The sequence below is a fragment of the Lathamus discolor genome, chromosome 4 (assembly GCF_037157495.1).
Source record: "Lathamus discolor isolate bLatDis1 chromosome 4, bLatDis1.hap1, whole genome shotgun sequence".
In the NCBI taxonomy this organism is placed as follows: domain Eukaryota; kingdom Metazoa; phylum Chordata; class Aves; order Psittaciformes; family Psittacidae; genus Lathamus; species Lathamus discolor.
In genome coordinates this window covers 97,852,907-97,985,556 of record NC_088887.1, presented here as the reverse complement: position 1 = coordinate 97,985,556, position 132,650 = coordinate 97,852,907, and the positions used below count along the sequence as shown (strand labels likewise).

Below are 132,650 nucleotides of genomic sequence, written 5' to 3'. Positions count from 1 at the left end.
CAAGTCCCAGGGAGCTTGCAGTTTCAGGGCTCTCGTCAGCATCTGCGAAAACAACCTTCACCACACAAACAATGAAAGTTTCAGAAGAAAAAGTCACCACCTCCTCTGAGCTGGGACCTGGGAAGCCTCACCCTGCATAAAATCAGGGATGACAGCTAGTGGGTGGTCACTGTGAGCATGGTTAAATCTCACTTCTGTGTTACAATGGGCAGTGAGAGGCTTGCTAGATAGTCTGGCTCCAGGATGGATATAGCCATAGCCAACCATTGGAGCATTCACTTTTTTAGCTGCTATTTCCTTAGCATTCAAAAGAGATTTTCAGAAAATAAAGTATCCGGACATTTTTAAGTTGTGTACTGATCATGCTATTGAATGCTGTGCCCCTTAGACCCGCAGTCTGTGCTGCTAAATATTGACTTAAACTAATGCAGCTGGAATAGCTGTTAGCAAATTGTCTGTGCAATTTGAAATGCTCTCCTTTAAGAAAAAAAAAAAAACCACAATAAAACACACCACTAACTTCCTCCCCCCCACCCCCACCCCCATATATTTGGACCCTTCTACTAAGAATGTTTCACACATGGCGACGGTCACAGGAAGACATGGGTTTCTCTAAGAGCTTCTCCCTTGGCTGGCTCTTGGGGAGGGTCTGAGGCAGGTGCTGGCCGTCTCCTGACAGTCCCATCTGCAGTCAATCATGTTTCCTCCATAGCCAACAACAGCAGTGAAATCCCACCACAGTGATGTGTTGAAGGACAGGGCTCTACAGGGAGTGTGACACAAGAAGCATGGGAAATTGTCTTTTCCTGTTTTCCCTTCTGCCTGTGTGTGGCTGTGGTCTGGCTGCTCTTGAAAGCTTTTTCAATAAACAGCTGGTGGGTTGGGTCAGTTAGTAGCTAGAAAGATTGAGGGTTATCGCTTAAGTCCCTTGACAAACCGAGGAAGTGGGGGGAAGCCAGCTAAGAACAGTCTCTGTGTTTCAAAAGGCATGTTGCTGTAGCTAGCTTTGGGTAGGCAAAGCCGCTGATACTAATCTCTCCCACCTGCTGCTCTCCTGGGAATTATGATAAATGATGCGTGAAGTAAAGCCAATCGCAATTTTCCTGAGATGAATGCTACGCAGGTAATGCCTTCCGAGTTGCAGATGCACCTCTCCTCCTTACCTGGGCTTTCATACTCATAGAGGAGCTGGAGTCTCTTGCTGATCATGACCACACAAGCTGAGGTCTGAAGCAGAAGTCTCAGTCCTTGTAAGAGTGTGCTGAGGCATGCCTTCACAGCTCTTCCAGCTCTCCATTTAGGGGGCTAGGAGGGCATGCTGGTTTGCAGTGCTTTACTGGAACATGCAGGCTTCAGAGTGGCTTGTCTTTTCCCTGCAGTGTTAAATATTCAGAACCAGCAATTGCTGCCCTTTCCCTAAATGATGGCCATAAATAAATCTTTGGCACTTTTGTGAACTGAAACTGGATTCTCAAGCTCCTCCGGCAAATATTCTGCTGCTGAATTAAAAGAAAGCAAAAGCAATAAAACCCAAATAAAAAGAGTTCCTCTAGCTTAAACTTCCTGAGCTCTTTGAACACTGTGGTAGAGGCCTAATGTAATGCTGCTTTTGTTGCCTGATCACGAGTTCTAGGGGGAAGAATATTCCTTGGGTATTCACTTGTTCAAGAATATTTACTTCTTACTAGGTGGCACCTTTCTTTCTTGAAATATCTACTGAAATGAAGAATGCACTGATTGGTATTTTGGGGCATGTTCCTTGCCAAAAGAACAGTTTATTTCTGGCAGAATGAATGTGACAGCAGCTTTCTGGGATCCCAGTTTTCTGGGATGGGCATCTCCATCTCTTACTAGCACCCTGGTTTTCTGGTTCTGATGGGGCAGGAGGCACAGTAGAAATGTGACCTCCCCAACATGGACTTACTCACATCCTCCATGTCCTCCTCCCAGAGCTTTCTCATGACCACACCAACTGTTAAGCCTATTGCCGACTCAGTCCTCCCCCTCATCTGGTGGCCACTCTTCTCAGCCTATTCTCAAGTTCTCAAACCGGGTTTCACCCTTGGCTTGCATAGCCCATGGCACTTCTTGACTCCTGCTTTTGCCTCTTGGGTGCCGTTGTTTATATTGTTCTTGCTGCTCTTTGCAGCCAACTACTTGCTTTACTACAAGTAACCTACTTGCTTGGCTTTCAAGCCTTTTCAGGGATGTCAGAAATCCAGATATGTTGTAGTACTGATGAAAATCTGCCCAGTAAGACTCAGTACAGAAAAGAAGGACACATTCTGGGGAGAAAGGAGATATGGATGCCTATATCCAGCCTTCATAAGCATCCCAGTATAAAACTCAAATGTTTAAGGGTATATTTAAGGACTTAATACCATGGAAGACATTCTAATTCTGTCATAATTTAAAGCCTATGAGCAACTCTTCCCTGCCATAAAGCAAAGGTGAAGCAAATATTCTGCATGGTGGGACATAAATCCTAAAATGATGGCAAGTAGGAGCAACAATGAAATTCAGTTTATGTGCAGTCTTTTAGTGCCCATAATATAGCACTTTTTACAGCTCTGTACTCATGGTTGAAAGGCAGTTGTAGCTTGGCTTCCAAGATTTGGGCAGAAATTGGGGCTTCTAGAATTAATTTTGTATTCTAATATTTTGTATCTTTAGAATGTACTATACCCAGTCACTCTAAATTCCTTCCTTTCTGCGAACGCAGCCTTACACCTCTTTGAAGTAAGCAAGTATCCTTCGTTCGGTGCAAGAGAAAATGTCTTGCAAAATTGCTATGCAGCTGTTGTAGAATTCTGTTTTCCTGCCTTTGTGAGAGCAGTGTTCCCTCTTTGGTTTCTGTTTATGTATATATTTATTTATTTATTTTACACAGACAAAACCATAGGGGGCTTTTTGTTGTGGGATGGTTTTGGCTTTGGGTTTTTTTTTTAAGTTTTCACATATCTGTGTTCATGGATGGATTTTCTTGTGCCTAGATTAGCAGAGTGCAACACTATTTTCATCAGGCTGTGCCAGATGGATTGTTACCAGACCCACTAGAAAACCTACTTTGGTTCTTCTGCACTATCCATCAGACGCAGTGTGAATGTTAATGTCAGATCTGCAGTAAAACAGCATTAGTGCTTTCAGCTCAATCCCATTATGAATTAAGCTCACATCATATATCCATGACTCATTATAAATCAGCTGAAGCACCCTGAGTCTCATCTGGAAGATGACAAAGGATCTTGCTGTGGCAGTGCCAGTTGAAGGGCTTGCTGAGAAGTAGGGTAGTAGTCCTCTTCCCACTGGACTCTAATATCACATCCTTTTTATACCATCCTTTGTGAATACAGGCCAGTAAGTTGCTGAAGAAAGGAGGGATAGTAAATTCTGGCCAATGAGATTGTTATAAAACAAATGAATGTTTACAATAAATTGCTAGATACTGCTGCGTGGCTTTCTCTTTTGAGCATCAGAGGAATGAAACCCAATTGACAGTACTGTAGTATAAGTGATTTATCTTGTTTTTCTAGCTCATAAACACCTGAAAAACACTTCAGTCAGAGAAAAGTCTGAGTCTGTCAGAACAGACTCAGAGACGCAATTCTACAGAAAAAGTGTTTTCACATGGAGGAGCTACAGGTTCTGAACAGACAGCTTCAGACATAAGCATAGTTTTCAATCCTTTTTTCTTTAAAAATCCAATTAACTCTGCATGCCTAAACCATCTGGGTGAAGGCTGGAAAGCAAAGATTGCCACATCATCACCAGAACCATTCACATGAAAAGATGATTCATCTTCTGCAGAGATGACCCAGCAGAAAACAAGGACATCGGGGTAGCACAGGACAGTGCCCGCAGGCTCTGGAGGCAAACACATGCAACTGAGGGCAGAGCAAAACCTCCGGAGAGAAACATTACTCGACAGAAACCAGAGTGAGATCACAGCAGGGGTTGTCGGGAAAATGACTGAGACATCTTGAGACCACCAAACCAGTGGGGAGCTGAGGGTCCATGCAGGGACGTGTCTCTTCATATCAGCATCTCCCACCCTGCAAAAGGGTCTCTGGCCTGCTGGTACCCTTGTCATTAGAGCAGTGCAGATGAGAGGATCAGCTCTTGGCACTGTGGGTCTGCATGTGGATGGCCCTGATGCTCCATACTTAGTGCTGCCACCCAGCCCCACTCCTATCCCACAGTTCCTCTGTTTTTTGTGGGTACCCTGCTACCTGCAGCTGCTAGCTCAGACACCTAAGAGTTTTGGTGTCATTCACCTGCATAACTCCCACCAAAGTAGGAAAGTATTTGCTGAAAACCTCAAAAAAATTCTTTGGCAGAATGTCAAATTAAACCTATACCTCTTATGCTTGGTTAGGACTATGATCATTCTTTCTTTCTCTTTTCACAAAGGCAATAGACTAATGCATAGCTTTTTTATCCCACTTTGGGCTCTGTCCCTCCAGAAGATGCATGTGAAGGATTAGCAGGCAGTCATCATCTTCAAGAGAAGGATGAGGACTAACATTCATTGCAAAGATGGCTGTTCTTGCAGTACGTTCACAAAGGGACCCCAGGCTCAAAAAAACCCCAGCCTGACAAACCTTAGTGGGAGGCAAATGGGAAAGACCAATTACAAAGCCTGCTGCCCTTCAACTAAAATGAGCTTTCTATCTTCCAGGTACTGAAAATTCTCCTGAGATATTGCCTGTATGAATACATCACTTAATCTTGTAAAGAGCCCCAAGACTGAGGGGTTCTTGCTGCTAGAAATTGCATCAAGTAACCTTATTGAAGATAAATGGCTTTGAACTTTCATGACAACAGTGATGAACTGCTTCAACATCCATGCGGTGCAGGATGAAAAATCAGAGCTTTTAGACAAAGAATTAACTTATTCAAATGCAAACATGAGATTTGGGGCAGAGGCTTCAGGTGGTCTTAAATGCACTTTCCTTATAGCTGCAGACTGGATGTCTGCATAGCAAGTCATTCCACTGCCAGTCAGGCCCTATTGGCTTGAGTTCAAGAGAAACTCACATATTCTTCCTTTCTGTACTAAGGGAGATCATTTTAAAAAGAAAAGCAAACACTGTCATGTATGAAACAAGTCTGGAATGGATCTTTCTTTTCAGACTGAACTGTCTGGCCAGCAGACTATGTGGAGTGTGCTACACCTCCTACCTATTCAGAGTGAAACTAGTCACAAGCACAATGCATGTAGACACTTTCTTCTTGTTACAATCCCTGCTTCAACTATTGAAGGCACCAGCTATCGGACAGCTGGCTAGAAGACTCTGACGTCTTTAAGACTGTTCTCTAAAAATCTACTAATATTGACTTTTAGGCCAAGATGGTTTTAGGGCACAAGACAACAATGCTGCCCCTATTTCAGGATACAGTTCCTCTCTGGTTTCTGACAATGACTGTAGGCTACAAAACACAGCTAGGTGCTACTGCACCTTCCGCAGTAGGGTCCTGATCCGCAGAAAGGTCTCTAGGAACTACAGTAATATAAATGAACAATCGTATAATATACTAACATAAAATAATAATGCAATGAGGCCTTTTAGGACTGATAACATCTTTAAAAGTAGCAGCTGGTACTGAAAGGGATCATTACTCAAAATGAGCTTCATGGGCTATCAGTGCTATTCCCTAATTGAGGTGTGGAAGAAGATATCCAGAAGGAGTGATGGTCTCAGGGCTACCCTGATTATGCGAAGAAATGCTGAACCAAAATAAATAGCTAGGAGAGTCCTGAGTGAAGCAGGAATGCATTGTTGCTGCCTCTGGGCAGCAGTTTCTTGTGGCATGTGTCCTTGGAAAACAATTTCCAGCAGGCAGAAAGGGTTGAACTTCGGCATGTCACAGACCCTGCACTGCCACTTCCAGAGTTGAGAAGAAATACTTCAGCAGGACTACAAAAAAAAGAGTATAAATATTCACCGAACAGGGTGACCAGTGTGAGAGCTGCCAAGGAGATTTATCCAACCTCCTCTAAGTAACCTTCCATGCCACTTCTCTGCTGGATTGGCAGAAGACAGGGAGAGCCCCAGGTCCAAGTAAGACTGGCTGCATTCCTGACAGCCTCAACTCCCGTGCTGAAAACTGGCAGAGATTAAACCTGGGCCCTCCAGCAGTGTGCATCTGTACCAGCTGATGCTGACATCCAGGCTGTGGGCTATGGAAAACTCCCTGGCTCCATTGTCTGTTGTGCAGGACGAACATATGTCAGCTGGTGGTTATGTATACACTGGGAAGTCGTGTTGAAAAAACTTTTCTATATGTCCTTAGTGTATTGAGAGCAAGCACTTAATCATAGTGTCTGTGCTGGATTACATCTCACCTGTGCCTCCTGATTGCTCTTCCTCTCTCCGCTGGAAACATAGAGAGAGCTGAGTTACTGGCCATGCAGGTATCCAGGCCATTGAGGCTAGCACAGAAGCACCATAGAATCGTAGAATAGTTAGGGGTGGAAAGGACCTTAAGATCATCTAGTTCCAACCCCCCTGCCATGGGCAGGGACACCTCCCACTAAACCATCCCACCCAGGGCTCTGTCCACCATGGGGGTGTCCATTCTGGAGGGTCCATCACTGTGCATAGAAACTCCAAACAGCACAAACCCAAATACACAGAAGTCTTTGAATCATAAAACCATAGAATGATTTTGGTTGGAAGGGAACTTAAAGATCATGCAGTTCCAAGCCCAAGTGCCTGAGGAGGGACACCTTTCACTAGAACAGGTTGCTCAAAGCCCAGTCCAACCTGGCCTTGAACACTGCCAGGGATGAGGCAGCCACAGCTTCTCTCGGTAACTTGTTCAGTGCCTCACCACCCTCACAATGATGCATTTCTTCCTAGTATCAGATTTACCCTCTAAGTAGTATAAGCCTTAACTTCAGAGATCCTCCTATCCAGAGGGAAACAGAGGTTATTTTTCCGAACAAAATGCACTCATCTTCACTCATATTGCAACCTAATTAAAGCCCTACCATGACTCATGAAGTTTCCCTTACAGTGATGATTGCACTTACCATTGAGACTTGAAGGCTACCAGGTCAAACAGACCACACTTTGAGCTCTCGGTTCCTCAGCGGCTGACATGACTGCTTCTCTGTGTAGGCATAGTGTAGTTCTTCTCCAGAGTTTACGATAGTCCCTAGGCTCAGGATTGATGCAGAAACCCCACCTGCACCATTCAGCCTCAAGATCAGAATGATCCTTTCCAGCCCTAGATTTGGAAAGCAGTTATGTTCACATTGCTTGCTGTGATGTCCATGATCCAGCTACAGGTGACCCAGCATAAGCACAGAAGCCATTCTGCCATAAAAGTCTTGCCTCTTTACCAGGTTAAGTCACTTGCTCAGCCCATGGGGAGTCTGTTGCCCATCCTGGAGCTAAATTAACCCTACAGATTGCAGCCATGTACAAAGCTGATACACTGTCTAACATGACAAAACCCATTTTCCTCTCCTGATTGCCTTGAGCAGACACTACAGTTGTAGAGACAGGTCTGAACCATCACAGCTAAGTTAGGAGCTATGCCTCAGGTGAAAATTGATACTGGGAAAAATGGCATCAAAATCTAACTTGGACACAAGGAGTGGTGGAGTTCATTTACAGTGAAGTGCCCAAATGCAAATATGTCAGGAAAAAAAGATTCCTAGTCTACAAGTCATGAGGTTTTTCTGGGGCAACCTTTAGTTTTGGTGATAATGCCCTGGCAGAAAGCTGACACAGCCTGGCTTTCAGACCCATTGGGCTGGGCAGCAGCCAAGAAGAACATTTATTCATTACATGTAAAATGAGCAAATTGCCCAGGGAATGGAGTCAATAAACATGGAGCCTCATAGCACCATTTTCACAGAGTGACCTTTCAAAGTATAATTGCATGTTAAAAGACTCGATGGCAGTCATCTCTGATCAGAGAAGCACTAACTGACTTGGCTTGGGGACTAATTTGCTGTCAAGCAGGAGTGTGCTGGAAAGGGTCTGTGTAGTTAGAGGCTGCTTTTGGCTAGCTTCCACATGAAGCTGTGATCAGGACAGGTCCTTCTGACTTCACAGCTTCACAAATATTTGGTCTCAGGTCCTCTAGGAAAAGGAAGAAATAACAACGGTGATGCTGGGAAACATTTTCATTGTCACTAAAATGCTTAGGGCTTACTGCTCTCTTCTCATCCAGTGGTGATGACTACATTCAAATCACTTCATCTGGGGGACAATTTGATTGCGGTCGCGGTGAAGCATAATCCTGAGAATGGTCTTCAGTCCCTCGGACCAGAGCCTTCAGGCTGCAGCTCCAGCTCAAGTACCATAATGGGGTGTGGGGTCATCACTGCCAAGGTAGAAGTGCTTGCTGTCCCCTCATCATCCCACCCCAGTCACCTTCCCTAGCAAGCAGCCTTGCTTCCAGCCCAAACACCACACAAAGCTATCTCTATTCCTGCGCAGGTGGTAATCCCATCCCCCTGCTGTGCTTGAAAGCCTTCTCTTTAATTCTTCTAAAAAGAAAACTTCCCAGCTGAAAAAGTGAACACAAACCACCTCTATGTTATGTCAACATAATTGCGCAAGACTTCATATTCCCAAAGGGTTATGCGATCTGGCTATCTCTTCAACCTTGTGTTAGATGCCATATATCATAACACACTGTCATTTCACAGGATAGACGCATTTAACCCTAAGGCAAACTAGCGCAAGACATTGCAAAGAGCACAGCAGGCAGAAAATCGGCAAGAGACTGTGAGATAGGATTCAGTTTCAGTTAGTTAGAAAGAAGCATCAAGCAGTTCAATAAGGAGTGCTTGCAGCTGGACTGCAAGGCGGGCATCCCTGAAGCTCAGCAGAGGACTATGGAGAAGAGGCACTTCTGGAACATGACTATTCCATGATTTAATTACAATTCAGGTCACTTAATCCAAACACTTAGCTTAAGCTCTGAGGCATCCAAGCCTTGAGCAGCCATGAATGCTGCAGAATGTTATGGGAAGCACTGTCAAAGGCTTTACTAAAGTATAGGTAGATGACATCCACAGCCTTTCCCTCATTTACTAAGCAGGTCATCTTGTCATGGAAGGAGATCAGGTTAGTTAAGCAGGACCTGCCTCTCATAAACCCATGCTGATTGGACCCTATCACCTGACTGTCCTCTACGTGCTGCGTGATATCATTCAAGATGATCTGCCCCATCACCTTCCCCAGCAAAAAGGTCAGGCTAACAGGCCTGTAGTTCACTGGATCCCCCTTCCACCACTTCTTGCAGATGGGTGCCGCATTTGCTAAGTTCCAGTCAACTGAGACCTCCCCTATTAGCCAGGACTGCTGATATATTATGGAAAGTAGCTCAGTGAGCACTTCCAGTAGCTCTTTAAGTACACTTGGGTGGATCCCATCTGGGCACACAGGCCTGTATGTGTCTAAGAGGTGTAGCAGATCTCTGACCATTTTCCCTTGCATTATGGAGGATTCAGTCTGCTCCCTGTCCTTGTCTTCCAGCTCCAGGGGATGGGTACCCTGAGAAAACTGGTCTTATTACTAAAACCTGAGCCAAAGAAGGTATTAAGTACCTCAGCCTTTCCTCATCCTTTGTCACTAGGTTTCCACCCACATCCAATAAAGGATGGAGATTCTCCTTAGCCCTCCTTTAGTTGCTAATGTATTTATAGCAACTTTTTAAATTGTCTTTTATGGTCGTAGTCAGATTAAGTACTAGTTGGCCTTAAACCCTTCTGATTGTCTCCCTGCATAACCTCACGACACCCTTGTAGTCCTCCTGAGTTGCCTTCCTTCCAACAGTTATAAAATCTCTTTTTTCCTGAGTTCGAGCCAAAGCTTCTGTCCATCCAGGACAGTCTTCTTCCCAATGGGCACATCTTTCAGCATATGGGCACAACCTGCTCTTGTGACTTTAAGATTAACTTCTTGAAGAATGCCCAGCTTTCCTGGACTCCTTTGCCCCTCAGGACTTCCCCCAAAGGGACTGTGTCAACCAGTCTCCTACACAGGACAAAGTCTGCTCTCCAGAAGTCAAGGTAGAAGTTCTGCTGATCCCCCTCCTTATTTCTCAGAGAATCAAAAACTCTATCATTTGTAGTAACTATGCCCAAGACAGCCTGCAGCCACTACATCACCCACAAGTCTTCGTTCACAAACACAGGTCCAGCAGGACACCTTCCCCAGTTGGCTCACTCACCAGCTCTGTCAGGAAATTATTTTACACACACACCAGGAGCTTCCTAGACTGTTGCTCCTCTTCTGTGCTGTATTTCCAGCAAATATCTGGTAAGTTGAAGTCCCCCACAAGAACAAGGGCTAGCAATTGTGAGACTTCTCCCTGCTGCCTATAGAACATTTTGTCCACCTCTTCACCTGGTTGTGTGGTCTATAACAGAATCCCACCATGGTACCTGCCTTCTTGGCCTTCCCCTTGATTCACACACATAAAACCTCAAACTTATTGTCACCATCATTAAGCTCTAGACAATCAAAACACTCCCTTACATACAGAGCAACACCACCGATTCTCCTTCCTTGCCTATCTCTTCTGAAGAGTTTGTAGCCATTCATTGCAGCATTCCAGATATGATATCAAAGCTCCTAAAGTAGCTGCTTCATTTATGGGCCATTGCCTAGCAATTTTTCCCTAGGAACTCAGTCAGGAAATCTTCACATATTTGCTTAAGCATTTCAATGGACAAGGAAGGACTAAGCATGTATAACCTGCCTGAACCCAGGTGAGGTATACCAGATTAGAATTTACATAAAGAAAGTAGCATAGGAATAGGTGAGAAATTTACTATACAAATCAGAAGTAGTGTTTTCTTTCAAATGTTTTTTTGACATATGCTTGTATTTGTTAATGTTCGTATTCCACTGTCGCCCCCAAATATTTGACATCAACTTCATGTATTACATTGTATGAAGTGCTCTACTTTAACATGCAGTGATATTTCAGAGAATTTCTTAATCTGAACCAATGTGTATCATTTTCTTGAAATTCTTATGATGATTTATTACACAAAAGAATAGCAATAAACCTTTCCACTGGTATCTGTAAAACTTCTCACAATGTCTGCCATGAAAAATGCCATTAAATCCTGTTTGGCATTCTCAGCTTGTATCACCAGCTTGCATTGGAGGGCTACTTTTATGAAGAGAGTAGCGCATTATGAAAGGGTAGAAATGAAATATTAGGAAGAAAAGAACAATTGCCAAAGTGCACTGCCTGCTAAAGCTTGCCTTACAATTTGTTATTGCCTGTCATCTTCTACTGTTACAACTGATATGAAAAGTGTCACCATCACCAAAGGCAAAACACAGGTCCCAGTACTCTCACCTTGGGCTGTTCCAAGTTGCCCTTGTGAGCTGGATTCAGCACTGCCTGCATTTGTGGTGGGAGCTTGGAAGACCATATGGGAATCAGAGCTTTGGTCCTGTGTCTAGCCTGAGGCTGGTCATGTGGAGAAACAAAGAAAGGGGTTCTTGATGCTTTCTAACCTTTCCGTCATGTCACAAAACGGAAAGAACACGAGGCTGCGCCTCATTTTTTAGCAGTCTTTGGGAGTTGATTTTTTTTTTTATTTTATTTTTCTTCTAGCCAATTAACAGGGAATATACTTTAGCACTACCTCATAAATTGTCGAGGACTTTCACAGACTAATTCTTTAATTTCAGGTTGGTTATCTGCAAGATCAGAATTGTGCAGGATCTCTAACCCTGTTGCCTGTCAATTCATTTTAACATCAATCTTTTTCTTTGCATTCTTATTGCCAAAACCTGTTTTAGGCACTCATGAAGCTTGATAGAAATTGCCTTGAAAAGAGCTGAGTGATCAAAACTGACCAGATGTGCAAGATGAATATTCATGGTTTATTGGAGCAACCTCCACTGTCTTCTCAGAGTGGGGTACCTTCAGCTGACCTGCTGCCTCTCATACAAATTACTGCTTCATTACCACTCATTCCCCTGAAAAATAGCTGCAAGGGACAGAGAGCTCATGTTAAATAATTCAGCAAAACAGTGAAAGAAAACCATATCTGATCCAAAGTAGAGGCATCTGACATTTTCTGCCATATGCAAACGAAAGTGGACTTGAAGGGACTAAAAGAACCAACTTCTCCCATTGGACATGAAGCAAGAATGTCGTCCCCACCGATTTTAAACATCTTAAAGGTAAGTGTCTATTTTTCCTTTGTAGTGGGTGGAGGTAGGGAACTTTGAGGAAGTGACCCATTTCAGCTATAGAATCATAGAATCATAGAATAGGTAGAATTGGAAAGGACCTTAAGACCATCTAGTTCCAACCCCCCTGCCACAGGCAGGGACACCTCACACTAAACCATCCCACACAAGGCTTCATCCAACCTGGCCTTGAGCACTGCCAGGAATGGAGCATTCACAACCTCCCTAGGCAACCCATTCCAGTGCCTCACCGCTCTCACAGTAAAGAATTTCTTCCTTATATCCAATCTAAACTTCTCCTGGTGAAGTTTGAACCCATTACCCATTGTCCTATCACTACAGTCCCTAATGAAGAGTCCCTCCCCAGCATCCTTATAGCTCCCCTTCAGATACTGGAAGGCTGCTATGAGGTCTTCACGCAGCCTCCTCTTCTCCAGGCTGAACAGCCCCAACTTTCTCAGCCTGTCTTCATATGGGAGGTGCTCCAGTCCCCTGATCATCCTCGTGGCCCTCCTCTGGACTTGTTCCAACAGTTCCATGTCCTTTTTATGTTGAGGACACCAGAACTGCACACAATACTCCAGGTGAGGTCTCACGAGAGCAGAGTAGAGGGGCAGGATCACCTCCTTCGACCTGCTGGTCACGCTCCTTTTGATGCAGCCCAGGATACGGTTGGCTTTCTGGGCTGCGAGCGCACACTGAAGCCGGCTCATGTTCAGTTTCTCATCGACCAACACCCCCAAGTCCTTCTCTGCAGGGCCACTCTGAATCTGTTCTCTGCCCAGTCTGTAGCTGTGCCTGGGATTGCTCCAACCCAGGTGCAGGACCTTGCACTTGTCGTGGTTGAACTTCATAAAGTTAGCATCAGCCCACCTCACAAGCTTGTCAAGGTCCCTCTGGATGGCATCCCTTACCTCCAGCACATCAACCGGACCACACAGCTTGGTGTCATTGGCAAACTTGCTGAGGGCACACTCAATCCCACTGTCCATGTCAGCGACAAAGATGTTGAACAAGATCGGTCCCAACACCGATCCCTGAGGGACACCACTCGTTACTGGTCTCCAGCCGGACATTGAGCCATTGATCACAACTCTTTGTGTGTGGCCATCCAGCCAGTTCTTTATTCACTGAGTGGTCCACCTATCAAATTGATATCTCTCTAATTTAGAGACAAGGATGTTGTGTGGGACAGTGTCGAACGCTTTGCACAAGTCCAGGTAGATGACATCAACTGCTCTACCCCTGTCCATCAGTTCCGTAGCCCCATCATAGAAGGCCACCAAATTGGTCAGGCAGGGTTTCCCCTTAGTGAAGCCATGCTGGCTGTCACCAAGCACCTTGTTGTTTTTCGTGTGCCTTAGCATGGCTTCCAGGAGAATCTGCTCCAAGACCCTGTCAGGCACAGAGGTGAGACTGACTGGCCTGTAGTTCCCCAGGTCATGCATTTTCCCCTTCTTGAAAATGGGGTTATATTTCCCTTTTTTCAGTCATCGGGAACTTCACCTGACTGCCATGATTTTTCAAATATGATGGCCAGTGGCTTAGCAACTTCATTTGCCAGCTCCTTCAGGACCCATGGATGGATTTCATCAGGTCCCATGGACTTGTGTACGTTCAGGTTCTTAAGATGGTCTCGAACCAGATCCTCTCCTACAGTGGGCCCAAGGTCTTCATTCTCACAGTCCCTGCGGCTGCCTTCCAAGACTTCGGTGGTGTGGTCAGAGCCTTTGCCAGTGAAGACTGAGGCAAAGAAGTCATTCAGAACCTCAGCCTTCTCCAAATCCAGGGTAGCCAGTTCTCCTGAGAGCTTCCAGAGGGGGCCTACGTTGTCCCTCGTCTGTCTTTTATTTGCTATGTATCTATAGAATCCCTTCCTGTTATCTCTCACATCCATAGCCATGTTTAATTCTAACTGGGCCTTAGCTTTCCTAACCTGGTCCCTAGCTTCCTGGACAACATCCCTGTATTCTTTCCAGGACGTCTGTTCTTGCGTCCACCTTTTATAAGCCTCTTTTTTCCTTTGTATTTTCCTCAGCAGCTCCTTCTCCATCCAAGGAGGTCTCCTGGCCCTCCTGCTGCAGTTCCTTCTAGTTGGGATGCAGCACTCCTGAGCTTGTAGCAGGTGATCCTTGAATATCAACCAACAGTCTTGGGCCCCCCTGCCCTCCAGGGCTATATCCCATGGAACCTTACTAAGCAGGTTCCTGAAGAGGCCAAAGTCTGCTCTCTTGAAGTCCAGGGCAGTGAGCTTGCTGCATGCTCTTCTCACTGTCCTGGGGATCTCAAACTCAACCATCTCATGATTGCTGCATCTAAGGCTGCCCTGGAACATCACATTTCCAACCAGCCCTTCCCTGTTGATGAGCACGAGGTCAAGCATGGCACCTCTCCTCGTTGGCTCCTCTATTACTTGCAGAAGGAAGTTGTCTTCCACACAGTCGAGGAACCTCCTGACAGACACCTACTTTGGGAGGAAATTAATAAAGTCATTGCATTGCTAATATCAACCTCTGTTCCTTCTTGGGGGTTTAAACCTTCAGGAAAACCAGAGTGAAACCTACTGCAAACACCGCAGGCTAGAAGTAAAGGGTGCTTTGTGCTTGCACGCCTGCCATTATCTAAAATTCCCTGGGGCAATCATTCGTTTACCAGCTGGCAATAACAAAAAGTTATCAAAGAAGCATCCTGGGCTGTGAGCAGCATCGGTCTCCAGTTCAGCAGCAAGCAGAGAATTTAATTTCCATTGTCCTCACTTTCTGTGGCCTGCCAGCACAATGCTGGACTCTGTGTTAACAAGGCCTATAAAGGAGGACTCCACTTTTTACAGGATTAACAGCTTTCTTCATGGAAGACACACACAAAATAAAACAATGAGCTGATGATGGAACAGGGAGGTCTGACAGGTGATTTTCCTCCACTTCCCCATCAGCAAATATGCTGGTGGTTGCAGAGCAGTCTCTAGTTCTCAGAGATGTGCCTTAAAACCAGAGGTAGGAAGAGGCAGAGTGCTTTTTGTGAACTGAAATGATGTTTGAGGAAAGCAGTACTCCTTTAATACAGCCAAATTTCATGTGCTGTAAGAACAGGGGCTAAAAATAGACCGGGATGCTAATAAGGGCCCAGCACACACCAGCTGTACAATGAAATGATGACTCTCTTTGAAAATACAGTAATTTAAAGGGTTATTTCTTTTTGTTTCTTTCTGCTGCTGCAGCATGTCCAGAAACACGAGGCTGTTTGGGTCTTCAGGTTTTTCTCCATAATCTTAGGAGAATGAAATGTTAATGGACAAAGGAGAAAACGACAAGAGTTGTTTTACTTTCCTGAGGCTGCTTACACGTGACCAGCAAACAAAGTCTGCCAGAGAGGGTTTTCATAACATTTCAGGTAGATCTCCACACAGCCCAAGATGTGGGATCAGGATATTTCTTACACAGAAGAACTTTGATTTTCCCCAGTTTGAAGGTCATGGGGCCTGAAGTATCCACACTTTTTCTATTCCAGCCCAAAGCTTAGACATGTGGTTTGTGCAAGAGATGAGCAAACCAAGGTGAGCTCCATCTGGACCTTCTTGCAAGCCTGGGACATTTCTGTAGCTTCATAGCTGTTTACCAGGCTCTACACTGTTCCCCAGGAGACCACATGTGATACATGTCCTCTATTGCAGGCACTGCTGGGATCTGCTTGTCTTCAGCTTAGTCACCTCTCCTCCTGAAACCCACCTGGCATCTCCAGGTTAGACCAGGACACTCATTTCTGTGGGACATCCAGTTCCCTAGCTGCCCATATAGCTTACACATGGACTTTCCTAAAGATTAAACATCCCATCACCCTGAGAGAGAGATGGGGCAGAGGAAAGGGCTTGCTTGTATCTGTGAGCAGCATGGGAACAACAGAACAGAAATCCAGCCTTGGATGCAGCTGCTGGTGGTGAGACTGAGCCATCCCTAGCCCTGGTGCACCCAAGAAAACTTGGTTCAGGCGTGATAAGGACGTTGAAGGCACAATGAAAACCAGAAGTGTAAACCACATCTCTGAAGGAAACCAGGCTGAAAATCAGAGCAAGAAGCTAGAAATGTTTATTAAATATATCTTTTTTTCCTTTCAGAGACAGCCAACTGCCTGCCTATTAGCAGCCTACATAGGTGGACCATAAAGCATGCAGAAGATCAGGAGCTGTTTTCTGGCACACACACATTTGTCTCCTATAAATACTACTCCAGGAGGTATTAGGAAGTATTGTCTCTTAATACTTCCATTAAACAGAGCCACACAGATGGTAATTAGTGCATCATGACACAACTAAACTATAAGAAGGAATTGCTGCAACAAGAAGTCACCACGAGAACAGCAGGATTCAGATTCGTGTTTGTTTTCAGATTGACTCCTTTTTTGCTTGAAGAATTAGGGACCAGCTATTCCACATTATGAAAGACTTATTTGTCTACTTTCCTGAGTTTTGGGTCACAATGGAGCTTTGTTATTTTTAATAGATTCATGTACTCCTTCCCTAGCACTTTGTCAAATAATTGTACTTTACAAGGTAATAAAAGGAAAAAGAAAACACAAAGAAAAGAACCACCCTCTGTGTCATAAGTCCCAGGTAGGTGAACGCATGTTCATTTGTGTGCACGTGTATATAGGAGAAGGGTTGTTTATTGCACCACCCAGCACAGAATTAAATAATTTATGTACCATCTACATGCAAATGCATCTTTCATTTAGGTAATAAACTGCACCCTTGTATAATTTACCCAAACAATAGAGCTGCGAGGACACAGCTACTAATCTTCAAAAATCAACTGTGCCTTTTCAAAAGGGATTTTTGTCTTTCTATGAATTGATCAAACTTGACAAGTAATTTCAACCTAATGTTCACGGCTATCCTCCTCCCTCCTCACCATCTGTAGGTGAGAAATCCTATTTTCTGGAAGTGACAGGGTAATGCAGGAGGCTGCAGACATCTGTAAAAAATAAAAAGAAATAGTTTTCCCAGAGCTACAGGCAAAACAAGGGTGGATTCAGGAAGGATATGTGTGGTTTTGAACAAGCAATGAATTCTTCATGCCTGAAACTGTACACATAGAGTCACATTTTTTAAGCCACTAAGTTTAATGAAAGCAACTAGGGGATTAAAATGTCTCTGTATGTAAAACGCTGTGGTGGAAATGCTCCAGTGAAATAGCCTTGCTCTTGTTAATGAATATAATGAAGACTCTCAGAAGAAATTCATTCTGCAAACTTATTGCGTCAATGAAAACTGCATTATAGACAAAGAGACTGAATGTAAACTCAATTTATTTCCAGATTTATTTATAAAAATATCAGCTTTGACTGAAAGCTGATGAGTCCTGCATCAAGCAGTACAGGTGAATTTGGAAAAAGGCCAGTTATCTCCCTGACATGACACTGACATGACAGAGATTAATCCAAAACAATTTGCACAGCTACAAGGCAATCTTGTGCAAATTTAGGGGTTTTTCTCCCAGGAAGTATGATGACAGCTTCTTAGGGCTCTTTTTGGCCATATCAGGACACTTCAGAGAACACAGAGCAGCCCCCGTGCATTGTTGAATGGAGATTCTGGTACCCCTAGGCTGAGAGTATCCAACCCCAAACATAAGCCTATCTATGTGCAATCCATATAAATATATTAATACAAAAAGTTGGGGTTTTTTATTATTTATAAAACCTTCTGTGCACATGCTTTCTCCCTTTCTGGATCACTGCTGCTCCTGAGAAATCATTCAGGGCTCTTCTCCATATCAAGTAGGAGGCTGTCATATGGGACACCAGGTGCCCTCACACCCAGCCCAAGGTGAAAGGGTATTTTTATTCACCACGCCTACGCCTAGATAACTAGACCCAGGAATGTCCTCAGCTGCGGAGTCCTGCTGTGTATCTGCGTGTGTTCTGCCTCCAAGAGCTCCAAGCCAGGCTCTTTCCCACACTCACACTCTACCTCCCACACAAAGGGATCCCCTACATCCTCTTTTCAAATCCTTTGGGGAGCTGCATATTGTCATCTTTGGGACATAAGCTAAAGTATTCATTTCATGAATATGAAGGGGGTACGTGGTGATCAGCAGGCGAGAGATGACTGAAGACCAGTTGCAGGTCAGGTTGAACCATACGGCTGTGCAAGGCAAAAGGGACAGCAGGAGGATGGCAATTCCCTTTGGTGTCACAAGAATTTCTGAAGTTCTGACATCTGCTTTAATTTTCCCATTAGAAGAAATGCCTTAGCTTCTGATGGCTTTCACTGAAGGGGATTATGTCAAAACAGATTGAAAAGATCCTTTAGAAGATTGAAAAGGTCAAGGCTTTCAAGTCTGTCTGTATTTCCCCCTTTTGTTTCCTTCCCTCAAGGATATAACCAGACAGTCCACCTCAGACTTCACTAAAGCAGAATGGGAAAACGCAGTCAAAATCAATATATGACCACAAAAGACCTTCTTCAGAAAAAAAAAAAAAAAAAAGGCTGGGAAAACCCTCACATTTTTTAATTAAAAAATACAAATAAAAAAATTTGCAACTAGCCTGAACACATTTTTTTCCCAGACATCACAGCTGAAATAAAAACTGAGCTTCTTTCTGTTGTCTTGTAGGTGGCCACTGTGTTAACTCCTCAACCAAGACAATTACCTTCATTTTGATGTCTGGTCATTGCTGGTTAATGACAGTCATTGGGGTTTCTGATTGGATAAGCAAGAGCTGATTCCTTAGATTTGCCCCATGAGGGCACTGGCAGCTATAATTTGATGGAGCAATGGCAAGCTGGCCATGCAAGGACAGAGACAAAACTCTTTTGGTCACAGAACTCACCAGAATGGGATTTCTGAGCTAGAAAAGTTCCAGGTACGTCTGTTTCTATTTCAGTAAGAGGAATGGGATTTCATTTCCATTCTATGTAAATAAGTAGTGGTTTGCCAAAATACATTGGCCTCTACTAACATTACTCTCATAGGTAAAACAAAACAAACCCGGTATAATCCTTCATCAATTTCTCGAATCATCTAGTCCTGAAGAATGGTGGGTTTTTTTCCCTTAAATCTTTGGGCTTCCTGGGACTGTGAGCTTAAACCTGCCCTGAGGTCAGAGAGAGCGACTCCACTGCTAAGAGCTGCTCTGCTCTGCTGCTGCTCTGGGCCATCTATCAACTATCAGTCATGTCAGGCAGGACCAGACCTGCTGTTCTCACCACCAGCAGTTCATTAAGTTCTCCAAATCATTTGGGTCATTGAAGGGAGCAGGGCGAGAGCTCAATCCAATGAAACCTTCATTTTTCTCTGAAAAGAGGCGGCAGCCTAAGTTACTGCCAATTTCCATAAAACCATAAAAGTCCAGCAGTATCAGTAAGATAGGATTCAGTTCACAGCTCCTCATTATTCAGAGGGATGGGAGGATATGGAGATGCCAGAGTAATCTGGAGCAGACAATGAAAGTTGTCAAGGGGCCTCTGATTAAAACTGCAAATCCTACAACCCTAACCTTAATCCCTGCCCTGTGGAAAAGGGAGATTAGCCTGGGTCCCAAAAAAGATAACTCTATCTTTTCCTGAAGTTACATTCAATCTCTTCCCAGGAGACAGAGTGCATGGATATTGCTTTTTCTCTCCCTCTAATTAGGAAAGTGTAAGGAAGTAAACACTGGTTCTTGCACAGTAACTGGGGAAGCAGAGGGGGCTGCCTCTGTCTCTGATTGCTTTATTAGCTCTCTAATCCTACCCACACAGCCAGCAAGGCTGAGCAAAGGGGGTCTTTTCCAAAGGCCATCCATCTCTGAGGGTTATACAGTGTTTTGCAAGATGCTGAAGCAGTCCATCAGCTTCTGCTCCCTTTTACACCAGTGTGAATCTGCATCAAGTGGGTGTGCTGCCAGCGATGGTGCTGGCACGCCAAGGCACCACGTCTCCCTTGGGTCTCCCCATGCTCCTCTGGTCATTAGGAGCAGTTTTCTAAATGGGATTATTTTCTACATGATCTGTGAGCACAAGGAGGGATCGTGGTCACTCTGGGGTCCTGGTCTAACAAAATCTTCATGTCACTAAAGCTGCCTCTCATGCCAATGGGACGGGCCATGAAGGACTGCTTTCTCAGCAGCACACTAGAAGGGTGCATTTATGTGTTTTGAGCTAAGGAGCCCACAGCCTGCATCCAGGGCCTGTGATGGCTGATGTCCGCTGGGGATGGGGACAGAGGAAGCCCTGTAACACAGTCAGCAGAGAGTGGGATGGGCGTTCAGATGCTCAACATTGGTACATAGCAAAAAACTCTCTCCTCAGGCATCCTCCCACCACCCTTCACTCAAGAAAGCCCCTGGTGCATTTTGGGGGGCTAGACACCCCAGAGGCAGGCGTGCAAAGCTTCATCGTACAGCCAACAGGGAAGGACTGTTCAGAGCAGAGGGGCTTTTTCCTGACCCCACTGGTGCCAACGATGTCACAGCAAGGCATGTCCTTCATGAATTTCCCTCCCTCGACTCTCTGAGCCACTGTACTCACCTCTGTCTCCATATGGGGCTGCTGTTTTTCAGTAGGAAAAAGCCAGTTTTGGAGGACAAGTTGGAGCAGAGAAGCCCTCCTGGAGAAGTGCAGCCATCCAAGGGCAGGTGACCCACTGCAGAAGCCCTGCTCAGGAAGCCCTACTGAGGGGCACCAGAATGAGCCTATGTCCATAGACAGCTCAGAGCACAGAGAAGATGACAAAATAGCAGCTTGCAACAATGTGACACTTTGGTTTTTGTCAGCCAGGCCCTGACTGTGCTCAGACGGAGACAAAGATAATGTGGTGGTGCTTTGTTTCCAAACCAAACACAGGTGAGACCTTTGAGATGAACTAGAAACCCTGCCGATGTCTTTAAAACACATACATGGGAGGAATGCGAAGCATTAGCTGTAGTACTTATTTTGCATGGCATAACTATGTTTTGAGAAGGGGAGGGTGGTGCTCATTAGCAGCATAAATGTAGCAGCCTGTGTTTTCAGGCTATTAATGTGGTGGCTAGTGCTAATGGAAATATAATAGAACGAGATGCTTTTAAAAGTATGGGATTTAGCACAGTCAGGAGAAAAAAAAATAATGAAATTTTAATGGGAAAATCAACTTGCAGTAATTTTACAAGTAATGATTATTTCCTTGATTTGACTTCCAAGGTGTGCATGTGAGGACAGTGAACAATGCATTCATTCACCCACGTCTGTGGTGTGCTGTCATGGGGGACCATCACAGCTTTCCATAACTGTAGCTAATCCGGAGTGATAGCATGGTGCTAACTGGGCTAGAAGGGCCAGGGATTTGTCTCACCTAGCATGGGCTGCAAAACAGAGCAGTCATCTCCACACGAACATCCCATTCTCAGCTCCCTCTACTGTCTGTAGGCAGAAATGAGTGCATTTATCATCTGTCCCGACTGCTTTTAGACTTCTGTGCTAGGAGAGGTCTTGCACCTTGAAGGTGCCTATTTGCCTTCACCAGGGATAATGTTGGCCATGTCTGAGCTTGAGATCTCCACTACAAACTCGCCATTTGAACCCAGATAAAACTTGTTCAGCCCTTCCAAGATCCTCCTAAAGTGAAGTCAGTATATATATCAGCCTTCTCCAACAACGGCCTCAAAAATGTTCAGGGGCCCAAGGAAAGAGTAAGAGAGACATTGTTTCAGGGGTGGATCAGAGTGATTTCTGTACTGCATGTTCCAACTTGTTATGCTTGAGCTTGCCTTATCACACACTGCTGGTATAGAGGACCCTCAGGCAGGAAAAATTCTTCCTTGTCCAACAGGGACAGCACCATCACAGTTCTCTGCTTGGATCACATCTTCCTAACCCCACATGTTTGAGAAGCTGTTATCTGAGTAGTATGTTTAAATTTGTATGCATCTTAAAGGACACAGCCTCAGAAAGGCATTTCTTGCTGTTCCTGGAGTCTGACGTATGGAATATCCTCTCCCCTTCTCCCAGTTCTGCAGCGGTTACAAAGAGATAACTTCAGCCACTCTTTATAAGGCAGATTGTCTCTGGTTGCCTATAAAGGGATGGATCATGGCAGTAATCCAGGGGAGATATCCCCCATGACAGACTTTCTCCTGCCTTTAAGCTCCTAGTGCCAGCCACTGCTTCTACAAAATTCATAAATTTTTGGGCGAGGAAGGAACAAATCATCCATTCTGAGCTCCTTGCCAGAACTAAGGGCCATTTGATTTCACTCAGTATTCTCACACTGAGTTCCAAACTCCTTGCTAAGCTATGGCATGCATTTTAGGAGGACATTCAATAGCTTTCTAAGGTCACCACTGAGAAAACAAGATGTGAGGGTATCTGAGAGGATTGTTGCTTATGGTGCCCTCTGTTTTCGTACTGGTCACACTTTGCAGCAAAAGTAAATTTAAGCTCTGTCAGAATGACATGATTTGCTAATTTTATGTTCAGTGCTCTGTCCCCACATTACTGCTTACTCGGATGAATGGTGCTTGAGCCCCCAGTGTGGGCTGTCTACTTTGGCAGGCAAAAGTCCAGGAAATATGCTATTACCTGGGGTTTAACTCTTATTTTTACTTTTTCTTTTTTCTTCTTTTTTTTTTTCATTCTATATTTTAAAAGGTTAAAGTGAAAAATGGAAGCCAAACCTTCATGCCTGAACTGCAGTGACTGTAATACAGCAAGGTAGCTCTGACCACTTCAGAACTGTAATACCCGTAAAATCAAGTGGACACCTCTAATGCTCATAAGTCACTGGAGCGACTCTCCATCATTTTCTTTTCCCCAGTAGATTTATCCTTCATTTACTTTTGTTTGTTTTCTTTCCAGCAGAGTATGAAATTTAAAATAGAAGTTCTACTCTGAAGGGAAAGGAGTGCAAGAGATGTTATAATTTATCTGGGCTGCTAAAGCAGAAGGGAAGAGCTCCTTGAAGACATTTTTTGTCACCTGCCCTTTAAACTAGAGTATATTGCTCTGAAAGGTGTACCAGATTGCAAGGAACCTTTAGTGCCATTTGCTGTATTGCTTCAAGCTTGGTTGCTCACAACTTAATTTCTCCAATGGTTTCTACCTAAAAGCAAATTGCATATTAGGAAATAACACTGCAAACATGGATCACACAGGAACACATTTCAGCATTAGCAGCAGCAGCAGTCCCAGGAGCCTGTGGGAAATTGTGGGCTTGTGCAGAGCTCTTGCTTGCCAGTGCACATGGAGCCAAAAAAGGATCAAGCAATGAATGTGTGTCACTGACTCGTGACCATTTTCTTGCTACCTCTCCTGCAAGTTTTATTTTAGTGAAATGTAACACCACAGGGGTCAATTTAATCATTGTCATAGATGACACAAAAGCAGATGAGTCATATTTCTTCTTATTCTTACTTTACCAGCTAAATTTTCTGTGGACTGAACATGTTTGCTTCAGGTCCCAGTTCAGCGGAGTACTTAAATATGCATTTAATACTCAAATATTAGTAGAATGGTTTGTAAAACATTTTCAGGATGAAAAAATGTGTCTGTGCTAAGGCTATTTCTTCCTGTATCAAAGGGAAACAAACAGTAGTGTGGAACCTCTTTAATTTTTTGCTAGTTTTAACTTTTCTTTATACAGAAGGATGGACTTCACAGCAGCAGGTCGTGTAGCACAGGAATCAGAGATCTCTCATCCAGCTTTATAGTTCAAAATATAGATGTTTACATCTAAGCTAATTACTGTGGTTGCCTTTATAGCTAAGGAAATAAGCACTTATTGGGAGCTGCCACAGGTCATCCGTGGTGAGAGGGGACTCCTTGCACCCACGTTGGAGATCTTTGCTGTAGCCCTAGTGGGTCCCCACTGCCTTCCTCAAGGGAATGCCTAATTCTTCCTTCAAACTTGAAAACTCCTCAGCTTTGAGCTCAAGTTGTTGATTTCTTTCTTCAGTGAAAGAACGGAACCAGTTGCTGATAATGGTGGCATTTCTTCCTTCGTAATCCACTACAAAGAGGCAGGTAGTCCTACAAAGCTGTTCACTTCACAGGATTTGTTTGTGTTTTCAGCTCACTGTGAAGCTTGAAAGTACCATGTAAGTATTATTGGGACTGTGTTTTCAAGGCTGTCCATCACCAGCCTTATTGCTGCGTAACTGTGCATATTACTATCCTCTGTAAATATCCACCAAACCTGTCTTGTAAGAGGGCATTACTTATTTATTCCTGGACACCTTTAAAGGATCTGGAAATTAATTATATGTGTGTTTGTGCATGTATGCATGTATACATATGCTCAACATATATGTATGGAATAATTTGGAATTATGTTGGAAGTAGACAAATCAGAAAAAGAATTAACCAGGAATGAACTGTGCATCTTTATTTCATCTCTGATACACATATTTGCCGAATGCCTTGTTTCCACTGTCACTGCCTGTTGCAACACAGATGTGGGATGGTAAAGTCATGGTGCTGAAGGAGCAAGAAGGCTCCTGTCTCCCCACATGTGCGGGACTCCAACCACAGTGTTTTCTGTGGTATTTTCTGGGTGCACATACTGTTTAGCCTACTAGCAGGACAGCCAGAGGCCAGGCAGAAAGGAAAGCCATAGCTGAAGATGAACAATCCAGCATTAAACAAGGTCATCAGAAGTGATGCTCCAGTTCTGGGTAGGAGGCTCATTTCTCCAAGGCTGGGTATAGCAGACAGTTAAGTCACTTCCTGTAGACCAAAAAAGGGGTTGTCGAGGAGCCTGACTCTCTTTCAGGGCATGTCAAGTACTACAGTAAAATGGACAGGTCTTCAGATTGTTTTGCATGTGTTTAAATCCCTTTCCTGGCCACTCTGTGACTGGGGGTATACTTTATTAAACCACTGTAAAAAAAAACCCTTATCAGGCAGCTGCCTTTTGGTCTCTGCCTTCATTCCATCTCTCCCAGAGCAAGGGTGTGCTGCCTGCCCCTCTTGGGCTGGGAGCAAGTCCTGGGGATGGGCCCCGTCTCCCTCCCTAGTGACTCCTTTCTGTATTGAAATCTGTATTCTCCCCTCCATCAAAGAAGCTGAACAGCACAGAGCTCTTACTGAGTGCTGGTATAGTGGGAAGCTCAGGGGTCTCAGGGAAGGGGATGGATGCTGTGGAGGATTAAGGCCTCATGGTTGACTCACCAGGAGGGTGCAAGTCCTGGGAAAGGGGCTTGTCATCAGGTCCTTTGCCTAAATCCCCCCTCTCTCACACACCCTGCAAACGGCTGCTTGCAGGGCCAGAACCAATACACTTTTCAGTAGGAAAGACCCCTTGCGATCCACGTGGGATCTCAGTACATCAGCTTTTCTAACACTACATCTCTCTACTGCATACATCAGCTGCGTGCAGACAACCACAAGGGGCTTCAGCCATACCCAGCTCTCCTAAACATTTACTCAAAGAAATTAGCACAGCTCCACATCTGAGCAAGTCTGTCCTGCGAAGGCATAAGAAAATGGTTTGAAAGGAGAAGGCAGGTCTTACTAGCATAGTACGGCTGTCTTCCACTGTGCGCTTCTGAACTACAGCTATGTCAAGTGCCACCGTGTTTGAGCAACAACATGTGGAAGCACCCGCCCTACAGATTCGCCCCAAGTTGCAGTGGCAGAATTCTCAAAGCTGAATTATGAAGAGGAAATATTTCAGTGGGGCAATGCCTGTCCCTCCTTTTTGCCTGATGACTTTTTTCACCTGTAAAAATTACATCTCCATGTTTGCACTTGCCAAACACTTCCCTGCATGCTTGCATCTCTCCCCACCTCCCCACTTCACTTTACCCCAGCAAAGAGCTGGAAGTGGCATCAGTTTTATCAGTGCTTGCTTTTCAATCCCAGGTGGAAAAAGTCTGTGTAAATTGCAAGGCTGACCTTCTGAAAATGAGGCCTTGAATTACTCCTCTCTTGTATTTATCTTCTGATTTACCATATGGTGGGAAGATAAATTATATAGGTTAATTAGGAAGCCATGGAATTCTGTTCATCACTGTGCTATGCAATTACAAATGCAGCTCGCCTTTAGGACCCTGAATATGCTGACATGCAGTCTTTTCTGCATGCCAGCCTTATGGCATCTCCATCATAATAAAGGAGAGGGAGGGGGAGATGGCTGGAGTAGCCAAGCAAATCAAGAAAAACAACCAGCTAAATTGAGTGCTTTCTAATCTAATGCATTTAAGTCATACTCAATAAAGCTTGCCAACAATCCTTGGCCTCTCTGATGCAAAGATCACAGAGGCATCTGATTAGAATAATGTGTGTCTTCTAAAAATCCTCTTTAAAAAAGATTTCCATTCTGGATAGGCAACATGTAACGAATTCAAAATGTCCTTTTGTGAGCATGGGGTGAAGGCAGCATTCACCAAGCCCACCCAGCCCTGGGAGCCCTACTGCTCTCCGCCTGCCACAAGATGGAAAACCCATCAGCTATGGCAAGCTTTTTCTCCTCTGCCAAAAGTTACTAAACAGGACAGAAATAACCCTGATCAGTCCTGCATTCAAGTAACTTCCTGAAATTACTTGAAATCCAAGCCCAGTTTTAGATACCAGAAAAAGCATCACACATCCAAGGCTCCCCAGGTGCCTCATCCCTCAGAAAAGAATTGATTTCAACATGCGTGTCATGTGACTTACAGTAACTTAGAATCATAGAATCATAGAATAGTTAGGGTTGGAAAGGACCTCAAGGTCATCTAGTTCCAACCCCCCTGCCATGGGCAGACATACCTCACACTAAATCATCCCACCCAAGGCTCTGTCGAACCTGGGCTTGAGCACTGCCAGGGATGGAGCATTCACAACCTCCCTGGGCAACCCATTCCAGTGCCTCACCACCCTCACAGGAAAGAACTTCTTCCTTATATCCAATCTAAACTTCCCCTGTTTAAGTTTTAACCCGTTACCCCTTGTCCTATCACTACAGTCCCTAATGAAGAGTCCTTCCCCAGTATCCCTATACCCCTCTTTCAGATACTGGATACAGTCTCTCAAACTGCACCTGAGCAAAGCTTTGGGCAGGACAGCAATACTGAACACAGCAAAGATCCCTTCCCATCATGTCCTCATCAGAAGTCACTCTTGCTTAGTCAGAGCTCTGGTCTGGTGGGGTGGGATAACCTCCCTTTTTTAATCTGACAGCTAGAGATGTGGGAGGTGATCAGAGCTGCATGGGCCTCTATTCCTTGCCCAACACCCGCACCACCGGAAAATCCAGCTGAAGATGGAAGCCCATGATAGCTGAGAAAATGTACATGCAAAACAGACTTTCTGCATTCTGATGCATGAGGAGAGCCTGTAATGTCGGTCATATTTATCAGTTGTATCTACAGTCTGCATGACCTCACATTTTCTTTGGAATATTGGATACGAATGAGGACACGGTTTGTGACATCTGATACATGGAGAACCACTGGGCTGTCTCAGATTTGCAAGCACATTATAACTCAGCACTAAACCATACTTGAAACTTGATGCAAGACTCTGCTTTTATTTGCTCCTGTAAAAAGGTTTCAATGCAGCATTAACACACATACTGGTTTTACTGGGAATTAGACTGCCAGCTTTAGTGTAACATATGGTAATTTGTTGTACCAACAACTAGTTATTTACAGGCATGCAATTTTATGCCTCAGGCTAGCTTCTGCCATCCAGTAAGGGTTTGCACATATGGTGCAGATTTCCTACAAATAAGGGACTTAGGTGGAATAGCAGAGCACTGGAAGGTTGCATACAAGTCTGATAGTACCTCAAAGAGTTGTAATTTCTCCTCGCTTGTGCCATCTTGGAGACATACAGCAATGCACTACCTCTAAACATTCCCTACAGGTGTCGCATAGAAAATAACTTTTCCATTCTCTCTACAGAATTAAATTAGCACTGTTACAATTCATCTTCCGGGATATCAAAGAATACATAAGGAACCTGTTTCTGATCTCCAGCTGAGGCAGTTTTGTACTTTCAGTATCAATGACACCTATTCCAATCCCCTAGCTGCTTCCTTGTGGAGTGCTCTTTTGCAGTGCCCTGAAATCTCTGTTTATTTAAAATAGTTAAAAATAGCTATGGGTTAAGAGCACTTAAACCTTTTCATACTCTTCAGAGTAATTTAGAAAACCTGACAGGGTTTATCATTCTCTTCTGAGCAGTATAATCTTTAACACTGTTGGCAGTGGAGTACCAGCTAGACCAAGAGATGATGAGTACTTACAAAATAACCTGTTGAAACAAAAATACATTAAGAAAAAGGCTTGGGCATTGTTCGGTAATGACCTTGTTTTGTATTTTAAGTGAATTAATGAGCTATAATTAGTAGTGATCTTGGAGACGGTGATCAGAGAAAGCATTTTGCATAATGCAAACAGTACACACAAATGGAAGTACTGTCTGTCTGAAACAATCAGAAAAGGTCTCTTTTCTCGTAATTAAATGTTAACACCTTCCTTGCTTCTTAAAACATGTTTTGCACTTTACACTTTGATGTCCTCCCATGCCACCACCGGTCACTGTTTATGATACAGTCACATTTATCATAGCAATGGAGGTTTTAAAAATGTTTTACCTGACTTTTAGCAGATGGATGTTAATGGGATAATTATTTACAGAGTAAAATTAAATCGAAGCTGAATCTTAGTGCACAGTTTATACAATCAGCCTTGTTCTGAGCTGCTGAGCTGTTTTTTCCCAGAACTAGGAACCCTTCAGTCACAGCTCCATCAAAGAAACAGGCACAGAAAATGGAGCTTAAACAATTTCCTAAAGCTAGAAGTCTTGATAAGAATCTATTATTCCATATTAGAATCCCATAATCTCTCCAGACACTGCCCTAAGATCAAAGATGTATGTTAGAGCTTTGGCATAGTCCATGATCAAAAGAAAGATGTTCAATTTGCATTTAGAAAACATTTCCATCAACTATCTTTTTCTGAAAAAGTGAAAGTTTTATGATTTTACCTTTTGCACCCAAAAGAATAAAAAAAATATTCACCCAGAACCATAGAAAGGCTGAAAAGTTAGAAGACAACCAGGAAAGCCTCTGGCAAGGTTGCCTTCCTCCATCATCTGCAGAAGCCAAATGGCTAGAGGTGTCAATTACCACTTTCATTTAAGTGCCCCCTCCCCCATGTAGACAGGATGAATATTGCTACAGAGAAGGGTGGTAGTGTTTTAAAGCTGTTTGTTAGCTTTGAAATCAGCTAATGGCCTCCATAGGAAACATCTCCTCTTCTTTGCACCTCACTGCATGAGTACTGTGAGTAGTCTGTGCTCAAATTTGAATGTCAAAAAAAGATGACTTGTCCTGTTTCAGCTCAAAGGTTTACTGAACAGCTTCCACCATACCCTGCATTTAAAAGTACGCTGATGGCTAATTCTGTGCTGAACTGGAACTGACACTGGGAAGACCAAACTGGGCTGCTGAGAACCCCAAGAAACAGCCTGCACCATCATAGAGAGCACGGGTTTGGCCAGTGCAACAGCTTCTGAAGAACACCCCTGACTTCATGGAATCGTAAGCAGAACTCTGTTAAAACTGTCTTGAGCAATGAACATTTGCAAACCAGAGCTCAAGGAAGCTCAAAGCACTTTGAAAAAATTAATAAATTACAATTTAGGGATGGGAGTGTGCGGTGGGACTGCTAAGATAAGCACAAAAGGCCAGGGTTATATGAAAACACTACAAAACCTGCTGTATTAGACTGCCTAATAAGAAAGGAGAACAGGAAAGTCAGCATTTACACGGAACCCAGCTACAGGCAATAATCCAATTTGCAGGGAAGTAAGAGGTTGATGGTGACCTTGCCAAAAAAATAGCTTTCCAAAAATAATACTGACAAACGAGCAGTGCAAAAATAAGGACCTAATCAGAAACAATAAGGAGGGAGCCAGAAAGTTTGTCTGTCTGCAAAAGATAAATTATGCACTATAAGAATGACATCCATACATTCCAAACCATAATAACTATTAATTTCCAGGGACCTGCAAATGAACAGGCTAGGAGAAAAAATTTCAACTTACCCCATTTTTTCCCAAACCTGCCTAAATGTTATGATAACTGTAGATACCTACTGCTGCATTTTTCCTCCATTTGTACTTTAAATAGACTGCAAAAGCTGTGAGGCCAGCCCTCCTCACCAGTATCCACTCTGGATGGAGAGCTGTAGGATACTGTGACAGCCCCCACTGAAGTGGTCAATGCCACTCACTGGGGAAATGGAACAAGGCAGAGAATGGGCAGTGCTTAGACTGTCCTTTTGCAGTCCTGTGTCACCATGCAGGCAACTCAGTCAAATCTCACTATCTGTGCCCTCAACATTGAGTAACAGATCAGCAATAGTCATGTAGACTGAGCAATCCTCGTGATCATCTGCCTTTCTACCACCACCCAGAAGCGATCTTCCACTGTTGTCACCACCCCTGTCTAGCTTGTAACCGAATACGTGCAGACTGGAGACTTGGTACCTTCTGGGATTATGAGAGTTTGTTTATCACACGGTCCTCTGCAAAACTAAGCACTGGGCAGTCATTATGGATGTTGTTATCTCAGCACATGATGGACTTGAGAAACCATAAAAGCATGAGTCAATTCAACTTCTTCATGAGACATGCCAAAAAACATACACCAGGTGTAGACTTTCTATTACCAGAAAGATCAAAGATCCAAAGCAGTGATCAAAGCATGAAGGGCTCACAAAACCTAATTCCCCCCAGGCACATCATTAGCATTCGGAAGAAGTAGAGTGTTCCACTGAGGCTCTTACATGTGTTGCTGACAGTTAAGCTCTACCCAAAGTAACTCAATTTAATTCACAAAGTAATAATTTAATTCACAATGGAGACATCTGAGTCAGCTGCTTAATGAAGGCATCTCGCAGAGAGTGAATCCAGGGACTGGGACTGGCAGCACATGCTCCCAAGTTTGTGCCACTTCACCAGCTGCTGAAGAACCTCCTCTGCTCAGACCACCAAGCTCCTTACTCAGAGAGCAGGGTATGTCCCCTCTACCTCAGAGAGCTCCAAACTGAATGTCTAAGTTGGAACTAATTGCCCCTAAAGCAATTATAGAGGCAACAGAGCAGCATCTTGAAGACCTAACAGAAGAAGAAAATACCACTTGTATTAAGTCTCTGAAGTAAAGAGTCATTACTGGCATTTGTCCTGGTGTTGTCTCAGTGAAATACAAGGTGAAAGATAATTCATCCTTTAGGCAGTTTGGTGCCACATCACTTAAGACACCTATAAACTAGAGTGACAACCTGTTTCTCGGGTTCTGTTGCAAGAGGCAAACCTCACCATAACCTTCGCTTAGCTCTACAATAATGCTCCTACAATTGCTCTGCAGAAGTCTCCTTGCGTCTGTCTTGTTAGATTACCTAAAGATTCCTGTATTCTGCCTGAAAGATTTGCGACAAATTGCACTGCATTAGGGATGTCCAAGACAGAGGAAAATGCACTTCCAGACTCTCTGGCCACACAAGTGAGAGTAGACCACATTTTTAAACATGAGCATATCAAAAAAAGGTGCTGCAAGGACAAAGTGTAAAAGTCCTAAGGTCAGCAGCAGCAGGAGCAAGGTGCAGAGGAGGTCAGCCCTTCCCCACCTGCCTGCACTGGGTGATGGAGCAGCACTGGTGAGGTATAGGCCTTAGCCAAGTCCCCAGCATGTGACAGCAAGTTCTTGAGGGACACGTGGTCCTGCTTTCAGCCCTCCAAGTCCAACGGAAGATTTCAGAAAGACAGCTCAGACTCACAAAGCTGCCCAGGGGCTTCTGCTGTGCAGGGTCAGGGCACTGCCCTTTGCATGCCCTGTGGTACCACTGGAAAAATCAGTGTTTCTCCAGGCTAGAAAGCTGTTAGCTCCATAACTGCACATGACTTTTGCAGACAATGATACATTTAATCCCTGGCCACAAAGAAGACTTGGTCTAAAAAGACCACCAAAGTCTACAGGAGTTTTCTTTTAGCAGTGAGCCATAAATAAAACACTAAACAGTCTTTCTTATACACACTGCATCCTAAAAGTGCCATTTATCAGCAAATAATCACCTCACTTGAAATCAGTAGAATTATTCAAGTGTACCAAAACAAGCCAATTTGAGAAGAATTAAGCCTAATTAAGTTACAAAACAATGAAGGCAATTTACAAATAACCAAGGCAAAAGGGGACATGCTGTTCTGGTGGGAGACCTTTCCTTTATGGTCTTGTTATACTCTGAGGCAAGACATGGATTCTTTCCTGAGGAAGAGCTTTAAACAAGGGAAAGATATAATTTAAGTGGGAATGGGAAAAGGAGACAGATAGAATGTATATGTACACATATATATGTATATATAGCACATATAATGTGGTTTTCTGTGTCCCATTGTCTTTCATGGGCCTGTCTCACCTGGGACACTACAATTTCCATGGTCCACTGCTTACCCCATATGAAATAGGGAAGGCTGGTGTGTGTCAGAAGACACAGTTCAGCCATTAAACTTGGCCAGCCATAAGAAAGAAAGGGACCACCGGCATCCAAATTCAGCTCACAGTCGGGATGGTCATTTTCAGGAAGGGCACATCCCTCTAAAAAACATGGCCAACACAAAGCACCTCAACTAAAGTGCAAAAAAGCAGTAATTGTCTTTTTAAAATCTAGATCTTATTATCAGAAACATAAAAAAAAAAAGCTGAAAATTGTTTTCCTGACACTACGCAAATTCATGGCAATCACCCACACTATATAATAAGAAGGTGAGATGAAGCCTTGTGTTGGATGGTTTAGTGAGAGGTGTCCCTGTCCATGGCAGGGAGGTTGGAACTAGATGATCTTGAGGTCCTTTTCAACCTTAACCATTCTATGATTCTATGATTCTATGATTCTAAGTAATGTAAGAAAGTTTCAGAATAACACAATGTACCCCAGGTGTGTTCAGTCTTTAATGGGATTTTATTAGGTTCCCTGGAGCAAGAAGAGAAGCTTTCCAGGAAACTGAACTAGGAGGTCTTAGCTTCACATCTCTCCAAACTGATGCTCAGGTGCCAGCTTCAGTGCTGCTTCTTCATACATTGGGCAAGTGATGGCAATGAGCTCCTTTTCCAACATTTCCATCTGAGCTGTAATGTCTGACACAGTGTTTTTCACAGCATTCAGCTGCAGCTTCAGTTTATTGTAATCTTCTTGGAAGGCTCTGTCCACATCACAGAGGACGTGACAGCCCTGTTTCTCCCCAATGATATGATGGTTCACTTTCAGGAAAATGTCGAGGAGCTCGTGTAAGTCGTGAAGGGCCTGAAAGATTTCATACTCACTCTGCACGTTTGGAGCAGACTTGTTCTTATCCTGGGTTGCAGTGGGGTTTTTCTTTTTAGCTCCATGTTCCTGTTCAGGGCCTTGGCCAGGGCTACCTTTTTCCCCAGTTGTGATTGTGCCAGTGTCCTTCTGAAGGTCTGAGCTGGTATCTTTGCTGTCTTCATTGGCTGTGATGGTGTTAGTGTCCTTCTGAGGCTCTGAGATGCCTTCTTTGCTCTCTTCACGGACTGTGGTGGTGCCAGTGTCCTTCTGAAGATCTGAGCTGACATCTTTGCTCTCTGTGATGGCTTTTTGGTCTTTCCAGATGATGTGGACTCTTCTGTCATCCTGCTGGAAATCCTCTAAGACTTTTTTCCTTTCCTGGAATGCCTGGATGATTTTGTTGCTTGGGCTGAGCTGAAAGCTTATATTCCTCTCTTGGAAGAATGCGAATGGCTTCTTTTCCTTCTGGAGGCTTTGCTGAATGGCGTCACTGCAAATAACCTGGACAGCTTTGTTCTGTGACTGCTGACATTGTAGAGCCTTGTTTTCTTCCCAGAGCATCCTGTTTTCTATCCGGAGGACTTGGTTTTCCTCCCAGAGTGCTCTGTTCTCCTCCCAGATGCTCCACTCATTCTGTGCCTTCTTGCTAAAGACTCTCTGGGAAGGAAAGGATGGCTGGCAGCAGATCGCATTCACCCATTTACCATCAACAAAGACAAACATATCATCCCCCATTTTCATCCATGGGGCAACATATTCCACTTCAGGCTCTGCATGCTGCATGCTTTGGTTCATCAGATCAAAAGCAGACATGGCCTATTCTTTACTAAATTGAGGAGGACTGTGTGAAAAGACTTCTTCCAGGACTTCCAGGACTCCTCTGGCAAGGAGTAGGTAACACAGCGTGGCTGGAGAAGTGTGATCAGGACTGAAAGAAAAAGGAATACAAATGCACAGCATCAGTGACAAAATTTAAGTTCAAAATTAAAGTACACCAACAAGAAAGTCAGCTCCCACAATCGGCTGTGTTGCCTCTTTGACTCTGAAAGGAATACATCAGAAACTTACTTTATAAAAGGTGAGAAAATTGGCATTGGTAGATAAAGCAGCTCTATGGCAGCACCACAAGCTTTGGGATAAAACCCTGGACTCTTATCCCTCTACCTCATTTTTGCAGACATGTGAGGGGGTAAAATGTGAGAATATCTTGCACCTCAGAATAGCCTGTTCCTAAATGATTGACAGGCACATGAATGAAAAACTGTTATGAGGCTGAAACCAACTTTTCAAAGCAAAACAGTTTTAAAAGATCACAGGATAAAACTGGCCTTGAGAGCAGCTTTTTCTTATTGATGCTCAGTAGTAGCCCATGTTAACAGCATACCACAAAAATAACAGTGGCAGTTGTGCTTTTTGATCTTAAAATCCACAGAACTGTAAACAGGAAGAGCACTGAGTGTCACAAGATGCTAAAATAATTAAAACTCCAGACCACAGCCTTGGGACACTGGGACCAGGGAGAGCTCTGTTGCTCTTTGCATGTTTTTCTGACAACAAAACCATGGTCACTGTGGTCCAAAAACTGTCACGACCCACAGATAATTCCCCATTTTTCTTTCTCATCTATCCCATCTCTCTTTTCTTTATATTCCTTGATAGCTCCATTACTTTTCTTGCTTTCTAGCCTTGCAGCAGTGATTGCTCATCTTTCCTACTGCTTCTTTTTCACATCATCGGAAAAAACATCTCTTTAAAATCCATTCTGTGGGGCCATACCTCCAATGCTTTCTATTTTAGTCACAAAAACCTCAGACTTAGCTGCACAACACTCTTCCCTCCTTCCCTCTACATGAAATATTATGGCTTATATCACCTTCTGAACATGAGCAAACCTGAGCAAATGAAGTATTTCAGGGGTTTTTTACATTAACAAAAAACAAGCAACCAACCAAGAAAAACAGAAAAACAGAAAAAAAAAAAAAAAACTGTGCAGAAGAAAATCTTATTTTCTTCAGTATTTATCAAAACTAAATGGGTGTCATTTGAATTGACACTGAACTATTTTTATAACCAGATTTTTGGAATTCTTTGGGTTTCTGTGAAGTGTTTCAAGGTACATGGTTTCTAAGTACAAACGTGCCTTTTTCTAGTTAAAGAAAAAGTTGGTTGTCAAATTTCACCCTGGTCTACCTCTCTCTGAGGTCCCCCCAGCTGCCCTCCTCTCCTTTGGGAAACCCCATTCTGCTTTTCCATCTGCAAGGAGTTTTACCTTCATGCATTTTGCCCCTGTATCCCTGCCCCAGGCATTAGGCACAGGGTGACCACCATGCACAAGCTCCTTACGCCCTCCAGCTCTGTCATTGCATTGTGCACCCTCCCCATCCTATTTTTGCCCTCTCCTTTCCAAAATCTGCTGCTTCTCCCTTTCCCTGCCATCTCCAACATGCAGCACTGCACCTCTGGGCTCCTCCAAGTTACTTCTGAGAGCCAGTATCCATAGCTCCTTCATTCACCCCCTTCCCAGGCTTGTCCAAAAGCTCAGAGAATTACTGTTTGTGTTTAAAATCCAAAATCCCTTAATGCAGGGAAAAGCAATTGCAATACAAGTCTGCTTGCAGTAGCAGTCGATTTTTTTGCAATAGGATCTCCGTCTGACTTTCAGGATTGTCTTCCACATCACCAGCTGGTTTATCTCACATCAGACTTGTGGTTTTGTTCCTCTACTAAAACGGATTTCCTCCAAAACTCCCTGTTCAGGAGGTTTATGTCTGCACTTACACCATGTTCAGAGCCATATATCACCCCTTTTCTTGCACCCTCTCCCCTCCAGCCTTTCCAACATATCCCGTTCCCTTGGAGTGTCAGGTCCCGTCATGTCTACCAACAGCCCCAGGATGAGGAGGTTAATCAGCTCAGCGATCACAAATCTCTATGTATCCAGAGGAGGAGTAGAAAACATCCAGCATGATAAGCCCAGACCCACCCATCACTGCATATCGTGGGCAAGAAGCTAATGTTGCTAAAGTCAGATTTAAAGTGTTTAGATGGCATGTTTTCAAGATAAACAGAAATGTATAATATATACAGCATTGAAGGACATTATCTTGGGACAATTAAACTTGACAGAGTCTCTGTCAGCTCTTTTGCACTGCAGGGGATACATCGACCCAGGCTTTGGAGAGATGCTTCAAGTTCTCCCACCTCCCATATCATTTACCCCTCATCTCTGAAGGAAACAACCTGGGGAGATGCTGGACAGCTGGGGTGGGTGGTGAGCACAGCTGGCTGGGGGGGAAATCACAGGAGACCGAGCCTGGCTGGGTAATTCAGCAGCACTAATGTAAGTGGCTGGTGTGTGCTCACCTGCTCAGCCGGGGCGGTGGTCTTCCTGCTGCCCGCACCACTGCCAAGCAGCCCGGCCTGAGGTCCTGCTTCTGCTGGGGTGTCTGGGTGCGGTCAGGGTGTGCAGCTGCGGATGGAAGGGACCCACTGTGATGCAAGTGCTCTAGAACCAGCCTCCTGACACCTCTCCCCTGGGCTGCGAGCTTCTGAACACCCTCCTTGCACTTTTGTTTCCCCTCCATTCTGGCCTCCTGGGGTTGTCTTTGTTTTTTCCCAGCATTGCCCTCTTTTTTCTCATGGAAATGACTTTTCTATTAGTTCAGCTCTCATGCCCTTTCCTGATCCCAGACTTCCCGATCTGCTTTTGATGCTCATAACTGCGAGCAGTTTGGGTGGATCCTTTCTCTATCACACCCTCTTGAAACAAACTTTGTTTTTGTTGCGAATCTTCAGATTATGTTTGTTGCTGGACTGATTCTGATACATTCAAAAATCACTTCCTTGTATGCACTGTGAGACTTAAAGTTATTTTCTAAGGACAGCATGAATTTGAAGTTTTTCTTTGACTATAAGTTCAAGAGCAGTATATCATTGAGCCCTATTAAGAAGAAAACAGAATATACAGGACATTCATGCATTACAAGTTTAGATATTATTTGCAGCAATTATTCCCACTTCCATGTCTTTACATTACTAATGATCTCATTCTCTTTCTTACTTGCTACACCTTTCAGATGTGATTTTTTTTCCCTCATCAGGGCTCTTGAATAATAAATACAGCAGTTAATTTTGTATCCAGTGAAAATTACCAACTTGGCATCAGCCCCAAGGTGACTGCTATTGCTTTAGGAAGTTGGAGGTGCAGTTCAGCTTGGGTGTTAAAGATGATAAACTCTTGTATAAACTTCTTCTCTGTAATTTCTCCCTTGCTTATGTTTCGACAAAAAATAAAAACATCATAGGTTACTATGGCAACTCCTCAGGGAGCATTCTCCTTTATTCAAGCTCCAGGATCCTGCACAGGAAAATAGGAAAATGTCCTCAAAAGAGAAAGGAAAAGATTTTATCATGGGGTATTTGTGCTTGGTTTGCCATCAAATGGGAATTTAAGGATGCAGCCTGTTTTCGGGAGAGGTGACTGAAATGGCTGATCTGAACTTCTGAGGCTGTGGACTGCTGCAACAGACCTTTGATGAACAACTTAAGGTCCAAGAGCTGGCTGGAAAGTGTGTTAATAGAGGCAAGTGCAACGTAAGACTGATCAACAGACAAAGCCTGATTAATAGGAGCTGCTGAGAAATAACAGTGTACTTTTGACTTTTCTTATGCAGTTATTTTCCTTAAAGCTGAACATAGTTATTCTGGCAAGTCATTTATTTGCTGAAAATTAGGACTTCAAACACCAATATATTTGGATCAGATTTAGTGAACATGATCAGATTTAGTGAACATGATCAGATGTATGTACGTGTACAGCAGAACTGGAAATGCTGCAACAGCTCACTGCAGAATTTTTATAGCAGCTACACTGATTTCTGAGCTGGACTCTCAAAAGGACCAAGATGTCATTCACAGGATTACAAAGGCAGAAATAAAGCTGAGTGTGTTCCCCTCCCTGCCAAGGGACAAGTAACCCCTGCTCTGTAAGAAGGGTTTGAACTAACTTCCCAGCTGAGTGCTTTGTCCAGAGCTTTGCACTACTGCTTCCCTATACAAAGAGATAAATATTAATCAAAACCAAAGCCATATTCCCCATTCTAACTGCACACCTTACACCAGGCTGTTCAGCTGACCTTGCTGTCCTTTCTCCCAGAGATTATCTGTTTCTGGAACAGATCCAGTGGCAGAGAGTGGATGATCCCACACACGCTTGTATAACATTCTCCACTTTGGAAACTTCTCTCTGTACTGGGCTGCAAGAGGTCACCATCCAGTGACAGGCTGGAAGGGCAAAGTGCAGGGGGAGAGCAAAGTCTCAACAGCTGCCGTGAAGATCTTGCAAGGAGGACCCTGGAGACCCTATCCCAGCCTCCTTCCCACTGGGAATGATGGCATGTACAAACAGTAAAGTTCAGCCCTTTCCTTCATTTGCTTTTGGGTTTAGAAGGCCTGTTAAAGTGCCTCTAGTCAAAATAATCTGGATTTTATTTATTTATTTATTTATTTATTCAGTAAAAGCATGTTTCTTTGAGTTTGGAGCATCTTCTTTCTTTTTTATGGGTTTCTTATAGTCACAAATATTTATTTGATAACAACAAAGGCATCCACTGCCACTTTTTACCACCCCAAACATATTGGTGCTTCTGAAATGCCAGTTTCTATTCTTGTCAGCACAGGCTGCTCCCACTGCACAGTCATCCACTGCTCTCCAGGGCACTAAGCCTGGATGCAAATCCTACTGAGTCATCGAAAAGATTCTTGCATATTTGAGTGATCTTGAATAATCTCCTGATCTATCTCCTGATCTATCTCCTGATCTCAGTGACTGCCTGGGAAGTAAAAACAATGTTTTCTTAGGTTTTAAGGCGATGAAGTGTCTGGAAGGAGAGGTGGTGATATCTCAGTGTCGTATTCTGCCTAGGAACAGATGAGTGCCTTTGTTCGGCAATGTGTAAATCAGTAATGAAAAACTCCAGAGCAGGCTTTTCAAGACAGTTAAATGGCTTGAGGGACACACTGATGTCACCATCTATGTGGACTAATAGTCCTTCCAGGGACACCATCACAGTGCTGCTGCCAGTGTGCCTCAGTGTAACCCCCACACATGCAATGCTGCGCAAAACACCAAACTCCACATACTCATGCCAACGCCAGCCAGGATGCTTTGGTCAGCTGAGAGCTGAAATGGAAGTTTTCTTACTTTCATACCTTGCCTCTGGTCTTAATTTCACTTTAAACAGGGGGTAAATCATCTGTCCGCATTTCCTTGTGTTCCCAGTGAGGCTGGGATACTGGCTTTGTGACACAAGCTGTTAAGAGAGATTTATTCTTACTTATGAAGTGCTTTGAACATGAACAGCACTACAGTGAAGAAGTCTCATGTTCCACTCTTATTTACCCCTATGTCAGTAATGCACACATTGTTTACAAGCTGATGCAAAACATTTCACTTTTACTTGTGACATCTTTCAGAGGTGTCAGGCTTTGTGTTGTTCCACTTCAGATCCCATTCCTACTTTGCTTTCATTCTACTTCAGCTATGAATATTTTTAAAAATGTATTGAAACCATGTACAGACTCTGGGTCAACTCTTAGCCATTGCCTGTCAATGTCCTTTGACTTGTGCTTCTGTGATACCACTTGTGAGCCTTGCCACAAAATACAGCCCAATTACTGTATCAATCTCCTGCTTCTGTCTAACTGAACTGTACAGAGCACAGTGTTGCTGAAACTGCCCATTAGTTTTTTATTGTTGAGAAAATACCAGAAGCAGTGATGATAGGTGCACTTGTTTTTGTTGTGAGGGCAGAGGCATGCTCACCAAGGGTGGTGGAGTGGCAGAGCTGACATTGCACCCAAAGGAGCTCTTTGGTCTCACCTTACACCATAACAATTCAGATGGGTACAGTCACCTGAAAGTGCCATGTGTGACCATGGGGTATCCAGTGTGGCCTCCAGGGGCCACCCCAGGAGGCAAACCTGACTTCAGGCTGTGTCAAACCCACTGGCGCTGGTCTCTGATACCTCCAAACCCCAAACAGCAATTGGGATTGGTGTTCAGGCAACAGACTTGAGCCCTCGGTGGCTTGTCAGTCAGGTGATGCCTTGTCCCTCACTACTGCACTGATCAGGTCTTGCTGACTGCAGGACAGCTTAAACACTGTCTTGTAGGTATCACATGTAGACATCTCAAAGCAGTTGTCTACAGTTGGGAGGTAAATCCCCTCTGGCCCACAGTGCTGTTGGACATGATGTGCCACCTCCTGAAGACACAGCTGTAGCTTCCCGCACTGACCACTCAGGAATCTGCAGTTGTTAACCTCCTTAATTAGGTGGCTAAAAGAGAGCCTCACACCCTAGCAGAGTGCTCCAGCTCAGCTTGGTTCATATGTGCATCCTGCAAGGGAAGGTGATGCTGCCAAGCCAACGACTACTGCAGGGCCTGGGACACCTAAATGGGGTCAGCTTGACAGAGCTGAAAGAGTCATGTTAAAAATAAAAGGCCTTCTTCTCAGGGCTTACAAAAGCCATGTGCAAAATCCCTGTCTGTCACGGACATCAATCAAGAGACTGCAAAATGTCTGGGGAGAGGGGAACACTAAGGATCATCCCATTTCATGTGCAAGGGCAGGAGCTGAGAGTCTCAATGGGCAGGAGCTGAGTCTTGATGAGCAGAGCAGACCACAAGAGCACAGACTGGAGCTGCAATGTCCTGTGAATAGATGCGAGGTTTGGGAGCAGAGAGCGTTTCACGTCATTTTGAACACAGCAATCCTTCCACTCGACAAGTCTCGCTGGGCAAGAGGAAGAGTCAGCATCTCCATTCCTGATTGACAGGGAGAAAATTGAGGGTTCAGGCTTATTAAACAATCTCTAACAGTGATTTATGGGGTCCTGTACATTTTAATCTAACAAAAAAATTAAAATCATCTAATTAGCGAAGTGCGCAATCCTGTATATTAATTGTCTATTAGCCACTTCTTAATTATAATGGAATGCTTATCAAATAGCATGTGATGGCCACATAGCACCAATTTAAGTCATTATCAGGCTAGCTTCTACTTTAATAAGGATCTGTTTAAATGAAATCTAACCATTTCATTTTATTTTAAAAGCTATAAAGAAGAAGGAACTAAGATCTTAAAAAAACAGTATCCCATTAGGTTTTGCTAGATCCTATCCTATGAACAGTGCTACATCAAAGCAACATAAAAAATTCATTCGGATCTTAACCCAGATGACTGAATGGCAGAACAAGATGGAAACTTACCAGGGAAGAAAGACGTGTCTCATTTAGAAATACTGGCAAGCTCAGGTAATTCCTGTCTCTTGATTGTTTGACTTTAGAGCCTTAATGTTCAATTGATATGTATTTGTGCATGTGTATTTTCAGATGTTTTTAAAGAAATTAATTGAGAAAATTTGATTATATACAACCACATTGACCTCTACACATCGCCAGCAGGACTAGTAACATCTCTGCAATTTGAATAAAACAGGGTGCATTTGCAATAGCAATAACAAGAAGTTATTATTTTATACACAAAACCATGCTATAGGGAGATACATACAATGTAAGGAAATAGCTGTACTGCCAATGGTTTTCACAAGCATGTGCTGACTACCAAGGAACCTGGAGACCCTAAAACACTAGGTTTGGATCTGGTGGATGGACAGGGTTTCCTTGTAGCTCTTCACCATAGCTTCTCCACCAGCTACTCTGTGCATCTTCTCTGTCTTCTCCAGCCACTGCTGCTCCTGGTTTCTTTCTCCTATTCCTATAACTCACAAAGCAGCATTCATAGAATCGTAGAATCATAGAATGATTGGGAGGTATAGATAGAATGGGTTGGAAGGGACCTGAAAGGTCACCCAGTTCCAGCCCTGTGCCATGGGCAGGGGCACCTTTCACTAGACCAGGTTGCTCAAAGCCCTGTCCAGCCTGGCCTTGAACACTACCAGGGATGGGGCATCCAGAATTTTTCTGGGCAACCTCTTCCCGGTGAATCACTATGCAAACAGTGCGGTGAATCACTATGCAAACAGTGCTGCATACAACACTCTCAGTCCTTACAGGCATGCAAGATTTTGTTATCATTAGATCAATGAGGGCAACACAATTTTAAGACCTGTTCGTCTCAGGGTTTAAATTGTTCAGAGTACTTTTTTAATGGTGTGCCAGAAGAAGAGGGGTTTCAGTGATAAAAGAAGAGAGTAGACAGATCCTCGGAACTGCTGTGAAGCACACCTAGGAACAGTTAACCGGGCAATTTTAGAAACATTATGCAACCCCCAGGAATGATTTTATCCCAGAGAAGCAGCCACTTTTACCCATTTCCCTCAACTTTTAATCTGCAAAGTCTGTCCTGGTGTGAATGGCGATTACAAAAGTTACCTGGTCTTATAAAACTACTTGTAAACTTCCGTGCAAATCTGGGGTCACTGTCTGTCCAAGATCTCTCTACTGGCACACAGATAACAACTAGAACCAGAACACACATCCACCCAGAGAAATGCAATGAGAAAGAAATAGGTTAAACTGTCTTCTTATGTGTCCAGAGGATATCATTAACATTAATGTAGTCATAAAGCAGCACCTGCTGGCTCAACACAGCAAATCTTTGCCTACTATCAATTAACTCTTCAAAAAATAATAGAGAACAATTTTAGCCCTTCTTGCCCCAAGCACAATAATTTGTTTCCTGCTAAGCATTATTAATTATAATGTCCCTGCTCCTTTGCCTCACTCAAATGAACAGCCCCATCAGTGGCATAAGCTCCACAGCAAGGTGTACTTCAGCAAGAGCAAGTAAGGAGTTAGTGGGCTTTAAAAATATTACTGTACTTTTTACTAGTATTGTTGTTCTATAGTTGGTGTAGGGCTTTCGCTCTTAACCATCCAGAACTAGAAAAGCACAGATCTCAGTCGAAGCACAGATCTCAGGTAGGTGAAGAGATAAATTCCCTGAAGATGTTCACCTTACTGTAATGCCAACAATTCAGTGAGCTGCCTGAGAAAACAATTTAGGTAGGGTGAGGCGTGTGGTGAGATGGGCAGAAATACTCCTCAGACACAGCTGTAACCTTGTCCTGCACTGCTAAATGTAAACTGCAGTCAGACTGCTACCACAACTGATGGGAACGGTATTTGAGGTGATCCTTCTTCTGGGGCCAAGTGTAAGGTTCAGACCATGCATCTGCGCATTAGTTGTGTGCTACTAGTTTGCATATCTCCTTCGTTCTCCTCCAGTGGCCTTTTTGTATCAGCTCTTCTCCAGTGCAGTCAAGCAATGGCAAACCACGCCTTGTGCAAGGTTTCTGATATGGTGGCTCTGGGGTGCAGAACTCCATCACACATAAGTCCATCAGGCTCACTTATGTATGTATACATAAGCTTTGGATATTAGATTTAAAGCGTAAAGGACACAGTCTCTCCTGCAAGGTGACTCCAACAACGTAAGTCATGTTGTGACAGAGCTGCCAGCCATCTCAGGCACAAGCAGGCATCACTCCTGGTCTGAGCAGTGCTGGCTGTGCAAGAAGCAAAGATAAGCCTCTTCTGCTTGTGGCGAAGACAGCTCATCACCTTCCGACTGTAAGCAGAGATGAGGTGGCAGAAATAGGTTATTCCCATTAAAATATTTTGCATGGTGTTTAACCTGAGCATTGTGGTAGAAACCATAAGCCACCTGGACTTTCAATACAAGATAAGCATACAGTATGTGGCAATCAGCCCATTAACTGAAACACTGTTTTGCATAATACAAACACTGAGGTTACACTTTGTGCTGATGTTACTCTTCCTATCTTACCAAAGTCACTTTCTGCACAGAGAAAGTGTTAGGAATATGATTTACTGTTTATACATGTCAGAGCTTTGCAGGTTATCACGGACCAAGTACCATGGTGCTCACTGCTGAATGGACAAACTCCAAGGACACTGCTTCCTGTACTTACAATAGGAAGACATAACAGTCAATAGCTCCTATCTAAAGCCAAGTAGTTATTAGTCCATAGCTTGCAGAAAGCTGTACTACTGCTTCTTTAAGCTTGTGCCTGCTTGCATGTTTATTCACAAGTTAGAACTGCACAGAAGAGAACAGTTGCTCTGGCTGCAGAGCCTCTGCAAAGCCTTTTTTATGAGACAGCATAGTCTTTTCTGAGCCATGAAATGCTTTGTAGTATTTGCTGCTGCGATTATCATGTCTTCAATATCTAGCAAGGTACCTGGAGACTGTCCTCCTATTTCTAGCAAAGATTTCTACCTGACGCTAAAAGGAAGACAGCATCCCAACACCACGTTTCTGAGGCAGAAAGAGGCACTCTGGTGACCTGGGAAGACTCATCTGAAATGACTGATCCAAAGCCTGTTACAAACTGACAGACAAGGTACATGTCATCAGCCCATATCTCCCTCACCTTGCACCCCAATGCTGATTAATTTCTACGAGTCTAATCTCAAGAACTGATGAATGACAAAAAAACACATCTCTGTGGCTTGCAGGCAAATTTTTTTGCAGTGCATCTTCATCTGCTTTGCCTGATTGATCAAAGATGCTGTTATCTGCTGTACTCCACAGGCTTACTGACTAGGTTCAGCCTCACTAACCCCAAGCCTTCAAAATCATAAAAGTTGCTAAAACCAGAGACAGTTTATAAACTAAATAAAAAAAATATATGAAAATAAAAAGAAAAAGAAGAGGGGTTCTTTGTGTTTGGCATCTGGATTCTGAACCTTCAAAGAGCTCAAGTTTCCTTCTCACCCTTTGGAGATAGAAAAATTTACTTTCTTTCTGATGACAGCAGATGCTATCTTTACCAATAATGAGATATCTGCCTAATTATTTATTTTGGCTTTATTATAATTACTTTTGGTCTGTGATTTTCTCCCCAGAATGTGTTTTCTTCTTGTATAGGGAGCAAAAGACAACACTGCGAGCATCTGCTTCATGCAACTCTGTCTCAGAAGAGAAAAGCAGATAGATGACTGGAGCTAGCTACCTCCATGTCTTTGGCCAGCGTAATTAGTAGCAGTCCTTACAGTTCTGTTACCAGCCACTATTTCCATTTCTTCCTCTTTGCACCAGCTCCACCCCACTAAACACTGAGCCTTCAGAAACCATCTCCAACCATCTCCATTTACACCTACACATAACCCTCACATCTCTTTTCAGGAATCCCCAGGCAGTACTGTTTAAAGGCAAAAATTCAAATGCAATAAGCACACTTGAGCAAATGAGACCAGTAATGGCTTGCCTCGTTGTTGAATCACATCATCTTTGATGCACAGCTGCCACCAAAGCACAGATATACCTGAGTGATGGCTAGGGCTGAGCTGCAGATCTCCTGGGGGGCCTGCTAAGGAAACTGCTTCTGAAATGTAAGTGAATGTTAATATCAAGTGAACTGCACAAAAAGGAGCGTGACCAGCAGGTCGAAGGAGGTGTTCCTGCCCCTCTGCTCTGCTCTTGTGAGACCTCACCTGGAGTATTGTGTGCAGTTCTGGTGTCCTCAACATAAAAAGGACATGGAACTGCTGGAACAAGTCCAGAGGAGGGCCACAAGGATGATCAGGGGACTGGAGCACCTCCCGTATGAAGATAGGCTGAGAAAGTTGGGGCTGTTCAGCCTGAAGAAGAGAAGGCTGCGTGGAGACCTCATAGCAGCCTTCCAGTACCTGAAGGGGGCCTATAAGGATGCTGGGGAGCAATTCTTCATTAGGGACTGTAGTGATAGGACAATGGGTAATGGGTTCAAACTTCACCAGGGGAAGTTTAGATTTGATCTAAGGAAGAAGTTCTTTCCTGTAAGGGTGGTGAGGCACTGGAATGGGTTGCCCAGGGAGGTTGTGAATGCTCCATCCCTGGTGGTGTTGAAAGCTGGGTTGGACAGAGCCTTGGGTGGCATGGTTTAGTGTGAGGTGTTCCTGCCCATGGTAAATGGGTTGGAACTAGATGATCTTAACCCTAACTATTCTATGATTCTATGATTCTATGATATCTGTGTTCGTAGGGAGGAAAAATACCCAACATTGGAAAAACAGATACTCACAGAAATCTGAAGCAGCATTTCCTCCGAATTATGGATATAAAACACCAGTACCTGAGAAGTAACATCAAACAACTTTCTTTTCCACAAACAACAGAATCACTGAAGAACTTCCTAAGTAAAAAAAGGCGGATGTGGGTAACAAGAGTTTAAATAAAATCTGGTTGGACCACGAAGTTTATTAAAAAGATATGTGTTTTAAATGCCTTGTCACTTGCATATACGTATAAAATAAATTACAGTGATAGGGGCTCTTCATTATACTGGTATCTTTTTGCAGTGTGTCTGAGAAACCACAGGTACAAGTTCACATACATATCACTGCACAAAGTGCTTGTCGTAATCATTTTCATGGGGAAAAATAAGCATTTGCAGGATCATATATTTTATGTTGTAACTTCAGTTAATGCTCACATCAATCAGATTGTCAAAGCTATTTACAGCCCCTGCCTGGATATTTCCAGCTTTTGAAGTGTTATGTCAAGGAGAACCAGAATCCCTGAAACGTAATTTTGTCACTCCCTCTCTACTTACAGCTTTCTTCCCATCTTCGATTTTCCTGGTAAACTCTATATCATTTGCAGCTGCTTCAGAATCCCAGAGCCACCAGCTCATTAGCAATGTCAAGATCACATTATTCCTCTTTTGAGAAACTGCCCTGGATTTCCGACAAAGCTTCCGGGGACTAAGATTTCCAATATTTAGGTGGGTTCAGCTGCCACATCCTTCTAACCTTTTGCTGTGTCTGGCAAGTCATAATTTGCTGATTATAAGCTGTGTCTCTCCTGCAGTTCAGCTAAAGTTTAGAACTAGCCTAAGATATAATGGTCCCAAGAGAGGGTGTGAGAAGGAAGAAAGGCTGGAGGATCTATATTTTTTCTTGTGAAAATTGGAAAGTCTGGAATTAGAAATGACCCTTTCGTGTCTATTTTTGCCCAGATTATAATCATGGAGAAATCCAAAGATTTATCTCCATGCGTACCATGTGTCATATAACAGGGACTCTGGAGTCGAGTATTTCAGGCCATAAAGATACAGTTCTCATTAACTGAGTGAGTACCAGCACAGAAAATTTCTAGGAACATCAACTGAAAAGAGACAAGTCCAGATGCACTTTACACCATCACCAAATTAGGTTAACTCAGCCTGATGGACTGTCCTTAAGATACATGCACCGGACTTAAGCGCATGAGAAATGAATAGGTGCAATTTATTCAAAGGACTAAATATCTCACAGAAATGGGCAGGGGGAAGGGAGGAAAGTGCAGAAGGGGAGGAGAGCTGTCAAAAGCAGTCTAAAACTTGTGCAGGCAACTGCAGCATAAAACCCCAAACCAGTACTACCCTGAGACTTTGGCCATAAAGTTTAATGGCTTGTTATCTTTACAAAGCCTTCAGCAATACAGAAAGAAGTGCCTGTTTCCCCTCACTTTACATCTTTACTGTTGAACAGTTTCTTTTTCCTCTCTCTCTCCCCCCCATTTTAATCTAAACAATATATCTGGTTTGAGCACAGCTATAAAGCAGACTGCTAGCAGGGAGAGAAGTGTGTGCTGACAGGAAACAGCCCCACTCCTGTCCCTTCCCAAGGTCATTCCCTGTTAGCTACACCTGAGGACAATGAGCATGCGATGATGTGATCAGCCACAAGTGTGCACGAAGGGCATCAAAGGGACAACGCATCCCAGAAACTTGCTGGGATGTGCCTGAGTGCAGCAAGATCTCCAGCCTTCGAGGTGTTGTCAAACATTGTTTTTCCTTCAAGATGTCTATTGCACATCGGATTATAGATTGCCCTGTTAGGTTTGCATGAAGGACAGCATGAGCCTGACTGTCAGATTGATGGAATAAAGACATCAGGAAAACATTCAAAGTTTAGTTTCGGCAGAAATCATGGAAAAAAACAGAAAGCCTCCCAAATCTTGCTGCAAACAGGCTTCCGCATGGATTTAATGGGGGGAAAAATGTGACATTCCACATAGATCCCATTTTAAGTCATATTAATGATTTGAGATGCTTTGTCATTCTCTACACTATACGAACTGCAGACTTTTTATTTCCTGGACTACTAATAACAAGCCCTATAATTAGGTTATCTGTCCTTTGAAATCAGCACTACAGCTTTCTGCTCACAGGAGAAAAATTGTAGCAGGGGAGAGCCACTCAAGAGCATAGGAAAATGCTGTCACCGGCATAGAGTGACTGGTTAATGGTTTCAAAGACATTATTAGGAGAGAACAGTTCCTTCATTCTGATACGTAGCATGCTAATAAAGACATTCTTGTTCATTTGTATGTGAGATTGGACCCAACCAAGTTTTGGGTTCAAACTCATTCTCTCAACCTGCAGTAGTCAAACAAGACATCTCATTTCCCCCTTCTCCATATCTGTAAGCCATTTGCCTGGATGACTGGCCAAAGACTGCTCTTGTTCATTAGTGCTGGTCCAGATTTGCTTTTGGAGTTTCATATAGCAAGGCGATGTAGAAAGACATGCTGGAGAGATGCTGCCTGGGTTTTACCCTCCTGTTTTGCCCCCGTTTAAGAGTGAGAATCAGACTGAAACCCATGTCATTTGCTCATTTCTGTTCTTTGATTTGCAGTGAAGAACCCAGTTGTCATCAGGCAAGAACCAACCTACTGTCAACAGAAGTGAGTCAGGGATTTTACATGCAAAGATAGATCTTGCCAATCTTATTACATCCATTAGAAGCAGAAGAGAAAAAATTAATCCAGTTACGTTCAACGACAGCTCCATGAGCCATTCTGGTTGAGTTTCTGGACCTCCTTTAACTTCTGGAGAAGTAAACTTCCCCATGAACTTGTCTTTGACTGCATTTTTTAAATCAATTTCACATCAGCGCAGCATCTCATCCTTCATGCCAGAAAAACTGCCTCTGGAGGAAGGAATGACAGCTCTCAGACATAATATTCTGCCCAGCACTTACCCAACAGTCTTTTCTGTGAGGTTTCCAGAGCCAGGAGGGTTATTTTCAGGGCCACACGTATTAAAATTAATGCTAAATCAAAAGGACTGCCTGCCGCGGGGCTTGATTGGATTTGGACAAAGAATGTCGCTTTTTGAAGTCAACCCGCATGTAGATGTTTTTTTTTTCACCACCTAATCATGATTGTGAGGACGTAAATCATGCGAATTACAATGAGCGGGGTTGATGAATGTGCACCACAGGAACTCCACCTTCAATCCCCTTAGAGGTCATCACTGGAGAAAGTCCTTTTCTAGGGCTGGGTTTCTGCTGCCTGACAAAGCTTCTCCTTAGCCATGCTCTTTTGGGGGAGGTGAGAAGCATACTGCCTTTGTTTCTGTTTTGTCTACAACCTGTCTCTCCTTTCAACTGGAAAATGAAGCCTGCTCAGTGTCTTTGCAATAAAGGCTTCCTGTAAATTTTTTTCATTCACTTACAACCAGGCTTTTAATAACTGGATGTAAAGCAAAAATCCTCAGGAGCACGGGAGTGAAGTCTGTAAGTGCATGGGAATTCAGTCCTCTCAATATTTATGTTTAGCATTAAATACTTCATGCAAAAATAATGACTTTGACTCCTGAGGCCTTCCCTCTCTTATCTTAAAAACTGTTCATACACATGCTCCGAGATCTCTATGCAAATATAAAGAGGGGATTAAGTTGTATGTGTAGCAAATCCCCTTTTTACATTAAATAGGTAAGAACTAACAGAGGGCCCTTGGATTAAAAATAGGTCCCTGTCTGCTGAGCAGACTAAAGCATTCTTTCCTCTGGCTGCCCTGCCATCCAGGAATTGACTTTTTCCTAGTGAGAAATTTGAGTCAATTATAAAATCTATAGTATATTAGAGGTGTGTACTATACAATACATGATTTTGATTTCAATTACTGTGTATTAGAGAATGCCCCTTGCCTCCACAAAAACACTCATTGTTTTTCAACAGGAAGACAAGCCTCAGCGACCATCTGATAGCACCATTCCATGAGAAACTTCCACACCTGAATGCCCTTAGGGAAGTTCTGGGGTCACAAGGTGAAAATCAAAACCATGGCTGTCCAGAAGAGGAGGTGAGCATTGCCCCTGGTTCCAGACATCATCTTTGACCACCATCTGGTGCTTATATCTTGCCCTGTGCAGCAGGAGCCAGGAGGAGGAAAGCTCCTCCAGCCCCACCAGCCCTCCAGCCCCCAACTTATCAATTGTGATTTCTCAGGCCACATGCAGAGGTCAAACTCACTGACATTTTGGTTCATTTTTTTACCGCTGGCTCTGCAAAAGAGGAAAACCAGGCTGCAGCACGGAGTTGAAGGGCATGTAAAGAACTCTGCAGCAACGGCTGCTGACCTGGTCATGGGCTTTTTTTGCTTCGCCTGTTGTCATTTGTTCCATTAAAACAAAAACCAACACAAGACACCAGAACTGAGCACAAGGTGAATACCTCTTCATGTATTTTGTAAGGTCATACCCCAGCCCCACCATGAGCACAGTCACCAGTATGCAAAATATGCTGTGGAATCTGATGGAAGGGTTCAAAGGAACTGGTTGCAAAGAGCAGAACACAGCTGGAGGCAGCAGAGATGCGGTCACGGCTTCCAGATGACAGCGGTACGCCGCACAGCTGTACTTAAACAAGCGCTCCCTTTAAACCTGGTTTCCTTTCAAGAAATCTCTGAATGAACTGAAAAGGCAGGTTTTGCCTGAGTCATTGGCATTTGCAACTTCCCTAGGATCCCAAGCCCTTTCAGCTCAGGCACACAGCTTCCAGAATAAGAAGCAACCTTATTTCACCCCTGGATGGAGGATAAAAAGGTATATATATAAAGTCCTAAACCCACCAAGCTGGAGAGCCCTTTTTGAAGACAGCAGGGTTGCTAATTCACTCTGTCAGCCTTGTGGAGTGAGCATGATGGTGTGTTGGGGATCATGGGGACAGCTCATGCTGTCATGAGAAGGTTCAGGACGCAGCACGCAGCAAAAAAACAACAGCAAGGGAGCCCTTGGGTAGAAACTACCCACCATGAAGATGGGTGGGTCCAAGCATGAGAGACCCAGGATCTCCCTGAAGGGAAACACAGAAAGGAAATTCTCCTGTCTCCTCTCAGGGCTTGCCTGGGCAAGGTGCCTCAGGTACTGCAGTACCAATCCTTCCCTGTGATGAGCTCTCAGGTCAGCATCCCGCTCCCAGCAAGCCAAGCAGTCCTGACTTCTCTGGACTTTGCCTCGCACATCCTCTACCACACCAAGTCCCTGCTCCCTCCATCCCCCGGTCCTGCACCAGGCTCCCACAGCCCTGCTGAGATTTCCAGGAAGGATGGCAAGCTGGCAGCAGCACCCATCTCACTGCCTGCCCTATTGTTACTGCCTGGGAGCCATGACATCAGCAGCTGGCCCTAAGAGGAGGACAATGGAACAACAAGGGGAAAGGTTCCACCAACCCTCAGAGCCACTGGGTGTCCTAGGCACCTCCCTGGCAGCAGGTCTCTGTCCACCCCTCGTAAAAGGGTCCTCTCCTGCTCTCCTGGATTCTCCTGCCCAGAGGGGTAAGCCTGTCCTGGGATGCCTGGGATGTCCAGGGTTTTACAGGCAGGAAGCTTTTCTGTGGCCCCGCTGTAAGTGTCAGATGACACTTTACCATTTACCTTCATGTTTACTTGTTGCTTTCCTTTCCTGTTTTCCCTTTCACCTGTGAGATGAAAAGCAAACTCCTGCATGAAAAACCTTAGCACATTAAGGGGGTTATGCAGGGAGGAGGAGGAGGAAGTTGCAGGGTGCCTCAAGTGCTGTTCCCTTCCTGGCAGCAGCCGGTGGTGGAAACACAAGGGTGAGTGCTGGGAAGGGGAGAGATACAGAGCTGACCTTCCCAGACCTCCCTTAGGTCAGACTTCCCTGAAATGTGGGAGAAGCTGTTGGCCAGACCATACTATAACATACCAGGGCATGTAAAGAGAGGACAAGTGGGAATGGCTTTAAACTGAGAATAGCTTTAAACTGAGAATAGCTTTAAACTGAGAGAGGGGAGATTTAGATTAGATATTAAGAAGGTCTTTACTGTGAGAGTGTTGCAGGTTCCCCAGAGAAGTTATGGCTGCCCCATCCCTAGACGGGGCAGATTGGGCAGGCCTTTGGGCAACCTGCTGTAGTGGAAGGTGTCCCTGCCCATGGCAGGCGGGTGGAGCTGGATATCTTTAAGGTCCCTTCCAACCCAAACCATTCTGTGATTCTGTGATACCTTAACTAAAGGAATTAAAAAGAAGATAGACATTGTCTCCAAAATCTGCTGAGTCCTGGGGAGAGCTGAGTCAGTGCCTCCTCTGCCGCCCCCCCGGACCCCCAGTCTGACAGACCCTACAAATAGCTTTTGCGGACATCGCAGCCTTGCAGGCGGCCTCTTGCCAAAGTACCAATGGATAGCATGTGGACAAATGGATTTTAGGGAATTTGGTAGGATTGTGCCTCAACAGGGTCAGTGCTGACACCGCTGGCTCTTGGCTTCTTTCTCAGTCTGTTTTCCCTTCATAAACAATGTTCATATTCATTTATCTCTTTTCATTATTTTTATCGAATTACACCTTCATAAATTTCTACTTCAGAATTTGTAGTTTACTAGGCAGTTTCATGAATATATGTGTCATTTCCTGAGACTTTCCACAACATTTATGTATCTAGTTGCACACTTTAGAAAGCATAGCATAAAGAAGAGGCTCAGTTGGATAGCGTGAATGCAGTTTATTCTGCCAGGGGAAGGAGGAGACATCAAAGAGCTTTTCAGCTCTTTCTCAGCACAACTGCCTGTGATTCTGTGATTTATTCTGCTCCAAGCCTGCAGCAACTTTATTTACTCAGTACTGCTGCAAATTTATACCACTGGCATTTCATTGGGTGCACCATGACTACTACCTTTAGCTTTGTGTTTAGGGGCTAAGGGATCAGTTATGCATTATTTGCCACCTGTCAGAAATGCTGTTCTGATCTCTACTAAAATGTTTGACTTCTTCAGAGGCCAGGGTGAAAGGCAGCAGTGCATGGGCTTCCTTCTCACACTGTGCTATGTGAAGCAGCAGGGACTCTGCTGCTGATAGACCTTTGTGAAGTTGAGGGGATCAGGTCCTGTGTGCCAAAATGAGCACAGAATGTTTCTACCTGCAGTTTGCTGCAGTGTTAGAAATCAAAGCCACAACCAGCAGTAACTTCAGCTTTGTTACCCTGAGCCAAACCCAGTAAATCTCTGTCGGCACTGTCAGATGAGTCTTTTCCCCTTCCAGAGCTTGAAAGAGCCGGAAGCACTGGCAATGTTAATCAGGGATTTCTGTGCTTTCAGACAATCTAACTTCAGTTTAGTACTTGTCTCTCATGACACAAATCCCAGAACACACACTAATAACCATGATTTACAGCTGGAGCTGCTTCGTTTTACTGTGTCGTGTAATTGCTATCCTGTTGAAGAGCCAGGCTTTCTGAAGCATATTCATGCACTGTAGCTCCTCAGCTGTGTGTACAGCATGAGTCCTGTATGCTCCGTGGCCCAGGCAACGGCACCTGCTAAAATCAGGTTTATTTTAAAATCCCAGTGGTAGAGGTTGGGAGTCTGATTCTGCATGCCCCTCCTAAGCTGTTTATGCCTCTATATTACAAATGCAAAGGAATAGTAGAAGTTACTGATTTAACAGAATAAATGTTTAAAACTCTTAATTTGTGAGTGTTAGTGGCTGCAAGCAAAGGCATCTCACCCCTGCACCTGCAGAAATAGCACGGTCTTTATAACCTTGAGGCTGAGTGAATTCACCAGGACCTAGATCGCATATATGCCATATATTTATTTCCTGTAAGTCTGTTAATGGCCACTGCGGGTTACAGAGAAGTAAGCAGCCCCTCGGTTGGAGCCAATGTCACCACTATGGTGAGATCCAGACTTTTGAGTGCAGCTCTTCCAACTGAAAGACACTGCTGAGATGAGTATTACTGGCTCCGCTGCTGCTCACAGGAACGGTAGGATGCAATAAGGAGTAAGGGCTGCACAACAGGAGACCACTCAAGAGTCTTCTGTGTGATTTACGGCAAGCAATTGCTTTCCAAATGTCTTTGAAAGTACAAAGTGCAGAAATAGTTATTTTAGGAGATTGTTTTATCTACATGACTAGTGGTTATAACTCGGAATTTGGAGATCGTCTGGACACAACTGCAACCGCAGAAATATGTGAAAAATTCTGCTTGCTTTTAATGGTCTTGTGCTGCAATTAAAGGCCATGAATGTTTATATATATGTAATATTACGTTGTATTATATTACATATTGAAAGTATATGTGCCTAATAATAATAAGAGTGTGTGCACACTATTAGGAAAGTAGTCAGCTGCTCTCCTTGAATCTGTAAATAGATACATATATACACACATACAACTCCTTCTTTAGCATTGAAGGAAGTGTAGACTCCCACAACCGCAGCCTGCACTTGGTGAGTGGTATTAAGCTGTAGCTCTGCACACCAACAGCACCAATTGTGCCAGCAAGCCCCTTTGCCCCAGCAAAACAGGGAGACTGCAGCGACAGAGTCCTGTCACTGGGGCCCACAGTCCCTCCTGGGCTGTGGGTCTGGCAGTGCCTGAGATCACCTATTGCATTGTAAAGTCCTACCACAAAGTCACAAAAGTAGACAAAGCAGAGGCACCGTCAGATGCCGTTCATTGCATTGGGCTATAAAGCCAGACATTATAATTCCCGTAGGATCAAACGGGCATTGCATTGGGGAAAAGATACCCCCTACAAGCACAAATATCTTGAAGACAGCAAAGGAAAGCAGAGGCTGACTGAACTCACATTTACATAGTTTTCCCACCAGACCCACTGTGCTGTGGAAATTCCTCTGCAGTGTCTGTGTATGAAAGTCTCTCTAACCTTGTGTACATAGCACTCCTCTACCTTTTGGGATACGTGCAAGCAGCCTATGACTGGAATTAATTTCCCTGACATTTTGTGGTACAGCATGGAGTTTAATCCTCATTTGATGGCACTGCACTCTCTGCCTTTTGCTGCTGCCTGGGGAGCTACAGCTGTGCAAACAATACCATTTCCCCTGGGATGATCCCACGGGAAGGTGTCACATCTGGCCATGTGTTTGCAGCACCCATTGGAGCTGCTTGGGATACTGGGTCCCGCATGTAGCTCTCAGCTTCACAATGTTTTCCTGGCATTCCCTGCACCCAACAGGTGACCCCAACCCAAGCGCCATGGTCATAGAAATGGTGAATTCGGATTGATTTTTAGTGGGGGATGATGGGATTGCTCAGAGTAGGGAAAACAAGGTTTTGATAGTGAAGCTGGCAGCTGTGATGGGAATACCCAAGTGGGGCCAGGCATCTCAGTTAGAGAGCCTCATCGAGCTCAGGGCAGTGCCCCAGAATAGAGATAGAGATGGCAGGAGGTCCTGACATGACCTTCCATGGACACATCCACCCTGGCCACGGCTGAGAGCAGGGGGGCTATGGGATGGGACATGACAGCAACAGCCAAAGAAATATGGGGGTAACGACACCAGGGAGGCAATTCCACTGTTATTAACACAAACACAGTCATCGTTCTATCTTTGTCTCCCAATGAATCAGAGGAAATTGCCTCATGAACCCTTCGCCTTCCAGCTACTTCAGCTGTGTTTTGTTTCTCTAAGATTCAAATATTCTGACTAGATTTCAGCATATTATTATGAGAACAGAAGAGCTACAGAGAAAGTGAAGCTTCAGATGAAATAGCCAATAAATGCTGCTTTGAATGCACTTGTTTTTTATGGAGAGCTCTGATGTCAGGCACAGATACGGCTTTGGAGAAGATGTGTCATTGTGCTACAGATGTGTTTGTGAATACTTAGTGGACAATCTCCTGTAGCATTGTAATGGGCAGCTTACCATTATCTGTTAGATTTTTACGCCTGTCATTTTGATGTGACTGATTTTTCTATTTAATACTATTCCACAGCTTACAAAAGCAAGAGCACTCTTCTTTGTGTGGCAATCCTATCTGGCCAGATTAGCAAAATGTTTATTTGCATTTTGCAAAAAAAAGATCGGGCTTTGTGATGGAATATGTATCAGGCCAAGTGACAAATGGGAGGCTTTGATATCAAAATCCCAGAATGGCTCATGATGGAGAGGGGGAGGCACACTTCCAAAACAAAAATCTTCAATTTTGGCACTTTCAAAATGTGGCATTTCATCCCTCTAATTTGCCATGAGCTTTTTGTTTCAAGTATTTCTTTTGACGAAAGCAAGCATGCAAACAAAAAAATCCCCATATTTAGAATTCAATAAAACACTTCATCTGATCCTCTTCATTTTCCTGGAAAAGTTCAACATGAACATTCAAGCACTGCATTTCAGACTGTGGGGAAACTGCTCATCCAGGAGTTGTGTAGTCTTGATGTTCCCAGTGCCAAGAGAAGGTCCTCTGAAAGCTGCTGTCATTCATATTGCTCAGTAGGACTGTCCTGATGAGCATGATGGCTCAGCCTGGAAGGTAAGGTACAAGCACAGAGCCAGAAGCTGTGTGTCTTGAAGGCTTTACCGGCCTGATACATGATTTCCATAGGGTCAGCTGTGTGGTTTTGTGTAGAGTGGCACAGGGAGAGCCACAGAATGATTTGAGTTGGAAGGGACCTTAATATTCATGAAGTTCCAACCCACCCGCCACAGGCAGGGGCACACACCTTCCATTACACCAGGTTGCTCAAAGCCCTGTCCAACCTGGCCTGGAAAAGTCTGTTTGAAATAACTCTCCACCACAGGAAGAGAAGTGGTAAGTCAAGGATAGGTAGGGCGATCAGGCAACATAGACAAGTTGTATATTAAGGATGAGATCTCGCCTAGGCACTGGTGCTGCTGTTGCACAGAGGCAGGCAGGTGAGCTAAGCCTGCATGTTCACAGCTCACATGCTTCTGCTGGGTTTGAAAAGTGCTCATTTCAGTTGTGCTTTTATTAATTCAAATCCCTTATTTTTGCAAGAGAAGAGTTTTCAAAAGCCTTATTCAGAATACACCACAAAATGTCCTTCAAACATTTATTAAAAGGAAGAGTTCAAGGGTGGCAGCCAGTTTTAAGCAGTGATGGTGCGTGGGAACTTACCTAGGTGAAATGCAGCATGAAAGAGAAATGCAGAGATGAAGAGAAGCCCCAGGCACAGACATGGGGCCAGGACAGCCCCTGACATGCAGACATTGTGAAAATGGCACTGGCTTGACGCAGAGCAGTCTCTGGGCTTGCCTGTATCCATGCATTGTGATCCAAGGCAAATAGCAGTTACAAGACTTTAAAGTGGGGAGACGAACACAACCCTTGATTAGAGGAAGCAGTGATCAGAACTTCTGGGTGAGACTTGACTTCCAAACCCAAGCGGGAGGGATATGATTATTACCCTTGTCTGGCACTGCTGAGGCACATCTGCAGTGGTGTGTCTATTTTGGGGCTCCCCATTACAAGATACATGAGTGTACTGGAGCAAAGGGTCACCAAGACATGTAGAGATTGAAGCCTATATTCCTAAGAGGAGGCTGAGAAAGCTAGGACTCTTCAGCCTGGAGGAGAGAATGCTCACATGCATCTCTTTGCTGCCTGTAGCTGACAAATGAGAGGCTGAGAAGAAATCAGCCAGACTCTTCTCAGAGCTGCACTACACTGGGATAAGGGGCAAGTGGCACATACTGGAGTACGGGAAATACCAATTAAATATTAACAAAACTATTTTCAGCATGAGGGTTGTTAAATGCCGGAGTCGCAAAGGCTGTAGGATCTCAGTCTGTGGAGAGATTTAAAATTTGACCAGACAAAGCCTCAATTCACATGATCTAGATGACCCGCTTTGGAAAAGGACAGCAGTACAACGATGAGTAGAGTTAATGACATTAGAGATTTCATTAAAGTATGGTGGTGTCATCCAAAGTATGTCATTTCAAGGTGTCATTTAAAGTTTGATGAAGAAGCAAAGGAATCTTAACATTAATTTGTTACAAGAGAAATGACAGAATTGTTCATGAAAGGCAGAAATGACAAACTTTTCCAAAGCTAGTTCTCTATGGAGATAAAAATCAAGCAACACAGTTAGATTACATGATAATGAGATACTTTCTGTCCCAGCAACAGAGGATGCAGTGTTAGACTGCCACTGGTAAAGCTAAGTGCTTTAAAATCAGATGTATACAGCTAGCCCAGACCAAAGAGTAGTAAAAGAGAAACCTTTGGGATCCCTCCAGATCATTGGTGCTGGTTTTCACAAGTCCTGGATCAGAAGAAAAGTTCCAGAGAACTGAAAAAACTTACCCTGAGAGAAGCATAAGACAAGAATTAAAGATGGTCCTTAATGTGAATTAACACAGAGTTAGGGAATATGGCTTTTGCCAGACCAGCTCAGTGATTTCTTTTAATGAGATGTAGAAGTTTGATTGACAGCGAGAAGTACTGATACCCTATACATGTGCTTCTCTGTAGCATTCGAGTTCATTCTGTCCGGCACTTGTATTAAGAAACTAAACTGGGTCAGACTTGTGGATTAAAACTCACTAACCACCGTGTCTCAGACCTATGGTCCTTAGTACACAAGAATTCCAAAGAGATGACCATTGCCAGAGTACCACAGAAACTGGGTCCTCACCTTGTCAGCATCTTCACCATGGATGGTGCTGTGCTGCTTCTGCTTGGTTTTTGGCTACTCAGAAATTGTAGCACTGGGGAAGCCCATCCAAAGGGGAGTGGTCCCCTGCTCATCTGTGGTGCTCACTTGTGTGCATGTCCATGGGCTCCGACAGCTGGCAGACACCACTCTAACTGTGTGGACAGAGACAACTGCATAGACTGGAGGTGATCCATGGGTTCCCCAAAGCTGGCAACCAGGGCACTGAGAGGTTTTGGGCCTCCTGCATTCGTAAAACACCTGTGAAGAGCTATCTGTTTTCAGTCAGAGCAGAGGAGCATCATGCCCAATGGGAACTGGCAGGGAGAGGCACACAGGGGAAGAGGAGGTTGTGAAACTCTAGTTCTGTCAAACTAACCTTATTATTTTCCCCTCCTTTCTCTTTTGACATTAAACAGGCTGAGTGGATGAAGGCAAGATACAGACACAATTAACTAGATACTGCAAACAGGAGGGCGAGCTGCTTTTTATGGCTAGTTTATGTTTCAGACACACCACTATACGGAATAATGCAATAACAAAAAACATGCGGTATTTACCCTGGGTTTATTCACTGCAAGTCCTTTGAGAGCTCATTTTGTTTGTCTTTATTTAATTGGCATGGTCAGATAGCCACCAGCAGGTCCAATTAGGCAGATTCAATAGATTCCACTATACATTTTTATTTTTTTCCTCATCAGCATGTAGCATAAAATGTCCAAAATAATTTGTCTGAGTACTAGTAATGAATATAAAGTGCTTGTTCCAGCCTGTGTACAGTAAGTTTCAACTGTACAGCATTTTATAGCCAAAGTAAACTGGGTTAATAATGAAATCACTGATGCAATCTTCAGACAGCCTTAGTGGAGAAGAGGGACTATTGTGTGTTATGATGCAAGGTATTTGGTTGCTCAACTTTGGGCCTATCTGAACACAGACAGGCATTATGCTGTCCTTTGTCGCTATGTTAAGCTTTGGCATTTAAGTGTTAGGTGGAACCTATTTAAGAAAATCTCACCAATGGGACTTGGGTATGCCTTTGATACTAGGTATTTGTTTAAGTGCTTTGTTGAATTGAAGCCTAGTAGATCCTCTTGAAAAGAAAGTGATTTTCAATCTAATAAGGTTATCTTAGTGTGAACATTTTAACTACATCAATCAATATGCCCGTCAGGAGTAAATGACTAATGGGATTTCTCCTTTCTTTCTTTGTTACCAGAATGACGAATTGCCTTTGCCTGTTGCTGAAGATTCTCATCTCCTTAATGCATTGCAGATATGTTTAATGGACGCAAGCTGTCATGGTCTGGCGGTAACCAGTACCAGCCAAAAATATTTCCCCATGGGACTGGGTCATCAAATTCCAGCTCTGCTCTCACAGTGAAAAATATGAAAATGCTGGAAACAGAGTACACTGCTTCTAAAGAGGCCTTCACTAAGCAGAGAATACAAGATTATATTAAGCAGACTAATCTCGCTTGCTTGAACAAAGAGCCAGCTAGGAAAACCAGCACAGTGGTTGTCTGGGATGCAGGGTCTGAAGGAGCCTCCTCGTCTTTCTCTGCAGAGCAGAGTGAAGAAGTTTGCTGGAAGACCTCTGAAGACTTCTCAAGGAAAAGTAAGCTGCTAGCAGGTATTTTTCAGCAATCTGTTAGAGAGAACGAGAGACAATAAGATGCCTGTACCTGATCTTTTCTACGCATTTCTGTTTGCATATGGTTACATATGAGTACCGTGCCTGGGCACCTAAAATAGTGATGGATTTTGAGGAAAAACATGTGCCTGCCTTTCCCTTCTTGCCAGCGCGTAATGCAGTCGTGTGGGCAGCTGGGCTGGTTTCCACCATGTTTTGGGCAAAAATAGTGAGTTTCAAGGGGCACCAGACCTGAACCCCAACCGTAGAGAGAGCTCAGCACAAATGCAAGGTGCTAGTCTAGAAGAAATGGGGTTTTACCAGTAATTTAAACAGAAGCAGATTGAAGCCAGGACAGAGTGTAAACAGAAAACCCCACCCCCTCCATTTTAGGCAGCATTTCTGACTTTCTGAGGTGTTCAGAGTGCAAAGATTTAGTTTTGTCTGGATCAGAGTTGCTCTGGTCATGTAAATGCCAGCAAGTTAATATTAGACGATTATCTCTCTTATTAAATATCTCAAGCTATGCTTACATTTTAAATATAAATATTTATATACAACCTGCTTTTAACAATATTTTACAGCTCAGTAAGTAATACAGGAGGCAGATAGGAGGGACAAAAATGTAATTAATCCATGGAGAGGAAAACCCTCTAAATCATGGTGTGGGGGGATGACTTTTTTAAGGATGGCAAGAACTTGTCCTATTTTATGTCTGGCTGCCTGTGGTGACACAGCCCATCTCCTCTGTTTGCATGCCAGGATGTGATTTGTGGCTGTATGGAGGACAGGGTCACAGCCATCCCCCTGAGTGGGTGAGGAAGGGACAAGTGGACCCATCAAAAAACACTAGAAAGGGACCACGCAGCAGTCACGAGGAACAGTAGCTGCTTCTTTGCATAGGGAGAGTCTGGTTTTCTGCAACAGAGATTGGATTTCAAACTGGGTCCCAAGACTAACAACTTGGCCCTCACCTAAGTATAAGTCAGGCTTCCAGAAGAAAGATTGGACTTTTTCCCTATTTCTTCTTTGATCATGCTGCGAACACGCGTTCTACCTGATACAGGAGAGCCCCTAGCACAGCCCACCTTGGCGCAGCCAGCTATGCACAGCCAGCATGAAAGAGCCAGGCTAATCCCTGAAGTAAAGAGTTACCTGTTTCCTAGAGAATTCATGCATTGGCCCTCCTTGGGGGCTGGCCATCAGAAGTGTTTTCTGCTCACTTTTGCATTTTTCTCAATGCAAATTTGCCAGCTCCAAAGAAAGAGGAACATCGACTCTTTTGCACTTGTAAGGTTTATTTTTAAGAGCTTTCCACTTGGAAATCAAGTATTCTTAGCAGGCATGCACGTGAGCTGCATCCTTGAGGACAAATATGCCCTGGCAAGAGGCTGAGCATCTGAAACAGCTACAAGCGACTGGAAGCAAATGCATGCAGAAACCTGTCTCAGCGTTATCCCAGACAGCTTGTTTGATTTCCACATTGCAATTTAAAATTCGGATGAAACATGAAGTTTCTTTCAGCCTGTTTTAGTAGAGGGCTAGTATTTAGACACAAGTAGATTTACCAAGGAAAATCAAATATGGGAATGCCTCTTTAGGGGCCTAGAGTAAACAGTTAACATATCTTCAAGAATTTGCACACTACAATGATTCACAGGCTTTCTCTGGCCTTTTCCAATCTCTTTTCATAGTGTTTTGTCTTTCATAAGAGTGGCTCATGCAATCTGAGCAGTAACTTCCATTTCGACGCTTTCACTGGCTCCCTGCTCCCTGTCACAGCCATGCCTCTCCTTTTTTCTGTCTCCTACTCTTCTACATTTTCTTTCCCCTCTTCATCTCTGCCTCCCCAAATGTCTCCATGTCCACCCCCTTTCCCTAGACCTCTGCATGCCCACAGGTGCCTTTCCTCTCTCCCACAACCTTCTGCATATGCTTGCCCTAAATCTCTCCCCGTGTCCTCTCTGATCTCTTGGAAATAACACCTCTTGGGATGCAGGCACTGAGGTAGGCTGCATAAGTGCATTATCTGATAGAGCATTTCAGCTGAGCTGATATGTATAATTAACCCAGGAGATGGGGGCTGTGACGGCCCCCAGGTTTGCTGTGCTCTGCATGCAGAGGGAAACATGCAGCCTGTGGCTACTGAATTAATGCAGACCTGGAGGAGAGGGGTTCTGCTCTGACAGCAAACCACTCAGGGCACTTCAACTGCCTGTATGAGGTGCTCAGGCAAAAATTACCAGTGTCCTCCCTGTTCTTGTAGCATCATGACCTTCCCACAGAGGGGCAGCCTCAGTTCGCTACCCTCCATTGCCCCTGTGCAGCTGCACCAGCATGAGCAGAGAAGGTGAAACACCCATGGGAATATGGCCTCCCAAAGAGCCGGTAAAGGCAGGAGACCCAAGCTGCTTACAGATGAAACCTGAACGGAATGGCAAAGTAAATTGCCTTGTAACTCTTGTCTCTCCCTCTGCAAAGCCTGCCTCTGTCTCCAGCAACTTTTTTACGGCTCCTTTTTTGGGAGCTTTTCCTTTGCTTGCACGCAATTTATTATGCCATTAAAACTGATGGGGAAAAATGTTCCTCGTTAAGGTGGGAAGGCTTTATCTGAAATACAAAATAATGAAATGGCAAGAAATCTCAGGGCAAGGGAAAAATCCTGCTGTTCTGCACAAAAAGAGGATCTTTCTTATTATTATTTTTTAAAGAAAGCTTTTTCCTCCGCTCCAGCATCAGCTGCAGATCCCCCGTCAGCACAGCCCACTGGCTTTAAGCCGAAGGAATCCAAGTAAGGAGAGTAATTGGTAACATTTTTCTATATAATTCAGTCACGTTAGGCTGTATTTATGCCATATGTGGGCGAGCAGTAGGAACACCTAACAACTGGAGATTTACAGTATGCCTGAGACATCCACAGCCTGTCAGCTGCCACTGTGCCCTTGCTATTAATAAACTAGAAGTAATGTCTGTCTAAGCGGTTGTCTTCGGGACACTCAACATTTTCTGTATTAAAAGGGATGCTGCTGGCCTCTGCAGAGGGCGTTTTTATTATTTTCTGTTGCTGTTCGGCAGATAAATCCCGTGCAGCATCTTTCGAAGCTGCTGCGATGTATGATTTTTATTCTGCAGGCTGCTGTTCCAGCTGTAGGGAAAAGGGAGGTCTGATTCCCCGGTCACAGTAAATCAGTGTAATACCCCCTTTCACACTACCAGTGCTGCTGCAGCAATGTGGATTTACATGGTCCAGGGACGTAGCTCACTCCTTTCAGCTGTCTGATACAAATGTTGAACAATACCTGGTCTTCCTTACAGAAAGAAGGGGAGAAGAGAAAAGAGAAGAGAATTTGAATAGACACACTTGCTCAAGAGGTGAATAAAGGCCGAGTTCTTCTGCAGTGTACTTTGAGTGGCACTCAGTTCATTGATAACATTCCAAATATGAATATTTGAAGGCTGTTTTGGCTTTTTTCCTTAAAGACGTTATCATCACGTGTAACATGCTTGGCACTAAGGGAAATGGATATAAGCAGCTGCTTAAGAGAAGGCTGTGGCATTGCTACACGAACATGCAGAAAGGTTTTTCTTCATTATAGGGTTATAAATTCATAACTTGTGGTCTGAAAGAGTGCAGGCTTTATTTCTTCCCCAAATTATTAAAGTGTTATGGTCTGAGGTAAAACCTCTGTTCTGATATCAAGGGGAATCAGCCTCATTGTTTCCAGGCTAACAGAATATCACCACATAAATGCAAGAAAAACAAGAATTTCCAACCCATTTGAGTGCTTTGTGCCTTCCCTTGAGATGCAGAGCTGCCGCAGTGGGAACCGGAGGAGACCCAACAGCCCAGCTCCTCACAGAGCTGTCCTTCAGGGCCTGGCCATGATTTGAGGTGCAGCCATCTGCCCATGCGTCGCTGAGGCTGCACCAGTACCTCTCATGGTCAGGCAGGTTGCTTGGGCTGAGCACATCCTGTCCTTGGGCAAACACCAGCTTGACCTGTGGTGCAACCTAAGTCACCCACCAACCTCCTGGTCCCAGGAACAGGGGCGTCCATGACTTTGGGTTCGCTACCTGTCCCAGTTAACCTGCACATGGGCCTTTACAAGGCTCTGCTCCTCACATGTAAGGTGATGATGATGGTGTTTCACTACCTCAGCAGAGCTGGGAGAGCAAACACGTGATGGAAGCACACGAGCATCACTGCTCCCCCTACTCCTCAAAAGTTTCCATCCATGGATATATTAATTTGTGTGTTCTGTGCCCAGAATCCTTTATAACTCATAGATAACTAATAAAAAAGCAGTGATGTGTAAAGGCCTTCTTGAATTAATAATGTAAATAAATAAATAAAAAAAATTAATCAAAAGCCCTTCACTCCTTCCCTTGAACCAGATCAAGTCAGGCTCCAAGCACAGTTTGTCCAGCATCTTTGTTTTATCATTATTATTTCTTAATATCGTAGGGCAATCAAAAATTTCTCCCTGTATTACACAGATAGAAGCAGCAGGACGCCTTGATTGCTCCATGATGTAGGTTCAGCGTCCTGTGAAAGGAGTGTGGGGGGAGGAGATTTTCTCAGCCTGTACTGTTTGTTCTATCAGCACCCCAGGGAAGCTAAGATCCTTGTGCCCAGCCAGTCTGTCAGTGTCCCATTATAGGGACGCTTCACTGAACAGTCCTGCGGGATCCAAGGACAATTTGACTGACCTGTTCAGGGAAATGCACCAACAGCATCAGTGATAGGGACTGTCTGTAAAAACAAGCTTCAAGTGATACGCAACCAGACTATAATCACTAACAACGGCTAGCATGACTTAGTTATTTAGCATAAGATAAAGTTCTTTTCTTATCCAGTAAATGTCTCTATGGGGAGAAGACAAGTTCAGCCTGTTGACTGATCCCAGAAGTTACAGTGCAGTCTTCTCTGCTTTCCCTTTCCTAATTCCACATATTTATGCAATTTGATTCAAGTTAGTAGCTCCCCATAACCCTCCTGTCATGTACAGAGTGGTCAGTTGATTTGCATAAGGTCACATCATTTCCATCAAAAGGACACCCTAGTCATGTTTTGCCGACGCATGAAGCCATATGTTGACTATGTCCATGTGCTGTACAAGGCTTCAGGGACAGTCTTTCCTGATTAGAGATTCGTTAGCTCTGTTTCTTAATCTACTTTTACAGGGACAAAGCCTCCTCTCCCTCTAAGAGTTCTTTGTCAGTGGTTGTTCACCCTGACCTCATAGGAGGCCCTTGTAGCTGTCCAGGCTTCTCCATAGTAACATGTGTTTGAACTTTTTACCTCTATGCCTGTGGAGCTTGAGTGACTCTGGCCATACATGCTTTGTTACTGATGGGTGTAAAATCCTCTCGCCTTGCTTTTGCAAATACAGATCTAGTTTGTTTGTTTGGCAGCTGCTGTGTGGTTTATCAGCACACGGTGCCTTCAAGCTCCTACTCCTGCAGGGCGTGTAACAGAGCCTGGCCAAGGGGCCTTTGGCCCGCTCCATCCTCCATTCAGATTCTCACAGCATACGCCAAGATCGCAGGGGTGCCTGGGGAACTATCACTGGGCAGATTCCATGCATGTCAGCTGCATCCCATCCTGGAAGTAACAGCTGCATTTTACACTGAGGTTTCCTTAGTGTTATCCTACACCTTTCGGGGGCTGGGAGGAGGTGGTCTCTCCCCCATTTCCCACAGTTCAGAATGATTTCATACCTTGACAGACAACTTCGCGTGAAATGAGAGGGTAGCAGGGGGTATGGAAATCCCCAGTTGCTGCTGGATGTGCTGTGGTAAAGAAAGGGTGCCCCAGCAGACTGTGTAGGGTGCAGCATGATGCGGTATCACCCAGCGGAGTGGGGGTCACCTAATGTCATTTGCAGAGGACAGTAAGTTCATTTAAAGCAGCCCTGTCCAGCATCTCAAGTACTCAGAACTCTAAGTTTCTGTTTAAAAATAAATGGCTTTTTGGCATCAATTTAATTAAAAAAAAAATAAAAAAAAAAGAATACAAGGTAAGCTTTTTCATTCAGTTGACTCAGTTGAAGCACTTTTGATAAGGATAAATGCCTTTTGCTACCAATATCCTGAGTTCTGTTCCTCTCCTATTAAGTAAGGTACCCTCCTGGTAAGCCAAGGCAATGCTGAGCACCTTGGCTGGTATCCCAGCAGCTGACAAGCATCAAGAGCTCACAGAAGCCCAGCCCACTCTGTCAAAGAGCAGGGATGTGCTGATTTTGCAGTGAGCTGCCCCTCGAAGTCCGACTTGCTCTCCATCACCACCCTAAGCATCGACACTGAAGCTGAGGGGTGACACCTGCTAAGGTGGGACAATGCCCAGAGGCGCTCAGCATCTCCAGCCCATGCTGTGTCAGTGTGGGTTATCTTGGTCAAGAGAGATGGCTGCAACCCAGAACGGAGGAATATTCCAGTTTTCAGCTTTTTGATTTTAATAGGTCTCTTTGGGATAATGGATCCCTCTCTTCTTGCCTGAAAAGGGGAATGTACTTCAGTTGAAGCTCACACATGTTTTGATGGGGCTGTCATTGCAGTCTGCCAGCAGTATGCAAAAGCCATTCCTCCCCTCCCTGCCTCCTGCAGTCCTGAGGTTGTCCCTCCAGGATGCCACCATCAAGACCGGCCTCTGCAGCCATTCAAGGTCACTTTTCAAGGCCAACATCTTTTAGGCTAGCACAACTCCTCCATCTCCAGCCGTATGAGTTCAAAAGGACATCTGAGGGCTTTCTGGACCATTCACATGTGTGATTCAGATCAGTCACATTGATTTCCAAGGACGCAAAGTTAGATACCTACTGTTTTAGGGGATCCTGGCCTAAGGGTTTCTCTGTGAGAGAAGCACAATGTTGTCACTAGGCTCTCTCAGCCCATGAGGGTTTATGAGATGCTTAGCTAGCAAAATAAAAAGCATTAACTTCTCGGCTACAGCTTTCTGCCAAAAGATAGTCAGAGTGTGCTTCAATGCAGATGTCTCAGGGAAAAAATGTGCAGTGCATTAGAGAGCTGTGACTCATAGAATAATTATCCTCGTTTCTCATAGTTTATTAATAATTTAAACCCAATCTTGGTGTTATTGATCTATCATTGAATCGGAGATTTATTTCAGATCTGCAGTCACTGAAGCAGTAAATTTAATCCCCCTTCCCCTCCCACCCTTCCATCCACTAAACTCACTTTATAACTAAAACATGATGTTTAGGCTGTTTCAGTAACAGGAGAGGAGGAGAAGAACTCAGAGGCTGCGTGTGGCAGGAGCAGCCTTAAGCCCACAGAAGATCAAGATAAGTGGCATTAAGGTTCTGGTTTTAATACACCTTTTTTGACCAAACCATCCTCTGTACATGGTCTCTGGAATTGCCAAAAGGACCAAATGCTGCTTCTTGGCATGTGTATCACAACCAGATCCTAAAACAGTTTTCCCTGTTTTCATCTGAGTTTGTTCACCCATTTAAGTCAGTACCCAGTTAGCCATCAGTTTTACACACATCCCAGTTGTGGATCCCAGTCCTGCTCTTTGTCCTCTGGAAACACAGATATGAGCTCACTGAGGTAAAAGTGCTTGCACCACGTAGGCTGTTGGAAGGCACACAAGCTGCTGGGCCCAGTCCTAATCTTCTTAAACTGGTGAAAACCTGAAGCAGCTGCTGGGGTGTCCGAGGAGTACTAAGAGTGTAAAATCAATTTAAATGCATGGAGGATCAAGCTTAGAAAACTATAATGCGAAGACTTCTACAGCAGTGCTCACTTGGCTGTATCATGTGCCTAATGCATTCATTAATATAAGCAGCAAAGTCTGGTCTTTTAAAGGAAGCCAGGAACAGAAAACAGCATCCTTTATGGCTGTAATGTGCCCAGAAGAGTGATTTTTGTAGGCAAATGAAATATGTTTTTATTAGACCAATCACAGTATACAGTTGGGGTAGAAAATGTGTTCTTGACCACACCAGCTCTTTCTCAGGTGTGAAAGAAAGCAATAAATGTGCCCAAATGCTCACTTGTTCTTTTCCACCTATATTAATGGATACAATTAAAGATATTAGCATTCCCTGCCAGCCCATCCTTGATGCTGTCCTTAGATCCTGCAGCTGGAATCACAGCAAGTGAGGACTCTTGGCCACAATCTGCTCTCCTGCAGCTATGGAAATGTGCAACAGAGCCAAGCTGTCATAGCCTTGTTCTAAACAACAGAACTCAGTGTAACCAGGCAGAGAGGATGTGTTGGTCAGGTTAACTGCTGCATGTACCCCCAAGGTGTGTGCTCTTAGTGCATCTGATGTTTCTTGACCAAGCAGGAAACATGCCTAGAGGTGAAAAGTGGGAAAACAAAGCACGACAAATTCAGTGTAGTTTCTAACTATGTTTTCCAGAGGTATAATTCTTAATTAAATAGTCATGGAGCTGAGGTTTCCGTGGTTGGAGTTTGGGGGAGTTTTGGTGTTTGGTTTAGATTAGCTGAACCTGGAATAAGACCAGGAAATGCTGCCATTTCATTGGACAAGGATGATGCCAGCAGTAACGTATCAGGGTGCAGGTGCTGGCTGCTGTGGGGTTGTTGGGAGAGGAGCGAAGACAGGGAAATCCATGGCTGGAAATGCTGCAGGACAGCTGGATCCCTGTGATGCTGGATTCTCTCCTGATGAGACCATTGTCATTGATGGGTGAGAGCTCCTGCAAAGCCCAGCCTGGTGGGTCATGGGGTGTCAGTGACCCCGGGAGGCAAGAAAAATGGGTAGTTTGGTAAAGAAACAGTTGGAAAAGGGGATGAAAGAAGGAAAATCGGGAACCTGAGAAAGAGGGCAAGAAATATTATATTAGAGAAGGAAAAAATATCAACAGCTGTGGGGTGTGGGGACATGAACAAAAAACTAAGGGGGACAGACCCCAGAAAGGACAGGAATACCAGAATAGGGAGTAGGAAAGAGGCAGAGCATGAAAGGCAGTGTAAAAGCAGACAGGTAAGGCATTGAAAAGGGAGGTGGATATAGATCAGAAGCAGAACTCAAAGGAGAAGAAATTTAGAGACATTGCAAAATGAAAGCTGCAAAGCAAAGAGCAGCTGACTCCAGAGAGCAGAGCGGAGATAGGCTCAGCAAGGCAATGCTCTTGGCTGCCCACTGAAAGTTTGATGACAAGATAGTGCAGACAAGGTAAATCCTCTTTTCTTCTGTCTGGACATCTGCAGCCCTCAGAGGACTCAGGCTATGGAAGAAAGACCTGGGACGCAAAACACTTCCTTTCCTTTTGGAATAAAAAGGGAAGAGGGCAGACAGAAGAGGATTTTGTTTTTCCTGGGTTTTGGTTTTTTTTTTTCCCCTTTTTAAATTTCTTTTTTTTTTTTTAGTTTTTTATTTTCACAAGCTTTGACACACATTTGTAGGTAGAGAATGGTTGCCATGCTTCATGGAGAGGTCTGCTTTGTCATTTTCCAGAATAGATACCAGGCCAAAGGAGGGGCACAACTACAGAGTTGCTGCCTGTGCTACCTCCCTTTGCCCACTCCAAATGAGGTCTTCCACCACTGGGGCTGTACCAGCTTGAAACCTGCAGGAGAATTCCTGGAAATCCAGCTCTATGCCGTCTCCTGCAGCTCATCCCTCCATCCCTACTTTTGCTTGTCAGGCATTTGTATAAATAGGATTAACATCTGCAGTTGTACTTAGCTAGGTTGCAAATTACACAGACTATCAAGCCTTGCGCTTCAGGGCATCCACTGATTACCATCAGAGGTGCAAAAATGAGTTTTTCCAATAACAGAATATTGCATGATTGACTGGAGACATTATGGGGCAGACTGGATTAGCTTCTGCCATCAATGTCTGTTATATGTCATTACAGCATCAAAGCACCAGGCGTGGGTGAGCTGCTTCCATCCAGGCAGCACTGGAGGTGGCTGGGTCTGGAGGGGTAGGGTCGGTTGTCAAAACCAGCACTGATTTCTCTAGCTGCTTATAAAATGTGCCTCCAGCAAGCCAAGCTCCCTGCTTCTACTTGCCTGTATCCTGAGCTGCATGCCTTCAGCTGGTCAGAGGAGCCTGCACTCTTCATCTGACTCTGGCAGGGTCAAGAGGTACCAGAGGATCTGGGACACCCTATAACAGGAGGCTGGAAGGTACTTAACTGAAAGGTCTGATGACCCTATTTTTACTGTGCTTCCACTGGTCCATGAGGGGTGTGGAAGTCCCCATTAGCTCTCTATTATATATGAACAGCTTTGCCAACCTCCACCTTTCAGGCCATCTCATTTCCTTCATCTTAGCAGTGTCTCATTTGAATGGAAGAGCTAGAATTGACAGAAAATCTAAAATAGGAAACATAATTAGCAGCAAAACTTTAATTCCCCTTTCTAAGCCATTTCTAAATGTGTTAGTGCTTATTTATTGAACTTGGCTTGACATTTAGACAGTTCCTTTTAACGCTGATAGGGTTGATTACCAGGTTGAATCCTACTGCATTGAGGAAGTGGCTGTTCAGTATTCAGAGCTGCCAACCTCCCCCTGCACAGAAATAACCACCTTTCTTCACAAGAAATATGTATTATTCAGCACAAATAGATTACAATAAGGCCATCGCAGGAGTGAGGAGCCTGCATCAGGGATGATGCATGCATGAGGCATGTGGCCATGGGGTATCAAGGGTCTGCCTTTATGCGGCTAAAAGCTCCCTCTAGGGACAGTGGGACACGGCCAACCCACGTGCTGGGAACTGGGCTGGGGTTTGCCCTGGCTCACCCCCTTTGCTGGGGTTGCAGGATCCCCCAGCCACTGACAGGAGGAGGAGGAGTGGGTGAGAGGGGCAGCCACAACAGGAGAGGAAGAAGGAGAGAGAAAATGAGAGTAAGAGGAAAATGGAAAAGAAGAGGGAGATGAAGAGGGAGAGGAAAATGGAAAGGGAGAGGGAGAGGAAGACACCTGATTTCCCCAGATTGCAGCCAAGATTCCTGCCCTTGCCTACTTGCAGTTCACACTCTACATTCAAGACTCTCATCTTCCTCCCTGTCCTACAGAGCCAAAGGTGGGGTTTTTTTCCTAATGGAAAACTAGGGGTAATAAATGTGTGAGGATTTTTTTTTTCTGTAACAGTCACCATGAGAGTGTTGCTTCAGTGTGTGCAATGGATCCCTTTGTGCTCCCTCTCCTGAAGATCAATTGACCAGCCTAATGTCCGATTGTCCTCCTGTTTCATTACTCCTTCAGGGCTGCTGCAAAATAGCGCAGGTGTCAATAAGAATAGAATTTGTCCTTACAGTTACTTTAAATTAGGCTTTATAGATGAAAATGGTCAGTTTTCAGAAAATAAGCCTCACCTCCACGTTGCTGAGTGTGCAATGTTGACGTGAGGCTGCTTTAGCAATGCAGCAGCCTCCAGAAATAGGACAGGATCCCAAATGCAGAGAGTGACAAGCTGACCCAGCTCAACAGGCTTTGCCAGTGGCTAGCCAAGTCCAAGGGGATTACCCTGATCTGGGAAGCAGAGATACTTGAGCTCAGGAATTTCCTCCAAGGTGTGATTACCTTCTAATAGCCACTATCCTTCATCCTCATTTCTAGCTGGAAAGGAGGTGCAAATCAAGGCTCCCAGTTTGTGTCTGTCAGCTGGTAAACAGCCAAGGCATGACTTTTAAGACAACCTTGGAGAAGTGCACAGGGACAAAAAATGGTCTGTCATTAAGGTGCTGAGGTTCCAACCAGAAGAGGCGCTTATGTATTGTGTCAGCAGAGCGTCCAAGTGTTTGTTTTTAATTTACTGGGGGAACACTTGAGTGAATGACTCAGATTTGGACCGACCTATCAAGATACTGCTGAACATTTTCCTTTTTCCATTCTCCCATTGTTCATAATTATACATTCTCTTTCAATGATGCCTTGGAACAATAAAACCCAAGATGATCCAGGCCAGGCTGGGGGAAGGCTGACTGCCCTAAAACAGCCTTGTTCTCAGACAGGGCCACCACCAGGGTGAAGGTAGCCAGCACTCAGGTGGGTTGCTTCTTTCCCTCAGTCACTAAGGTCTGCTTCAGGGGTCCCACCAACAGCCACAAGGGTCATATCTTTGTCTTCCACAGGAGGTGTACCCCATGACAAAGAATCCATGCTCCAAAATGGTTGGCCTACAGAGGCTTTTGCTTTGGGAGCTAAAGGAAAAAGGGATGCACCTGCCTGCGGGTGTTGGTGAAGAGTTTTTAAGCTAAGAATTGTGCTGGTGTGTTGAGGCTGGAAAGCCACCAAGCAGCTCTGTCTCTGTGATGCAGGGGCTGTTTTAGAAGTGGCGGCAGGGAGCAGCACCGGACACCTCGGGCTACATTTAAGCTGTTTTGCCTTAGTGGGAGATACAGCCTGGTGTGCAATGCAGGACATAGGGATGATGGGAAAGGGTCAGCCCACAGATTGCACCTGGCCCAGCATCCTGCCATGGACAAGAGCCAGCAGATGCTCAGGAAGCAGTACAAAAATAGAACAAAGATGTGTTTATACTTCCTAGAATACTCCCCATTCCCCAATGGTCTGTGACTCAGGAACCTCCTGAACTGCAGCCATCATTTCTGCATTTAATAGTCCTGGATGGATATTTCTTCCACAGATTAGTTTACACCCTATTGAACCAACATAAACCTTAAACATCCTCTGTTCCCCTTGGCAAGGAGTGCCACAGCTAGAAACCTCCTCTGTTATATTCTGAACTTGTCACTTGATGGCTTCCTTTGACGATCACTCTCTTCCTTTGAAGAGCGCTGAATAATGTGAACAGCTGTTCTGCAGTCACGCCACTCTTCCCATCACGAAACTCGGTCATATTTTTCCTTCAGTCATTTTTGCTTCCAAGATAAGAAGTCTTAATCTATTCAGTTGTTCCCTGAATGGAGGCCCTTTTATGCCTTTGATCATCTTCAATTGCCTTCTTCTGTAACTTTTCTATTTCTTCTGTATCATATTTGAGATTGGTGAATCTGGACTGCACAATAGCATTCAAGAGATGGGATTTATACAGCAACATAATGATTTCCTCTGTTTTGCTCTCTCTTCCTTTCCTAATAATTTCTAGCTTTCTGTTTGCTATTTTGATTGCTACTCAGGGTTGAACTGACATTTGCATAGAGCTATCTATTATAACCTGAGGATTTCACTCCCAAGTGGAAATAGCCGGCTCAGAGCCCATTATTTTGTACGCAAAGCTAGGATTGTCTTTCCCCATGCGCATCGCTTTACATTTATCTACATCAGATTTCATCTGTGATTCCATTACCGTTTTATTCGGTGCCACAAGGGTCTTTCTGCAACTCTTCACAGGCAGTCCCTTTGCCTCAACCACCCTGAATATCATCAGCAAGCTTCTCCTCTCCTTGCTCTCTGCTATTCTGAGACTATTTATTAATATTTGGAAGCATGGGACAATGTTTAGGCTAATTTAGCATCTTTCCCTCTCAAATTTGAAGTGCCAGGTGCCAAGCAGAAGGAAGAAATGCAGCTTCCCAAGCCCTTGGGGTGTCACTGAAGATCAGTTGGCGTTTCTGTGAATGGATGGCACTGTGCCTAACCAGCATGTCTACCTCTCCCCTTGCACAAACAGACTCCTGGGATGTGTGTCTGCCCCCTCCACCAGACTGTATAGGACCAGTGGGAGATGGACAAGGTTATGGTGGCCTTTTGTCCTGCTGAAGCTGGGCCCAGGCACAAAGAGGTGCACAGAAGTCCTAGGACCCTGGGAGAGGAGGCAGAGGAGAAACAATGGATGGCAAAGCCTTTCTCTGAGTAAACCTCTGCACACAAAGCTGTGAGATGTCATTTTGAATGCATAGGAGCTAATTGGCAATTCTTCCTTGCAAAAAGCCTGTCGAGTTTGCCCAGGAGTCTAAAGCTGGAGTTGGACGAGAAGCCTTTGTCCATGTGAGGAGAGCAGGAGGATGATGGGCTGGCAACTGCCCTCTACGTGGGTGAGGTGAGACCAGCTGGTCAGTTAGCGAGAGAAACCAGAAGTTACCAACGACAAGCACAATTTCAGGGGTGCTTTCTTCCCATGGAGCAGTACCTTGCAGCAGTGCCCAGCGGGGATCAGTACAACAAGGGACGCCCCTTCCTGCTGGGGCAAACTTGTTTGCAGTAAGAGCTTCAAGAGTTGTCGCTGCTATTTGCAGCCAAAAGGAGTCGGGCTGAGCGTCACTTCAGCACCAGGGGCGAGCATGAAACGAATTCACCTAGGCAAAAATCAGAAGAGAAAGTGATCAGCTTCATCGGAGAGTTCCTCAACCCTGCCCAGTGGTGCACCTTGGAGCAGCAGGGTCGCACAGAGCACGTTTCCCTCTCCTCCCCAGAACCAGTGATTTCTTGTTGCAGCTTTAGAGCCAGGCAGCACAGGATTTGTAGCTCTCTGGTGAGGCACCTTTCAGAACAGGCACGTGGCTTCCAGAAAAGTGCTCTGCAGAGGCGGTTTGATGTTCCTGCAGCTGTAAGGGGAGAAAAAAGACAGTGTCTCTTTGATAATGGAGCAAAAATTGCTCCGAAGGGCAGAGGCTCTCCCCTTTAAGAGACTGAAGCTTGACTGTAAGAAAACGAGGATCTGTTTGATGAGAAAAGAAGTGATCAGGTGTCAGTGACTCAGGCACAAAGCCTCTTGAGCTGCAGGAAGACTTGTGTCTCCTGGAAAAAAATGTGCACTCATGCAAAACAAAAAAACCCACTAGTTTCACAGATCCACAGCACAAGCCAGAAATTCAAGAGAAGTCAGATCCACTGATACTGCAGCCATCAACACCCTCCTCTCAGTGGGTGAGGTGCTCAGCCACAAAGGCAGAAGTCTCTATTTCCATCTCATTTAAAGCCATTCCCTCCCCCCCATCCCATCACTGCATGCCCTTGTAAAAAGTCCCTCTCCATATTTCTTTTAGACCCCCTTCAGATACTGGAAACTGCTGTAAGGTCTCCCTCTTCTCCAGGCTGAACAACCCCAACTCTCTCAGCCTGTCTCCACAGGAGAGGTGCTCCAGCCCCCTGAGCATCTTTGCGGCCTCCTCTAGATTCACTCCAACAGGTCTATGCTCCTCTTGCACAGGGTTGCCAGAGCTGGAAGCAGCACTACTGGAGGTCTCCTGAGAGCAGACTAGAGGGGGAGAATCCCTTCCCTCGACCCACTGGTCACACTGCTGGTGATGCAGCCCAGGATACAGCTGGTTTCTGGCTGCAAGAGCATGCTGCCAGCTCATGCTGAGTTTATAATCCACCAGCACCCCCAAATCTTTCTCCTCAGGGCTGCTCTCAATGCAATCTCTGCCCACCCTGTATTTGTACTTGGGATTGTCCAATCAGGGAGGAGAAAAGCTAATCATGAATGTTTCCACCACAAATGCTTTGCAAACACAGGTTATTTTCTCTTTCCAAAATGCAAACATGCTCATTTCACTTGAAATTTCTCTATAGCAGCATTGCCTTAAAAACTGAGTGTGTCTTGTTTTTCATACAATTTCTCAAAAGTTTTTTTCTTAAAGGGGGCTGCTTTTTGAAAATAGTTTAAAAAATTTAAAGTTTTATGGATTTTAAAAAGGCCTAAAGCTCTTTTTTCCGCTTCCTCAGTGCTTCACAGGATATTAAAAGAAGTCCAAATTAAAAAGTTGTTCCCATTTTCATATGAAAAACTATAACTTTCCATTGAGCTCTTAAGGAGCCGTAAATGTGCCAACAGCATTTATTTGGGAGCACAGATATTTAAATACAACCTACACTTCCCAACATGATATATATACATACTATAAAAGAGTTGCAGTGTTACACTAAATGCAGTGGGCTTGGTTGCCTTCATGAGAACAGCTTAGACTTCAGCCCTGTTGAGTTTTTACAAGATTAATGATGCTGATGCTGCATTTCCTTTCCCCTTGAGGAGACCACCCGGACAGAAGGCACTGCAAAATGCACCTTCTGCGGTGCCCCTGAAAAGCGAGTCACAACAGTGGTGAGTCTGAGGGAACAGCCCCGGAAAATGGGACCCTATCTGTATGCCATAGGGATGCCTGTAACATGAAGCTTCTTCCTGGCGGAAAAGGAGAACAATCATCCCATGGGAGCAGCAGAGAGAGATGTGGCAGAGGGAGCTGGAGGGTGAGGAGGACCCTGGTACACTGAGATGCCCCATACCAGCTCCACTGCTCCTGATGGGAACTGTGCCCCTCAGCTCTTTTGCTGCAGGAGATATAAGGAAGCGTTTGATGCTGTCACACAAGAGCTGATGAGTGAAGGTGAAGCGGAGGAAGAGCTGGACATCACTTCCCATTCAACCCCTTCCCAAGCCAAGCTGAGGAGCAGCATCAAGGAGAAACTGTTGGGACGGTAATTGGCTGAGGGAGACCAGTCCCAGGCTCTGCTGGGAGAACAGCCCCATCACCAGACCTCTTCACTCTTGCCCCAGAGGATTTCTCTGGTGGGAGCTTACTTGTGGCACTGCACTGCTGCCCATGTGCACCAACAAGCATTGAGGCATCCTCATGTCAGTCCTATGACGGAACCACTGGCAAGGAAGATCCATCATCTGCTCCCAGCAGAACATGCTGAGCAGGCAGCAGCACTGAATGGGGCCAGACTAAAATGTTAGAGAGAATGGTTTGTGGTGCCAAGGCAATACTTGCCTGAGAACCCCTACACAGCTCATTTTCACTGCAGAACCCTTAAAAGGCACTGAATAGCTTGATGAGGAGCAGCTAGAGCTGAGGGCTTGGCAGCCACCAGCTGCTTCGTCTCTGCAATTTTGGCAGTGGACCTGGTTTGAGCCTTTTGGGCAGGGTCTGTGTTCTGGCTCTGCAGGGGTCAGCAGCATACATGGCATACAGTGATTGGTCCCAGCAGCCATGCAAGCTGAGTGTTAACCTGGGAGACCAGAGTGGCAGTCCTGGGCACAACACACAGGTGGGGTGAAGCAGGGCACCCAGCCACACAGCAGAGACTGTGGGGGGCTGGATGGGACCCCCTGCCAGCTCAGCCGCCTGCAGCACACTCCTCTCTGCCCTCCCCTGCCTCTCCTCTCCCTTCCCAAACCAAACAGCACTGCGGTTCCTGCAGATGCACAAGCAAATGACCTGTGATTTAGCACACAGTCAGAGGTTTTGTTGGCTTTTTTATTTTCTACATAGAAGCCCATTATACTGCTCTCCCCTCCTGAAATACAGAGGTACCAAATCTTCCTGCCTCGGACCGTCTGTCTTTTTCGCCCCATAAAAAGCCTAAAAAATAAAAGCAGGAACGAAATTGTTGGTTTGTTGCTTTTTCGTTCCCCTGCAGCCCTCACAAACAGGAGGTAATGCCCAGCTGCTCTGTAGAGCAGGAATGTGCAGCTTCAGGATGTAAATCAGCGCTGCAGCTCTAGCTGGGGTCAGCCACTTCCCGGGTATGAAATGCCTCCACAGGGGAGCTGCTGTGGTCAGGCCCTTCGAGTTCCCATGACAGACAAAACCTTTGCGTACGTGACAGTTTGCTGCTGCTCCTAACGATGGTGCTAAACGGGAACAGCAAGGTCTCCCCGCTTCCCCCCTCTCCTAGATTCTCTCCACTCTTCCCAGAGAAGCAGGCAGTAATGCTCCTTATTCCTACTAGAAAGCATTAAACCCAGCTCCCTCGTAATGCTGGGAGCTGAGCTGTTAGCAAAGAAATGTTTCTGTTTCACTTGTCAGTGTGCTGCAGGATGAATTACTTGTGTGTCTGATGGGAAGAGGGCCCTTGGCAAATTATATCATCAGAGAGCAGCTAATAACGTAACATAAGAAGAGCTGAGCCGAGCCTTGTACATGAAATGCAAAAACACTGAAGTGAAGGATGAGTTTTCCTCAGTTTTTTAAAAGGATTTAAGTAAGAAAACAAAAAAGAAAAACCAAGGCTAGGTGGAAAGTGCAGATTGTGGTGTTTTGGCGATGCTCTGGGGCTGGTTACTACTGTGGGGAGGGGAAAGCCTGGAGGCATTCCCATGGAACTACTCCCACACTCCTACCTGGCTCCCACCACCTTACTTTTGCTTCTGCAGCACTGCCATTCTCCTGATCTCGTAAGATGCCATTATCCTGATGGACAGACACTTTCTCCTCCTGTTCCCAGGACTCCCTAACCCCAGTCTCCGAAGTTTCCCTTCAGAAAACCAGTATCCGGCGGAATCAGTAAATCCCGTCTTGGTTTTACAAATCCTTCCTGTGCTGACAGTAATTAATGGGCATCTTAAATGCTTAACTGACCGTTACAAATAATTTTAAATAGCTGTTGCAATAAAGCTTCCATCAGACTCCTGCAATCCCACCATTCGCCTGTAGTCGTGTTCTCCTTTCATCAGTCACACAGCAACACAGCCTGGCCCCGAGGTGATCCCTAGAAGTACCCAACCATCACAGACCTCACCGTAGGTCTCTCCTGGCCCCACCGGACCACACACTTGCCATCGGTGTTAGCCATGTACTGGCTGATGCTTTGCCACTGAGCTGGGGGCGGCTGCTACGGCCTTTCCCAGCGTTTATAAATTAAGGACAATGCTAAGTGACTGCTCCGATACATACAAAGACAGTATGATAGCTTTGATGACAGGAAAACAGAAATCCTGTGAGTAGATCATCTGTCCCGAATATGGACCAGTTCAGGCTTGTCCACATCCATTGCTGTAGCACATCAGAGCTGCAATGTTAGATTTTTTTCCTTTTTTCCTGCTGTTTTTTCTGAGCTGCAGCATGTGGTGATGCTGGGGGAGCCCGAGCCACACTCACAGCCCAGTGAGAATCAACTTCTTCATGCTTAGGCAGGAAAAGATTGATGTAACACACTCCGTGAATGATAAAAACTCTCTGCGTGCCATGGCTGGGGGATGCTCCAGCACCCAGAGCTCACTGCCCAGGCTGTCATGAGACGGCGAGCACTGATTTGGATTTGTATGCCATAAACACAGGCTGTTTTCCACCAAACACTGCATTTCTTTCTCCTTTGTAGTTTGTCGAGGCCATTTCCTGTACCCAGCACCACACACACACTCACGCACACAAGGACCTGTTTTTAACATAAAGGTTGCCAGAACAAAAGAAATTACCATGACCAGGACTTCCAGAAGATGTTGACTCGCAATAGGAACATGCTGCAGAGCCCATGAGGATTTTCTCTGCCCTTTGGGGACTCACTGTTCCCCCAGGGGCCAGCCAATTTCTGTAGTGTGCTTTTACTGTCGGCCAGTAACTATTACCAAAAACGTCTCCCTGACCTGATAAATGAGGTCCCAGCAGTGTCTCCTTGACGTCAAAAATAAGATGTTTGGTCCAACTGCACACAAACCTGGCATTTGGGACTGGGAAGCTGTTGGCTCTAGATCCATCCAGCTTTATGTTTGCCAGGCCTGCCCTGGAGCCCTGGCACTGGGATCTTCTGGACCAGGTAGAGGCCAGCCAGAAATGCTGGAAGTGGCATGACTTCAGCCACTATGCTCCCAACCCTCCTTTCCAGTCCCCCACCATGAAACCTAATGGCCACGACACCATTAAAATCATGGCTCAGGATCAAATTGACTTACTGTTCACCAGCCGTAGCAATCACATCCGTTTCATCATGGGGTGCCAGCTCAAAGTGGAAAGCAGCAGCAGCAGGGAAACCACCCAGTGGAGATAAGCTTGGGGCTGCTGCATGGGGCTGGTCACAAGCTTTCAGGTAGAAAAATCACCGTTTCATTCAAAAGCAAATTTCCTGCCTGTGTGAATCTTAATGAAATTCCCTTCCAGGAAAGCATTTAGATAAGATTGAAACGCTGTCGCTGAAGGGTAAGAACAGCAAGTCTCACAAATTCATTTTGAAACACTATTTCTTTTCAAAACATTTATATTAAATGTCAATATACACACAAAGGTTCTGATTTTATCTAAACATTTGACTTAACAAGCATCTGGGGAGAAGAATGCCAAAAAACTTTGGTGTTTGTTGTAACTCAGGTTTCTCCCCTCTGACCCTTCCCTGGAGGTGGAAATGCTGTTCTGGCCACCCAGTGCAACCTAATGCTGTGCATCCCTGCCCTTCACTGGATGCAGACACAACTGGTCAGCTCCAAAACGCAGGTCACACATTACACCAGGAGCTCATGCTTGGTTTGAAGCTGTAGCCTCCGAGTGAAGGATTCAAGTTGTCTATCCTGATGCAAGCACAAAATAAAGTGTTGACAAACCTCATAGCAACAGTCTCCCTGTGGCCACAGATGCACTGCTAATGAAGACATATGGGGCAGCTATTCAGAAATGTGGCAACAACCCAAGGTCAGTATGCAGAAGCATAAAGCACTAGCACCTGGCTCCTCCATCCCCAAAATTCAGACTTCTTAAGACCCACTGCTGTTCCTCATAGACTTCTGCTTTTCACTTTGCAGGGACACTCTTTGTAGTTGAAAGACCCAGAGACAAGTCACCAACTTAGGTGGATGGAAAGCAAAGTGAAGCTGTTCAGTATAAAAAGATTCAGCTCAGAAGCCTGCTGTCCAAAATAGAGTGTTGTAATACTTTTGGCAACCCCTCTCTTAGTGATATCACTTCCTTGTGTTTCAGTATCTTCTATCTGTGAGAAATACTGAAATGAAGTTATTAAGACCTGCAGGAAGCAGTTACATCAGCATTTCAGAACAACTTTTCCTTCACCAAGGTGATAACAGTCACTTTGTGATGAAAATAAAGCTCCTCATTTCAAGCTCACAACGCCTATCTTCCTGTACATCAAGTCCTTGTAACACTAAGCTCATCTCATTTGAAGGCACTTGATGGATGGCAGTGGGGTTATACACTGAACCTGCAGTACTTTGAAGGAGATGGCTTCCTTCCTACAGCTGATGAACTGGACTTTGGGAATTACTTCTACCAAGTGTGACCAATGAGCCTGCTTTGGCTCTCACCTAGAGATTCCTGGGCTGGTGGAGAGGGATGAACAGCACGCAGCACAGCAAAAGCTATGTTGGGGCATCACTGTTGTATGAAAAGAAGTGTGAATGCCCGGCCAGCTGCTTTGGCATTTATTTCATTTATGAGATATGTAATCCAAAGGGACAAACCTTTTCAGGAGGCACCAAGCAGGGAATCAATGGTCACTCACTGCTGCCCTGTACTGGTCAGAGAGAAGCCAAATTCCACAAGAAAGGAGTTTTTTCCTTTGTTCACTCAAATGACATTGTCAAAGCCAGAGGGTGAAGGGAAGCTTCACACTGACACTACAAAGGACAAACCACAAGCCTCTGGATGATGCGCTTCTACAGGGGCCAAAGGAACAGCATGTGGTAATAAGAAACCATAGGTGGAAGAGCCTGTGAGTAACCAGGTAACAAGAGCAGGGCTATCAAATACTTGTGCCTTCTGCCACCAGCTCCCAAGTTTTCTCTAAGTAAAAGCCAACCCTTATGTTAAAATACGTTCTTGTATTACAGTTTCTTCCCCCTCACAAAATTGCAAGTAAAGAGACCGCTTAGTCACATAAGATCATTTATCAGTAAAGAAAATACAAATTTACTTTTATTATAACCATAAAGAGGTGTTACTTTAACAATTAGCTGTACATTCAGCACTCAGGTATACATCTGTGCCAAAAAAAGTCAATTCTCTTACCGCTAAAAAAAGAACACTTCTCCTCAGTGATGCACTGCCTGTGCTTACAGGATGTTTATTGTCTCTGTATTACAGTTACCTTGACAGACAAGCCTCAGGATACAGAATATAGCTTTACTCTTGGACCAAAATAGGAGGCAACATTTTTATTTTAAAAAAATTAAAAACAGCAAGTTTCTAGTCAGATAATATAAAGCGTCTTAAATTAATCTTTTGAAAGTATTTACACTATTTGTAAACGTAAATATCTGAAACTGTACATGTTTAAACAAATGTTCATTTAGCAAACAGGCTGTATAAACTGATTGCTCTTCTAATCTTTCAACCAGCTGTCCTAGAGCTGTCTGGGTATTCTAAAAGAGAAAAAGACCCCAAGCACAAGAGTGGCTACTGCAACGAGTTACCCTTCATGTCCTACCTGTACAATGTGTGTATTAACTCAGTCATAACTCTGTACAGTGACCATGCAGTCCTTCTGTAAAACTTTATAAAAAACAAATATACATATATTACAATGCACTGGACATTATTTTACAGCCTGTATTTCTACAAGTAAAAAAGAAAGGACAAGTTATCTTCCTTGTTAGTTCCTTTAGTTAATTTTTAAGGAGTCATGTAAGGTTCTATAAGTACCATTTATGTACCTCACGGCACCACTGCTGCAACACTTCTCATGGTAGGTTTAAATCCTACATTAGTGTCCAGCCATGTGATTTATAACAGGAACATCACTAAATCAAAACACCACCGATGTGCATGGAAATTTCAACATATTTAAAACTACAGAACAGGTTTTATAAGTAAGTTAAAAGTCTGCCATTTAAGTCACCACATTTTTCTTTTGCAGTGCAGCACAATGAAGACTTACACACCAAGATACCCAAAAGCTGCTTGAAGTGTTTCATTCCATTAATGGCCAAGTGTTCAGTAATGACCAACTGATACACACTGAAAAGCGTGCACTGTTTACCAGTTACCATCCTTACCCTCCATTCACCATGCTGATTTGATAGGCTTGCATATTCAATTTCTGTCATCCCCAAACCCTCTTATTAACGCTTCCTCCAGCACACAAAGGCTGTAGAAGTTCCAGTCCCACTTCCCACTTTAAACTATGCCACACCACCACTTGATCTTGGGTAAGGAAAAAGTCCACAACCCTAACCTAAGTACCTGAGAACCTCCATGTTAAGCTTTGCTGTAAAGCATCTGAAAACATGCAGCTCCCTCAGAAATAACAGAAGTTATATTGCACAGCTTTTCATTGCAAATCCCAAGGATCTCAGATACCTTCCATGATGAAGGTTAGAGCATGAAACTTCAGGCCAGACCTCACAGCTCCCAATTAGTATAAGAAAAAGAGCACATCCAGCATTTCAAGAAATGCTTCACATGCGGGAAATAAAAGTTTTCCCAATTAAGAACCTGTGAATTATGTTCAAGCATGTGGTGGATTACCAAGATTTTCATGGGAGTTAAAGAAAATCAGAGCATGCTTGCTTAAGTCAAATTGTCATACCAATGTGCTTATATCCAAGCCTTGCAAATACCTATTACTGCTCCCATTTGATTCTCTGCACTTTATTTCCAGTGTCTTTGAAAGTTCAACTTTTCACTGCATATGTCAGATTATTAAAGGAAAAAAAGGAAAGGCTTTTACATTAAAAAAAAAAAAAAGGGATTTCAACCTTGAAAACATCTGGATAAGGCAGTAACTAAGCTTTCATAAGAGTGATCAGCAAAGGGGGTTTGGTTTTGTTTTCTCTCCCCAACGTCTCAAGCCAATGAACAGGAAAACCTTTAACAAATCAATAAAACTGTTTTGTTTTGTTGGGTTTTTTTCCCCTAAAACAGAGTTAAGCAGCCTGGATAGTGTTGATGCAGACTGAACTGCACAGTGGGATCCTTCGTTTACTTCAAGCAAATGTCTTTGCATCCCCTTCACCGGCTGGCATTCAGCTGAAGCTTTTTTCAAGCAGCCTCACTGTTGGGCTACTTGGACATTGATAAGAGTAAGTTCACCTGAAAGACAAAAGGGAAGCCTGTATTAGACACAGCAGCTAAGTTTCAGAATTGATGTCTTATGTTTTAACCTTTAAACAGGATTCCTAGGAAGCACATAGAGACTTGGACGTATCAGGAGAAGACAGCTACAAAACAACTGTCCAAAACTGCCAGTCAAATGCCTGCTCAGAGGCTTTTTATAACACAGTTGTTGACCACACTGACTAGTTATTTCAGCAGTCACAACCTAATGTGTGAAAGTTTCTAAGATGACTTCATGCCTTGTCGAGCGATTCCAAAAAATATGCACACCAGCAATGTAGTCTAATCCATAAACCAGATTTTCTGTTTAAATATTGGCATCCTGGGATAATCACGATTCTATTCACATTCCCTGGACCACTAAGGTCGAAGCAAGACTTTTTAAAACCTACCTGGCTTCTGTCAGAGCATCCTACTACAGAGATTTCTTAACCCCAATCATCTCTGAGACTGAAGAGCTTATCATGTAGGGTTACATTTCCATAAACATCTGCACATTTTCCCAATGCAATTTACTTCAAATAAACCCTTGTAATTCTTCCTCATGCTTCCCAAATGTAAAAGTTGCTGCTTTTTGTATTTGTCAAAAGCCAGGCTGCCTTCACACCCACAGGCTGTTTTAAAGCCTATTCACTAGCTTTCCTATCTCTCTGAAAAGACAATGCCCAGAAATGGCAAGACTCGTTGTACAACTCAACCCCCAGGAACATCAATCACCACCTTCAGCTTAAAACCTCAAATGGATATTCATTAAAATAACCCAAACAAAACCTCCTTTTAGTTGAAAGCCTGGAGTTAAGATAAAGCCCTGCATTTAATCATCCAGGATTAAGCGGAACAATAAATAAAGATTCTAAACACGGAAAATACTAAAAATGATAAAATGAATGTTTAAAAAAGTCAGAGCCAGTCACATGAAAGAACGACTGATAAAACAGGCAGTTTCAATATATACCTGTTCCATTGAAGGACAAGCTATGATCTGGAGATCTTCATTACTAAATTCTTCCCTTAACAAAGCATGGAGTTTCTGGAACATTTGCTGAATGTTATTCTTTTCAAAGAAAGAAGAAAAAACTCAATATTAAAAAACACAACACTCAAACATGAACCAGAATAAGCACAGTGTATATGGAATAGCTACTGAAGTGGATCAGGTAGGGTGAAGTGGTCAAGCTTTCAGACCTTTTCTTCTAAAGCAAGCCCCAAAATAGCTACAATGAATTCATGTTGGCTACAAGATAAAAACTTCAGCTCTGACATGCTAAGCTGGAAAACCTGAGTCTTACGACTTAACCTGGCAACTTAAAATTCAAGCTTTGTTCTTTCAATGGGTTTACAGTAATGAATCTGCATCATTCTCTCTGCCTCCAGTGCTTCCACCCATGTATAACTGACCAAGCTATACTGGTTTCGGCTGGGACAGAGTTAATTTTCTTTATAGTAGCTCTTATGGTACCACACGGAAGATGCACAGAACGAAAAGAACCAGTTAGTCACCTGTAACATGAGTTACGCAGGCTGAGTACAGTGGAGAGGAGGACAAACTTTGTTTTGTTCGGGTTTTTTTAAGGTAAACATATCATTGTAAAACTTGCTTTTTCTCATGTGTCTTTTCAACAGGCTTCTCAGATCAGGAACACCGCAGTGATTGTAATAGCTGTTCACTACTACAAGTGCATGCTATTTGCTACTGGCTGGACTGGTAGCATAGAATAATTCTACAGATATGTGTTTGTATGTGTGCCTGCATATATATACTTATATGCATACATACATTTATATAGATATGGTATATATAAAGATCTATAACCACGCATACACAGAAATACAAGGTGAATGATCCCACAAAACGTGTTTAAAGTCTTTAACTAAATGAGGGCCCATCACCTACAGGAAATCATGCTGAGATACATCTAGCAATACTCACTTTAACCGGCTTAAACAAAATTAATTCTGTATCTTTATTGGACAAGTATAATGACATGCTTCGTAATGTTGATGGCAGCTTTGTTTTTATTGTCTTGTAAGTGGAAGAGACCACATCGTTGATCTTTGCTGAAAGCAAAAAAAAATATGCTTAATAGGCTAAAATGGCATTCTGCAAGTTGAAAGCTACACTCCAGAGTATCACCTCCACTTTAATGGGGCTGATCATAACCACAGGTCTGAGTGAAAGGGAAAGACGGAGTGACCGGGCTGTGCAGCATCGAGCCATCAGACATCCACAACATGCCAAACAGAGCTTTTCTTCTGGGACCTACTGAACACATCAGCCTCTCTTTTCCCTGAAGAAAATGTATCCAACCTATTTTTTCAAGCTATCACGTCCTCCTGAGGTTCCTCAAGCCACAGCCTTCCAACACCAAAGTTCTCGGTAGGCTCCCCCCTAGAAAACTTGCCTGGGAAATAAACAGTGCTAGCAAAGAGAACAGCATAACACAAATTCTCCTTACTGACCACAGGCCACATCTGTAAGAAGGAAGGCTGCACAGCCATCTGGATTTTTAATCAACCAGACAGGAATCTTCTCTCAGACAAGACCTTCTTTCTTTATTGCTAGGTATTTTAATGATTTTACAAGATCTTTGTTTAAAGGGCAGGGAAAAAATACATTTTGTAGCTTTAAAGTATCAAAGTTAGCATATTATGGTGGGTTTTTTCCTCAGTTTCTACTGTATCTAATCTTCTGACTACTCCTGCTTCCCAGGCAAATGAATCCAAGAAACAGCAGAAGCTGCTTAGATATGCCTCTACACACATAATTATCTCCAAATAAACATTAAAAGTACTCCTGCAAAAGCAGGAGATGTTAAGTAGAAGCTCAAGTTAGTCCTTGAGAGTGTCTGACCCATGAAGCAGCACTGAATTATGAATGAACATGGCAGGCTTTGCATTTTAAGAACATGATGCAACAGAAGGTTCCAATGTATGAACTGGAATAAGCAGATTTCTCAGCATCACCCAGAAGCACAACTTTGTAATCTGAAGAGCAAAACAACCCAGTAACATCTGAACTACTCCAAGTGTTCGTACAAAGCAATCACATTTGAATTCTTAAGAAACAGAAACAAAGCTGGATTCCATTTTTTCAGTGACAGGAAAACTAAAAAGGAAGTAGGTACCAAATGTACAGACAATTGAAGCTTCAATGCAGACTCTCTTTATTTTCCTACAAAAGCAAAAGCTTTATCATAATGTAATCAAATAATTCCTTAAGCATATTCCACATGCAGTTGCGGAAATGCTGTTTCCATGCAAGAACAATCACAGCTTGAGAAACAGTCAAGTCATTCCTCTAGTGCACCAATTAAATACATATTCCGAAGTTTGTCAGGTTTTGATTTAGAGATATCTTAAGACATTTAAAGTAGCACACAGGTAAAAATGGAAGCCAGGATTTTCAAGAAAAAAGACAGACAGTTCTCAGGTACTTGGAATTTTTCCAAATCAATCACAGTCTCACAGTCCAAATTAATCTGGCCAGCTTTTCAGATTCCTGTGGTTTAGAAGCAGGGCACACAGACTCGTGACATTCTGAAATACTCAGGGCCCATACAATGCAGCTTATATTGCTCTACCAGAACTGGTGAATGGAAAAGGGTCTTTTTCCCCATTTGATGAGAAGTTTTCAGGAGAAGTTTCAAAGAAGTAAATGAGAACAAAGAAAATACCTGGTTGCGCCCAAGGCTGCTGTGAAAGGCTGTACCTGGGACCTCCTTGAGTAGCTGTTGTTTTTAAAGCAGCTACCTAAAACAAGTACAATCAACAAAATTAGTTTCTTACAGTTGAATCCACAACAAAGTGACCAAGTAACAACTGCACAAGTCTCTACTGCAGTATTCCCTGTTCTCTCTCTTCTACGCCTTGACTTAACAATACACAGGGGAAGCAGCTTGACAGAAATGCAATACAAAATTACAACCACGATCACTTCTTGAAAGTGAAATTCAAAAAAGGATTAAATTTACTAAGATGCTTAGGCACCTAGGCACCTAAGGATACAAAACCTCAAATGAGATTTATACTTAAGCAGGTCACTCAAATGCCCCATATTCCCAATGAATCGTTGAATCACTTGAACAATCTATCAATCTCACCAGTTACCCGTCTATATTTTAGACATGCCATTGACCCTGCACCCCAGCATGACAACCATCAGTAAATTTAGTGCTGTAATCTTCTAAATTCTCAAAAAACAGCAGCTGGGATATTTGTGATGTCCATGCAATGCTGTAGCCCCAGTTTCTGAGATGTCATGCCACTTATTTTCAGTACATATGGATCCACATCACACTTTCCATTTTCCAGAACAGATCCTGCTGCGTGGTATTCTCAAGATGCCTAGAAGTCCTGGGCTCTAGAGCAGGTTCTAGAAAGAAGTGTATTGTAATGAGGCATCTTTTTGTTCCTATCCCCTAGGGTGCCTAGTCTTTCTGACCAACTTTTATCAGGAATTTCTGTTGCAAACAGGACATGGGGAGGAAAGTCCTGCTCAGCAAGCACCACACTGGTGTAAAATATGCTGAGAACAGAACATTTAAACATACTTCACAGCCACACTCTTAAGGCCTCCCTCAAAAACTCACATGGCCCAAGATTTTTTTCGAAGGCTTACAAATTCAGTCAAGGTAGGAGTTACTCTGCAAACAGAAAAGCTGTTGCCAACTGTTTCAACTCAATGAAACATTAAAGCTTCTTTACCAAAGAGCGTAAGGGATGCTTTCAAAAACAATGTCATGTTCCTTTAATCCATTAATCTCAAAGGTGCCCAGAAAATTACTGATGGAACTTAAAAGGAAACATGACCTTATAATAGGAAATGCAGCATCTACAGCTAATCAAAACAAGCAGCTTCTCCTATACCCAATTTAATACTAATTCCCTTGTCCTACCAGTATTTCAGTTAGGTTAATGAACATACAACATGTTTGTACCTTTGTCATGAACTCCTCCAGCTGTTCTATAAACTGCTTGGTTTGCTGCTGAATAAACTGCTCACAAGCTGATTTCAGATGACGATCTACATCTTTCTTAGAGTCAATATAGTGTTCTCTGATTTCTGGGGTACCCTTGAAGAGAAGACAACAGTTCTCTCCTTTTTATTTGCCAAAGATCACCACCCGCTTAAATGACCCAATTTTTCTTAATGCAGTAAGACTCCATATTACCTCCAGTAGGAACTGTATCAAGGCATTGTTGCTGTTCAGCCTAAAAAATCTTGAAACTGCCTTAGGGTTCAGGATTTTAAATGCTGCATCTGTGAATCAGAAAGTCACTCACACCGTAAGTCAATGGGACTCAGTTCCAGGAATTATAAACTTTAATCATTCATTTATACATAAAAAATGGCCTACCATGATTAGGACTATCACATTGATGACTGCACCATAGCTAGGTGTGGATGCACAAGTGCACACGCACAGAAGCACACAAAGCTTGATCCACTAGTTTTTCATTGCCCCTAATGGTAAACCTCAATCTAACAGCTGCACAGTCAAACCAGATAAATACGTTACATGAACCTAACAAATGACTGATACTAGCTATAGTGTTACCAGCATGCAAAATGTGTGAGCTCTATTCCCTTTATATCTACAAGTGAAAGACTTTTACATAAGCTGTGTAGTTAAGCATTTATATGCAGAATTTGGCCCAGGTTGCCTGAGACAACAACATACAGTTGCATGAAGTAACTCAGAACTGGCGTTCTTTTCCTTTGTGCCTAGTTATTTTAGTTAGGACTAAACAAGAAAAACACCAAGGCTGATATACACTCATGTTTTGTGGTCTCTACAGAAGTCCCAAGAAGGAAAAGTAACAATGTCTGCAATTAGCACAAGAATCTGACATAATTCCTATAGTGTTAACAGGATGTTGTCAACCTGAAATCTGATCAAATTGGAAACAAGTAAAATTATCAATAGTTTCAGTATGGCTTATTGCTTAATGACATTCATTTATAATCCTACACATTCATCTGCCTTTTTTTTTTTTATTCATTTCAAAAGCAATTTTGCACACTTTCTTGCTATATAAAACAATGTGAGGGAAACAAGATGAGTTAAAGAAATGTTGCCCAAGGTATTAAACACAGAAGGAATACCAGACATGTAGGCATGTAGGTTTTGCACTGAACTAAGAATCTGCACTCCTATGCAGTTAAAGGAAATTGCAGATAAAGATTCATTTTGTTCTCAACTATTTCCAAGAAACTTCACTGATTCCACAAACAGCTTAAGTTCTGATTAGAAGCATATGAGCTAGTCAGTGTAAAAGTCATTTCTCTCCACTGTACACTTCACTTACATGAACCTTAGCATTACACTTTACATTAAGCAGTGTCCCTTTGTCTACAAATCCCAAATTAAATCTCTGTGCAGAAAGCTTGGCTAGGACACAGTAAAACTCCTATTAGTCGTGTTACTTGGCTTATACAATTCAACCCAAATATAAAAGCCCTACTAGCATGTGCTACACTCCATTAAGAATTAAACACAATGTACATCTTTTCAACACCACCACCATCCCCAAAATAAAGTGGTTTTCCATTACTTACCACTACCATCTGCAAAGTACTGGCTGGCACAAAAATTTATTCAATCAAATGAAAATGGAGAACAAACTTGTGTGTCAGCCAGGACAAGACACCAAAAGGATGTATTTACCCTTTAACCTCCAGTCAACTAGAAACTACTCAACAGGTAGGAGGTTTCATTGATGTTCAAATGCAACATGTGAAATGGTTAGTGCAAGAATTGTTTGCTTCAGAGTTAAAACAGGAGCATATTAGATGGCAGGAAAGAAAAGTTATTTCTTCAGCTTTCTCTTCTGGAACAGAAGAAGAGAAAATTGACATGCTTTCAATTATTCTTCCCAATATCCCTACAAGCTTGACAAGTGCCTGACAGTTCACTTTTGTATTTGAGAGGGTTTTCCTGCATTTTACAAAGAAACCATAGCACAATTTAAAAATCACGACCATGGGCACTACTTTACTTTCCCTTCGTACAACAGACATGGTTGCTACATAAAACTATCCAGCAGTACTGTTTATTGAACTTGCAACATAAGAAATCCTTTTCCAAAACAAAAACTTACAGTAAGGTCTAAAGAACAATAATTAGTGTCAGAAAAGGGGAAAGACATCTTTGTGCAACAGTACATTACTTAGGTCTTCTTAAAAAAGACTGGATAAATAAGTTAGGTCAGCAGCAAAGAGCAAACACATTTCATACATGAATAAAGAATTTGTTAGACATATCCTGAATAACCCTCAATAGGGTAATGGTTCTATTTTTTTCAGAGAAGCTAAGAACAAAGCAAGAGATTAGAACAAGCGTACAGATCATTGCAAATGAACATAAAATAAACCCAGAACTTTTGCTGGCACATTCAGGGAGGACAATCCCATCCCATTCTGTAGCCAGCAACTGTTTAGTACCTCTAGTTTTCTTAAGGTCCAGGGAAATTTCCTTAATGGTGAAATCAGTGTGGAAAGGAGCAATTTGTTCACGAAGAATCAAAAGATGTTTTATTAAGAAAAGCTGTCCGTCAACCTGGGTCTACAGCACAAGAGAAAGAACATGCATTACAAGAACAATTAAGTGAAGAGCATAATTTCAATGCCTTCACTTTTATCAGTTACTTCCTATAACAAAATTAATACTAATAATCTTACTAACAAGCTTTTTCCATTAGCCTGTAGTGCCATTACTACACTCTGGGATCAACAAATCCCACTTGTGTCTGTTCCCAACACATTGCTCTACAGAACCAGACTTTATTTACATTTCTTAGAAGAATTAGATTACAGAGATTACATATTACTAAATGTCCACATTACATACAGGTATCCATTAACTGAAAGCCACAAACTTATTCTTCATAAAAGCCAGGAATTATTTCAAGTAATTAATATAATTTACAGTCAAAAACATGAGGTTCTAAAGTTTTTTTAATCATTACAATGATTAAAAAAAAAAAAAAAGCCAAACAGTTTCTATAATAACCTTGATTAACTGTGCTCTTGTGCAAAGGTCTTACAAGGCATTTTTCTCATGCCATTAAACACAAAGCTTAGTTAATTTCTAAACAGTACAGCAAAGATACAAAGAATAAAACAAGGCCAAGTTCACACCACTGAGACAATGAGTTTTGCACTGCTTGTTATTTCAGCTACGTGCTTTATACTGCATGCTGCTTTTAACCTTTGAAGTTCATGGCTCATTGAGGTAAATGACGGGGACTCAAGAATTCAAACTTGCTTTCGCAAGCTGGAAAAGAACTTCTTTCGATATAATGGTATATAAGACAGTAAAGAAGAAATTAGATTTAAATCTTCAGTTTGAACAACCGTTTACTAAATGTAAGTGCTGGAAGGGTTTCTTAAGTTTGTGGGTTTTTTAGTCTTAAATGCATAATTTCACCAGATAATGTTAAATGAACATGCAGCAAGAACCAAGTGGTACAGATCTTAGTCCTGGTACAACCTATCTAGGGTTCACTGCAGGATGACTTTCATTCTCTGCAATACTTTAGGTCAATGCTGAGCTGATATACAGTGCTGAAATAGATAATTACTGTAGAACTCTGAGTCAGTTACATATGAAATAGTTTTTTGCTCAAGCTAGAAGCAAACATGGTTTGAATTTCTTTTTAAAGATAATACGTTTAAAACTTTTTAAAGGACGCTCAAAAGAAACACTTCAAATCAGCTCTTCATTTCTAAAAGCAACTAAAACCTTTTTCATCGTTAAATATTTACACTAATACAAATCCAACAATTTTGTATTATACTACAACTTCCTTTTTTTCCCCATTAAATTTACTTCCTGGCTGTTATGAATTTAAGAATGAGCAAACTACTACAGTATTTGTATTAAAGGAAATGTGACAAAAGGAAAAAAGGTTTAGTCCAGCTATTAAGGCAACACTTAAAAGTTACAAAGACTTGATGAAACTGCACTGAATTCTGAGCAACACACTGGACCAAACGTTTAATAACAGACACTTCTGAGCAGACAACACTTAACAAATCTTCCCAGTGAATTTAATACTTCAAAAGACTTTTGAAAATTCAAACAATGGAGGCAGAGAGAAACAGAAAAGAGTAACAGGCAATGAAAGCATACAGGGAGCAGAGACTTCTAGCAGAAATTTTTCTTTAGGTATCACTTGGCTGATCACACGAGTTAGAGCAGCCTGTAAATACAATTGCTACGATCTGTATTCCACCTTTTCAGACAGGCTAGCACGTGAATCATTATCTTTGCTTTACAATACATTAACCATAACTAAAAGCTGGCAAATCCATCAGGTCTCTGGGGGCAGAGCAATATGGTTTCACTGAATTCTGAACAACTGCTTCATGGCTTTATATATACACGGACGGGGAAGAAAAAGAAATCATACCCAAAGCACAGGTCTAACCTTGTTCTTGCTGATAGAATCAGCAGCTCCCAGCAGCGAGTGAATGCAGGCAGATAAGGCCTCTTGAGATAATCCCTGAAACACTGCCCTCTGCAGGCAAAAGGAAATGAGACAAAAAAAAGATGCTAGCAAAGCTTAAACAGAATTTAAGAGCTGTAGTTTACGAAGGATGTGCTTACCAGCACATAAAAGTCTAGATTAGTTAGCTACAAACACATCTAATTGCAATAAGACAAGGATGGAGTATTCATATATAACAGGTTGCTACGGCATTTAGTTAGCCTGGGTACAGGTATGGACAAGCACGCCCTGTTCACTCTCTGTCTCTGAATTTGCACCTGAATAGTGCCATGGTCAGTGATACCTCATGCATTCACAGCTAACAGCATGAATGATGCTTCCTGGGTAACGCGACTAGACACTTCGTGTGTCAGGGTAACTGTGTGTGCAATTTACACATGCAATAGACATGAGATCATTCCACTGAGCTTAACCTCAAGCAAACTCAAATTACTTCACGCTTGCACCAGGTTAGTAAACAAACATGACAGCTGCCATGGCCCAAGTGACATGGAATAACTCATTAAGCTGCAACTAGATCACATGGCTGAGCTAGCTGTAGGAACACAGCTCACCGCCACCAGCACTCCAGCGTAGTACCTAACAGCCCTGACTGCCCTGAGATTGCCAGTGCCACTTCATTCATGTCTTCTCCTATTTACAAGGTGCAGGCCAGGCGTAATAGCTCTACTAGAATATCTCTGCGAAAAACTAAATAAATCCCTGTGCAGATACACTACTAGAAATGAGCCTTGCAAACAATGCAAAAATGACCTAATTTCCAAAGGTCTAGTTGAAAACAAGGGCAAATACTCATTTATCTTTAATAAGATTGATACATTAAACAACAAAGTATTAGTATTTCCCAGTTTTTTTAAGCAAATAGCATCTTGGTAGCAGTTTTACATAACACATATCGAAGATATTTTGAAATGCATTAGATGTATCTAATAAAGACACAACATACACAAAAGTAAAAACACTGGCATTATGTATCTCAGGGACTTACTAGACTTTTCTGCTTTTAGGTGACAGACATAAATCAAATTCTACAGGGCAAATCTCAAAATACTTCTGAAGTAAACACTGCTTTTGTTTCTGTTATAGAAGATTCCTACTGGCTTAAACTTTGGAAATGTCTCCCACATTTTGGAAGGTGGAAAGATGTGCCACAAAAATTTTTGACAAGAATTCCAAAATGTGTGAGTAGTAGAGCCACCATTTTTTAGACCAGAAACATCACTTTCTCTCATGTCCCGCAAAGCACATAGCAAGAAACATATTCACCCAGTAATTTCAGCAATAAAATCATTCTCTATAATTGACCCAGAACTTCCTGTTTTTTCTTGTCCTATTCACTTCACAACTTTGGTGTGATAAGTATCTTGAGCATCAGACAATGAAGTATTTCTGTAATAGCAAAAGCAACAGATGTAAAACCAGTGCCTTTTTTTCTAATTCTACAAATATAAAATTGTGTTGGTGACCTAAATTTGTCAGTTCACTTGTTTTGCATAAAGATGGCAACAAAAAGACTCAGAGATAACAGAGGCCAGTAATTGTCCATTCCAAATTTACATTAAAATATTTAGACATGGTACTGCACACTTCACTTAAAGAAAAAAATAGATAAAGAAATTTTTACATACATCTATACATCTGTACAGTTTCGAGAGACACACTAGAGTCCTTCTGACAGTAGGATACCACATTCCATGCAGATCTGCTGGTGAAATCGTGGTCTGGTGCCTGGGATTAAGGGTTTCTGCTGAACCTGTTTAAAAGTAAAACACACAGATGAAAAATTTGACCATGTCTCCTAACTGAAGACAACTGCAGTATCATAGAATCACAGAATGCTTTGGGTTGGAAGGGACCTTAAAGATCATTCAGTTCCAAACCCCTGCCACAGGCAGGAACATCTTTTACTAGACCAGTGTGCTCAAAGCCTCATCCAACATGGCCTTGAACACTGCTAGGGATGGGGCAGCCACAGCTTCTCTTGGCCACTGTCTCACCACCCTCACAGCGAAGAATTTTTTCCTATGTCTAATCTAAATCTCCCCTCTTTCAGTTTAAAGCCATGACCCTTTGCCCTGTCACTGCATGCTCTTGTAAAGACTCCCTCTCCAGATTTCTTGAAGGCCCCTTTTAGGCACTCGAAGCTGCTCCAAGGTCTCTCCTGAGCCTTCTCCAGGCTGAACATGTCCAACTCTCTCAGCCTGACTTCACAGGAGAGGCTTCGTATCAACTGAACTTTACCCTGACTTCACAGCAATATGACATACTTTATTGCATGCAAAGAGGTTAGGTTTGGCTTGGCTTTTTTTTCCTTCTGAGCAGTCAGTACTACATTTCTCATGTGTGGAAAGCACATGGCTGTGAAAGACATGAATTTGCTTTCAGGCATGGCCCAGCTTGACCTTTTTTAATGAGTTAGTTTTACAGGCCTTTCTCCAAGGGTGCACCCTCTCCAGCTTAGCTCAACAGCTGAAATGATAAAAAAAATTACTGGAGGAAAAAAACATAGGAGATAAAAAAATGGCTAGTGATCATGCAACTACAGGAGCTGCTCAGGAAAAAAAAGGGACAAAAGAACCCCCCATTCAATCAATTTTTTAGTCCCAACTACCTCATGATACAAAAAAGTACATAGACAGGCTGAAGAGGGTCCAGAGAAAAGCCACAAAGGTCATCAAAGGAGGGGGGAGCCTGTTGTACGAGGAAAGGCTGAGAGAACTGGATTTATTCAACCTAGAGAAAAGGAGGCTCAGGAGAGACCTTATCGCCATGTTTCACTATTTATAGGGTGGCTACAAAGATGATGGAGACACCCTTTTCACAGGGAGTCATATGGAAAAGACGAGGGATAACGGGTACAACTTACTCCTGGGGAGATTTTGATTGGACACAAGACGAAAATTTTTAACAGTGAGAACAATCAGCCACTGGAATAATCTCCCCAGGGAAGTGGTGGGTTCCCCAACACTGGACATTTAAAATTTGGCTGGACAGGGTGCTGACACAACTAGTCCAGGTCATCCTTGCCTAGAAAGGTTGGACCAGATGATCCTTAAGGTCCCTTCCAACTTGCTATTCTATGATCCTATGAATTTTACTTCATGAAGCCTTCCTTTCTGCTGGAGATAATCCTGGATTAAACATGTAATAATTCCGTATGCCCAAAACAGATTTGCACAACACGTGATGGACAAAAGTCTTGTATTACTTTCATTTTGTCCCTAAATCCTGGGAAACATCTGAGCCAGTAGCATCAGAACTCTGGTTCTAATTAGCAAGCACTCATGCAGGTAAAATTTTAAGTTTTACCAAATGACAGAATAAGCACTTGTGAGGTTTTTGTGTCACCAATGCAGGAATGGTCTAAAATAACTTAGCAGTATCTTTCTTCCTTTCTGCAATGATAGATTTATTGTCATAGTAATTAGAAGTCCTGTAAGACCTTAGCTGTCAGTTTGAGGGTCCTAGGCTATTTACTAGTCACTTCAGCTTCTCCAGCGGGCACTGAAATGGGAGAGGCACCTTCAAAGGGCAAATAATCCCAATTATCTCAGACACTTAACTTCACATTACACCATACAGGTTCCTTCCACCTCCTGAATGCAGGTGGGATTTACAGGTCTTGTGAATGCCACACACTTGGCTTGAAGCAACATGATTTATGGAGTCCAGCTAGAAACAGCCAGAAAGACCTTTGCAGGCCTTGCCAGCCAAAAGCAAGAAACTACCGAGTAATCAAAAGGAATATGAGAAACAACTGACAAAGAACTGAAAAAGGTGATGCTGGGAAAAATAGCACTGGACCATCCTGAACAATTTAAAAGTAAAGGGAGAAATTCTTTATGGCTCTCAGACAAAAATTTAAAGGGCTGCAACACTCAAATGACTGACATTTAAAGAGCCACGTTTCTTGGAATTTGCTTCCAGTTCACTGTAATTTATAGGCATACAGGTCACATATTTAAAAAGACTATATTCTGAATTATTGTAAACCACTAAAATTACTGACTAGTTTCAGTAAGTGGAAATGCATTCAAAGGAAGAAGCTGCCTTCCCAGATAAAGGCACACAACAAAGATGCTCCCAGATGCTGAAAACATTCATTTAGGAGACATGTCTGACACACCAAACCACTCTTAGCACTTCTTAGTACGGGCTAGCAAACAGAGGAATCCTTAAGCATACATCTTGATGGTAGGGCTACTTTGCAGTAGAGAATACCACAGTTCAGTTTTATATAAAGTACAATAGATGCTGTCAGCTATTCAAGTAGGTGCTTCACAGAACAGATTGCACTGGAAGCACAAAGAAATGCCACACAAAGAACAAGAGTAAGTTCTTCTCATCCAAAAAAAAAAAGTTATTAAGAACCCTGAGACAAAGTTTACCTCCAACATCTCTCATGAACCTCTCTAGGAAAATAACCCTTTAAGATACATGCAAATTTCTCACTGATGGTTCAAGTTAATACCTGCTCTCCATGAGCTTTATGCATTAATTTGACAACATGAAATCTATTTCATACCAGATTTAACTAAGTTGCAGGACTCAGGATCTTCTAGCCGGACATCTGAAAATGAAGCTTCAGATGGCAGCTTCTTCTGTTCCTCTTTTAAACTCTGTGCAATTTGCTGCAGAAGAAGATATACCACAAACTTGTAATCTTTTTTTTTCTCCTTAATTTAAGCAGCATTACACTGCTTTGATTGCAATAGAGAAAAGCACACTAAATTGCAACAGGAGTCAGTTACACTCAGCTCCCCAGTGTTTCAAAGACATTAAAAGAAATAGACAGATGTTTCCAAAACAGTAGCAGAAACATTCCAGTACCAATTTAAGATCCACAAATATTACACAGATCTGAGTAAAGCACTGTTCTTTCCATTTTGCCTGGTTTTACTGATCTCTAAATAACAACCTGTGAAGTCACCTAGAAAGAGAAACTTAAATAGGGGAACCCAATTCAACATTCACCTGAATTTCATACAGCTAATTCTTGTGATGTCTTTATTCCTATAAATGATACGTGCAGATGGCCCCAAAGTACTCTCTAGTTTATTCCCTGCAGGATTTCAACAAAAAGCTTTCCCCTAACATTACTCAACATTTCCACACTTCAACATTTTTCACTACTTGGTCTGCTTCAAAGGAGTGAGAGACAGCAAGAATGAGCAAATACCTGCATTAATATTTGAGCAGAACAGCACAAGAAATATTTCTGTCCTGTGCTTTTAACATTTTAATAATTCATTTACTCTCTAAATAGCAAGGTTTTAACGTTTAAAAGCAATCAAGTAGCAAAAATGAATGTCAAAGCAGGCAAAAAAATGGAGTTTTTTGAGGACATATGAAGAGCAGCATAATTTCTCAATTTAGAATGAACTGTAAAACTCCCTTTCTTCTTCCTCCTAACTGAACAGTCAGAGGACCCTGGTTAGAAAATAAGGTCTTCTATAGACTAAGTACCTGCACTGCTTGCCCACAGAAGTTATAACTAACATTAAAATGTTCTCACAATCATTTTTTTATCCAGTTCTATTCACACCATTTTAGAAAACAAACAAACAAATCTGCACTCCTAATAGCTAATACTGGTCAAACTTCAGACTACTAGTTGTTCTCAACATATAGATCCCATTTAGCTATGTGTTGTGTGGTGGGCTTCTCAACTATTATTTTTGCTTTTTCTTCAAAAGCTTTTTAGTCTTTAAACTTTCAATATAAAGGACAAGTATCCTACAAACTCACCAGCTTCAGGATTTGTAAATGCTTTCCTAAAAAAGCTATGAATGTCCTCACCAAAGCATAAACTGTAACATAATAAAAACTTTAGAGATGTATTATGACAAGATCATTGCAACATGTGCTCAGTACTAAGAAGTTTCTTTCAGTGTTTGTCTACAGGCAAGAATGGAACATAGCAAAATACACGTATATGTATACATACAGCTATGAAGCTTCTGTGTTTTATACAAGTAGTGACCCTGAAAGTCAAATAACAGCTTCTCTACCAACTGGTCAGCTGCCGTAAGTCCTACAATTTTCTAAGCACCATCAACTATTCTGACAGACGGATGGAAAGCAGAATAGAGCAATAAATCTGGATCTTGCCAGTCCATGCTGGAATTGCCATTCTTGATCATCTCAATCCTTTGACAGCTTAGGCTTCTCATTATAAAGTGAATGACAACTGTTATTTTGGGAAGGGTCTTTATTATAACTAAACTTTTCTATGCAATAATATTTTTCAGTTGCATATCAAATGCAGTTTGCTCTAGTCAAAGACTAATTTAAAGTCTTTGATCACTTTTTTATTTCTGTGAGTAGTTTCATTTTGAAATCTGTCATCATTAAAGTATTAACCTTTTAAAGTAGAATTAGTAAATAGACTCAGTTTTATTCCTTTCAACAGGAATATTGACTCAAAGGGCTTGGAATGACTACAAAAATAGCTAATACTGATAAGAACTTGAAAAAGGCTACTGGAAACCACTGCTGCCATATTAAATTATCAAAAGGTACAAGCAAGTCTCCCCTCACACTGTTTGAGCATAGCATACACACATGTACCAAACGTTAGATGACCAATAATTTTGAAAGCAAACTTGCAGCTAAGTGTACCCATCTAAAGCTTCAACTCTGCCAATAAGCTGTCTCCAACTCCAGCTCAACTAGAAAATACACTGGGTAATACCTACTACTTCTGAAATTAAACGAAAATTTACTGTTATGAGAGGAAATGCAGAAGATTCAGAATTAGATAAAAATGTTAACTATGAGAACTATTGTCAACTATACCGAGTTTGACTAAGTGTTTTCTTCTGACATCTAGTTTAGGGTGATAATTCAATCAGTAGGTGCAGGCTTAATAGCGTCAGTAATACATAATACATCTAAGAACTAGAAAACCACATGCGCAAAGCACTATACTGCACAATTGTATATGCTGCATATAAAAAGTAAATGAATCAAGGACAATAAAAAAAGCTGATGCTATACCTCCATCATTTCCAACTTGTCAGGATATGCAAGATCACCCGGAGCAGGCTTGTAGCCTGTGATATCAGTCTGAATGTAAATGTGAGTCCTATAGACAAGGCGTTCTTGTACATCTTCTAACATCTGCTTGACACCAGCTGCAAATGCACCCAGTTGTTCAGCTGACAAAAGGTTAAAAAAAAAAAAAAAAAGGCACAAATTTGTTAATTTGATTACAAAACAATCTTATAGACACAGAAGTTTGACGCATCACATATAGAACAGTCACAAAACTGCCTTGCTGCAGAGGAAGTCAGACTATTTTTGCAATGGCATCGTGCAGACAGATTTGTGACAAAACTACTAAAATTACTGAATTCCATACTTCAGTCACTCCAGCTCCCCAAATTTTCATTAGATTGTGAAAATGCCATCTCACATTGATGACATCGGATGCCATGTTAGAAATAAGTTTTATAGTTATTTCAGACCTGGGAATGTCAAGTGGCATTTCAGCCTGGACACCAAATCAATATGCTTTGGTTCTATCACAGCCAAAGCCTGCAGTGTGACTGCTGAGAGCTGACAAGCTAACTCATCTACCTACCAGAACAGATGATCCAAAGCAGCTCACATCCAACTTAAGAACTATCATATCAGCCTAAATTTAAGTAGCAGAAAGTCACTTCTTAAGATCAGCTGAAAGATTATGTCACCAATTTTTATCTCATTCCAAAGAGTGTTACAATTCTGCTTCCAGGAAAATGAGCACTTTTTCATGACACTGGCACAGCTTCACAGAGAGAAAGAGTTATGCTGTGCTATATACCAGCACACAAGAATGATTTCCATTTGTTGCTTGATGGAAGGTTAAGATTGTGAAATAATTCTGATCATACTAAGGGAATGAGATACCAGATTTTTTTCTCATGTTCAGCTCACTTCTACGAGACTGTGAGCTCTGAACACTTCCAAAACTCCAAAATCTCTACCAGCTACGTAACTCCTCTGTTGAAATTACAATTTCTAGTCTGAGAAACACTAAGCCAAGAAGAATGAAAAAATCAAGCTTGCATTCCTTTGTTTTATCATCACGTATGAAGAAAGCCCCACATGGATGATGCATTAGCAGGGCCAAGCAAAGCAATTCATTGATATGCAAAGTTCATTTAAATCAATCCTGGTGCACATACACACTGGATGGTTGCTTGCTTGCATTTTGTACAATCTAGAGAAAATAGGGCTCTATAACATCAGTAATACACACCTTTCATTATAAATGAAAAAACATAATTTTTTTAAAATAACCTTACCTCATCTTTGACATGTTTAAGACTTGTTAAAAAAAAAAAAATCTGTTTCCCCCCCCCCCCCCCCCATGGAATTTAAGAATTTTATCAGTAAAGATGGAAGTTATGAAAATCAGGTTCCATCCATCAGTTACCATTGTTCTGTACATGATCTTCAAGCATTTCATTCTTGAGAATCCCACAGAGTTCAGAAAGCGTCTCTAGGTGAATGACATGGATGATCATTGGCCTCAGGACATCATAAAGTGAAAGACACAACTTCTCCAAGAGTTCACTATGAAGTAAAAACAAAACAAAGCAAAACACTTTCAGGATCCCGAAATACCAAAACGAAATTTTAGCACAAACATGAATTATTTTATAGCAAAGATTTTTAAAGGAGAGTGGGGAAAAAATGCAACACAGTATAATAGAAGACTTTAGAAAGGACTGTTCAAAACACAAATCCCTGATATCCTACAAAGACTTTTAAGAGATGTACAATACCAACTGCTTAAACTGGTGGCACAGTTTTTAATTCATTTTAAAATAAAACAACCAACCAACTAACCAAAACAAAACAAAAAGCAACTCAGCCTGTCACAAAGGGAATATACTGCAAACTGGTTTACCTGGCTTCTGTGTAAAGATAAGTCCTGCTGAGCTTTGAACCATACCTCAGATTTCCCCTTGAGAAAAGGTTCATCTGATTACAAGTATTCAATAGTTTATTAGAACTAGAAGAGGGACACAAGGGGAGAACCCTGGTAACCTTTTCTGTAACAACTTCCAACACTGCAGCACATGCTTTCCCGTCTAAATTAAGTTATGATACCAATGCAAACTGAAACACCAGGAATCCTACTTGGATTTATTTTTTTCTTTCCTGTACAAAGGGATGCATATTCTGGTTAAGATGCTAGTAACATTCATTCTAGACATTTTTGCCATTCTCAATGCTCCCTTTACTAATCACAGATTAGCTAATAATGCTGCTGCCAGTAGCTGAAAATTCAAGTAATTCCCCAGTTAGCCTTGGAAACATAAACACTAAGAATATGTAAGTATTTATAGTGTGATACAGTTGTCAAGTTTATTGCACTGTAATCTTTTTTTCCTAATTCACAAAGAATGTATGGCAACAGGACAAGGACATTTCAGTTCCTTTCAGACTGTGGACTAAAAATTCTCACAAGAGAATGTTCACAGAAGAAACATTCTGAAGGTCTCTCTTGTATTCTATTGGTATACAAACAACTTGATGAAACAGCAACTCTCCATGCTATAAGCAGAAACAAAGAAGTAAGCTTCAACAGCCTTATTGTTAAATACAACACTCAACCTCAGATCTCTACTCTTGGCTAGATTTTAGGTAAACTCCTTTATCTGTGCATAGATACCCGGCTATTATGTCTTCAGATCACCACAGCACTTCAGAAAAAAAAGAGGTTACTTACTATGTAGCTAAGAAAAATCTAATAAAGTAGAAACTATTTGAAATATTTTCCTCAAAATACTTTATTTAGATTTAGGCAAAAAAGAGAAGCAAGTTCTTGCAAAGGAGGTAAAACTACTTTCCATCAAGATTCAAAAATAATAAGAAGCCCATTCTCATTCTTGGTGTTAAGTGCAATAGGGATGAAATTTCTGTCTCAACAGCACTTTACACTGTTAACAATTAGGGATGTTTACTTCAGGATTTAGACTGAGATAGCTAAACTGGTTCTTAAGACAATTTAGTTAAGTCACCTCAAATCCTGAGCATGTCCCACACAAAACCTCAATTCCTCAGGAAAGAGAAAGACTGCTACTACTCTGCCACCGTGGCTTATTTCTAGTATGTGTTTACAGCTTTCCTTTAGCTTTAGAGGACAGGGAAGGTAGTGGGCGGTATTTTTTCTAGGTTACACTTATTCAAGTCAAGCTGCACTTGATTTTTAAGATAATACAAACTCAAAACTAGTGTTTTAGTTACATTAACAGGAATATATTTATGAACATAAATATTTAGAAAGGGAACATGACCTGCACAAATTTCACAATCAAATATAATTATAAAAACATGCCAAACAATCGGAGAAGGGGCAGGGGCATAACCTACTCAATTGCTCTAGTATTACAGGTCTGTTGGAAAAAAAACCTGTAATACTCTTATAATGCCACCACCATGTGAAGACAACAACTTGTCCCTCTTATAGACCCAGGCAGACCATATACAGGTACTGCTCGTCAGGTGCCCACTACCCTGCCTTCTGTTCAGCCCACATACAGGCACACTAAATCCTTGATGAAAAATGGCTGGAATTCATCAGTTTAATTTTACACCAAGCAAACCACTGGCACAGAGGCAGTACAAAACCAGCTGAGAGCTGTAGCACTGTAAACTTTTACACCTATTTCCAAAGCAACTGTGTGTCTTTATCCCTTTCAGACCATCAACAGAGCATTTACATGGGCTATTTATGGAGCAAGTAAACTACCAGCTCTGTTCGAATTAAAAAAAAACAAAAACAAAAGAATATAAAGTTCTGACATATAAGGGGATTTTTTTTCCTTGCTAGTTCTTAACAAACCACTTCAATACAACCCTATTTGCCATATGACATTGTCTGCTATATCACAGCACAGTAAACACAACATGCAGTAAAACAAAACCAGCATGTACCACCTACTCCAGTTTTGGTGTTGGTTTTGTGAAGAACTCATTGTAAAGCTGGTGCTCATCCTGGCATACATGGACCATAAAGGCACATCCGCTCCGTACCTGTATTCACAGAAATACAGATATTGGTTATCAAATAATTTTCCTGGCACCTAGCACAGGAGTTATTACAGATATTATTGTATATTTTCTCATTATATTATATATTGTATTATCATTACTACTACAGCTCTGGTTAAATTGAAGCTTTGAAAAATTAAAAACTGAAATAGACTATAAAATTAAGGATGGAACAAATGTCATTAACCAAATAAAAGCTCATTGTGCAATTTCTGTCCCTTTTGGTTCTGATGAAATTTAAGTAACCACAGTTTATGCTCCTCTGTGAGGCTGGTAGCAGTTTTTACAGAGTAATTGAAAATATTAGTAAAATTTTAATGATCCAAAACCACAAACAAAAGTGACAATTCTGCATATAAGCAACTACTAAATAAGTACATTTTACTTGGGGGAAGAGGGGATTAAAACATAACAAAAACCCCACAACACACAACTACTTTACCTACCAGAGCACAATGATCTCTGTTGTTCTGACTGGTTAATTCTGTAACAGTGCTAGCGATACTTGGACCAAGCAAAAGCTCCCTCTGGTCAAGGTAACATTGATGGATTTCATTGAGAACTTGTTGATATCTAGACAAATTAAAACAGTAACTGCATCCCAAAGCTCATTTTCTATTAAACATAAAATTCATACAAACACCCTATAATTTAGGGTAATAAATTCAATTTTTAAAACTTCCTTTTGAACAAATGATGTGTTAAACTACTTAAAAGAATTAAAGATTTTCAAAACTTAGAATTGAAAATGAACTGTGTAGACATACTCACTCTGGCATTTTTTCAGATCTTTGCTCTACTTGTTCAATAAGTGTCTACTCAATAAACAAAAAAAAAGTATTATCAGTAAACAATTTTTCTACTGATTGGAAAAGTTTTCAGTATTTTTCCTATGGACACAATATGCAATCTTTGGACATTCACACTTGCACAGTATGCAATCCTTGCATTCACACTACTAACCAATTCAAACCCCCTTTTCATAGCTTCCTTTTCAACAATTAGTTACCACCCTACTTACTCTGACTTTGGGAGCAGCTGCTCTGAACTTTACATAAAATAGTGTGAAGGCATTGTCAGAATTTGGCACAGCTGAAGGATCCTGAAAGAAGAGATGAGTAATGGGTTAAAAGGGAAAATACTGTATTTGGCTTCTAATAGTTAATGGCTGAAATAATAGGGTCTAAAACAGGGTATTGGTTCTTTATGCTTCTACTGATAGTAGAACAGCACTTTGCCATTTTCTACCTAGAAAAGCTTTCTTGTTTCAGAATTCTGATAAAGCCAGATGGAAGAATAAAAACCCCAAACAAAAGTTTCAACCAACAGTCTCTGCAGCAAAAGTAACATTTTCAGTAATTATGCCATTCAAGGCCAGGCTGGACAGAGCCTTGGTCAACACAGTCTAGTGTGAGGTACCCTTGAGCACGGTGGAGGGTTGGAACTAGATAATCTTAAGGTCCTTTCCAACCCTAACCATTCTATGACTCTATGATTCTTCATTAGAGACAACAATTTCCTTTGGATCTGATACAGATTGTGGCTCCTTAATCTGTAGTACTAAAATGGAAAAAAAAATTCCCTTTTACATGCCAGTAAAAGTGAGTCCCAGTATGGAGAAGCTAAGTTTCAGCTCACATTCAAACTTCAATTGGAATGTCAAGATTTGAGGCAGTTCTCCCTGGGGTTCCCAAACTTAACCAGGCAGACCCCTTGGACTTAAGACAAAGCACTAATGAAGCAGAGCAGAGACCCAATTTAGCCACCAGGCTTTTTTCCTCTTATCCCCATTGATGACAGAGTGAAAAGCAGATGTCCTTCCCTTGAAACAAGGTAGGGACAAGAAAACTCTTCTGCCTTCCCCACCTAGTTTCAGCCCTTTGAGCATTCTGATCATCTTTCTACAAATACAGATCAAATCCCCAAATACTCGCATGTGAGAACCAACAAAGAACATGAAGATCTCATCAGTCCCTTTCCAGTCCTGACAAGACCTCTTGCTGTGTTGCAATAGGAAATCTCAACGCTTGATCACAACTAAAGACCATTGGTCCACTACTGCATTTTTAGATCTAACGTCTGCTTTCATGTCAGAAAGAAGATATTAGATATTTCAGAGAAATGTGCAAAACATCCACAAAATCCCCACGTAGATGGGAAAGAGGTCAGCTGAATCCTAAGAGAGGTCTTCTTCCTGACTTAAAACTGCAAAGCAGCAATTCAAATCACTTCTTTCTGTAGACATACTTATTATGAAAGATGTTCAATTCTGCTTGAATTCAGCTTAGTCATCACTATCCACTGGCATCAAACCATACTATGTTGCTTTCTTTAGTTTTGTACCAAACATGAGAAATGTTTCACGCCATTTAACAAGGATCTTCACTCCAGGAGTTTCCTTTGCAAGTTTCCAGTAAGATTGTCTTAAGTCCCCTTCCTTTATGTCTGTCAGTTCTCAATTCTAGCATCTTTATATTTCACTGGTTATGCCTCACAACAAGTCTGCCTGTAACAGGACTGAGCAGGAGGCACAGAACAATTTGAGAAAAAAAGAGTGGTTAGAAAGAGACATTTCTCTCTCCTTTCTCCTCTGCCAAAATACTGCAGCATGAGACTACTAACATTTTAATGAAACCAAAAAACCTCCCTTTGCACCTTTATGCCTGAATCACACTGGAGTGAATCGGAGTAAAGCACCTAACTCTTCCCTGTGACTCTCTAACTTCTCTGTCAACGCTTTAAAACTAACCAAAAGATACCGTCAAAACTGGTAGGAACCTGTCACAGCTATTCTCTGCAGCTACACAAACCTTTCAAAACTATTTAGATGACCAAGAACACCCAAAATACTTACTGCAATATAATACTGACTCATGTCATAAGTTAGACTTGTGCTTTAACAATTTTCATCCTATGACATCCAGCTCTTGTATACTTTCTTTAAGTACTCCCTGCAACCTTTCTGTCTCTAACTACCCATCTCCAAAACAGACCCCACAGTACCTATCTTTCTCTTGTGCAGCCTCCCCATCTGGCAACAGAGATAGCAGCATGCACTACAGCTGATGCAGTGCACAAACTGGTTCAGGAAAGCATGCTCTCTGGCCTGCTGGTTGCTGCCTCCTTAACAGTCATTTATCCACCTCTGGCCTTCACTGAGTTTACCATCTACCTACCTCATCACCCACTTCTCCATCTTCAATTTCCAGGACTTTTTAATTACTACTATTTTAAAATCTTTCAGATCACTAGTTCTCTGACAGATTCAGTTGGAACTTGGCCAATCTTCACAAACACTGTGGAAAAGGACTGACCTGTTTTCAAACAAAACTGCTGGCACCACCCAGCCTCCAGGAAATAAAGAGAAGAAAACCATACAGTGTTACAAACAGACATTTCAGGACAGCTCGAGTTACCACTTACTGATTCACCTTACCCTTTTCATTAACTGGCTTGTGAGGTTCTGCAATGTATTCACAGTGTAAGTCTTGATAAGGTGCATAGCTTTAGAAAGGCATTGTTTAAACTTTATCAAATATACAGGATAATCTTTAAAATTCGGCTGAAAGAAATAAAAAATCCACTTTAATTATGAACAATAAAAGTAAAAAATTATCAATATTTAAAATACTCTTTTTACTAGCTAGAAATGTAGTAGTTTATAAAAATTAGAAGAATGTTAAATATATTCAGTAAACATTTAAGTTTATAAACCATCATCATTGCTTTCTTACTGTACTTAGCAGACAGCATATTTTGAGGGGTGGGAGGAGGGAACACCACAAAAATAGTATGAATACATAGTGTAGAAGCTATCAAAATTTAACCAAAACCAATACAGCATTACTTACATGCGATGAAATATATGCAATACAATCATCAAGCTTAGCCAGCATGGGAATGAATCCTTCACTGTTCACGGACAGCGTAGGAGAATTCAATTTCTTTGGAAAACAAGATAAAGCATCATTGTAAGGAACCCAAGTAATTTAGTGCTGGCGACAAACTTCAAAAGATGGGTACACCTTCATTTTCTAAGACTATTAACAGTGAAATAGTACTTACTGTGTTGATGTTTTCCAGCTCATTAAAATAAGAAAGTTTCTGCTGGATGTTTTCAGCCAGGTCAACTAGCTCTGACTATTAAAAAACAATAAATAAAAGAAAATCAGCAACTTAGCAAGTAGTTTAAATATATCTTTTATATGTATATAAATATATATATATTACTCAGCCTCCCTTTCAGCTCTCAGCACACACCAGTGTTAACTAGCTCTAGGTAACCTGAAACTAAATAAGTGCAATAAAAGATGCAGAATACAGCAGTGTTCTCTTGCTTTCTCTGACCAGAGAAAGACACATTACTCTCAATAGTGTATTTAAAAGCAAACATTTTTTACATGTTGGTCAGCATTCCACAGATAACACTGCATAAAAACAGCAGCGCTGTCATCAGTGTTATAGAGAACTGTAGAAATCCTGTATTTCAGGATTGGAGTCTTTAGAAGTTCTCCCTTCTCCAGTCATGCTAAAAAGACATATTTATTATACTGGTAGAGCAGTTTATGAGGAAAAAGAAAGTGTCTAAGAAAGAAGCTTGTACTTTAGATCTTTCTTCTTGCAATAATCATCTCAAAATACTTCTGTATTTTATATGAATTATTAATCTCAAAGTTTGCACTTGTCAGGCATCAGTTACAAAAGCTCCTCTAGCTGGCTATCCTTCTTGATTACAGAGTGTATCAACACATAGTCGACATTTTACTGCACAGAGCCTGACAGCCTAGCTGCAGATGAAACACACCAAAAATGAGGACGAAAGCAAACAGGGAGATTGTCATCACAGCTCACAATTTTTCCCAGCCTGAGAACAAGCAAATTTAATTTATGGTATCTTAGAACTTTCCAGTAATCCACCCATCAAAGATTACCTGCTCTTTCAAAAGCTGCTCACAGGCCTCATGCAGTGTTCCCGTCTTCGTGGACACAAAAAGATACTGTTTTTGCAGTGACTCCAAGTGCTGAAGGGCACTATTCACATCGTTCAAGATAGCATCACACTGCTCCTGAAAGCCAGACAAGTAATCCCTCATCTGTCTGGAAAAAGAGAATCAACAGATAACAGGAGTAAAATTTCACTTTCTCTATTTGCAAATTCAGCTGCCTATAGGGAACTGCAACTACCTTTCCCTCTCTAGGAATAAAAGACCACGTGCATAAAGCAAGAGTGCACAATAAGCAGATGCTTCATGACTCACAGAAATAACAGAGCTATAGGGTTTGGAACAGCCACCACAGTAACTTCATTTCCCTGTCATTCTTTATATCAAGCCTACCCAGAAAGCAGCAGCATACACCACAGCTAGTCTAGAGCACATGAAGACTGTCTAAATGGACAGCACAAGCATAGGGACTACTGTTGACTACTGTCATCAGCCAAATTCTGCCTGCCTTGCTTAACTTAATTACTCTTGGATGTCAGCTAAAACTTATGAGTTCTACTTTACCACATACAAAGCACCAAGTAAGAATTACAGTTCTCTGTAGTAATGTGCAACCCTTTAGTGTACAACAGGAAAAGAAGTTACTAATTTTCCTCCACCTCCTCTGGCCTCCTGCAAACAATTACGTATTGGCCTTCCTACAAAAAATTCCGCATTCATGGCACACTTAAGTACCTTTGTGTGCTATTACGAACATGTCAACTGACAAAATGCAAGGGTGCTACTCTTTTTAGGTTGTTAATGATATGATCATTGGCTTAGTTCATGCCTAAACCTCTGCTTTTAAGAAACATCATGTCCTTAAACGTCAGAGCAAGAGAATAAGAGACAGATCAAAGAAAAGCAGATTAAAACAGAAGAGGGGAATACAGCAGCATCTCTTTGTGGCCAAGGGCAAATTTGTAAAGTCGTGAAGCACAAGTCAGTTTCCATAAAAGCTATCAGCAGCTTCGGTTAAGCCATTCAGCTGTACTTCAGACTCTTGAGGAGTAACTGTGCAAGTCAGTGGGAAAGGGTTCTTCTGAGCCTGACAGAAAAGTCAGTTTGACAAAAACAGCTGGGAATGCCAAGTCTCAAAACCAGAGCTGAGCAAAGTGTCAAGGAATGCACAGAATGCAGATATAGAATCACAGCCATAGTCACTGGGGAACCAAACTGCAAGAGCAGAAATGACTACCAACCACACCTGCTTACACAGTCTCGCCCTCAGAGGATGCCATTTTAATAGCAGCAGCAGTAGCTGAAAAGGCATATGTAAGCTCCTAGACTTCTTTTGTCTAGAGCCCTGTCTATAAGACAAACTAATATAAATCTGTTTTATTATACTGGGCAGTTCAGAAGGAAATCTGCATCCCTTTTGACTTCTCTGCCACAAGGGCAATAGCCTTCAGGTTGGGAGTGGGGCATATTGCCTTGGAAAGCTCCAGCTGTTCCAACACATTCCCCCATTCCCTGCCAGCTGAACTCAAATGTGCACTAACATTATATGGACGAGATTAAACCCTTCAAGGTTTTAACTGCTTACAGTGAAAGGAACTGAGGAAGAACACATACCTGTACTTGGCACCTTCGTCTTGATCCATCTGTGTTTGTACCTGAGCAAACCAGGAGAAGAACTAGAAGAAATTTTATGGTGTGAAAAATACAGACATCACATGAAGTCAAGTAAAAATAAAATCAGATCTACAAAATTAAGATGAGCTTTTGTTAAAAATAAGAGCTGTTTCAGAACTTAATAATTAATCAAGGAAACAAACTATAACTCTTTGTTTTAGGTTACTTCCAACTGAAACATATTCTATTCCCTCGCTAAATTAAAATGGAAAAGACTAATTTAATATGTTTTTATCTGCATGAGAACAAGGCTGCCACGTTGAAACAGGAGGCACAAAGATTCTTTCATATTATGAGCAACACCACCTTACTGAAGGGGTGTCTTACTCTCACAGAAGACTCCACTCAAAATGGGAAAAGTATCTATCACTTAAGAGCTAAGACTTAAGGATTTTTCCTCCAAGTTTCTTCATGCAACTTGGAAACATCCCCAAATATTTAACAAACCCACCAAAAGTTAGGCAAAAGACACAGAAAATCACAAATTCTCTGAAGAAGATTACTGCAACTTGGAGGTTCTTTAGCATCACTTACCTGCTGTGCCGTTTCAATTCTTTCATCCTCCATCCCCAGTCCTGCAAACCCTTTCAGAAGGACATCCTCTGTGGATTCTGGCACTGCAGCCATCAGCGTAACAGCTAGCGACTGAGATGTCAGGCTGCACAAATCTTCAATTGGAAGCTGCTCACAAAAACCCACAAACTTTGTTAGAGAACGTACTAAGAATTAGTATATTCAGCTCAACTACAATAACACAGTCCAAAGCATCAACCTGAGAAAGTTACAGGCATCTACTTTTGAAGAAACAAATGCAATGAACATTTTATCTACCAATATAATAATACACCAACAACTACCATATCTATATATTCAGAAGCACCTAACAATTGGTGGGGGGATTTTTGTTAAAGTTAGAAAATATTATACAGAACTTCATATAATTACACATGTGTGTAAAAAAAGAAACTGAATGCACATGAGGGTGGTGAGGCACTGGAATGGGTTGCCCAAGGAAGTTGTGAAAGCTCCATCCCTCGTGGTTTTCCAGGCTGGGCTGCACAGAGCCTTGGGTGGCATGGTTTAGTGTGAGGTGTCCCTGCCCATGGCACAGGGGATGGAACTTGATGATCTTAAGGTCCTTGCCAACCTTAACTATTCTATGAGTCTACGTACCCAACATACTGATGAGCTACTATGTCAGGTTCTATACTCACAGAAATGTGCTAGAAAAGTATCTGAGAACAGAGAACAGCGTGCAAAAGCAAAAAATAAATGCCACGTATGTTCTACACTGCATGGCGACACCACTGCACAGGAATTGTCAAGATGATTTTACTAGATATTCAGAGATAACCCAAGACTTAATACTGCCACAATTTGCAGTGTTTCATATTCTTTCAAATGCAAGGTCCTGTACCTGGGTTGGGGCAATCCCAGGCACAAATACAGGCTGAGGTAGACTGGACTGAGAGCAGCCCTGAGAAGGACTTGGGGGTGTTGACTGATGAGAAGGTCCATATGACCCAGCAACGTGCACTTGCAGCCCAGAAAGCCAACCATATGAGGGCTGCATCACCAACAGCATGATCAGCAGGTTGAGTGAGGTGATTCTCCCTCTCTACTCTGCTCTTGTGAGACCCCACCTGCAGCTCTGCGCTCAGCTCTGGGGACTCCAACACAAGAGGGACAGAGACCTGTTGGAGCAGGTCCAGAAGAGGCCACGCAGATGCTCAGAGGGTTGGAGCACCTCTCCTATGGAGACAAGCTGAGAGAGTCGGGCTTTTTCAGCCTGGAGAAGGATCTGCAGTGACCTTTCAGCACCCTCCTAGTACCTAAAGGGGGCTTGCAAGAAATCTGGAGGACATTTTATGGAGGCATGTAGGGATAAGACAAGATGGAATGGCTTTAAACTGAAAGACGGTAGAGCTCATTAGACATTAGGAAATATCTAAGCATATCTCACTTCCCTTTCCTGGCCCCCAAAACAGGCAAGATCCCTAGCTGGGAGACAGGGTTTCTCTTGTGACTACTACTGAGGAAACAGTCGCAAGAAAAACCCTTTTCCCTGAGGAAAAGACAAGTTCATCAGAGCCTGCCTTTTCAGAACAGCTAAGTCACCACTGTCCCAATCCACTTCAGCAGAGGCCAAGACCAGCTGAATTACTCTTTGTCTTGGCATCCCCATTGTCCTGTAGAGAAAATACAGTACCTGCCTTCTTGCAAAGCTTGTTTAGATCCTTAAAAACCTGCTCTTGATAGCAGCATAAGCTTCTACAATCATTTTGGATACCTGCCAATATTTACTTGAGTACAGATACATACAACTTACACAAAAAAACAGACCAGGAAGCATGAAATGAAACAGGTGCATTTCAGGGAGGGAATGTTTTACCCCCTTCTCTTTGTTATTTTGACCTTTCAGACACCTCTCTTGGTGAGAGCCAGCTTTGTTGATTTTATGGCACTGTATCTATTGCTATGTTCCTGTTCAAATACAAAACCTCCCATGAAAAACGTAGTTAAGGAATGCAAACATTTCACTCCACTTCCTTTTACAGACAAATGAGTACTCATCAATAATAACTTCATCAGTCTAATGTTTTATAGCTGAATAGAAGACCATGTCTTCCATGGCAATAACAAATTATTAAGCTTTTTGCCACTATTCCTGTCTTTTATGTCTGCTGAATCGTCTCTAAGTTGTACTTGGAAATGACACGAGTGCCAGCAGCTATGTATTGATCAGGATCAAATTAAGAGAACCAAAACTATTATTAGGAAGAGTTCTTCACTATGAGGGTGGTGAGGCACTGGCACAGGTTGCCCAGAGAAGCTGTGGCTGCCTCATCCCTGGCAGTGTTCAAGGCCAGGTTGGACGGGGCTTTGAGCAATCTCGTCTAGTGGAAGATGCCCCTGCCCATGGCAGGCGGTTGGAATTAAACGAGCCTTAATGTTCCTTCCAACACAAACCGTTCCGTGATTCTATGAAAACCACAGAAGATCACAATGGTAGCTCTATTTCAGTAGAAAGAACTCCGATGAACCAAGGGAAGTTATAAGGCTAGGCAAGGAAATCCCTGTGGATTTTAGGCTGAAAGCTTCCACCGCTGCCTACCAGCCCCTGCCAGCCAGGACGGGCGGCGGCACCGCGCCAGGACGCCCCTGTAGGAAGGACGAGTCCTCCCGGGGGCCGGGGAAGCGGCTGCGGGCGCAGTGAGGGGCCCGCTGGGTGCCCTGCGGCCCGACACCCGGCAGGAACGCAAACCGCTGCTGAGCCCCGTGGTCACCGCCGGCCAGCAGCAGCCCCGCAGGCACCCCCGGCCGCCCGGCGACGCGGCACTGCGGCGCCTCCCGCCCCCCCGCGCTCCAGCCGGGCGGCGTCGCCGCCTCACCTCGGGCGGCACCGGCAGGTTCTCCGCCGCCGCCTTCAGCTCCAGCACCGAGTCGGTCTGTCGGTCGCTGAGCGGCGCGGCGGGCTGCGGGCGGCGGTCCCACAGGCTCAAGCGGTCCCGCACGTCCCTGCCCGCCGGCTCCGCGGGCGGCGGCTCCGCCATGCTGGCGGCGAGCGGGGGAGCGGCGGAACAGCGCGGCAGCGCTTCCGGGGAGGCACAGCGCGCCCCCTCCGCGTCGCGTGACAGCAGCGTCAGTGGTGAGAAGAAGTGCGTCAGCCAGCAGCAGCTGACTGGGACGGTGCCCCCTGCCGGCGGGGAGGAGCGAAGTGTCTGCCGCGTCCCCGGGCTTGATCACCGCACGGCAGCGGCCGCCCGCCCGCTGCGCGGGGCTGAGGGACACCGACGGCCGCCTGGAGAAAGGACGGGCGGCTGCTCGTCCTCCCCATGCCCAGGGGCTGTCCTTCCCGAGGCCGCTGGACAGCCCTGGCCATGGCACCTTGCTCCAGGCAACCCACACTCCTCCTGGGCATCAGCTCCCCACCCCAAACAAAATCATCTCCGAGTTAAAGAGCTTAAGGCACTGCCTGCAACGATCACCTTCAGCTGAGATCCTGCGCCACTAATCAAGGTGAGAAGGACATAGAACTGCTGAAGCAAGTCCAGAGGGGGACCACAAGGATGACCAGCGGGCTGGAGCACCTCCTGTATGAGGACAGGCTACAAAAGTTGGGGCTGTTCAGCCTGGAGAAGGCTGCATGGAGACATCATATCAGCTTTCCAGTATCTGAAGGGGGCCTAGAAGGGTGCTAGAGACTCTTCATCACATACTGTAAAGATAGTAAGAGAGGTCATTTGTTCAGACTTTGTGAGGGTGGTGAGACACTGGCACAGGTTGCCCAGAGAAGCTGTGGCTGCCCTATCCCCAGCCGTGTTCAAGGCTAGGTTGGAAACAGCTTGGAGGAACCTGGTCAAGTGGAAGGTGTTCATGCCTGTGGCAGGGGCGTTGGAATCAGATCATCTTGAGGTCCTTTCCAGTCCAAGCCATCCTATGGCTTTATAACTTTGTTTCACCATTCTCACACCTTAAGTGCTCAGCAGTTAGGTTTAGTCCATCTTCCCCTCCAGCATAATGGGTACAGCGTATTCCACTCCCACCCTGTCACTCCAAAGTGAGCAGTTCAGAAACATTACACAATGATTTGAAAACTTTTAATAAGGCTACAAAACCCATACACTCAGCTTACACAGTGTATAAAAATTTCTACAAGCATTTGTATTAAAGCACAGAAAAGCTGTACAGAAAACCACTGCACAGAGCATAACAAAAAAACCCACTACTTCAGGAAAGAAAGTGCCTTCTGCATTTAAAAATCCAGTTGTGGATCTTATGAGATCAATTTTGAAATCATAACAGTTGAAGTGGAATGTACAATTAACCAAAAATGTTTAAGAGACTTACACAATGCTACAAAAATACAAAGCTATACATCCCACTTTACCATCCTCTGTAAATACAGAGGAACCATCCCATGACTGACATATTGCATATTTCTTTGCCTGGAGTTCACCAGCAGCATTTAAGAACCTTGATGTATTGTTTAGTTAATAGCCCTGAAGTTTAAGATACACATTTCAGCCAAAAGGTAACATCTGAAGGAAGTTGTGGTTGATTTCTACATGAAGTGTTTACTTGCATGTATAGAAGTACTCAGTAGTTCTGGGTATGGGTATCATCTTAAAGAAGGACAATGGTCTTTATTGTGGATTTACCTTTAGAGGAGCTTGGTTCTTTTCCCATGGCACCTATATAACACAGACTGAACTGCTCAGTGTAAAACTTGTATCTCAGATGATACATAACATCCAGCATCCATTACAAGTAGTTCTTCCCAAAAACAGGAAAGGCATAGAAAGCTTCTCTGCAAGACACGCAGATGAGCATGGACTTGCTTGAACTTCATTCCTACTTGTGAATTTACATTTACATATGCATATGTTGAAGAATCACACTGAAAAAAAATAAAAATCAATATATGGGAGAACACTTGCAGCTATACAAAACTGACAGCTGTGGCAACCATGCTTTCAAAGGAAACTGGATTATTCCCAGCAATTTATGCCAACATCTAAGGTCTTAGAACACAGGAAAGCTCTAAAACCAGAAGCAGATTTTTATCTTGGAGCAGGTGTTTTACTGAACTGAAAGCCTGAAAAGACATCTTGTGACACTTCCAGTTACTTTGAAACTATAAACTACCACAGTCAAATTGTATACCCTTACAAAGAGAGAAACCCAGCTCTGTGGTACTACCTTTCTTTGCCTCTTAAAAACACTGTGCATCTAAGTCCCAACAGCATAAAGCTGTATGACAGACCTTCACATTCAAGTACACTTACACAGCTGACAGAAGGAATGCCACCGTATTTGATTCTGTCTAGGAAACAGTGTACATCACCCGCTGAGTCACATAAGCAAGCTGTTGTTACAGGAGCCAGTCAGTGTTGAAACCACTTCCAGGTTCTTCTCATTCACAGTACTCTTACAGTGACCTCTTCCTCTGGCCAGCATCTCAGACAACAAAGAGTAAATACTCAAGACAACTTACAAGTTGTTCTAAACTCAAACAGTACATTCACAGAATTCAGGATACAGTTCAGCATGTCAGTCTAATTTCTTCAGCTGTTCATATGTTAGAAAGAACTGGGACAGCTGATTAAGGAAAATTTTCCTATCCACATGTGGAAAATGTGTCACCTGACCACTACAGTACAAGCTGCATCTGCATGAAACTTCGCTCCACTTTGTTGCCTCCTATGCAGTCCTGCTGGTTGGCCATTTCTGTTACACAGTACTAGGCAGAAAAATGAAATTTGCTTTAAGGCTGGTGATGCTAATCACTTTCTCATACCTATTCCTCAGGATCTTAAACACAGGACTGAGGGGGCAGGAGAACACTGTGAAAGCCTTTAGAGTCTTTGCTCACTTAGCTTTGATGGGCTAAAGCAGGTTTGCTCATGGTAAAACACACTACTACCAACTCACTTCCCAGGGCTCTGATCAGCTGGCTCTTGAAACAAAGAATTGTGAGAGAAAGATAAACAAACAAGATCTCATGGCTAAGCACCATTTCCCCCACTTCTGGAAGCAGCCCCCATTCTTAACTTACCTGGGCAACTTTATTTAAAGCTAGGCTCCAAACCACAGAAATGGACAAGTATGAATTTGGAGGAACAGAAAAATTTTTTGCAAGGTAACATTCCAATATTCACTCCATGTGAATCACAGATTCACTCTGACCAGCAGCAGCTGATGAAGAAAACTGTCAACTACCCAATTTTCCATTCATACAAAAGGAAAATTTGTGCTGACGTGACACTTTGCACACTGAGCAGTCTGAAACTGTCAACACCTGCTGTTTTATTGCTAGCTTCATAGTTTTGCAAACCTTTGAGAAGGATACAATGATATTCCAAGGACCAAGTCTTAACCAGTTTGGCCAAAATCCCTTATATAGAGCAAAAAAGCCTTCATTCTTCCATGTCTGGGGAAAGAACAAACAAACAAAACCCACCACACAGTAAGAACAAGTAACTCTTATTAGTGAGAAACCTAGGCAGCATCTCTAAAGCCTATTGTGTGAGGAGACAAAAACATTTCATTATATAAAGCCAAAATTAGAGAAGCCCACATTACCATGGTAGGTTAAGATGCAAGTCATTAAGTACCCAACCTAGACTTGTCCAAATTACATTCCTGGACTTTTTTTACCCCTATAAAATCCCTTGCAGGTGGGGTGTATGGGTGTGCATATACATATATATACACACACACACCCTGTGTATATATAAACCTGCAGCTCGCATCTGGTACCCCCTTTGCTTTAGAGACTTCACAAAATTGCACTGAACAGCGCAACTTGTTCTGCAATAGAAATGGAACTGTCCAGCCACTCTTCTCCATGTAAAAGGCCATCATGCTCCCACCTCATACCCAATTTAGAAATCTTAACAACCCAAGCCAAAATAATCAAAATCAGACACTGATACTGGCTTTGGCTGTACTAGCCTCTCCATTATGCAGTAAGCAGAGAAAACAATCTACCCCAGAAGATATTCTTCAAGGACTGACCTATGAAGTTATTTCCTATCACTACATTAAATGTTACATCTTACAAAAGTAAAGTAGGAGACAGTGCCCTCATTCAAGCACCAAAAGGAATCAGGTGCCTGCAGTATATACTGCCATTCTGTCAAGACAGTAGATGTTTCTCACACCAGTGTGTTATTGTCAGTGTTTGAGTATTATGGCAAAAAGCATACCTAAGTTACTTGGAAGTTTAGAACAATTTTGAGCTCTATACCAAAATCATTGATCAATGGCAGCAGTTCCTATTTAAGTTGATAAATCAACTACTTACTTGTAGCAAGCAATCTAAAGTACCCTTGTAGTTTGAGTGTCCCCCATGTCGTTGGCTTCTCTCATTCATCATGCGTGTTCTTACAACATCAATTGGGTTGGATGCAAGGGCTCCAGCTAACCCACATGTAAAACTTGAGCTAGCAAAAAAAGGGTTTAATGAAATTTGATCTGCCACATTTAGAGATAGACAATACTGCATGTTTTCTGGGGAGGGGGAATAATGAGCACTTAATGATTTATTTAAAAATTATATCTGCTAATAAATTTGAAAAATTACTCTTTACTATAAAGCATCATTTTGAAGATTTGATACACAGCCCTTATATACAGTCTCTGGACACTTGAACAGATATTTGTGCCTCAAAAGCAAGTATCTGATTGGAACTTTCCTCTAACTTCAATTTGCACAGCTGAATGATTTGGACCACCCACAAAAAAAAAAATTCAAAAGGAAGTTAAATCCAAATTCTAAATAAAATTAAATACCATGCTATATGCTGCTATTTCAGATGCTACTGCATTAGAAAGTATAAGCACATCAGAAGTATATTTAAATATATATTTTAAACACATATTTAAATATATACAAATACATAGATGACAAATCAAAATACTGAACCCCCATAAAGAGACCTAACCAACAATGAGCTATGCAAACAGTTTTGCAGACTTACAGAAAGTGAGTATATACAGTATCTCCCATAAATCCAGACATAATTATGTGCTTCTTGGTAAGGTCATACACTGGCAGTTCTACTCCTACAACCACAGCAGCTCTCTGTGCTGTCAATGATACTCCCTGGCAAAAGAAAGGATACAGGTGAAGTTTAAAATTAGCTTTGTGCACCAGCAGCAAACACTAGCTTTTGTCATGGTTTAATCCCAGCCTGCAACTAAAGCGCTACGCAGCTGCTCACTTCCCTTGCCCTCTGGTGGGATGGGGAGGAGACTCAAAAAAAGGTAAAACCCATGGGTTGAGATGAGAACAGTTTAGTGATTGAAGTAAAATGATTTAATAGAAATAGGAAAAAAGAGGAATAAAACCCAAGACAGACAAGCGATGCACAATACAATTGCTCACCACCCACTGACCTGTGCCCAGCCCAGCCCTGAGCAACAATCAGCCCCTCCTGGCCAACTCCTCCCAGTTTATATACTGAGCATGATGTTCTATGGTATGGAATACCCCTTTGGCTGGTTTGGGTCAGGTGTTCCACCTCGGCTCCCTCCTGGCTTTTTCTGCCCCTTCTTACTGGCAGAGCATAAGAGACTGAAAAGTTCTTATCAGGGTAAGTGCTACTGAGCAACATCTCAAAAAAAAAAAAAATAAAGTGTTATCAGCCTAATTCTCAGACTAAAGCCAAAACACAGCACTGTACCAGCTGCTAGGAAGAAAACTATCCCAGTCAAAATCAGGACACTCTAGTAGTACAAAGCAACACACCATGAACACGTTAAGAACACTCTGAATACAAATAAGGCTAATTAGCACAAGTCTCAGATGTGTGTGCTCCAAAAGCCCACAAATTCAAATTAATAGACAGAACACTTAGACTCACAGACTGGTTAGGGTTGAAAAGGACCTTAAGATCATCTAGTTCAAACCCCCCTGCCATGGGCAGGGATGCCTCACAGTAGACCATGTCACCCAAAGGTCTGTCCAACCTGACCTGACCTCTGTCCATCCCTGACCTCCAGGGATGGAGCATTTGCCACTTTGAGCAACCTGTTCCAGTGCCTCACTACCCTCACAGTAAAGAGCTTCTTCCTGACATCTAACCTGAACTTCACCTGTCTAAGTTTGAACCCATTACCCCTTGTCCTATCACTACAATTTCTGATGAGTCCCTCTCTAGCCTCCACACTGCATAGCAAATTCAGTTCCTGTATGCTACTCCACCTCTGCTTATCATCCAAATTCTTAGATCAACAGCAAGCTACAGCCTGAACAACTGGATGATATTGCATCCCTTAATGCTAACTGAAAAACTGACAAAATAGGAATATGAGCAGAAAAACAGATCAAGAAATTCTGCAGAGAAAAGCACACCAAGAAAAACATTTCTATTTTCCAACCGTTTCAGAATAATTGCCCATTTTGGATCTTCAGTTTTATACACTCACTGGTTGTAACTGGCATAAGAGACAACCTACAAGACTGAGTATAAGAATTCCTGAGCTAGACGACATGTTCATTAGTGCCTTCACTTCTAAATATTGTTTAATATGTTTTAAAAAAGCAGAGCACACAGATCGAGGGGTGTCTTGCAAAGTGTTGCTAAACTAGTCCTGTAGCCAGTCACCCTAATTTAAGCCTCCTTTAATCTCCCCTTTAGTAAGTGGCTAATCTTTGAATACAAGACTGGAAGTAACCCTCTGTCAAAACACACCAAGACACCAGCATTGCAGTTGTCCTAACAAACTACGTCCATATTAGCTTCTCCATATTTTAACATAATACTGGATAAGTACATGAAATTCAGTTGAGCAAGAACATATGCTCAAAATGTAGAATACAATTCAACAAACTTACCTTCCATAAGCCTTTAGTGCCTTCCTTTTGGTAGATCTGCATGAAGTTGCCCATCATTCCTCCTTGAATCACACTACCTTGGGCTTGCATTCTGATCTGCAATTTATTTGAAAAATCAGAATATAAATATTTCTCAAACCTGCAACAGTAACTTAAAAGGTCAATAAAGATATATTAAGCTAACATCTTTTTAGTATATTCAAGTTCTTAGAATAAAAATTAATAGCTGACATTATCATAACTATGATACAATTTTTTGACTTAACTATCCAAATGCAGCTGCTAATTTTGAACAAGTACATGGTATAATTCTTAGCTGCATTAAGTCACTTCTATTTCTGTTCTCACACACTACTCCATTTAGCTTAGACTGACAGATGGGTTCTGCAGGATGTCCTTTACAGTGTTCTCACAGGAGCACGTTAAAATGAAAGGTTAAAAAGATTAAGGCTTCAGCTAGTGAGAGCCATGGTGTTCAACCCTGTGGATTTCTAAGAAGGTATTTGGTAGTTACCATGTCAGGCTCCCAAGAACAAGTCTGGTGACAAGTAAGTTGGTACCTGGACTTAATTTGGGGAAATAACTAATTGTACCTACACTTCAAATAGTTTTCATTTTTTCATTAGAGGCAGCTATGTAAGTCATATGCTACAGTTTTGTGAGTTAAATACCATCAATCCTTCTGAGCTCTACAACAACCATGTTATCAAGAAGTATAGATGAAACATGCAGTGTGTCTTCCACACACAACAGCATAAAAGTTAAGCCATATTATTCTCTCTCCACCTCAAGAAAATGTTATATGGACCCAACACCCACCCCCCACCCCCCCCCCCAGCCATCAGTTTCCTGGTGCATACTTAAAAATAATTAGTATGGACCAAAAGGAGGTTCCAAGAATTCAGGATGTTACCGATTTTTAAATGTCAAGAGATGAAAATAAATAGGGTTACAGATCTTTTATTCATCATGAGAGTCTGTGTTTCCTCAAGGAGAGAACAAAACAGGTACAGGCAAGCTCTAGATACTTACCTTTAAGACATCTGTAGGGTTGGCAATAGATGACGAGATAACTCCCGAAAGAACACCGCATAGAACATTTATCATCAGGGTTTCATCTATTCCATAAACAAAGAAGTTTAGCTGCAGATTTACAAAGCTTTAGCTGCATCAGGGCAGGATGATTCCACCCCTCCTTTAAGCAGAGAGAATACCAATTACAGAAGCCTTACAAACTGCTGACAAATTTTCCTTGCTGGTTCACTTTAATTGGTACATGGAAAGTCATTCTCAGTAGACTTGCTCAAACTGTTACAGTAAGATACCAAATGGAAACAACCAGCTTCAAGCAAATCAGTCCTCAATTAAATTGAAATAACCCACTCACCTTCTGGATGCTCAACAAATGTTCTTTTTAAGCTCTGGTAAGTGCCTATTTTTATAGTTCCATATGAAGCTTGCCTTAGCATTGCAGGTGCAATCCTGTAAAAATAGGTAATGATAATATTTATGCTCTAAATTGCAAAAGACTGATGAGCAAATACTTTCTAGAGCACAAAACTGAACAAAAGATTTCTACCAGAGAAAGGTCTGAGCATTTAAATCAATGATATAAACTCACTACAGACAAAAGGTTCAGGGTTTGGGGTTCTTTTAACTAAAGCCTGCAAGAACATGAACGAACTAATGAAGGATTACTATTAGAGCATGCCTCAACTTGTAATCTAGGCAAGCCTGTCTGAAAGGTAATCTGCAGATTACGTCTTTCCCCCACCATCTTTCATGTTTTAAGGAAAAGCATATCCATTTAAACACAAATTTTAATTTAATTTTCCATGAGATGGAACAACCATAGCAGCACTGTATAGAACAATTTTATGCTTTGCTATTCCCCCCCACACACACACCCCCAAGTAGGTTTTGTTGGTTTGGTTCTGGGTTGGGTTTTTTTTTTGTTTGGTTGGTTTTTTTAAGATGAAATGTTATTGCAGAGTACAAAGACTGAAGGAATCTAAGCTTAGACTTTCAACTTCCAGATTGAGGATAACCAAATACCTTGTAATTCTGAAGCCCAAGAATTTACATACTATGGGCTTATATTTATCAATAGACGCTCATAAACCATTACTGCAAGTCAGAGTATTACGGCTTTACCCAGAGTATAAGGCTTTCAATCCTTCTTCTCTGCTTATTCTGACTAGTGCATGCATCATTCCACGATAGCGAATCTCTTTATATTTGGCATCATTAACTTGACCTTGAACCTGGAGACGTGTTTTGGTCAGATCAATGGGAAAAGTACCTTACAGAAAAAAGAAAAAAAAAACAACCCAGAAAATTAATTAAGTACCTACCTAACCAAACACAAAGAACATGATATAAAAACCAGCAACCTTTATTATATACCAAAACACATAAAAACACTCCCACAGGAAAAAAAAGTCTCTTACCAAGACTTTCTTTTAAGCAAGTGCTTCATTTTATGTCACTTTGTTTCTTCTAAAAGACTGTCAGAGGCCCTACCTCCTATGTTTGTTTCACATTCATTATATTTTTAGAAATAACAACATTGTCTGGTTGTAAACAGCCACACTGAATAGACTCTGCAATCACAATCAAGTGCAGAGTTTGGATGTGTGTTCTGTCAACATCCTTGAAGAACATTTAATTGAAGGCCATATCCTGGGCTGCATCAAAAGGAGTGTGACCAGCAGGTCAAAGGAGGTGATCCTGCCCCTCTAGTCTGCTCTTGTGAGACCTCACCTGGAGTATTGTGTGCAGTTCTGGCATCCTCAACATAAAAAGGACATGGAACTGTTGAAACAAGTCCAGAGGAGGGCCACGAGGATGATCAGGGGACTGGAGCACCTCCCGTATGAAGACAGGCTGAGAAAGTTGGGGCTGTTCAGCCTGGAGAAGAGAAGGCTGCGTGGAGACCCCATAGCAGCCTTCCAGTATCTGAAGGGGGCCTATAGGGATGCTGGGGAGGGACTCTTCATTAGGGACTGTAGTGACAGGACAATGGGTAATGGGTTAAAACTTAAACAGGGGAAGTTTAGATTGGACATAAGGAAGAAGTTCTTTCTTGTAAGGGTGGTGAGGCACTGGAATGGGTTGCCCAGGGAGGTTGTGAGTGCTCCATCCCTGGCAGTGTTAAAGGCCAGGCTGGACATTGCCTTGGGTGGGATGGTTTAGTGTGAGGTGTCCCTGCCCATGGCAGGGGGGTTGGAACTAGATGATCTTGAGGTCCCTTCCAACCCTAACTATTCTATGATTCTATGGCAAAGAAATAAATTCTATAGGACTAGCTATAGAGATTCCAGCCTGGAATCTAAAAAAGCAAAAGCAGCAGTACCCATTTCTGTCATTGCTTTCCTGTAGCCTGCTGCTATGTCAAGTTCACACTCTCCATGCTCCCTCATGAAAGAGGCTTAGAAGCTTATTCCTCTAAAGCTTATCTTTAGGAAAGAGACCACCTCACATTCAATACTTGCCTAAACACTAACAGGAGTCAGGATTAGGTACATCTGTTCTAATGAGGTTTACCAGACAAGCAAGGCTTTTTAGGAATTGCTTGTCTTTCTCACAAAGCTCTTGGCATCATTGGCCCCATTCAGACGAGTCAAGTAAGAGACACTTCAGACACAAGTTTGAACATTATTCATAAAAGAACACAGAAAAGGAAAACAAAATAGTATTTTTAAGTGTAGTTTTATACAACACAGACTTTATTAGAAAAATTTCACATGCAGCTCACCATGTCAGGTTATGTTCTGCTACTATGAAAAAAATACACTTCCTTTATTTTCATGTACATATAATTCAGGTAAGAATTTAAAAGGATGCTGGTATTTTAGCTTTGTCTTTAGAGTAGACACCAAGATATAAGATGCACTGTCTCACCGTATCAATTATTCTATGATGCTTGCTAACTGAATTTAGGTGTTCAAATCTAACCAGCCATTCACAATCAAGAAAAGGGAGTTTCAACTGCAACATAGCTACCCAGAAAAGCTAAGAGCTTAACTTGATTACTCTAGCAACACAAAAGCTGGGTATACTTATGACCACCATCCAGGAACATATCAAACACCAAATAATAGAATGCAAAGGCAAAGTTTGTATACAAACAAGACACACAAGGGATAGGAGTTTACAGACAGAAGTGTTCCAACACTAACAAAGTCCTGAGCAGCTCCTTAGTTAGTATTAAGGAAAAAGCCTCCTATGCTTTAGATCACCATATACTACTGATAACATGGAACCAAACTTGTTTTTAAAAGAGACTGAGTAGTGGAAGTCATCTAAATAGTTAAGAGAAAAGCTTACCACATTCTGCAGTGATTGATGCTAAACCTCCATAGATAAAGGGCTTCCAGTTTAGTGCAGACATTGTTGATTATTCTTTCTGCAAAATAAGACAGTGTTTCTGTAAGTATATCTGTTATATAAATATATATTAATAAAGTTTTGTGTCTTGTCCATGTTAAGATGAACCTTCCAAGCACACCAAAGATAAAAGCATTTTCTACCTTTTATAATCTAAAGGCAGTAACACTACATGAAGGCATCTGGGCACAAATCACTGTCTCTACTATGTATCTGGGCCACCACTATCCTCACCATGAAAGCTTAAAGCAGTTTGTCTCCCAGACATGATCTTAAGGAGCACTGCAGGGAATAACCTCCAACAACTCTTACCAAACTGAATTAGGTGGACCAAGTCCTGCAATCAAATGAAATTTTACAACAATCATTACTAAACTTCTATTCCTTTTTTTCTGGTATGAACATTAACATGAGCTGAGCTCCTGCAGTTGGTCAGAAAATAAGGGTGTGCACAACACCTTGCTTCCATTAAGGCCTATTTCTGCTACAAGTGTTCACAATGTCAATTCCTGTGAACATTACACTATTTTCATGTAGTCAGGTGCACAAGGCCTTTTAGAGTAAAAAAGGCTGCTCTAATTTAAAAGTCAATTAAGTGACTTTGACAAAATGACACAAATCATAATTGACTCTGGCACAGGCCTTTCAAGATGCTGAAATAACCCCATTACCTTAGAAAAGAGGCAAGAACTGCAAAACCAGACTAGTGCAGCCAATACAAAATTGCCCTTCCCAAAACAAAGTAGGCCTCTCCACAGCTTACTTTTTCCCCTTCTTATAATGTAAATACTTCCCATTCCCCATTTTCTAGAATATCCTCCTCTACACATTGGATTCTACAGTGATCTGCTGCCAATTAATAAAAAACCCATCACAGCTCAAAGCACAGTTTCAAATACTCAACCACCAAGCACACACAAAACCATCTTACTCCTCAAGCTGCTGCCAAGATCACCACTAATGTAAAAATAATAAAAAAAAAAATAAAATTAAAAAAAAAAAAAAAAAAGAGAGACAGGAAAAGGCAAGTAAGGACACCCACTACATTCCCAAGAAGAGCACAGTACAAAGATCGGGAGCCACAGGCTTAGGATATGCCAGCTTTGCAACACGAAAGCAGCAGAGACACACGGGTATGACACTGTGCCAGAGGGAGGCCACTTCCAACCCCAAGTTCCTCGTATTCCTGTCCTGCCATGATTAATGGCAGACCATTTAAATAACAGAAACAGAGGCAAGCTCAGTTTCCCCACTATCAGCCATGCATGTGATCTTAAGAAACTTGTCAACATTTAAAATACAATTACTTTCCTCCCTCAACACAATTACAAATTTTCATCTACCACAAACACTAACATTCCTAAAATTAAAATGCATATCTGCATCTTTATTTCACTCTGCCTGGGCAATGAAGGCTACTAGTTTTTCTATGCAATTCTGGGGCACTGACATGATGTAGAAGCATGCAAACATCACCAAATAAAGTTTCCCATTTGTACACAGAACTACTAATGCTGGCTGAAGTTTCAATACATGTGTAGGACACCCTAATGCAGAAATCTTACAGCACATTGTTCCTTTAATACATCCCAAGGTGAGGGCCTTACATAGCACTGTCGAGGTTTGTACCTCTGAAAGGCTTAAAGCAAAGTGGCAGAGGTTATTTAAATATATATATAATCTCAAAAAACTTACACCAGCAAGCAATTCTGCCCTTTCACCTCAGCTGTTTCATTTTCATAGAACAACAGAATGATTACAGCTGGAAATGGACCTTAAGATCACATAGTTCCAACCCCCTGACACAGGCTCCCACTTGACCATGTCACCTAAGGCTCTGTCCAACCTGGCCTTGAACACTGGCAGGGATGGAACATTTACCACTTATTTGGGCAACCCAGTCCAGTGCCTCACCACCCTCATAGTAAAAATTCTTTTCCTTCTTATTTTCTGAATTCTTGTTTTGCTTTTTACTCAGAATTTCTTTCCTACCCTGATAAAGTTTCTCAACTGAGGAATTCCTTATCAGATAACTGGCAAACTACTTAAAAGTTAACCCTCATTAGAGTGAGGCCTTCAGGTCTTATTAAAACAAGGTCATATTAAAAAACTGTCATCAGTAAGATGACAGAGGCAATACTCTCCCTAATGGACACTGGGTTAAACTAATACAGTGAATCATCCACACACTGCAAATTTAAAAAGCAAGTCTGATCACTTTTAACTGACAATGTAAATGAAATAAAATCAAGAGCCAAAGTTCCAGAGAAGAATAAACCAATTAGGACAAATATTTAGGTATTTCCCTGTTAGGAAACAGACTTTAAAAGAAATATATCTAATTCTTTATTTGTTAAACATATTGCTAGCATACTAGCCACAGTATACTCCAGTTTACAGTAGTTTTAGCTATTTAAAACGAATTTGACTGTTACAAAAGGCTTACACTAATGAACTATTAGTCCTAAAATATTATTACCTGTAATATAAACACACACATATAAGACAGTTATCCAAGCAATGCTTTTAAACTGCAGGCATTATTCTGCAGCCACACAGCTCACCTCTTATTCAAGCAGTGAAGTATGGTCAGAAAGAAAAAGCCTAGGGTTAAAGCTAGCTGCCGTCGTGGCAAGTCCTTGCAAAATAGCAGCTGTTCTACAAGTAGGGAAGCCAGCGAAACCCCTTCCCAACTAAAGGGATGCCCTGCAGCAGTACCTCCCTGAGCAGCACCGCCAGCTGAAGCAGTGACACAAGGACACCTGCGAGGGGGCGAAGGGAGGAGGCAACAGCCACTGCACCGATCAAGCAACCTTTAATCAACGACCACCAACGAAACGACGCACACCTACATCAGGAGAGGAAAACAAAGGAAAGAAAAGGAAGCGGCACGTCCCTGCTCGCGGATGGAAGACTCTGGAGTATGCCGAGCTAAACCTTCGCCCTCCTTCAGAGGCAACGCTCGGTGAAGCTCACGAGTACATACCTGCACCCGGCCAGCAGATGAGCCCCCACCAGCACCCGCGACCCGAGGAGCCAGCAGCTGCCCCAGCGGCGCTCACCACCGGAGCCTCCGCTGCCCACGTTCCGATATGCCAGCCACCACCGCCCCGCCGCTGCCGGTTATAAGGCGCTGCTCTGCTTCCATGAGGGGGAGCGGTGGTTAGGAAGCGCTGGGCACAGCCCCCCCGGCCCCGCCCCGCTCGGCAGTTCGGGCAGGCTTGCCTGAGGGCGCAAGCCGGCGGAGGCTGAAGTGTGTGCGTGGAAGGGGTGGATTTAAAGGGCCCGCGGAGGGGAATTGATTTGAGGGCGATATCGAGCCTGTAATAAACCAGGGAGGGGAGAGGAGGTAGGAATTGATCCCCCGTCTTTCTCGTCAGGAGCCTGCCTTCCCTGCTGGCTTTTCGAGACTTGTGGCTGTCCGGGACAGTGTGGTATTTTCCACTCGTAATGCCACTCGGGCGACTGTGCTAGGAATGTCGGGCATTGCAGTGCTCCTCGGTTAGCGAACGGGATGCTCACCCCTCGGGGTTCCTCACCATCATTAACTATAACGACATTATTTTGTCCCTAGGTGTACAGTTTCATGGCTGCCCGTGTTGCCTAGCGACACCACAGCTGTGTCTGGGTTAAGCGTCCTTAAACTGGTACAGGAAACTTGGATATCTGCTCTGACAAGGAACAGAAATGGGCAGGGTGGGTTTAAATAACTACTTTGCTCTTTAAAATACCCGGTTATGTATTTTTGACAATATAGTTCCACAAGTGATTTTTTTATTATTATTTAATATTTAGGTTGGAAGGGACCTTCAAAGGTCGTCTAGTCAAATTATGCAGCTTTGTGTAATTCTAACGCAATTTCTTTGCATTACCAATGCTGAAATTATGCACTCAGCTTTACATTGCTTTGTAAATGTATACCCCATGCCCACCCAGAAGGCTCAGGGTGTGCTATGGAGGACACCGGTGGTGGCAGAGGGGCTACCCAAAAGGGCAGGTCTCAGCTGCAGTACAGGTGTCAGTGACCAGCCTACCAAGGCTAGATGAAGAGACAACTAGTCCATTCCCTTGGGTCAGATCCCAGGACTCCCTCTGAAGTAGCTGAAGTTAGCTCCTTCTCTGCCCCCAAAGGCAACCTATTCTGGCAACTCAGCACTTTCCCTTTCTGACTGAAGAGATGCCAGACCTACTTGTAGGGTCTACCCTGCTGCCACTGTCACTCTACTGCCTTGCAACTGGATGGCATGCCTTACCCCAAAAGGTCAAAGCATCCTGCAGTACTGCTCTCATCACTGATCTCAGGGCAAGGCTGGCAGCTGAGAAGCTTTATTTAAGCTTACTGGCTGGTGGAGGAAGGGGTTAATGCTCATTCAGCTCCCATGAAGTAGCTGGCTGTGGCCTTACCTGCATGTGTCAATAAAACATAACAAGTTAAAAATTGGGTCCCAGTGTGCTAGAAATGCTTCATACTTTTAGTGAAAATACATTTCACTACATCTCATACATGTAGTGAAAATACAACCACCAAAGTCCAACACAGGACTCCCAGAAGTTTTCATTTTGGTTGTTACGGTGTGGGCAGCCCACGGAGCTCATGCTCCAGTTGCAGTGTGGCAAAGTTCTCTTTGCATATGGGCTTCTTGGAAGGTAGGTACAAACTCACAGCTGAAAATCCATACTCATGTTCAGATCCCTCCTAAACTCCTAAAAACTGTCTAGTAGTTTCCAAGTGTTGTATCTCCAGCAGGGAGATTCTTATTTGGGGTAAACTTTGAGTGGCTCCTTCCTTTTGCACAGAGATCATTTGAACTGATTCTAACACTGAGTGATTCAGCAGGACAGCCACTTCTGTTTCCTGACTTCCCAAATTTCTGTTTCCCTTTAGGCACTTTAGTTCCAGTTTGACCTTAAATTGTTCCTGCAGTTTGGCCAGCTCCTTCCACAGGCAACCAGTTTGGATTACCTCTGATGCAAACCAGTTCCTGCTCCCACATTACAGCTTCCACCTGGTCACATTTTAGTACTGGTCACCTGTTAGTACTCAGCCCTGTACTTCTGAATACAAAGGAATTCAGGCTAACTTTTGTTACCTCTAGTGACTTTTGGATGGGTCCTCTGAACAACTTCTTTTCTTGTCTTTTCAGCCAGATTCATACTACAACATACGTAATGCTTTTATCAACAGCCAATAGACTACTTCTGGCAGGCTGCCTTGAGCCTGACATCAGTGCCATGTCAGCAGTTGACTTTGGTGCTCAGCATCTTTTCACATGTCTCTGAACCATGCATGAGCTAACGGTATGCTACTGGTTGCGCAGTCTTACAACAACTTTGTCCAAAGGCCAGTTCTTTCCTGCCGGGCTGTGTGGGGCCATGGTTTAATTAATTAGTTCCCAGACCACTAACCTGACTGCTCCTGAGTTTCCGCGCACGGTTTTTAAGCAAAAGAGGACCACTCTCAAACAATTCTGCCAGAGAACTCTGCTTTTTGTGCACTGATTATTGTTTGACCTTTTCCACTGCTACTTACAATGGAAAATGATTTCTCAACTGATCTCTGCAGCAGTGAAGACAGTTTGGCTCAGTGACATGCTGCTTAAATGAACGGTTAGTGAAGTGACCCAGAAGGTTATGGGCATTATTCAAACTGCCTTGTTGTTTTGAAACTAGTTGTAACCACTGGAGAGTTTCCTTTGTCCCTCGGAAACTTTCATGATTGTTAGTCACATAATTAATTTGCTTTGATCATATCTATTGGCTGCATCATGAAAGCAAGTCTGCCACATGGGAGCCAATCCCTTCCTGCCCTGCCACAGCCTTCTCATCTTTGGTGTTTGCACTTTCTGTCTGAGAAGGAGTTAATCTGACACCCAGTCATACAGCAGATGACTTTGTTGGAAGAAAATAAACACTCAACATGCCATTGGTGTATGTAAAACTACAAGACATATGAAATAGTTCCTCCATCATGTTTGCCGGGGTAAAGCCTCAGCTGCAGCTATGTCCACCTACTTGTGATGCATTTCAGGTGGGCTGTGGAGTTAGGAGAATAAGGCTTGGGATACAGAACACTGTCTGCAAGGAAAGAGTGAGAGAACTAGGCTTGATTATTTTTTAAAAGATAATCATCAAGACTGAAGTTTCTGCCCTGGTAACAGACTCTGCTGTGCAGAGTTCAATGAGAAAGCAAGGGAAGCAGGAATAACAGAAAATGTTATTTTGTAGCCTTTTTGTTAATGTTTTTTGATAATCTGATTTGGGCCCTGGCCTTGGCAAAAGCCAAAGGTCCTTATTGTATCCTAGTTCTGTGGGTATAGAAGGACCACGTTATTTGTTTGTAATGTGTAAGAGGTGAAG

At 42.8% G+C, this 132,650-nt stretch overlaps 4 protein-coding genes and 1 long non-coding RNA gene across 8 annotated transcripts; 2 read left to right on the top strand and 3 right to left on the bottom strand.

Moving 5' to 3' along the window:
• Positions 1–33,139: 33,139 nt before the first annotated feature.
• Positions 33,140–34,249, bottom strand: CBY2 (chibby family member 2). The gene has a single exon (XM_065675827.1). It carries the CDS (start codon positions 34,239–34,241, stop codon positions 33,147–33,149), a length of 1,095 nt encoding a protein of 364 aa, XP_065531899.1. The 5' UTR covers positions 34,242–34,249; the 3' UTR covers positions 33,140–33,146.
• A 26,141-nt stretch (positions 34,250–60,390) lies between these two features.
• LOC136013392 (uncharacterized) lies at positions 60,391–81,606 on the top strand. The gene is given in 11 exon segments (XM_065677154.1): positions 60,391–60,745; positions 63,479–63,536; positions 65,930–66,023; positions 67,968–68,053; positions 68,302–68,317; positions 76,634–76,732; positions 76,922–77,079; positions 80,100–80,328; positions 81,131–81,188; positions 81,191–81,238; positions 81,431–81,606. Coding segments are annotated over 11 exon segments (1,377 nt in total).
• A 599-nt stretch (positions 81,607–82,205) lies between these two features.
• On the bottom strand, positions 82,206–115,159 carry COG3 (component of oligomeric golgi complex 3). Of its 3 annotated transcripts, none has more exons than XM_065678218.1 (23): positions 114,952–115,159; positions 112,094–112,240; positions 111,500–111,561; positions 109,874–110,039; positions 109,008–109,082; positions 108,794–108,886; positions 108,379–108,504; positions 105,964–106,044; positions 105,714–105,757; positions 105,389–105,515; positions 104,833–104,924; positions 102,316–102,455; positions 100,893–101,053; positions 98,419–98,524; positions 95,522–95,649; positions 93,813–93,902; positions 91,825–91,945; positions 89,552–89,640; positions 89,318–89,452; positions 88,055–88,130; positions 86,311–86,438; positions 85,336–85,434; positions 82,206–84,356 (listed from the first exon to the last, which is right to left on the bottom strand). In XM_065678218.1, exons 1-23 carry the CDS (start codon positions 115,111–115,113, stop codon positions 84,327–84,329), a joined length of 2,478 nt encoding a protein of 825 aa, XP_065534290.1. In that variant the 5' UTR covers positions 115,114–115,159; the 3' UTR covers positions 82,206–84,326. The 3 variants fall into 3 exon arrangements, with proteins under 3 accessions (XP_065534290.1, XP_065534291.1, XP_065534292.1); XM_065678219.1 differs by having other exon boundaries at positions 95,522–95,646; XM_065678220.1 differs by lacking the exon at positions 85,336–85,434.
• Positions 115,160–116,145: 986 nt separating this feature from the next.
• SLC25A30 (solute carrier family 25 member 30) lies at positions 116,146–129,494 on the bottom strand. Of its 2 annotated transcripts, XM_065678216.1 has the most exons (10): positions 129,280–129,494; positions 126,234–126,312; positions 124,059–124,206; positions 123,292–123,386; positions 122,937–123,022; positions 121,905–122,000; positions 120,046–120,170; positions 119,370–119,508; positions 118,413–118,493; positions 116,146–117,652 (listed from the first exon to the last, which is right to left on the bottom strand). In XM_065678216.1, the coding sequence occupies exons 2-10, from the start codon at positions 126,295–126,297 to the stop codon at positions 117,614–117,616; spliced, it is 873 nt and encodes a 290-aa protein (XP_065534288.1). In that variant the 5' UTR covers positions 126,298–126,312; positions 129,280–129,494; the 3' UTR covers positions 116,146–117,613. The 2 variants fall into 2 exon arrangements, with proteins under 2 accessions (XP_065534288.1, XP_065534289.1); XM_065678217.1 differs by lacking the exons at positions 126,234–126,312; positions 129,280–129,494 and adding an exon at positions 124,668–124,792.
• A 112-nt stretch (positions 129,495–129,606) lies between these two features.
• Positions 129,607–131,506, top strand: LOC136013805 (uncharacterized). The gene is made up of 3 exons (XR_010612396.1): positions 129,607–129,642; positions 129,868–129,989; positions 131,179–131,506. It is a non-coding gene; the product is annotated as an uncharacterized LOC136013805 (long non-coding RNA).
• Positions 131,507–132,650: the final 1,144 nt, after the last annotated feature.

Bases quoted from the DNA above. Each gene is read 5' to 3' on its own strand.
- CBY2 (XM_065675827.1), bottom strand. From the start codon at position 34,241: ATGTCTGCTTTTGATCTGATGAACCAAAGCATGCAGCATGCAGAGCCT.
- COG3 (XM_065678218.1), bottom strand. From the start codon at position 115,113: ATGGCGGAGCCGCCGCCCGCGGAGCCGGCGGGCAGGGACGTGCGGGAC. The intron at 106,045-108,378 runs GTAAGGTGAATC...CTCTTCTTTCAG, and splicing joins CAAGCCAGTTAATGAAAAGG to GATCCTTCAGCTGTGCCAAA. The intron at 86,439-88,054 runs GTATTTTCTTTG...TTTTGCTTTCAG, and splicing joins GCAGCCTTGGGCGCAACCAG to CAAAGATCAACGATGTGGTC.
- SLC25A30 (XM_065678216.1), bottom strand. From the start codon at position 126,297: ATGTCTGCACTAAACTGGAAGCCCTTTATCTATGGAGGTTTAGCATCA. The intron at 124,207-126,233 runs GTAAGCTTTTCT...TTTTTCTGTAAG, and splicing joins ATCAATCACTGCAGAATGTG to GTACTTTTCCCATTGATCTG. The intron at 118,494-119,369 runs GTAAGTAGTTGA...TTCTTTCCCCAG, and splicing joins CTTTAGATTGCTTGCTACAA to ACATGGAAGAATGAAGGCTT.